This window comes from Adiantum capillus-veneris, chromosome 2, assembly GCF_014529385.1.
Source record: "Adiantum capillus-veneris isolate H3 chromosome 2, ASM1452938v2, whole genome shotgun sequence".
Classification (NCBI taxonomy): domain Eukaryota; kingdom Viridiplantae; phylum Streptophyta; class Polypodiopsida; order Polypodiales; family Pteridaceae; genus Adiantum; species Adiantum capillus-veneris.
This window is the reverse complement of record NC_140932.1, coordinates 1,054,994-1,199,172: the sequence shown is the minus strand read 5'-3', so window position 1 is coordinate 1,199,172 and position 144,179 is coordinate 1,054,994. Positions and strand designations below refer to the sequence as shown.

Sequence of the window (144,179 nt, the reverse complement as noted above, 5' to 3'; positions counted from 1 at the left end):
GACTTTAAATTCTCTAAATTGAAAACAACATTGCCTGATGGATTTAAAATTTCAGACAAGCTGTTATAGATGTATCTTTTGGCTAGAGAAGCCTTCAGAGCTGTATGGCGCATTAACAGGTTTTTGAATTCCACCCGCTTCATCTTGAGCATTGTTTTCGCCCGCTCTACAGCTCTCAGTGCTTCATTTCGTTGATTCTTGGTGATCATTATTTCAGATTCAGCCTTAACTAACTTTTTGTTTAACAACTCATTAGTCCTTTTTGAATACTTCCAGTACCCTGTGTTGTATGTTATGCTCTTCCCGGGCTTTTTGGAGCTTTTCAATCTGATCTTGTGCCTCTGTCAAGTCAGCTTTAAGCTTTTTGACTTCATCTTTTGATCCAGCAGCCTCCATCAATGTCCCATACAACTGACAATGGTATTCCAAGAAGACTGTATAAGGACTGAACATCTGTCTTTGACTGTGGTTGGATCAGAATTAGTAGGCTCATATATTGCCACTGGAGCTATGTAGGGTAAAGTTTCATAATCAGCTTTGCTTAGCAGAAGATGCCCTTTCAATTGTTTAGTCTGCATTTGCTGCAGCTTGTTGTCCTGTTTTACCAGTTGCAGAAGGTTTCCAATATTTGGAGTAGGAACTCCACCACGCAGAGTCGAGGAAGCTGGACCTTTCCCTTTGTCCAGTTGGCTCTTGCCTTTGTCCCCTGACTAGTCTGCTATCTTCTCAGAAGTGGTTGGCTTGGCATGATCTTTCGAATTTTGCAAACCAAATCAAAAATGCGGCTTCTACAGTTTTGCAAGCCAGCGATTGGTAGCAAAATTTTTGGATTTAGCTTCTTGCATACGATGCAAACCAATTTAGTGGTGAAGATCTCTTGATTCTTGTTCTCAAGCTTATTCTTGGTTGCACTCTCTGTCGGAAAATTTCAAATTCTTTTGGCGTAGTGCATACGATGCAAACTTATTGGTTGGCAACTCCAACGTGATCGATGCTTTCGAGCGCATCATTGGCTGAGGATTTGACCATTATTTTCAAGCTACTCTTCGTTTGGGGTTGACGATCGCTTTCGAATTCAGTGTTTTTTCCCATCAAAGGCGTAATTATACGGTTAATTATCGCAACCTGCTACGAGCTCGTTGGAATTCAGGTATTCTTCTTTCTTTTCTCGCACAGTACGTCCACAGCATGGATTCGGACATAGATATGCATCATGCATTTGATTTTGAGCAGCCCGCACTTGTTTCGTCTGTCGATGCCACGCGGACGGTTCCTCTCACGGAGAGTAATCGTGCCCCAACAGCGACAGATGATGCGTATGATTTGCTGGACATGCAAGATTTTCGTGCATTGCAAACACGCATGACTGTGCTTGAAACGAATTTTACACAATTAAATCAGAATGTCACAGCATTATCCGATTTGATTAAGTTGTTTATGCGACAGCCGGCCACGGGCCCCGTTAGTCAGCAAAATCAGGAGCATGGCTCCACACCAGGCCAAGGGCCGAGGGCCGGCTGTGGGGCAAGTCCCTACTCCGGGACCGCTGCACTCTCTGACCCAAAAAGAGGTGGACGACTTGTTGAAAAATACAAAGCCACCAATTTTTCGGGGCGAAGAGCATGAGCGAAACAAGGACACCGTGAATATTTTTCTCAGTAAGTGGGATGGTATTCATGCCCTTAGACGTACCCCGGATGCAGCCAAGGCGCTGCAGACAAGTCTGACTTTGGACGGCAAGGCCTACAAATGGTGGATGTCTCTCAAGGAGAAGGACATGATACCACAGACTTGGGCAGCTTTTGAGACTATGTTCAGGAAGGAATTTCTACCTACCAATGAGAAGGATAGAAATTGGACCGCCTGGGATGAATGTTCTATGCGTCAACATAAATCATTACTGGAATATATTTCCCATTACCAGGATGTGATCCTCAAGCTGGAAGGGATGGATACCTTTCAGCAAGTGCGTGGGTTCATCCGTGGGTTAACTCCCGAGCTTAAGAAGCATGTTAAAACCCAGGATCCACAAACACTTGAGGACGCGATAGTGCAAGCACACATCCATGATGACCCCGATGATCGGGCATTGCATAGTTCGCATGTGCATGGCACTACACCTATTTCAACACGTCCACAGCATGTGCATCATAAAAGAAAAAATATCACTACTGCATCAGAGACCTCCAAAAAGCCCAAGGGGTCTAGAGGTCCTCTTTCTACAGAAGAGTTTGAGAAAGCCAAAAAGGAAAAGTTGTGCTTTAAATGTTTGGGAACTGGACATAGCAAAAAGGATTGTCCCAAGGGGAAATCTGCTGCTCAAGACAAGGGGAAGGAAAAAGCAGTGCACATGGTGCAGCTTTTACCTCTTGAATCCTCTTCCCAGTTTGCTAATGTGGAAGTATCACACACCGAGGCGGTGCATGAGTGCTGTATCACGGCCTCCATGTGGCAGCAGACTTTCGGACCACATGAGTTGGTGCGTATGCATGGCTCTATCCAAGGGCACAGGGTGCGGATCTTGGTAGACGATGGTGCGTCGCACAATTTCATCAATTATAAATTGGTGAAACGACTCAAATTGACCCAAACCCCGAGCTCCCATCGCTACAAGGTAGCAATGATTAACGGCCATGATGCTGAGATATGGGAAACTCAGGTTAAAGATGTACCTCTGGAAATTCAAGGATACAGTACCTCTTTGGATTTCCAAGTCATGAATATGGAGAGGGCGGATGTGGTTCTTAGTCGTGAGTGGTTGCATAGTTTAGGATCATCACTTAGACGTAGCTATGAGCATAATAGTCTAATGTTCGAATCCAATGGGGTGCACATACTGCTGTTGGCGGAGAAGGATGTACCTTCCTCACCACTTATTTGTACAGCGGAGCTTATGAAGCTCGCTTTTGATGATGCAATAGAAGAACTCTTTTTGTGTTACTCACTGTGCCATTTTATTTCCAATGTGGATGATGTTTTTAATGTTGATAATGTTTTGACTAAAACTTCCTCAACGCCGCATTCTTCTCTCTCTCCTCTTCCAGCTATGTCTATTAATTCAAAACAAGCAAAGGTTGCTAATGAATTAAAGGAACTTTTAAGGGAATTCAAGGATGTTTTTCCAGCTGATTTACCACCACGGCTACCGCCGACACATTCTGTGCAACATGGCATAGACGTAGTTGCAGGCAGTAAGCCAGTGAGTAAACCGCCTTACAGAATGAGTCATTCTGAGGCTGCTGAGGTGGAACGTCAGCTTACTGACTATCTGAGTAAAGGGTTTATTCAACCCAGTTCTTCACCATGGGCCTCTCCCATTCTCTTGGTGAAGAAAAAGGACGGTAGTATGCGCATGTGCGTAGATTATCGTGGATTAAATGCGGTTACTGTTAAGAACAAGTACCCATTGCCACGAGTGGATGAGCTGTTTGATAAACTCACCCACGCTCGTATCTTTTCAAAGATTGATTTACGATCTGGGTATCATCAAGTACGCATCAGGCTTGCGGATATACCCAAAATAGCGTTCCGAACAAGGTTTGGACATTATGAGTTTTTGGTAATGCCCTTTGGGTTAACCAATGCTCCAGCTACGTTCATGACACTCATGGATAGTGTCTTGAGACCATACTTGGAAAAGTTTGTTATCGTTTTCCTCGATGACATTCTTGTATATAGTGCATCTGAGGAAGAGCACTTAGTACATTTGAAACAAGTGTTTCATCTATTACGCCAAAATCAGTTATATGCCAAGGAATCCAAATGTGAATTCCTCAAAGAGGAAATTCACTACTTGGGGCATGTTATTTCGGCTGCAGGGTTACACATGGATCAATCCAAGGTGGATGCCATTCGGAGGTGGCCCTCTCCCAAAAATTTGGAAGAGCTCCAGATTTTTTTAGGCTTTGCAGGTTTTTATTGTCGATTCGTTAAAAACTATGCCCATATTGCTGTTCCCATGACAGACCAACTGAAAGCCAAGGGCAAGACCTTTCAGTGGGGATTAGAACAACAACAAAGTTTTGACAAACTTAAGGACACATTAGCCACAGCTCCTGTTTTGGCTATTGTGAATCCCTTAAAGCCATTCGTTTTAGAAACGGATGCTAGTAATCGTGCGATTGGAGCAGTCCTTCTGCAGGAGGGAAGACCAATTGCATTTGAAAGTAAAAAGTTAGATTCAGCACAGCAGAATTACTCTGCTTACGAACGAGAGCTCTATGCAATAGTGTCTTCTTTAAAGACATGGCGACATTATTTGTATGGCGCACAGTTCGAGATTGTGTTTGACCATGAAAGCATCAAGTGGTTTACACAACAAAGTGATTTGAAGGGTCGCAAGGCCAGGTGGGCTGAGATTCTTTAGGAGTATGATGCCAAGCTACGATATCGTAAAGGGCGGTATAATGTAGTGGCTGATGCTCTCAGCCGAATGCCAGAGATCAACTCTCTCCTTTTCACGGAATTGCGGAGTGAGTTTTTGGAATCTCTCAAAGGTAAGTGCGAGCATGATACTGCATACTCCAAGGTGTGGAGCTATGTAAGAAAGAGGGATCCTTCTCACTCCAATGATGGTAGTGGTTATGTTTCCTCCACACCCAGGTCTCCTCTTTCGAGTGATGAACTGCAGCGATGGAAGAATTTTTCCATAGATGATGGGTACCTACTCCACAAGGGGAGAGTGTGTGTACCGACGGACACGGACGTTCGGCGCCAAATTCTTTATGAATGTCACAATAGTCCAAGTGCAGGGCACCCGGGAATTAAGAAAACTTATGCACTCATAAGACGACAGTTTTACTGGCCAGGATTGCATGGGTATGTTCAAGACTACGTCTTGCATTGCCAAAAATGTCAAGTTAATAAAGCAGAGCGCCTGAAAGCAGGAGGACTCTTACATCCTTTAGAGATTCCCAATGGTAAATGGGAAAGTATCTCCATGGATTTTATTGTAGGTTTACCAACCACTAGTCGAGGACATGACTCGGTATGGGTGGTCGTAGACCGGTTGACTAAACTTTGTCGGTTTATTCCAACCAAGTCAACCATTAAGACTCCAGAATTAGCTAAGTTATTTGTGGACAATCTTTACCGGTTGTATGGATTGCCAAGTAACATTGTGAGTGATCGTGATCCCAAGTTTAACAGTCATTTTTGGAGGGCTGTTTTTAAACGATTGGGTACACAACTTAATTTAAGTACGGCTGATCACCCTGAAACAGACGGTCAGACGAAACGAGTCAACCAAGTGCTAGAGGATATGCTACGAGCATATGTTAGCAAGAAGCAATCAGATTGGGAAGATTATCTTCCTATTCTTGAGTTTGCATATAATAGTGCTAAGCATGTTACAACTGGTTTTAGTCCATTCATGCTTATGTATGGTTTTCAACCTAGATCACCAGTGACGGTGGGGTTGGCAACTGAGAAGCTCCAACAGGTCAAGGAGTTTCTCCAGGATCATATGGAAATGCTGAGACTTGCGCGTCACAATGTTCGACAAGCACAGGATCGGTATAAGAAGTATGCTGATGAGAAACGTCGGCAAGTTACCTTCACGGAAGGTGAAGAGGTATTTTTGCGTGTGCCAGAGCATTCAGAAAGTCTGAAGACTGGACCTACACCCAAATTATCTCCACGTTATTGTGGGCCAGTCAAGATACTCCAGCGAGTTGGCGATAGGGCCTACAAACTTGAGTTACCTGCCCACTCACGTGTCCATCCGGTATTTCATGTAAGTCGTTTACGTAAACGCTTGCATGGGGACGACAATGTTATCGGCTAGCAGATATTGGTTGATTTCACTGAACCTCCCACTCAACCGCATGAACCTGAACGCATTTTAGATTTTCATGAACTCCGTACTCGTCATCATGTACGTAGTCAAGCGTTAGTCAAGTGGAAAGATCGCCCTTAAGAGGGTGCCACTTGGGAAAACATTAGTGTTCTTAAGAAGAAATTCCCCACTTTTGTTTTCGAGGACGAAAACGCTTCTCCAAGGGGGGAGTAATGTCAGGCCAAGGGCCAGACCGAGGGGTCACGGACTCGGCCAAGGGCCGGCTGCCAGTGGGAAGGGATCCAAAAGGGGCTAGGAGCCTATCAAAAGGAGGCTAGGCGGATGGACCAGTCTACGGCAGTCCCTCGGTGTTACATTTGGCTCCTTAGCAATAGGCTTTAGGGTCATTGGTTGATGCCCCAATGCTTGCGAGCTAATATATTTAGGCTCAACAGACACTCTTTCTCCTTGAATCATTAAATTGTCCTCCAATTGGATCGCATTGGTGGTGACCGCTTCCCAAGTGGTGATACCTCTAATGACTAGGCCATTGTAGATATCCTCATGTCGTAATCCCCTAATGAATCTATCAAGCAATTGATTATTATTGAAGAGATCATTGGGATAACAACGAGAATTCAAATGCTTTAAGAAACTAATAAAGTCTCTCACCGACTCTCCTTCCTCTCATTGGGATTTTTGGAGCTGAGAGGCTACATCCCAAAGCACTCCCTCTCGTATGTATTCTTTCAAGAACAGTCTTCTAAGAGTAGGGTAACTCGTTTTTTCTTCCGCCCTTAGGGTTTGATACCAATCCCCTCCCTTCCTACTTAAGGTTAGGCTTAGAGAATTACTCTTATGCATGTCATTGTGTTCTCCTAGAGAATCACATATTTGTTCAAACAATTTGATATGCTTTCTCACATCCCCGTCTCCACTAAATTTTTGTATGAGCTTGGCTATTTATACTGCCTTACTCCTAGGTTCTCTATCATGCGTGTTACACACATTCTCAACAATAGATCGACCGATAGCTTGAGCAAATGTTGCCAAGTCACCTCAGTGAGAAGACACCGTGGGTGAAGGCGCTCCAGAGACAACATGTGGAGTAGGCATTGACATTGGGCTTGGCGCATAGGAAGCCCTTGCGTTTCACATTTTGTACGGTGTTGTGTCATGTGGCAGTCCAAATTTCATATGTGTGGCCCTAGGCATAGCAGGCGTCGGATGGGACATGCTAATGCTAGCCGATATGGTCCCATGGTAATAAGAGCTTGGGTGTTGTGGTTGTGGAGTATAAGTTGTTGAAACAATGGGAGGGGTAGGAACTACATGAGTACGAGGACCTATAGGTGCATACAATTGATACACACTTGTAGGGGCTATTGTTGGCATTGAGCTACCATGTAGCGGTGCTTTACTAACAAATGAGGTCCATGGCGTGTTTCTTGGAATGCCCATCATTGGGGTAGGCATGGTAGCCATGGTGTCATCAAGGGAAAGATGAGCTAGACTTGGAAAAGTAGAGCTATCACTTGTGGGTTCAGATTGCACTGAGACCCCTGGTGAAACAACATATGGAGGATCCATCAGACTTACTGAGGGAGTCTCCATTTGCAATAAGGTTGGTTGTTTAGCCTTCCCTACATCCAAGAATCTCATGAGACCCGTTGAAGGCATGTGGATCCCCTTGTTCTGTCTCTCTAGCTCAATAACCCTATGGATGACCTCACAAACTCTTTGTTGTTGATCCTCCACACTAGTAACACCCATTGTGGATTGTAGGACATCTAACCAATCCACATGATAGGTGTGACCTGTGTATAGGTCGGTTAGAGTTTTTCCTTGTAGTTCGTACACCCAGTTCTCATTTAGGAACGCTCCATCTAGGATTGAGGTGCTAGGGGTGTCTTTTGAACTAGATGCAATGTGGCTCTCTATGGGTTGACCCTTAGTGGTCGCTAATTCTGGAGCACTTGATTGCTCTCCTAGCAAGGATATTGACATAGGGGCTTTCGCTTTTGACTCTCTTCGTTGCTTCGCCTTGCGTAAGCTCTCGATTTCCTTTTCCCTAGCTACAATAATATATTGCTCAACCTCTTGCACTTCGGCAAGGCTTCTACCATAAGGTAATATAACCTCAGAGGGAAATAGCTGTGAAGAGTCAGGGGGTGTAGTGAATGGAGTATTCATGTGCACACTCTCTAAGGGCATAGGGTCTACGTTATCATCATGAATGGAGAATTTACTTCCCCACCCCCCTCTTTTACATCATTAGCCTCATGTTCGGAGCGAGTGGCTCTACTAAAGGTTTTCTTCAAGCGGCTAAGCACGCTCAGCCCGGACCGTGGGCCTATGGCATGCATATCTTGGCTTGAGCTATCAGGATTAGGCATTGGGTAACCCTCCATGACGTCGTAATCAGAGGAAGAGTCACTAGACGCTATATGCGGGTCCTGAGTGGTACTACCTTGGGTTCCCATTGAGGGCCTAGAGCCTAAGGTAGAGGAATAATGAGTTTCCGCGTAAACGAAGACACTCTCAATGTGCTCGTCCTCTAGCACACGATCAGAGCGTAGGTGCATATGACCTCGACACACTAGAGGTGTTGGTGAGTGTCCGTGAAGGCCGCTCACCTGGTTTTTAGGGTGTTTACAAAAACCAATTTTTTTAAGTTTGTCCCTTTCTTTAACCGAGCCATAGAATATGGCGTGCGATAGCTCAAAATGAACGTATTGGGTAGAGAAACGCGCCATGCTTTACAGCCCTCGATTCGGTTACGTACAACCCTCAGAATCCTAAAACTAGTCCTTTTCTAGGTGGGGAGAGGACTAAAATGAGTAAGTCCAAAGGGTGAGTTCTATTGGGCTTGGGGTAGGCTTGGGGTAGTAAACCACACTCACACTTTAATTTTTTATTTTTTATTTTTGCCTTGGGGGAATGAGTGGACCACGTTGACCGCACTCGCGCTTTACTTTTTCGGTTTTTTTTTTTTGAATTTTTTTCTTCTTTTTTCTTTTGGCCACGCCGCGGGGTTTCAGTGGCCTTGGACCACACACCCACACACTCACTAACCTTTCACAGTTTTTTGGGCTACACACACCCACTAACTTAAACTTATCTTCTACTCTTCTACAACTAACTACTGTGCTAATTACTAATTGACAGTGAATGTGAAGTTACCTACTACAACTAACTACTCTTCTCTTCTCTAATTACTAACTAATAGTGAACTGTGAAGTTACCTACTCTACTAGCTCCTTACTCATTCATAACTAACACACTAACACACTAACTACTAACTATGCAAATAAAAAACTATGTAAAAACAGAAATTGATAGAAATCAAGCTATTCACTAACTGTGTCAAAACTGTGTGCAAGCAAGAATTGACAGAAAACACTCATTCACTACTAACACACTAACTACTAGCTGTGTAAAAGATTATGTGCAACTAGGCATTGACAAATTAAAACAAAGATTATGCAGGAAATAAAAACTTGCAAAAATTAACTTCTCCTTCCTCTTCCTTCCTAACACAAATACTCACAGAAGAAGCACGGAGTGCCTCTTGAGCTTAGTGCAGGGCGATTCCCCGGTAGCAGTGCAAAAAATGTGCACGTCTGTCACACGTGTCAATGCAAGGGACTTGCCATACACTGTGTGTGAGCCACAAATGGCTCCAAGCACGCAACTAACCTAAACTAGTAAGCTCAAAGATGGCGATGGTGTGTCACTCACCGCTCTACGCTTGTTGTCGTGGAGGATTCCTTGCCGTGAAGAAGAGGGAGCCGCCGGTGCGCCGCGCTCAACCGCCTTGCCGCCCTTGTGCCTTCATAATGCTCGATCGCCCTCTCTCTCTCTCTCTCTCTCTCTCTCTCTCTCTCTCTCTCTCTCTCTCTCTCTCTCTCTCTCTCTCTCTCTCTCTCTCTCTCTCTCTCTCTCACACACACACACACACACACACACACACACACACACATACACACACAAGGAGAGGAAGAAGAAAGAGAAGATGGAGATGGAGCAAGAGCACTCTTCAATTGCACAAATGAGAGAATGAGTCAATTTTACGTTTAGCTGACTTTTATATGAGCTTGCCCATTCACACTTGGGCGCCCAAGCTTAGTCAACTAACCCTTGAAGGTTACAGTTAGAGTGCGCCTCTCATCGGCGATCACTCTTACCCTTTTCCTATTGGACCGACAAGCCCGGTACCTGACTCTACCAAATAAATAATACGACGTCTGTCATAGGTGATAGGAATGTGTGTGAGGGTTAACAATGTATTGCTTGAAGCAAAGCAAAGCTTCCTTCACCTTTTCGTTCTCTTTTTGCTTAAAAGCATATATATTTGGGAAACTGTATTGTGCTTGATTCCTCTTTTAGAGAACTCCTCTGTATTTCTCCACCATAATAATGTATACAATGCTTTTTCTCACTCACTCAATCTATATGTAGTCATATCGGTTCCACATTGGAGCCTACAATAAAATCCGATTGACATATTTGTATGTTATGTATAGCTCCACAATGCTAGTTTCACCGTCATCGTATGATTGGCAATCCTTGCTACACAAGCTCCCACTATAACTACTAGGTCAAACCTTGACACTAGTAGGTCATACATGATATGCTTGAACGCTAAGAAAATATGTGCAAACTTAGTTGTACTAAGCTTCTCAGTGCTATCTACATGTACTACATCATCAAGACTTCTCATCACGTATAGATGTGTCATCACCGACACTAGGATGGCTATGTCCCTCTCATTCATAAGAGGAACTATGCATCTTGGCATCAACTCATTGATCTCTAGCATGACCATATCAAAGAACTCCAAGTCTATCATCTCTACCTGTGTCTCCAGGGAGTAGGCTTGTTGTACCACTATCTACACAAACTCTCACAACACCTACCAGGCCTCACTGGAGAAATCTTGCTCTAGATCTACCTCTATAAATTCCATTGACATGTCCTACACAACTATATTCTTTGTTGTGTGAGCATGGTGATGCTCACTAGCAAAGGAGACAGGTCTCATCTCTTGCTCATAACATGACAACAACAAAATTAAGAATGTGTCATCCAGTACCTAAGATACATGCATATGATATACCAAGCCATTCCGGCTCCTCTAGAAATCACTAGTGATTTTCAATGCATCTAGAAAGACCACTCTTTAAAAACTATCGGACACACACAATATGCTACCTATCTCACTAAGATCAAACTCTTTCTCAACTAAGGAATATATTGCACATATCATAGCATATAAGATGCACTACTAGGTAATGAGAAGCATACTTTTCCATCTCCTACAATGTCAAACGTTGAACCATCGGCCAAGTTTACATGACCAAGCTTCCACTAGAGAAAGTGCTAAACCACTCACAATGTGGTGCAACATGGAAGGCTGCATCCCCGTCTAGCAACCAGTGGGGAGAAGTGCCACCTCTTGAAGACATGTAAGCAAGAGGAACCCTAGAGGTAAACGTGACATCATCGTTACTGGCATATGCTGCTTCTACTCTAGCAGGTGTCAAAACTAAGTCTGCATCTCACATACACCATTGCCACTACCATATATGTCAAAAACAATGATGCCTAGTGTGACCTATGTGACAACAATTCCAACATCAAATATATCATTAACTACTACAAGACCTCTCTCTATCACAAGTCATCACTGTTGACTCTGAACTGTCACACATGATGGATGTCATATCAGTGAATAGGGTATATGCAAAAAAAGTGTATGGTTATGAAGCCAAAACTATCATGAGAAATCTTGAGAGAAAGATGACAGAGTCTCCCTTGTAAATTGAGCAAAATCTTGATAAGAATCACAACCATAAACCATGATCAACACATCAATCCAATGCTTGCATATGCAAAATGTAGGTCTACCAAAGCAATGTACAATGGCAATGTCCAAACCAAACCAATGTATAGTAGCAATGTCCAACCTTTACTTGAAACCAAGCAAAGTCAACACAAAATAATCACCAAGGGATAATGTAAACACAACAAGTAGCAAAGACTTAAAACTGGGATAAACAACTCACACTAGAGCATAAAATGCATAACCATATACATAAGTAGAGAGCAAACATGATGCTCAATACAGATCCCACAAATCTATGTGAAAAATCTAAAACTTGTGTATAAACTATATGTGTAACCTATAGAACCTGCAACATGTGACTACTTGTAACATTTAGCCACAATGAGCATCTAAAAACTCGATCATTGTCAGAGTGGGAGTCACACTCGACCATTAAACGATCAGAGAGTTAACTATGGATATGCAAAAATCATGGCAGAAATATGACAGAGTTTTCTCTAACCCTAAATCCTAAACCCTAACATTAAACCCTAATTTCTAAACCCTAAATTCTATATCCTTGTTGGAGATTCTAATATGGTGGAGAAGAGAAAGGATAGAACAAGCTCCTTAAGTGTTAACCCTCACGGCTCACGGACACCCCATCACCTACGACGGACGTGTATTATGTATTCGGTAGAGTGAGGTACCGGCCTTGTCAGACCAATAGGAAAAGGGTAAGAGTGATCGCCGATGAGAGCCGCACTCTAACTGGGACATTCAAGGGATTAGTTGGCTAAGCATGGGCGCCCAAGTGTGAATGGGGTGAGCTCATATAAAAGCCAACTAAACCTAAAATTCACTTATTCTCTCATTTGTGCAATAGAAGAGTGCTCTTGCTCCATCTCCATCTCCATCTTCTTCTTCTTCACCTCCTCGTGTGTGTGTGTATGTGTGTGTGTGTGAGAGAGAGAGAGAGAGAGAGTGCGATCGAGCATTGCGGCGGCACGACGGCGGTGAAGCGGTTGAGCGCGACGTAGCGGCGTCTCCTTCTTCTTCGCGGCGAGGAATCCTCCACGGCAGGAGCATAGAGCGGTGAGTGACACACCATTGCCCTCTTTTGAGCTTGCTAGATTAGTCTTGTTGTGTGCTTGGAGCCATTTGTGTCTCGCACACGGTGTATCGGCAAGTCCCTTGCTTCGACAGTGCGACAAGGAGCGCACATTTTTGGCGCCGCTGCCGGGGAATCGCCCTGCACTAAGCCCAAGAGGCACTTTGTGCTTCTCCTATGAGTTGTTTGTAGTAGGAAGGAAGAGGAAGAGGAAGAGGAAGAGGAATGAGTTGTTTTTCTGTATGTTGTTAATTTCTGTGTTGTCTGCAAGTTCTGTGATTTCTGCATAATGTTGTGTTTTCTGTTTGCACACAGTCTTTGCACAATTAGTAGTCGTTAGCTTGGTTGCAGTGAATGAATAAGTAGGAACGTAGTTAGCAATTTCTGTTTGCACACAGTTCAGCACACAGTTTTCTGTCAAGGTTTGGCTGCACACAGTGTTTGCACAGCAGGTAGTGAGAGAGGAAGTAGGTGGACAGTTAGCTCACTGTCAGCAAGCAGTTAACAGATTAGTTAGTAGATTAGTTAGTAGATTAGTTAGTGGTTAGCAACACTGTTAGTAAGTAGATAAGGTAGTGAGTTGTCTGTGAGCTGTTTGACTGGGAGGTTAGGTAGGTGAGAGTGTGTGTGGCCAAGAAAGGGTCACCAAATCCGCGCGCGATCGTCGCCCAAAAAATAAATAAATAAATAAATAAATATAAAATTTGAAAAAAAAAAACCGAAAATATTTAAGCGTGAGTGACTGGGGGGCTACACTAAAATTTTGATCGGGATCGGGATCATTTGCCCAAGCCCAAGCCCAGGCCCAGGCCCCAGTCCTCAGTCTTATGATATATACAAGACTCACTCTTATATATATACCCTACCCCCTCAAGAGGGAATGAGAGCATGTGGGGCAAGTCCTCCACTCTCCTCCCTTCTCTTCCCACTTGCACCCTTAGACTTTCTAATTCAGGCCTAGTTCCCTACTAGAAATTGACGGTTTTAGGGATTTCGAGGGCATAAAGTGACCAAACGGAGGGCTATAAAGCACGGCACGTCCCTCTGACCGAGACGCTCATTTTGAGCTATCGTACGTTCTATTCTATAGCTGGGTCAGAAAAAAAGGACCAAAAAATCAATAAATAAGAAAAGACTTGGGTTGCAAAACACCCAAAATTACTAGGTGAGCAGCCTTCACGGGCCCTCACTGACACTTCTAGGGAATCCAAGTCATATGAACCTACGCTCTGGACTAGTGTTAGAGCACGAGCATATTGGTAGTGCCTCCATTTACGCGGGCACCCATTATTCCTCCACCCTAGGTTCTGGACCTTCGGCCGGGACTCAAGGTAGCGCGACCCAAGATCCTCATATCGCGCCTAGTGATTCTTCCTCTGACTACGAAGTCATGGAGGGGTATCCTACACCAAACCCTGATAGTTCAAGTCAGGACATGCATGCCATGGGCCCACGGCCCGGGTCCAGCGTGTTTAGCCGCTTAAAAGAGACGATATTCCTAAACGAAAATTGGGAGTATGACCTACAAGCAGAAGATTTAACTGATCGGTACACAGGACACACCTATCATGTGGGTTGGTTAGATGTTCTACAATCCACATCGGGTGCTACTAGCATAGATGAGCAACAACAGAAAGTCTGTGATGTCCTCCATAGGATTGTCGAGTTAGAAAGACAGAACACAGGGATCAACATGCCTTCAACAGGCCTAATGAGATTCTTGGATACGGGAAAGGCCAACCAACCAACCCTATCACAAATGGAGACTCCCTCAGTGAGCCCCATTGATCCTCCATATGTTGTTTCGCCAGGAGCCTCAGTACAATATGAGCCCACAAGTGGCAGCTTTACCTTCCCAGATCTAGCTCATCTTTCTCTTAATGACACTACGGCTACCATGCATATCCCAGTGGTGAGGATGACAAGAAGTACACCATGGAGTTCATTTGCTAATACTGCGCCAATGCCTAGTAGCACAGTGCCCCCAACTATACCTACATGTATGTATCAATCATGTGCACCTGTCGTACCTCAGCCTCATGTAGCTCCTACACCTCCGATTATTCCAAGAGCTTACAATCCACAATGGAATTATCCAAGCTCTTATACAAGTGGAGCCATGCCATTTAATAATAACATGCCATATCAGGCACCCCCTATGCCTAGGGCCACGCCTGTAAACTTTGGACTGCCGTCTGGTACACCACCATACGAAATATGGGACCCAAGAGCCGCGCGTATGCCAAGGCCAAGGCCAACTCCCATCTCACATGTGGTTCCAGGAGCACATACACCCATTATACCTGCTCAAATAGGAGATTTGGCAGCATTTTCTCAAACTATCGGTCGCTCTATTGCGGAAAACATGCGTAGTGCACCTGATAGAGAGCCTAGGAGCAAGGCAGTTCAAGTAGCTAAGCTCACACAGAAATTCAATGGAGACGGAGATGCTAGAAAGCATATGGAAGTCTTTGAACATGTGTGCGATTCCTTGGAAGAGCACAATGAGCTACATAAGTGTAAGGCTTTGAGTTTGACCCTAAGTGGAAAGGTTGGAGATTGGTATAGAACCTTAAGAGTAGAAGAGAAAATGATCTACTCTACTCTTAGGAGACTGTTCTTAAAAGAATACATACGAGAGGGAGTACTTTGGGGTGTAGCCTCTCAGCTCCAGAAAGCCCAACGAGAAGAAGGTGAATCCGTGAGAGACTTCATTAGTCGCCTAAAGAATTTGAATTCTTGATGCAATCCAAACGAGCGATTCAACAACAACCAATTGCTCGATAGATTCATTAGGGGACTACGACATGAAAGTATGTATAATGGCCTAGTCATTAGAGGTACTACTTGGGAAGCAGTCACCATGAATGCAATCCAATTGGAGGATAATTTAATGATTGCAGGAGAAAGAGTGTCTGCCGAGCCGAAGTCAAGTAGCTTGCAAGCATCAGGGCATGAGCCAATGAAGATAAAGCCAATCGTGAAAGAGCAAACGATATCTGAGATGACTTTGGCAGATCTCACAAAGGCCATCCAAGAAAGCCTTAGGGGTAATCGTGCTCCACAGAACACTCATATGTATCCAAGAAGGGAGCAACAATGGTGCTCAATTTGCTTGGGCCCACATACTACGAGTGAATGCCCTACTTTCAGAGTAAAGTTTAACGGGACTTGTAACGCGTGTGGTAGGTATGGCCATCAAGCGAAGGATTGCCTAATGCTTAGACGCATCATGGAAAATAGACCGCCTATAGCTTGGGCAGACTCACCTCGAGTTCCTGCATTGATGCCTACCCCACCCATGGAGCAACAGTTGCCATTACAACACATGGTCCCTAGAACCCAAAATGTGGTCCAAACCACACCGTTGCCACCTCCAGTGCTATGACCGCAACCCCCTCATCCAAGAGTTACACCTATGAACCAAATAGGTTGCGAGTCATCTAGTACTTATGTAGATTTCGAAGAGGACATAGACTCTAGTATCACCTATGGAGTCGACATGCTTGAGGAGTGTCCCATGTACTATATGGAAGACCATTGGGGACAAATCAAACCGGTATATCAAGCTACTGCGCTAGTAGCAAGAGGCCAAAAAATTAATAGTTTTTCCAGGAGACCACCTCTTCAGTGCTACGAATGTGGTGGACCACATCGAGTAGCTGAGTGCCCCATTAGAATACAAAAGAATGCCGCACTAATGCAAACCAGTCAAGGGAGTGCATTGGCAATGCCAATACTCACTTGTAATCGTTGTGGCATAGATCATTTGATCGCACAGTGTCCTAACAATCCAAACGCACCGAAACCATTGAACATAATAGAGATTGTTGATGGGACACCACCAACTATAAACATAGCACCAGTGAATGCACTCACACGGTCGATGCTCCAAAATCAAAATTACATCCTCGAAGAGAGAGATGCTGCATCCATTGGCCGAGCGAGAAAGAAGAAAACACGAAGAAAGAAATCCCTTAATGCTTCTAGCTCAAAACCTAGTTCAAAGACTAACATAGGGATAGGAGAGGATCCCGTGTATATGAATGACCCTGAGGATGACACAAATTCGATAGAGACCACAGAGACCAAAACTATTACTACAAAGGAAAAAGCCAGTGAGGAGGATCACGAGAGGGAATTACGACGAGCACCAAAAGAGTATTCAAAGTTAAACCACCCAATTGCGAACCCCCAAGATAAGCCACGAGAGACAAAAAATGAGTATTGCAAGAGAGAGATTGGAACCTATCCAAACCCAACAGTGGAAATTGAACGAGTCCAACAACTGAGGGGTTTGGTGGAAGAAACTCAACAAACATTAGAACCTAAACCCAAACATATCCAGATGTCGGACACAGTGTTTCCCACACAAGTTCAACCTCACAAGAACGACAAGCCGTTAGCTATACCCAGTATCATTCGGGAAGAGAGTGAGGGTAGGACATCTGAAAGTGGACACACACCTTTCCTACTAGAGAGAATGTTTGGTGAGGGAATGCCCGACCCCCTTGAGGAAGTGGATATTCCATCTTCACCATTCTCTGTCACGGTCCTACGTCCCACAAGATGCCATTAAATGTTGCCAAATTGATGGATTTCATGTCTTCAGAAGTTAGAACCACCATCATGTCCAAACTATATAAAGACCCCGAGCTAGTCTCAGCTCTTCGAGCCTTCCTCAATGGAGAATTACAGGCCGGATTACCACAGTTTGCACATATGAACAAACCTGACTTGGTAATGAATGATGAGGAACATTTAGCACCACCATCTGACCTAGCGGGACATGAATCTGTAATTGAAGTACTCGTTAACAAGTTGGGGCAATACTTTGAAGGTGATGAATCTAATGCTACTCTACCAATCACTACTAAAGGATTAACTGTAAAGGGGGTCCTTGACGGTGGTGCGGGAGTCAGCATGGTGACAAAGAGTTGTTGGGAGTCTATGGGACGACCTCACCTCGAAGCCACAAGCGTAGTGGTAAAAATGGCTAATGGATCTATTGTTACGCCTATTGGAATGCTAAAGGATCTCAGAATCAAGGTCTTGGGACACAAGGTAAGGCAAACTTTCATTGTTATGGATTTTTCCAAGCATCCTATGTCATTTGAGATTATCTTAGGGCGTCCATTCATGAGGGAAGCAAAAATGGTGCATGACTGGTCCAAAAACCACGTCTACTTACAGTTCCAAGACTCTGTCATTCGAGTTGATCTTTTAAGTGGTCGAACACATCCTCTAGGAAATAAATTCATCATTGATAATCGATCAGACACAACAATTCACTCATCTCCATTACAGTATTGTTACACGTCTAACGAAGACACGGATATTGGGGAGAACTCTCCTTATATGGATATCCTACCCGGAATGGCTGAGTCAGACAATGTCGATTGGGTACACCTAGCGGCAACTATAGATACATGGGGAGCTAGAGGAACAACCTGGGTAACACCAGATGGGGAAGAGATACCACACATTGCACCAGTAAACATGTTAGGTGTAGCGCATGTAACATCCGATGATAAGAAAGAGGCACACCTACCTGAGAGTGAAACCGATGATGCCTCAAAGGCTTCAGGCCAATACACATCGGAAACGGAATCTTAGAAAGAAATGGATTCAGAACCTGAGGAAACATCGAGTGAACCAAGTATAGAAACTGAACACTCAAGGCCTAGTACGACCATCTATGGTAATTCATATGAGAGTGAAGAAGATACAAGCGAAGACATAACAGGCGAGTCGAGTTCAAACATTTACCAAAATCAAAACCTTAACAAGAAACAAAGGTCATATAAGAGACGACGATATCGAGCAAATGTGAGAGCTAGGATAAACAAGGAAAGATCTACTGCAGAATGGCTTAGCTATCTAGGGGCATGTGATGCTCATCGAAAGCTAGTAGACAATTGGGGTGAACATCTCCAGAGTGTCATGTGGTGCAGCCCGCGACCCATTGACCTCGCCCAATTGGAGGTTACAGAGCCGAAATTGAGTCGAACTATAAGAAGACGTCAAAACCGAGAGTTAGCACAACAACAAAAGGAGGCAGAACTAAAAGAAAGGTCTCCGTCAGGACAAGAGCCTGCTGACTTACATACGTCTCCTGAACATTTTTAATCTTATACCACGGGGGAGCAAAAGGTTGTGTATGCCAAATCCCAACGAATACCTACCAATGGAAGCAGTGGAGTCTATGATGGTCCAGCGGTAGTTAAAGAGATAGAATTAGCAGAACCAGGTGAGGAGTCTAAACCAGTCTTTATTGCTCAAGACCTTACCGAAACTGAAGAGGCTGTACTTAAGGAGCTCCTCAAGGAATACAAGGATATCTTTGCTTGGACATGAAGGGCGTTCCACCTTCTGTGGTGCAACATACAATTCCCATGATCAACACTGCTAAACCCGTCCAGCAACGACCCTATCCAATGAATCCTAAGTACGCCAAAATTGTACAAGAGGAGATTGAAAAACTTATCCAATGTGGATTCATATACCCTATTGAGCACTCAGAATGGGTTTCTCCAATAGTCATTGTGCCAAAAAAGAATGGGAAACTAAGAGTGTGCGTGGACCTCAAGAAAGTTAATGCAGCCACTAGGAGAGATCATTATCCCTTGCCATATTCAGAACATGTGCTTGAAAGAGTTGCGGGCAAGGAAGCTTATAGCTTTTTAGATGGGTACTCTGGTTACAATCAAATCACAATTGCATTAGAGGACCAAACTAAAACTGCTTTTATCACAGAGTTTGGAGTGTTTGCATTTCGTGTTATGGCTTTTGGCTTGACGAATGCCCTTGCTACATTCCAACGAGTAATAAACACTGCGTTTAAAGAATTTCTAAGGGAGTTTTGTGAAGCTTTCCTAGATGACCTTTGTGTTTATTCTTCTTGGGAGAAGCATTTGTTATATCTACGAAAAATATTTGAAAGGTGCAGATTTTATCGCATCTCATTGAACCCTTTCAAATGCCAATTTTGGGTTAAGCATGGAGTCATTCTAGGGCATATAGTGTCCAAGAACAGGATATCCACAGATGAGAGTAAGATTAAAGCCATTGCTGATTTGCCACCACCTACGAACTATAAAGGAGTTCAAAGATTTATGGGCCATGTTGGTTATTATCGAAGATTTATTTTAAACTTTGCCGAGATAGCGCGTCCATTGTACAAGCTTCTTATCGAGTTTCACTGGACGGAAGAATGTCATCAATCTTATGAGTTATTAAAGAAGGCCCTAACAAGTGCTCCAATCCTGCAAAAACACCCGATTGGAATGTACCTTTTCATGTGCATATTGATGCATCAAATTTTGCTATTGGGTGTGTTCTAACTCAACCAGGAGAACATAAATTGGACTACCCTATTAGCTTTGCAAGTCGCCAATTAAATGATGCCGAGATGAACTACACTACTACAGAGCGCGAGGGTCTAGCTATGATTTACGTGGTAAAGAAATTTCGCTATTACCTTCTTGCTACCAAGTTTGTGTTTTATGTTGATCATCAAGCATTGCTATATTTGGTAAACAAGCCGTGTTCCACAGGTCGAATTACACGATGGTTGTTAATTCTTCTTGAGTTTGACTTCACCGTTGTTGTGAGGCCTGGGAGGAAACATGTCATGGCGGATCATTTATCTCGTATCCCTAATGGCGAAGCTCCTACGGGGGTTGATGATGAATTGCCTGATACTCCTTTGTTCATTGTTGAGACAATGCCTGAATGGAGTGAAAAGATTGTTAACTTCTTAGTTAATGGTTTTCCACCCAAAGAACTACGAAATGATATAGCTCAAAACTTAATCAAGGAATGCGAACCCTATTGCTTACTGGCTGGAAAAGATGATGTTCTTAGACGCTGTGCCCGCGAGGATGAGTATTTATATATTCTACAAGAGGCACACATGGGCGTAGCTGGTGGTCACTTTTCAGGAAACTTAACTGCCCGAAAGATCTTACAGTCAGGCTATTGGTGGCCCACTCTGTTTAAGGATGCATCACTTTTTGCAAAGGGATGTGATGAATGCCAACGCTTCAAGAATCCACAAAGAAGTGATAGGATGCCTCTACATCCCATCAAGGTAACCCAACCATTTGAAAAGTGGGGCTTAGACTTTGTAGGACCGATTAGTCCGGCTGCACGTAACACGCAATCACGATATATCATTGTGGCTACCGACTATGTAACCAAATGGGCTGAAGCAAAAGCAACACGAAAGGCGGATGCAAAAACAACAGCTAAGTTCCTCTTTGAGAACATTATCACACATTTTGGATGCCCCTTTGAACTTGTGAGTGACAATGGAACTCATTTTATAAATGAAGTAATAAAAGAACTCACATCAAACTTCATGATATCTCACCACAAGTCTACACCCTATTATCCCCAAGCAAATGGCCAAGCTGAGAGTACCAACAAAACTCTCATCTCCATTTTGACAAAGACAGTTGAGGCTCATCGCACTGATTGGGACCTAAAGCTTACATCAGCTTTATGGGCTTATCGTACCGCGTATAAAGTTGCTATTAATTGCACACCAATTAAGATGGTGTATGGCCAAGAAGCAGTTATGCCATGGGAGTTTGTCATTCCTAGTCTTCGAGTAGCTTCTCAAGAAGGTTGGGATGGTAACCCCTTAGTGGAGCGATTATATATCCTGGAAAGGCTAGATGAAGAAAGGCAATTAGCTGTGCGAAATGCTCTAGTGGAGAAGGATAGGAGAAAGAAGTGGTTTGATAGCCATTTAAAGGATAAAGACATCAAGGTTGGTGATAAAGTTCTTATGTACGGGGTACGTAATGAAAAGAAGAAATTGAAATACGCTGGTAAGGGACCATATCGAGTGTGTGAAATTACTTCGCAAGGTACCATTCGTGTGGAGACTCTAGATGGAGTTGAAACCATTGGATTCCTTAATGGGAGTAAATTCAAAAGATATTATGATCCTCTAAGCCAGGAAGAGTTGCAAGCCATCCATCAAAAGAAGGCTGCCAAGGAACAAGCAGAGCTTAAAAAAATCCAAGCAAGAGTTGAGGCTCAAGAACGACAACAACGTCTTAGACGCCAACGAGAGGCTAATCTGGGAATCACGCAAGCATTTTTCGAGGACACAGATGACGACTCATTAGAATTTGAGCCACCCCTACGATACCCAATTGAGCTAAATAGCCCCTGTGGGAAAGTGCTATACAATGCCTTATTAGATACGGGAGCTAAACACAATTTGTTATCCTATGGAGTTTGGTGTCAATTAGGGAAACCGACCCTATCCTCGAGTACGATGCAAGTCAAGGGCATTAATAAAAAGAAAACTGCTATTCTTGGAGTCCTTCAGATCCCTGTTGTCTATGACAAGGGAAGCATAGTGCAGAGGTTTCTAGTCATGCCCGCGGGAGCTATGGAAGGCAATGTAAACCTGGGACGCACGTGGATGTTGGCAACCAAATGCACTATTGATTGGGATATTGTTAGTGTCACGACGCGACCATCGACTCTTACCCCTATCATTCAAGCAAAGTCACCTACGTTGCAAACTCTAGCAAAGTTGAAGGATAGCCAACATTCACAAGCCAAGGTGGTTAACTCGTCTTTGTCGGCTACCCATGAATCTAGCACTTCAACACTTGTAGTTGCAGCAAGCAGTAATATTGCAAGTACTCAACCTGCACGACCTAAGAGTACATATCAATGGGTCCCCAAGGCCTTACTTCCAACTACCTCAACCCTCCCATCCATTCCAAGAAAACATTTCCCGGGAAAACCAAGAGCGCGCCCTAGGAGAGTCAAGACCAAATCACGATGGATTCCAAAACAAGTATTAGAAGCCCAAGGCTACTATGATGGAAATGAGAAAATTTGGGTACCTAAACGTAAAATGTGTCCTTCCCTATCGACAACAAACCCATATGAGTCAAACAGTGTAACGCTAAAGCCAATGGCAGACCGTGGGATGGGAAAGATCATAGAATGCTACACACCTAGTCGAGAGCTAGTTTGGGCTCCAAGGCAAAACCAATTTATTCCACCTAGCTCAGGAAGGGGGGAGTTCTATGAAGCTTCTAGCTCCTCATGTAATACATCCATAGAGGTAAAAGCTTCTACATAGCCTCCATCTATAGTAATGGACCTCCATGAAGCTACAAAAGAATCCACACCTCCCAGTGTTCAAGAATCACCTGATGAACCACTTCAAGTTCGATCCTGGGAGAGTATCTTACCACCCTTGCAACTTGACGAGGCACCTAGGGTAATAGAAAACTACTGGCAAAAATCCTCACCTATTACCAACTGGAACAATTGGTTTCAAAGGGTGACGACATCATTTCAAACGTGATGATCTACCCAAGGAAGGGGGGAGTGTTTGTGGACATCCATCATTCACTTGCTTCCCTCTCAACCTTTCTCCCTAACGGCTTAATCTCCGATCTTAGGGAATGTATATATAAAGCCTTATACTTACAAAAACAAGATTAAAAAGTAAAAGAGCAAGAGCCATAACACAAATCATAAAAACAAATTATGCACAAGAACACGACCCTTGTAATATTTGCACTCTAACCATCATCTATTTGCGTGTACAGATATGGCTAGTACGCTAGAGTCATCCACTCCTGCCTTGGGTGAGAGGTACCCTCGTTACTTTTCACAAATATTTCACATGGTCTTTCCAGTGCTTGCATGTGAATGGGATTTGATAGGTACGCTAGCATGTGAGAGGAATTTTGAGGAGTTAGAATGGCTGATACGTCTCTTGACCACGTCTGATCCATACTTAGTAGAGAGCGTTTCTCCCATTGCACAAGCCTACCCTTTTGACCAAGATGACTATAGGCGTCTAGTGACCTTCTTAGTAAACATGGGCTCCTATGATGAAGAAGAAAATTTACACGACTACACGGATGGCACATATGGTCTCATGGATGACGACTTTGTTTATCTCGACGACGAAGATAGGGGTTTAGCCTTAAGGTTTCCCCCCAACCTCTACAATATCCTATTCCCTTGACTCTCTAGGGGGAGTGCAAATAATTAGGTTAGGGTTCCTTATGTTTTTTGTTGTGTTCAATAAGTGTTGGTACCTTTTTCCACTAATGTGCCTCCTGGAGGCATTCCTTGTGTTTCCTAGTGTGTACAGGAGTGTGTTGCTATTGGTAGGATTTGGACCTTCATGGAATCTTTATCTCAACTCACTCTTCAAATCAAGCGTGACCATCGACACAAACAGGTGTTTCTTGTCCATTAGCATTGCCCCTTATCTTTTTTGCATCTATGATTGTCAGCTTTAATTGTGATTGGTAGCCTAATATTCACCGCATTTGCTTAGTATCAAACATTTAATTCAATGTAATTTCTTGTCATAATCACTTGTCTAGGTTTAAAAATCAAGCAGTCTGACAAACTAGTTTGACCAAGTTAGGTGTTAGAAATCTTCTCTTAATACCATGGGGAATGCCTTCCTAATAATTAATGGTTACTTAGGTTCTTAATCCGATTTAGGCAGCATTGTGTGAAATGTACTAGGGCTTTCTAGTGGGCTTGACCCTATTGACCTTTAGCTTAAGTATTATAAAGGGAGTTTACTAATGTGATGAGCCTGGGGAGGTGTATCAGTGTTATATGACCCCCCAAAGTTACAAAATTAAAATGCTGAAAATGAACAAACAAAAAAAATCAAAGTGCCACACTGTAAAATCTTAAGCTGGAAGAGAAATCTCAGCTTGATTTGGTACTTCACTCACATGTATTGCCTATGGTACTAGAGCCCTAGAGGTTCCCAGTATGGGCGCTTTTACTTGAAAAGCAAAAAACCCAAGGCATACAAAATAAGCACACACATCAAAATTGAATCACTGTGAAAAGACTTTGGGGGGTCAAAGAAAAAGTAATCAGTCAGGCGATGATTTCATGAGAAATTCCTTTTATGGTAGCTTAACTACAAGGTCTTCTAGATATAGCCTTTAGTCAGCCCTCGAACATGAATACTTGGCTCTCGCGATTAAACAACTTAATTGACCACAGAAAATTAAGAAGCTTACCCATGGTATTAATATTCGATCTGTAGTGCCTTTCGACCGTCAAATTAGCGACCCCAGACTTGTTTAATTTTTTACCTTTACATATGTTTATGCATTTGATTACATTGCAATTTAATGTTCATTGCTGACAAATTGTTTGAAATTCTTTTACCAATCAATTTGTCTACCTAAAACTGCATATGCTTTTTAATCACTTATGAGAATGCAATTACTGTGCCAATGTTGTTTGATTTTGCAGTGACTGAAGAAGGCTACGGACATTCATCTCAAATGCTCTTCCACCTCGACGAACGAGCTTCAACTCAATAGCTTCCGAGGACGGAATCTACATCAGGAAGGGGGGCATGTTAACCCTCACGGCTCACGGACACCCCATCACCTACGACGGACGTGTATTATGTATTTGGTAGAGTGAGGTACCGGGCTTGTCGGACCAATAGGAAAAGGGTAAGAGTGATCGCCGATGAGAGGCGCACTCTAACTGGGACATTCAAGGGATTAGTTGGCTAAGCATGGGCGCCCAAGTGTGAATGGGGTGAGCTCATATAAAAGCCAACTAAACCTAAAATTCACTTATTCTCTCATTTGTGCAATAGAAGAGTGCTCTTGCTCCATCTCCATCTCCATCTTCTTCTTCTTCACCTCCTCGTGTGTGTGTGTATGTGTGTGTGTGTGTGTGTGTGTGTGTGTGTGTGTGTGTGTGTGTGTGTGTGTGTGTGTATGTGTGTGTGTGTGTGTGTGAGAGAGAGAGAGAGAGAGAGAGCGATCGAGCATTGCGGCGGCACGACGGCGGTGAAGCGGTTGAGCGCGACGTAGCGGCGTCTCCTTCTTCTTCGCGGCGAGGAATCCTCCACTTCAGGAGCATAGAGCGGTGAGTGACACACCATTGCCCTCTTTTGAGCTTGCTAGATTAGTCTTGTTGTGTGCTTGGAGCCATTTGTGGCTCGCACACGGTGTATCGGCAAGTCCCTTGCTTCGACAGTGCGGCAAGGAGCGCACATTAAGTTTGCTAGAAGTATCAGAAAAAAAAAATGCTTAAGCCTATGTGAGAAATGGGTGATGATTGACATGTGGGAGGTTGGCCCTTTGAATAGCACATCGGGTTTCATGGCAATCCTCGAGTATGCCAGCATGACATCTTGGCTTGACAAATTCTACTGTTCTCATCAAGCCGATTGGTCACCATCGTTACTTGACATGAAGGTGGTGTCTTCAAAGTGCCTATCAGATCCCTTGCCATTGTGCATAAAACTCAAAAAAGAAAAAGGAGAAGGTCAATGCCTCAAAGGGTCTAAGAAGCTACTTACTAGAATAGAGTGTTTCATTACAAAATGGATAGTTTTTGCTCAATGAATATTTCCTTCAAAGCTTGTTACCTCCTTCTATTAAATTACAAGCCATCGTGCAGACAGAGAGCTTCGTGTCTAAGGTCAATGTGTTGCCAAGATGGGATCATGAAGAAAAAAAGCATTACCTACTTGATCGCACTTTGTCCTTAACTTATCACATTCTACATTCGGATGAGTGTGTTTATGTTTCTGATAGTTTAAACAAAAGTGAAGATGTTGGTGATGATTCAATCTATGCTACACCATGTGTCAAAAGATCAACTCCATTATAGTTGAATGTTGATACTGATGAAGATGTAGGTGCAGTTGTTTTGGAGATTGTGGAAACAACCATGGCAACAGAACCCTGTCTAGATGCACAGGGGTCGATTGAGCCAATGAAGCACAAGTATTCAAAGGATACATCCATTATTGCATGGATGAAAGACAAAGGTACATCCTGCAGGTTGTACAAACTCCTAGAGATTTGTGGAGCTCCAAAAATGGTTGATGAGCTCCAAATTGTTTATGATGGCAATGTTTATTTCGAGCTTCCTCAAGTGCACGACAATAAAAGGATGTTGGGAATGGAGCAAAAGTACGATGGTCACCTTTGGCCTAGACCAACATGGACCAACATGGCCATAGATTGCACAGTTCGTTTAAGCTATTGTCTTAGTAGTCTTCAATGTTACAGAGTGACATGCCCTTTTTACCTTAGTGAAAGAAGACACAATGATGCCTTCTTTCATGGTCCTCTGGACAGACAAATCAGCATGGGCTATTCTACTAATGAAGGTAAAGCTAAAACAACCTACCACTATTGTGAGAAAACGGTCACTATGATATATTATGTGATGCCAAAGGAAGCCACAATAACACGTTTGGTGATCCATCTTGGGGTGCATGCATAATGTTGAGCCAGATACTAGGAGGGAAGCCCTTGAAAAGGTGCGCAATCCTGTTAAAATAGTTCTGAAGATTAAGAAGGGGGGTCCTAGAAAAGTACAAATTTTAGTTGCACATCAAATGTTATTCCAATCTTTGACTAAAGAAGATGATTTGGAATCCACTAATGTAGAGCTTAACCATTTTCTCAAGGAAATGATGCCACTTGTTTAGAATAAGGGATTCAAAAGTATTGTTTCAAATGACAAGACTTCAACAGTCATAACTAGACAGAGTTAGAATAAAATTGTCCTTGGAGAGTAGAACCTCATATCAATTGGAAGCATTAAAATACCTACAATAAATGCCTATCATAATCATACGGAGAAAGTGTACCTTAGTGATAGATTAAGGTGGATGGGATAGTGCACCATTCATGTCATAAACATGATTAGTAAAGAGTTAGATTAGGGCTTAATATTGGACACACAGTATAATAGAGTATAGCTACAAAATGATAGACTTTTTTATTGAGAATAAGGTGCCTCTATATAGGCATATACAAAGAAGCAGCCTTTTGAAACATAAACCATATATGTGGTTGCTTATGCACAAACACAAGTGTCTATGTTTTACACATGGATTGCAAGAGGTTCTTCGCATGTATTATTGACACATCACTTTTCTAATTGGAAGAGGTTGTTCACACAAGAGATGCATGCATCCCAACAATTCTCCCCTATGTGGGTTTTGGTTGCATATCACTCACACAAGATTATCCTCCCCTCAAAATACACTAGGGTATGGCACATGAAAGGACAAGGGAACTCGAACATGCTCATCACCACCCAGTCATGCCCTATATAGGCCCTTGGCCTTCTAAATATAGGGACCCCCTTGACTTCATGTCCGTCCTGGCCCTTGGCCGTGACTGGTCCTACCCTTGGCATGACATCACTCCCCCCTTGGAGAAGCATTTTTGTCCTCGAAAACAAAAGTGATGATACACTAATGTTTTCTATAGTGGAATCCTTCATGGATCCAACTGTTTGGTTGATCGGAACACGGTTCAGTAGGAGGTTCGATGAAACCAAGAGTAACATCTTGATTTTTCACATTGTTGTCCATTTGCAACCGTCTTTGTGTTGCCGATTCCTATCCAATCATAGTGTGTAGACTCCATTTAGAACGCACATGAGTATGCAGAACGAGTTATCACACAAAGATGTACCCTAAAGAGTACCTCTTTTCACTTTCCATGAAAGTAACTTGCTAACATAATTCATCAGCCAAGTTTAAGTCCTTGACTTGTTTTCCAATTCCAGCAATAAACAACCCCACATAACTAGTGTTCAAAGTTGACAACTTTGATCTATACATGAAGAGACTACACGTAGTCGCAAACATGCTTTAACTTATGGTAAGCAAACTCCAAGTAGAGCAATAAATGCTTATTGATTGGATCGCTTAGTGCTAACGTACGCACTTTGCATATCCTTCAGTACAAGATTACACTTGTAATCTGCCTATCCCCTTGGATAACTTGACAGTACTGAGGTGTGTTTTTCCTCACGATTTACAGACAGCCTTCCCAGATGACTGGTAAATGGGAATCACAATATCGTGTAACATTGTTGAGGAATCAACAATGTCGGGAATAACCATCGTGGTTAACTTGAAAAATCCACAAACACCCAAACCGAACCATGACCTCTGTTGGTGATTAGTAGACCCAAAAGTAATCTCATAGAGATACTGCACATAGAGTGCAAAATGCTTCATAAGCAGGAATATGCATGCTGTTTCAAATCAGCCTTTGCTAAACACTAGGGCCCATAACACCTAGTGTGCATGCATTTAGCAAAAAATAGATCCAAACCTGTATATCCATGGTGATCCTTGCCAATACTTATGACAAATGTGATGCGCCTAGCACACATTAAAAAGGAATTTAAATAGTTATGCAAAGAAACTAAATACTTTCAGTTGCAATCTTTTGCAACCCTTGCTGAAATGTCTGAACCATAATAGAAGGTAAAACAGTAATCACTTCTAGGTACAAACAATGAAATTTTTTTATTAGCAACTTAGAGCCTTGATATATGTATAAACAACCATATGTAATGTTGTTTAGCAGTACTTGTATCTGAACAAGTTATTCTAAATATCTGACAATTTTTGGCCATGAAATTTCTCTTGATACATCGTGCTAAAAATGGTCGAGAAAACAGCTGTGACCAGCACCTAGGGACTTTGTTGTGACACATATTTGAAATAGTGGGCGCTAGTGTCAGTCCCAGAGACTCATATTCGCCACATGTGGAATATGTCTCAACTAAGGATGTCTGAAAAAAGAGCATCCTACAAGTACAAGATGTACTTGTGTGTCCCGGGGGATTCACTTTGGAAACTTACCACACCACGTATGTGCAAGGGAAGGGTTTTTTTAACAAGTTACATAGGCGTATAAGTTAGGGGCAGGCCCCCAATAATTTATCTCCCAAGATTAAAAATAAGGGAGGGGGTATCATATTTATTGGTTGGAGAGGGGGGGGGGAGAAGTGAGGAAAGGAAAAAATAAGAGGAAGTTTTTGTGTTTCAAAATCATGGCTTTCCAAAAGAGTCTGCCCTTGAACTTTTGAGTCAATAGCTATAAAGATCCATGCAATAACTAACACTGCTTTGTATCAATTTCTTGTTGTGTGATTTTAATTCATTTATTGAGAGATGAAATCTATAAAGAGTTTGTACAGATGAAAATTTACACAAAGAACCTAGCACAACTTCATGACCATGTTTTTTGAGTAATTAAGATGGGGCACAATTGGACGAGTAGCTAGAGTGCAAGCTGAGCGGGTAAATAATTTGAAAGTCAAACTAAGACACATTGAGGGTACATCTAGTTATCAACATAAGTGGTTCCTTAGTACGTTGCTAGTCACTATGCTACACGCTCTTTGACTAGTTTTAATCAATTAGATCATGTTAGACCTAAATTTTATATGTAAGATAGGGGTATGATAATTTTCTGCATTGATTGTCATATAAGCGTAGAAAGGGGGCTCATATTCCCTAATATGAGTCGTATATAGGGGTTTTATCAAAGTTGTCCGCTCGTAGGTGGCGTCCCATTTTATATATAGAGTGAATCCCCCGGGTTGTGTGTGGAGGTAACTCTAAACACTTTGCGACAAGAGTGAGAAGACCCTCATTCATTGCTCCACACTGGCTAAACCGAACTCCTTGAGTTCCTAGACCATGTTGTATCCCATGTGACAACATGTGTCAAATCGAATCCTACAAGTGGATTCATAACAGCATAATGTACATTGGACACTACGGCCCAAAATAATTGTTTTGACATGCCCTTGGCATGGCCCTGGGATTGAATTGAAAGCTCAGTTACCCGTATTCAAATGCACAAGAGCACGTCTCCCACCTGTGAAAAAACTAAGCAACAGTGCACTGGAAATCCTGGGTGTTGCCTTCGCAATCCAATCCCGTTGGGTAGAATCTACGTAGTCAAACCACTTGGTAAGACCCTTTGTAGAAACTGCTCAACTAGCAGGTAACGATAACCAATATAGTTAACCGTGTACAGAATGATGAGAATCAACTTGAAAAGTTGATTTTGTCCACCACCCCCTGGTAGATTGTAGACTTCTTTCCTTGAAAGTACAACGGGAATAGATCAGACTATGATCCTCAATGCCTATGGGGTGATTTAGTAAGGACCCGTGGGGTCTTACCCCAAAACAATGCATCCATAGACATCCGTAGTGCTATAGAGAGAGCTGGAGATCCACACAAGTGGAAAAGCCTCGTTCTTATGGACAGCCATGCTATCGCACCGGTATGTTGCATCTAAAATCCGTGGTAGAAATCAACTGAGTTGAGTTTATGGTTATCAAAAACTCAACTTGAGTGTCGCACTGAAACCATGTCGTGCAAAAATGACACCATAAACATGCGTAATGACAAGACTCTTTGTGTCCATTAACGTCGTTGTGTAGTCCAGTGGGTAGATCTATTCGATCTTAAGAACCATCACGCAAGGAATGCCAATAGCTGGGTCATACCCGAGATCTACCAATGACTCTTAGCCAACGTGTGTGGCTCATAGCCTGTATGGCAATTAGTGTTCAATCGACAAAATGATGAAGATTAATGTAGAGGGCGTCTTGCCCAATTTCGAGCTGAGAGTTAGAGCACCTTGGCTCATGCTGACTCCCAAACAAAACATGTATCAAAAACTGCGTAGAAAGTTTTCCTTATTCATGGAGAGAAATAAGAAAGAGAGAGAGAAAATGCTGGGCTGAGGAACTTTCCTTAAGTGACGACTTTGTATATGTCGTGCCCAAGCTTGTGTGCATCTTATGCCTAGCATGCAGCTTATCATATAAGCGTGCCATAGTTTTCTGCTATGACTCTCTCATCAAATTAAAGAGGTAACTGACCCACCTACCATGTATGCGTCACAGTAGTGTGATCTAATGTATGCACTTTGACTTCGAATTAAGTCCTTGATTTAGGTGCTTTTTAGTGTCCTTGACAAAGTGTCTGATGTTGTAGCGGAAGCGTATTTCAAAAGGCGGTAGAATGAAATCCACCTAGCTAGCATGTCATGCATACATAAACTTAAGCCCTTGGCAAAAACAATGGCCTCAAACGTTAGAGAGCAAACCATAAGTGCCTTGCACAGTTTAAACTGATAGGGATTCTGTGAGCTGAAATTCCCTATTTTTCCACTCTCCCAAACTTGTGTGCCAATGCCCTTGATGCCAAGTCATTGGGTAGTACCTTAGCACAAGCAAGAAGTCTTGTTTCATGTAAAATTGTCAAAGCACATTGCTTTGCACAAAAGCAGTAGTTTCCAATCAAAGATGTAAACATGGAAAAAGAAGAAGAACATAAAATTGACTAACCTAGTCATTGCTGTAACCAGTTGACTCGAGATTCCGTGGAAGAAAGCTTGCTTAAAAATGGCTCATAGCCATATTTGCCGCACTATGTTCCGTGTATCATATACGCCAATCTGTCACGTAATGAAATAACCTGCGATCATATTGCCGAATTCTTTCCAAGTTTGTACGCTCATAGCATATGCCGAACATGGGTAGTCTCAATGCAAGATGCGTAAATTGAAGCCTTGTTGATAGCCAACTAAGGCGGTTGTTAACATACCGATATGAGGACAAAAAGAATCGACCTTGTCGAAGGATTTCAATTGAAATGAGCTAATATTGTGTAGCAAGCATCCTCTGGCAGCTGTTAGAAACAATAACAAGGAGTTGGCCATGCCGAGCAACTTGCCCCTTGCATCAAGTCAAGAAACAGGATGTGCTTATCTTCTTGAGAGACCAAAATTCTACAAATTCGCTATGCATTTGCATCAAATTGAACCGCCATCAAACTGTGCTTGATTTGGATACTTCTCAATCATATATGCAGCAAGTATGTAATGCAAATGATAATTGTCACAAGGCCTGCTCATTAGCACCCTTATACAAAGCCTTGCTCATTGCAATACCAGTTACAACCTGATTGACCAACCAGTACTGCAAGAAACTTTGGCACCCTGCAGAAACTATGAGGGTAATCAACTTGATAGAAACAAAATTGAAAGAGGGTACCTTGTTTCCATGCTTGTAGAAATTTTTTTAAGTTCAGTTGGAAATATGGTGTATTCGAAACCGGGATTCGCCAATCATGTGTTCATGGTGGCCTTACCTTGGCCAATCGTAATACATACCGAGGCTCCTGGTTGGCTTTCAATTTTTATACGCCCCACTTGGGCATGCCTTGACGAGAGCGAAAGACATGTCTGCTATTTGTGTGTAGATCACCTCTCAAAACCGAGGAGCTTCTTTGCCACATAACGGCATCATAATTTCTGATTTCATGTTATTGATAGCTTCTGAAGACGAGGTTGAGTCCGTGATCATGATGTCCTTATTAGAAACTCCATTCGATGAGTAGATAGTGGATGTGTTCGTGGCGGCTTGGCGTCTGGTCGATGGCTCATAGACCTTGTAGTACTCCTCATGATACGGTCGAACAATATTCCAAGTTGCTGCTCCTTAGTGTCTATCTGCTGCTTTCCATAAACTTTCAAAAGCTTATTGCAAGTGAACTTGAACGGGTTATCAAAACCATGGCAAAAATTTCAGAGCTTCTGTAGTAAAATACTGAGGATGCTCGCCCTCTTTACAAGGCAGACATGAACGATGAAGTTCACTATGTATACTTTCGCACGATGCATGCATGCAGCTGAGAGCTTGAATCATGTGGGAGTGGCCCCTTAGGGTGCTTTAGGGCACCTTTAGGGCGCCCAATGTGAACAAAAAAAAAAAAATACACACCCCAACGATGGCGGCAATATGCAGAGACTGCGCAGGGGCTAAAACGAACACAATACGCTCGGTGATGCTCAATTTTCGTCGAGCCTTTGACAACTTTTGCTCAGCAAGCTGCCACGATCCAGCCGAGCTCAGAAGTTTTTGGTTCCACAGAGGTCGACTCCGACCCTCCCTTGTGTATAAGGGTGCTTACTCGCGGCTACAACTCAGCCAATACCCACCAGGCAAGAGGCCGATTCCACTGCCTGCTTGTTGGGCCTTGCCTTCCTCTTATCGGGCCATGCCTTCCTCTTGTCAGGCCATGCCTTCCTCGCAACCAAAGCCTTTCCCATATCCTTTTTGTAGACCGCCTTGCTTGCCTACTTCGCCATGCGAATAATCCCGAACGAGAGAGAGAGAGAGAGAGAGAGAGAGAGAGAGAGAGAGAGAGAGAGAGAGAGAGAGAGAGAGAGAGAGAGAGAGAGAGAGAGAGAGAGAGAGAGAGAGAGAGAGAGAGAGAGAGAGAGAGAGAGAGAGAGAGCATGCAAACTCCATGTGAGACCTCCATCTCCCCTCTTCCATAGCTCCCTTCTTCCTCCTCCCACGTTGCTTTGATACCAGTGAAAGGACAAGGGAACTCGAACATGCTCATCACCATCCAGCCATGCCCTATATAGGCCCTTGGCCTTCTAAATATAGGGACCCCCTTGAGTGCATGTCCATCCTGGCCCTTGGCCGTGCCTAGTCCTACCCTTGGCATGACAGCACAGAGAACACAAGCCTCCCTTGAACAAAAGTAGGTGGAGGCACACACAAACTTCACATACTCACACAGAGGGTAAGGTACACAAGAGAGAATGCTCACATCACATTACATTCGTTGTTGATGATTTTCTCTCCCCGCTCAAAACCACAGTTATTTTTTCTTCCACAAATGTGCAACATTGTTGGTCATTGTCGCCATGTTGTTGGTGCCTTTTATTGTTTGTTGATGCTCGTCGTTGCTTGATGTTGGTTGACTACTCATAAATTGTAGTTGCTTGAATTTTAGTGCTGGTGCCAATTTTAACATAGCCATATGTGGAGTGTCATTAATGATTTCAGATGCCTTGGTGGGTATGACATATATTTTGGGGTGCACACAAGGGTGGCCCTTGAGGACGGTCTTACCATTTCCATGCGACAGTTTCTGGTCCCCTTACAAGTGGTAGGTGGAAATGCCAAAACATAATTTCCTTTGTACTCATAGTGTGCTATGTCATCATCGTAAAAGTGTGGATACAATGCTTAATTTGCATGCACAAAGTTTGTGCTAGTGCTCACAGATTGATGGATTTGTGCTTTGTACTTTACGAAGTTGGAGAAGGCACTGATGCTTTGGATTTATAGAGCTTCATCCCATTGACTTGTGAAAGGCCTCTAAGGTAAGAAAATGAATCTTGAGACTGGTGAGTAGTGGGGGAACATTACCTTCACAAAATGAATATGGTGATGCAGGTTTCGAGCACCGATGCTAAGGATGATGCTAGATAGCAAGTGGCTATAACAAAGTTCCTTAGCATGCACAGGATGATCACCACCAAGAAGTGGTGTTGGGCAAGCACATCAAATAGCACATGCAGTAGGAGCTATAGAAGTGTACATAATGTCAAGTTAACTGGCCCGTGAGCACGAGGTGATGATGAGGAGCCTCACTCAATTAACTGCGTGATGACCTGGCAAGACCGACGTCAATGTTCTATAGGTGATTGAGAGGGGCACCGTCAGGGTGATGTGGACTAGCTGATAACCGAGCGGGAGCAGGCGAGTGTGGTTTGACAGTGACGCCAAGGCCAAGACGGGGGGGGTCTGCCAATGAGTGTTTGATAGCAAGGACGAGTGCACATGTTTTGCCTTGAACTTTTTGATAATAATAGATGAAAATTGGGCCCTCTTCAATTAACTTCCTCCTCCCTTCTTTAAGAGGCGGATCTTGCCCCTCTTGTTTTTGTAGCCACACACACACACACACACGCGCACACACACACACACACACACACACACACACACACACACACACACACACACACACACACACACACACACACACACACAAATTGGAGCACAATGAATTACTTAATCTCCACTAATTAAGAAGCTTGAGGGCTCAAAATTAAGTGTTATGAATACACTCACTTGAGAAATTTCTCAAATTTGTGATAGAGCCAAGCCAAATATGCACACAAAAACATAATAATAATCTTGTGATACTAATGATATGCCATTCACGATGCAACTATGAACAACCGCTACATTCTCTTTCTAATCAATTAGCATGGGTAGTGGTACTGATAGTACATATCCCAATACTAAAAGACTTCAAAAATAGAAAGTTAACGATGCAATTGACCCGATTATTAATATGCAATGCATAGGGGTGTTGAATTAGCAATTGCAATGGCTAAGGGAGAGAGGGCCAATGCAATCTAGCATAGAGAGGATGCTTAGGATCTAAAAATAAATTAGGAAATGCTAATCTAAGCCATGCTCTGAAACCACTTGATAGGTTAAGGTGGATGGGTTAGTGTGTCATTCATGGCATAAGCATGATTAGAATAGAGTTAGCTTAGGGCTTGATATTAGGCACACAGTACAATAGAGTATAGTTGTAAAATGATGGACTTTTTTATTGGGCATAATGTGCCTCTATATAGGCATATACAAAGGAGCAACTTTTTGACACATAAAGCATATATGTGGCTGCTTATGCACAAACACAAGCAACTATGCAATAAAACTATGCTAACACTTATAGGTAGCATTGGCAAGAAAGAAAGTAGTCTGTACGTAAGGAAGAATGGTCTCTCTCTCTCTCTCTCTCTCTCTCTCTCTCTTCTTGTCAACATTGAAGCCCTCTAAACATGTATACATGGTATGATCTTCATCACCATAGGAGTACTTTTGAGACCCCAAGCAATATGATGCATATTACACAATGAGTGTAGGGATCCAACACATCAACACACCTCATCTAGAGAGAGAGAGAGAGAGAGAGAGAGAGAGAGAGAGAGAGAGAGAGAGAGAGAGAGAGAGAGAGAGGTTGGAGTAGGCAATTGATTTTTGGTGATAAGAACTTCATTTTCAACATATGCACTAAATGAAAGGCATTTGACGGCTCTCTCTGCATTTGACAACTCTCTCTGGATCATTTATTACATCATAAAGATTGTGCAAGCTTATAATGTATATTGTGGTCTATCTATATAGGCTTTTGGTCTACCTTCCCAATCTAATTTCCAAATACATAAAGGGTACGAGATTACGATAAGAGCCATACTCTTGGGCACTTGATGCTCTGCACCACCTTGCTCTTCTCTTAGGTGATTGGAACCAAGAGAGTTAGAAGTACTTGATACAAAAAGACCAAAGACTAGTGCTACATCTTTGAAACCTTCTTCTTCCTTGAGTTCTTAAATTATAAAGAAAATATTTAATTTTAGTATTTATTTCCGCTCTTCAACCAATTTTGACTAGCCTTGTTCTAGAACCTAAATACCAACAGTTGCAAACTTCGAGTACACTTGAAAATAGATCTAGGAACTTGAAAAGATTAAGTTGCTTACTTTCTATTGGCAACACTCAATAGATTCCGGAACGCAAAGTAGATTAAGGATTTATAATCCTCCGCTCTTAGTGACAAATTATGCTCAAAATCTGAAATGATGATTTTGTAATAAGTATAATAATTGTCGAAGTATCTTCACATCATGAAATGTGCATTCCCTGCTTAAAAACTCTTTGGCATCAACAAGTGATACTCCCTCCGCTTCCTGCAGAGTGGCCGCCTACGGCGGTAGGCAGAAGTCAAAGATAGGCCTCGACGTAACCCTCCAAAATGTTGGAGGTACGTCCTTGCAAGCCACTACCGTTAAAAGCACAAGAAGATTTAAAAATTTTCTCATGTAGGAAAACGGAGTCTTTTTCAGTGTTTTTGGTACGATTGCATAACATCATGAGCTTATGCTCGAGAGGCATTGCATACCTAGCTAGGTACGATTGGGGGCAAGGGACCTCCGGGCCCCCCACCGGGCTGGCGGTTCTCTGCCCCCAATCGTACCTAGTTAGGTATGCAGTGCCTCCCTCATAGAAGCTCATGATGTTGAGGTAAGTGACAATGTGGGAATTATTGTGAGAATTTGTCCAAAACTTCTTGTGTTAAGGCAACGCCTGTTGGTCGAGGGCGAGGATGCCGGGCCACATTGCCCACAGTTCAAGGGCAAGGGCGATGACGGGGCCGCAGGTCCCCTGCCCCCAATCGTACCTAGCTAGGTATGTAGTGCCTCCCTCATAGAAGCTCATGATGTTGAGGTAAGTGACAATGTGGGAATTATTGTGAGAATTTGTCCAAAACTTCTTATGAATTAAGGCAGCGCCCGTTGGTCGAGGGCGAGGATGCCGGGCCACATTGCCCACAGTTCAAGGGCAAGGGCGATGATGGGTTTCTGTAAGCTGTAGCCTGTTGGCCGCTACACTGGCAAAGAATATGCTTTTTAACCTCCAGTCAAGGCTTTGTAATTTTCCCTCTTCATCACCAACACTTCTACATTGCCACCATCGACATACATTCTTGCTATGTCTGTTCGCGTCTGGCAAAGCGAGCCACATCGTCATCCATGTCGTTATCTAGATCCCTACAGTATCCTGGATCATCCAAGTCAGAGCTGTCTTCCTTCGTTGTTGCTTGATGTCACGCATGTCCATAGATGCAGGTAGGGTTTTTGTGCACTTGCTCTAACATGCTGTTGTGACCTGGTAGTTTACAATCCCAATTGTTACAACACTTCATTAATTGTGCGGTGTCTACAATCCTGTTACCTTATATGGTGTATACTTGGGGGTTTCTTGCTCCTAAGTTAAGAAAGAACACTCCTCGTTGCACATGATCGGCACACCCATGTGGAATGTATCTTTTCATCCATGCTCAAACATTCTACATGATACCAGCCACTGCATGAGTCACATTGCACCATTACTTTGTGGTTGAAATCATTTAAACATCTGCGACAATCAGAATTCTCTCCCATTCTAAGCATCCCATATTTATCAAGATATATAATTCTCTTGTTGTCCTCTGCCTCATCCATCAATAAATCCAAGATATGTTGTTGCGGGACATATACATTAAATCTGATATCAAAGTCCATCTCTGGCTTTATGTCACTTGATAAGTAACTGCATGGAAAATCAACCCTCAAATGTGCAAAATATGTAAATGAGATCTGACAGGAAAGTCTTATCTTTGGCTTTATATCACCTGATAGGTAACTGTGAGAGAAGTCAACCTGAAATGTTGGCTCCCTTGCCATTGTGCATAGAGGTGGACTGAACTCGATTATGGTGGGCCTTGCATCACTGAAGATTTGTTGCACCCAGTAAAGTCGAAGGTCCAACCGTTTGTTATCTACTTTGCCACTAGTCTTGGCTTCAATTTTGATGCCAAGGGAAAAAAGAACACTTGAACTGTGTTAGAGACTGACTTCATTGACAAGTTTGTGGAAGTCTTCATTCTTGTGTGCGATCTCAATCACCAATCTTGGCTTGCGAGGTGACTTGGCTGACCTCGAGGTGTATCCACAATCAGGTTTTTTGCGAGTGCCACCTTCGAGGGTGTGCTCTGAGGTACCCAGCAAATATACCAAACTCCCAAAAAATGGCCCTGAAACTCTTGAAGCTCTATAGAATTGATAAGCTATTTGAGACTTCATCCATTCTACAACGTCGTCATGAACTTTGGTCGGGTCCCCATAAAGGAAAACCATCCCTTTGCTACTTGCCATAGGAAAAAATGCAATCTTCCAACATGTCTCTACACCTAGAATCCATTGCTCATATGTAGGCACATAAATTCTTTTCGCCACAAGAATTGGACCCTCAAAAAGTCCAGATTCAGCAGCTTGTCTATAATTCTTCAAGGCTGCCTTAAATCCATTCTCCAGTCTCTAAAACTCAGAATTGCTCCTCCAAAAACAAAGCTGCCTAGGAGTTTTCTGCTCTGTCTTTGCACCACAACAATCAAGAGTTTTGCAGACCAGTAGAAATAGCTTGCAGGTGCACCATTGAATCCATTTTGTTCAGCAAACCCCTGTCAAATAATGAGTTTATTGTGTGTGAGTCAAAAAAGGACAGTTCTTTACAGTATTGGCAAAGTGTCATACACCTAAGTGCATCCTAGTCTACTTGGAATTTTGGATGAACCTTGAGTGTGGACACACTTTGAAGGGCCACACAAAGCTTTTGTGAACAGCTAAAGCAAGCTGAGCAAGACCAGTGTTGGTGTAGGCAGCATCCTTCAGGCGAGTAGGAAGGCTACGTGCATCAGCAAAGCATGTGACTACAGAAGAGAAGTTGTGCGTAGGCGATAAACAATGCAAAAATTGAGTGCTGCAGGCAGAGACTGATGTGCTGGTTCAAAATCCAGGTGGCAGCTTAGGTGCGACGCACGCAGCTCTCACTGTTAGGGTTTGCGCATGTCTATTGCGCCTCTCTCTGCAACTTGCAGGTCATAGCCAACGGGCAACACACAAGCAGCGTGAGGGTGCAGAAACACTAAGGGCACATAGGCAAGGGAGGTTCTTGCAAGCCAGCACAAGTCCTGTAGGTCACGCATATCATGGATAATGGACCAATCAGACAACACTTTTGATCCAAATGCATTTCAAACCCCATCCAAAGCAAAGGTCAAATTTAGGCGGAAAAGTCGGCACTGCGCTTTGTCATCTGGTTCTCTCAGAGCAGGAAAACTATCCAAGGTAAAGGATGAGCTAATATTTGAAAAGGTACAATTGATAATTAAGACGGAGTTGAAGCTTACGAGAGGAGACTTGGAGAAAGAGATATATGCAACTTTGGAGAATTATAGAAATGCCATGTATGCAGATGAGGAAAGAGATGGAAAAAGAGATGCTTAGTAAGCGTGATGAGATGTACATGTTTAGGCATTTCTCTTGGTTCATCCAGTCGGTCCCAGTTTCTCCCACGGATAGGTGCTAGGGAGTGAAGGATGTTTTGTGGCTATGCCCGGCCAGTGTGAGATAGGTTTCTCATGTAGGGTTGTGTCTAGCCATGTTTAGCCTTGGGTTTTGGCTAAGTTCCATGGCCTACTATGCTCCTTTTGCCCTTACCAGGTTTCCCCCTTGCAGTTCAATGCTTTCCCAGAGCACTAGGGCCAGTTCCTCCTCTCTTGCCCTATTTTCCCATTTATTGGGTGTTTATGCCAGGTCGTGGAGCAGCATGTGGGGGTCGGGCAGCCAACCTTGAGGAGCAGGAGTGGGTCACTTCTATGTGTGTGTGCAATTCAGGTGGGCATCCCTGAAGGCAGCCCCTAGCATTGTGCAGCCAGCCAATAGCATGCTCATCTACTAGCGTTTTCAGCAGTTCAGCCGAGTGTTTTTGGCACGTAGCAGGTTAGCATTTATGGCATGTCATGAGGGCACCATGCGCGATGATGGGCGGAAGATGCAGTGCTTGGAGATCACCTCTACGATACGCGGCCTCCTGCAGGCTTTTTGATCATGCAATGGCAGGTTTCCTCAACCCAGATCTAGATCCACATCTAGATCTAGCCAAGAGGAGATGCACTAGAGCTATGGTCTCAGAGCATGTTGGAGATGATGCACATGACGAGACCGTGTCAGTGGTCTCGTGTGCAGGAGGAGTTGGCAGTGTCAGCAACAATCGCAGTTGTGTGTTTCACAAAGTGATGACATGGCATGACCACCCAGACAATTTCCCTGGCAGATAAAAATTCTTAATTTACAAGTTGTCCCAACATATGGGAGTTCTGTTCGATGGGGGCCCATGGGGACACAAAGAGAATAAAAGATTAAATGCGAGCAGCTGCTCATATGGCAAAATTTTTGAAAAACTCATTGGCTGGCTGACGTGGCAGGCTGGGCGGAAATCCACGATTTGCGCTTGCTGTTTTTGCAGTGCTAGATTTTGGACAAGATGCTTTTGAGAACTAAATCTTTTCATGTATTGCTTTAAGAAGGCCTAGAGCCTATAAAATTGTATCAAGGGCCTCTTTGTTTCGCAGGTTTGCCTAGAAGCACTGAGCAGAGAGGACCTGCAAAATTTGTACTTTGCCCAATTGTTAATATAAAAATAAATACTGAAAGGGGCACCAGACTTTGGGGCCAATACCTCTAGGCACGGACCTACGCCGGGCCGTATCGTCTATCATCAAATTGTGATTAAGTTTATTAAGTGATTTCGAGTTGTTCTCACGTGTGTTGTGTCAGATTTCCGACTTGGGGTGTCCAAGTTTGTTACAGTGGTATCAGAGCTCAATCGGTTTTCCTTCTTCGAAGAATCCGATCCCTGCTATCGCGACACACATGGATTCAGTCGACGAATCCCGCAAGGACCAGACCAATCTACCTGACAATTCAGGGTCGGGTGAAAGCACGGAAATTCAAATGGACGACGACCATCTTCTTTCGATTCAAAAGAAGAGTACGGGCCACCACGGGCCACGAAGTACGAACAAATGGAGAAGCAGTGTCAACAACAGGTTGATGATCGTGCTCGACAAATGCTCCAGTATTCGAAGGATCCCCAGTATGCAGAATTTTTGACCAAGCATCCGATCGACGATATGCATACTCAGTGGCGTATAGCCATCGACTCACCTCTAAAGTCAGCATTGAAGAAAACACCTGCTCCGCGGGTGTACAGTGAAGATGAACTTGATGATGTGATAGAACGACGAGTCAACCGAATCTTGAGGACAACGAAGCATTCAAAGAGACGGAACAGAGGAGCAGACTACCCTGGCTACTTGGGGCGTCAGTCTTCTTTTGCAAATGCACGAAAGAAAAAGAAGCGCGTACATTTGGAGGGTGTTTCCAATTCATTCTCATCCTCTTCTGGCAGTTTGGATAGCTCTTTCTCCTCTGAGTCCAGTGATGAGGATAGCAAGAGCAGAGAACGAAGAAAGATTTAGAGACAAGGTAAGAACAAGAACAATGCAAAGAAGAGAAGATCCCACCAAAGATCTCGAAAATCTTCCGACCGCTATGAGGAGGACTCATTCTCTTTTGAGAGCTCGGATTCTGATGATCAGATGTTCTACTCTAAACTTCCTTTTATAGAGTCAATCATTACGACTTTCTTGAGGATAAGAGAAAAAGACCAAAGAATTTAAGGAGGGTGGACAAACACAAAAGTTTGATAACCTTTTCATGGTTTCGAGATACCCACAAGGCGTTTGCATTTATTCAACAATTTGACATAGATTTTTCGGGAGAGCGTTACTCAGAGCACTCTAAGATCAGGAGGGCAACATCTTATTTGAAAGGAAATGCTCCTTTTGCCCTTACCAGGTTTTCCCCTTGCAGTTCAATGCTTTCCCAGAGCACTAGGGCCAGTTCCTCCTCTCTGCCCTATTTTCCCATTTATTGGGTGTTTATGCCAGGTCGTGGAACAGCATGTGTGGGTCGGGCAGCCAGCCTTGAGGAGCAGGAGTGGGTCACTTCTATGTGTGTGTGCAATTCAGGTGGGCATCCCTGAAGGCAGCCCCTAGCATTGTGCAGCTAGCCAGTAGCATGCTCATCTACTAGCGTTTTCAGCAGGTTCAGCCCAGCGTTTTTGGCAGGTAGCAGGTCAGCATTTTTGGCATGTCATGAGGGCACCATGCGCGATGATGGACAGAAGATGCAGTGCTTGGAGATCACCTCTACGGTGCAGTGCTTTCTCACGGCGGCCTTCTGCAGGCTTTTTGATCATGCAATGGCAGGTTTCCTCAACCCAAATCTAGATCCACATCTAGATCTAGCCAAGAGGAGATACACCAGATCTATGCTCGTAGAGCATGTTGGAGATGATGCACATGACGAGACCGTGTCAGTGGTCTCGTGTGCAGGAGGAGTTGACAGTGTCAGCAACAGTCGCAGTTGTGTGTCACAAAGTGATGACATGGCATGACCACCCAGACAATTTCCTTGGCAAACAAAAATGCTTAATTTATAAATTTTTTTTTTTTTGAGGAAAAGATCCTTCTATTAGTTAATGAAATTGCGCATAGGGCTACCATAGGGCTACAATCACCTCTTTGAGAGAGGGCTACAACAATCATGATGGGGAGACTCTCCCAATGAAAAAACAACATATGCACAATGAGGCTAAATCAACAAATGGGAGGAGGGAAAAGCCACACCGTCCACACAGGTGGACGGTAATGCCATCTGAGTACACCCTGGACCATGGTGAAAAAAGGCCCAGGATGCCAAAGTCGAAGGAAGGCCTCTCTGCACTCCCGCATGCAGTCGGAGCTACCCTGAAGTCTCTCGAGCTGTCCTCTGAGAGTGTGGATCAGCTCTAACCAAAGATCGCGAACAGTCTCTGCTGGTGGTATAGGGCGAGCCTCAAAGATGCGGAAGCAACGGGCCCGCCAGATGAACCAGAGTGTCAAGCCACTGATGAGCTTCCAACACTCCTCTCTCTCACTGCACCACTCCTGTGGAGTAAGCTCAATGGCAGGCTGGAGTGTAGGTCACCCCCCCTGCATCACTATCATCCTGCTGGTGGAAGATAGCTCAAATTGAAGTGCCGGGCCCGTGAGAGTGGACCAAGCAGTTGCCCCCCAAGTGTGCTGTCGAGCCGTGGAGAGAGCAGGTATCAGCCGAAGAACACTAAGCCACACCTGCTGTGCCAAGAGACAGTCCCAGAGACAGTGACGTTGACTCTCCACAAGATGGCCACAAGCTGCGCATGCGGCCGAGAGACCACTATGCACAAGCCAGCTCCCAACTGTTGTAGCTCTGTGTACGACCAGCCATTGAAACAAAGTGACTCGCCTCGGCTGTCTGGAGTCCCATGACCTCTCCCAAAAAGCTGCCAAGAACTCAGCTCTGAGACTCTCCTCCTGCCAATGCGGTGCTGTAGCAGGGCGAGCCTCTCTCTGTGCTGCCAGTATGTGACGTCCCAGTCGAACAGTGTACTGAAAGAAAGAGACACGTGGGTGGTCTGCAGAAGAGAAAGGGTCCCTCCAAAGCTACTCTCCAGGATCCCACTGTACTCGTGCCAGTGGACAGCACTCCCAAGCCCACAGTCTCCAATGTCCAGTCTCAAGAGCAGCTGGGTCAGGATCGATGACACAAGTCCTCCCACAAATGCCCACCACTCTGATCCTCTGAAAACAGCACTCTGCCACCTGCGGGGCCTCTACTGCAACTCGATGTAAGCGTCCTTCACCCTGTAACTCGAAAAACCGGGAGGGAACAGTCTCTGAGCAAGCCCAAACTGAGATGAGAACCTCCAGTCGCGTGAAGGCTCCCATCCATCTGGGTGCTGCTGACTCGAGAGGTGTGAGCCACTCAGCTGGTATTGCCTTTGAGATGTCGTGGCACATGCTCTGCACTCCTCTCATGCCCTGTAGCTGAAAGCCCTGCAGCTCCTTTGACAGGCCTAAAAACTGTAACCAGTCACCTAAAGAGCCAGCTGGACCCGCTGCCATGGGACCCCGGGAAACATGAGGCCGACTACCAGCCAAGTGGCCTCTCTGAGTGCTAACCATGGGGTTCCAAACAAGTGGTTGTCTCGCAGGTGCTCCTCCGTGCAAGTAGGCTGCCGCTGCTCTAGGCCTCGCAGCAAATGCTCCCAAGATTGAAGCAAACCCACAGCGAAGCGGTCCTCCAGTCTGCTGCTCAAACCAACTCTGCGCATCTCTATGAAGATCCATCCGGTCGAAGGTTGCCAGGGGCCTCTTGCCTGAGGCACCCTAGCTCGAAGCCGCTGTAGCAAGAACTTCTTCCAGGGCTCCTCACCTGGAAGAAGTCCTCGGACGATGAACTTCCCAAGAAGGGCTCTGCTGTGCTGTGCTGGGTCTATGATCCCAAGCCCTCCCTCTGAACAAGGAAGAGTGATGACTTGCCAAGCCACTTTGGCCCAGGCTATCTGAGTGTCACGCCCTGACCAAAGGAAGTTCCTGATCAGCCTCTCTACCTGGCTGATATAAGAACTCGAGAAGATCCAGCAAGAAGTGATGTACCACATAGTAGCCAACAACACCTGGTTGGCCACTACAACTCTGCCAGCCAAAGAAAGTCGTGCGGAGCTCCAATGTAACAACTTCCTACTGATAGACAGGACAAAGGGAGCAATCTTCTGCTCGGGAGACAAGTCCAAACCAACCTGACGGCCCAAGTACCGAATTGTAATCCTTGGGGGAATCCACCTGAAACCCTCACCTGGCATCCAATCGGGCACAGGAGCACTACCAACCGAGAAAGCCACTGTCTTTCTCCAGTTGATCAGTGCGCCAGATGCACAATAGAAGGTCTCAAGAGCCTGCTGCTCACACCTGTGAAGGTTGGCCTCCTGGCCATCCAAGTACAAGGCTGAGTCGTCAGCAAACTCAGCATCTAGTAGCTCATCTCCCCGAATAGGGAGTGCTAAGCCCCGTAAACCAACCTGTTGCGACACCAAAAACCTGCTCATCGCCTTAGCATAGAACAGAAAGAGGAAGGGGGAAAGAGGGCAGCCCTATCTGACCGAACGTGTGAGCATGAAACGATCACCTCTACCTCCTGACAAAAGTACCTGACTGTGTGCCCGCCTATACAAAGCTGACACCCCTCTGATCCAGGCATCTGAGAAGCCCATCCTGCATAGAGTGCCCTCCAGAAAGTCCCAGTCAACTCTGTCGTAGGCCTTCTCAAAAACGAGAAGAAGAATCACCAGATCCTCACCACGGAGCCGCGCTAGGCCAGAAGCCTCCCAAAAAGTAAAGATGTTGTCAAGGATACCGCGCTCCTTGACAAAACCTGTCTGTGTCCCATGTATAATGCTCTCTAGAAGTGGCTGGATCCTCAAACTCAGAGCCTTGGAAAGAATTTTGTAGGCTGAGTTGAGGATGGTGATGGGGCACCACTGTCGAATCTCATCCAAGGAGCCACCCTCCTTGGGAATGAGGTAGATCAGACCCTCACTCATGCTGTCTGGCATCTCTCCTGTGTGCAAGATGTACTGAAAAGCACTACAGAGATCTGGGGCAAGCAAGTCCCAGTACTCCAAGAAAAAAATGGGAGTCAAGCCATCCTCACCTAGACAGGTACCACGGGGGAGTGCACTAAGAGCCGTGTGCAACTCCTCAAGCTGAAGTGGCAGCTCAAGCCTCTGACGCATCTCCTCAGTCACAAGACACAGCATCTGTACCCACACCTGCTCCTTGCATGCATCCTGATGCTCTGACTGAGGCTCTGCAGACAATAACTCACGGTAAAAGTCAGTAGCAACTGCATGCATGTCCTCTAGCTCAAAAGCAATTGACCCGTCAGGCCTCCTCAACTGACTGACCTTGGCATGCGTATGCCGAGGTCCCACTACCTCGAAGAAAGCACCAGTCACTCTGTCACCGTAACTCGCTTGGTAGGCCTTCAGAGAAACAGTTAGCTTGTGCATGTCTTCAAAGTAGCTTTCGTGGCCCTATAATCAACCACGATGTTGCTCTTGTGGAACCAAGGGATTCCTAGGAGGATTTCACACCCTTCCAAGGGCATGACGTAAAAGTCCTCGTGCCTTAAATACCCTCGGCAATGCAAACGAAGTTTGCCAATGACAATTGTAATGGCAACATCCTGTCTGGGTGCTCCATTTCCCCTCCGCCTATGGCTCCATTTCCTCGGGCGTAATTCCAAGTCGAGCCGCCAATTCGGTGAAATAAAATTGGCCTTGGCTCCTCCGTCAAAGAAGATTAGGGCTTCCTAAACTTGTACTTTGCCCCATGCGCAGAAGTTGAGTCCTGCTTTCGTCTTTACTTTTCTTCCACGTTCTTCGCCTGCTCTGGAACTCTTTGACTTGTCTTCTGATTGTCCTCTGGGCGCCTTTTTGGGGCACTGTGTTTACACATGTCCCTGTTATCCACAGTCAAAGCATTTCCCTGATTTGAGATACTCAACTCGTTGTTTATCAGTCAATTGGGGACGTCTATCTTTCTTTTTCTGAAACTTCTCTCTTCTTTTGTTACCATTTGTTGTCCGGTCCACGGTGTCAAGAGTTGATCAGTTGGATAAGTCACATTACCCGAATGCATAGCAAATCCTTGCTTAGCATGTCTCGTCAGTTGTTGTATGGACTCAGACTTTTGTAGTAAGCAGTAATCTCGTATCTCTTTGGGAAGTCCACAGCAAAATCGCTCGATCTGTTTTTTGAAAGTGATCTTTTTAAAAGAAGAGGCGGGTAGAAAATCATCCCGAATCTATGGAAATAAATATCAAAAGTATCTTCCTTGATCATCCAAAGATGATTCCAAGTAGTGACCACATCTCGTTCGTACTCTTGAGTGAGCCAAGCGGAAGTAAAAAGCCGCTTGAACTTCAACCACTTTGTTGGTGTTTCTTTTCGTAACAGAAGAGTGGACCACCATGTTTGTGCATTTTCCTTTCAAATAAGATGTTTCCCTCTTGATCTTAGAGTGCTATGAGTAACGCCCTCCCGAAAAATCTATGTCAAATTGTTGAATAAATGCAAACGCCTTGTGGGTATCTCGAAACCCTGAAAACGTTATCAAACATTAGTGTTTGTCCACCCTCCTTAAATTTTTTGGTCTTTTTTCTCTTATCCTCAAGAAAGTCGTAATGATTGACTCTATAAAAGGAAGTTTAGAGTAGAACATCTAATCATCAGAATCCGAGCTCTCAGAAGAGGATGAGTCCTCATAGCTGTCAGAAGATTTTCGGAATCTTCGGTGGTATCTTCTCTTCTTTGCCTTCTTCTTGTTCTTATCTTGTCTCTAAATCTTTCTTCGTTCTCTGCTCTTTCTATCCTCATCACTGAAGTCAGAGGAGAAAGAGCTATCCGAACTCCCAGAAGAGGATGAGAATGAATTGGAAACACCCTCCAAATGTACGCGCTTCTTTTTCTTTCGTGCATTTGCAAAAGAAGACTGACGCCCCAAGTTGCCAGGGTAGTCTACTCCTCTGTTGCGTCTCTTTGAATGCTTCGTGGTCCTCAAGATTCGGTTGACTCGTTTTTCTACCACATCATCAAGTTCATCTTAAGTGTACACCTACGGAGCAGGTGTTTTCTTCAATGCTGACTTTAGAGGTGAGTCGATGGCTATACGCCACCGAGTATGCATATCATCGATCAGATGCTTGGTCAAAAATTTTGCATACTGGGGATCCTTCGAATACTGGAGTATTTGTCGAGCACAATCATCAACCTGTTGTTGACACTGCATCTCCATTTGTTCATACTTCGTGGCCCGTGGTGGCCCGTACTCTTCTTTTGAATCGAAAGAAGACGGTCGTCGTCCATTTGAATTTCTGTGCTTTCACTCGACCCTGAATTGTCAGGTGGATTGCTCGCATCCTTGCAAGATTCGTCGACTCAATCCATGTGTGTCGCCATAGAAGGGATCGGATTCTTTGTAGAAGGAAAATCGAATGAGCTCTGATACCACTGTAACAAACTTGGACACCCCAAGTCGGAAATCTGACACAACACACGTGAGAATAAGTGGAAATCACTTAATAAACTTAATCACAATTTGATGAGAGACGACACGGCCCGGCGTAGTTCCGTGCCTAGAGGTATTGGCCCAAAAGTCTGTCGCCCCTTTCAGTATTTATTTTTATATTAATGAATGAGCAAAGTATAAATTTTGCAGGTCCTCTCTGCTCAGTGCTCCTAGGAAAATCTGAGAAACAAAGAGGCTCTTGATACAATTTTATAGTCTCTAGGCCTTCTTAAAGCAGTACATGAAAAGATTTAGTTCTCAAAAGTATCTGGTGTAAAAGCTAGCTCTGCAAAAACAACAAGCGCAAATCGTGGATTTCTGCACAGTCTACCACGTCAGCCAGCCAGTGCATTTCTCGGAAATCTTGCCACATGAGCAGCTGCTTGCAATTAATCTTTTATTCTCTTTGTGTCCCCATGGGCCCCCATCGGACATAACTCCCATATGTTGGGACAACTTATAAATTAAGCATTTTTATCTGCCAATCTAGGTGGTCATGCCATGTCATCACTTTGTGACACACACAACTGCGACTGTTGCTGACACTGCCAACTCCTCCTGCACACGAGACCACTGACACGGTCCCGTCATGTGCATCACCTCCAACATGCTCTAAGAGCATAGATCTGGTGCATCTCCTCTTGGCTAGATCTAGATGTCAATCTAGATCTAGGTTGAGGAAACCTGCCATTGCATGATCAAAAAGCCTGCAGGAGGCCGCCGTGAGAAAGCACTGCATCGTAGAGGTGATCTCCAAGCACTGCATCTTCTGCCCATCATCGCACATGGTGCCCTCATGACATGCCAAAAATGCTGACCTGCTGCCTGCCAAAAACACTGGGCTGAACTTGTTGAAAACGCTAGTAGATGAGCATGCTACTAGCTGGCTGCACAATGCTAGGGGCTGCCTTCAGGGATGCCCACCTGAATTGCACACACACATAGAAGTGACCCGCTCGTGCTCCTCAAGGCTGGCTGCCAGACCCACACATGCTGCTTCACGACCTGGCATAAACACCCAATAAATGGGAAAATAGGGCAAGAGAGGAGGAGCTGGCCCTAGTGCTCTGGGAAAGCATTGAACTGCAAGGGGGAAACCTGGTAAGGGCAAAAGGAGCATAGTAGGCCATGGAACTGAGCCAAAACCCAAGGCTAAACATGGCTAGACACGACCCGACGTGAGAAACCTACCTCACACTGGCCGGGCATAGCCACAAAACATCCCCCACTCCCTAGCACCTATCCGTGGGAGAAACTGGGACCGACTGTATGAACCAAGAGAAATGCCTGAACATGTACATCTCATCACGCTTACTAAGCATCTCTTTTTCCATCTCTTTCCTCATGTGCATACATGGCATTTCTATAATTCTCCAAAGTTACATATATCTCTTTCTCCAAGTCTCCTCTCGTAAGCTTCAACTCCGTCTTAATCATCAGTTGTACCTTTTCAAATATTAGCTCATCCTTTACCCTGGATAGTTTTCCTGCTATGAGAGAACCAGATGACAAGGTGCTGTGCCGACTTTTCCGCCTAAATTTGAACTTTGCTTTGGATGGGGTTTGAAATGCATTTGGATCAAAAGTGTTGTCTGATTGGTCTGTTATCTATGATATGCGTGACCTACAGGACTTGTGCTGGCTTGCAAGAACCTCCCTTATCTATGTGCCCTTAGTGTTTCTGCACCCTCACGCTGCTTGTGTGCTGCCTGTTGGTTGCGACCTGCAAGTTGCAGAGAGAGGTGCAATAGACCTGCGCGAACCCTAACAGTGAGAGCTACGTGCGTCGCACCTGAGCTACCACCTGGATTTTGAGCCAGCACATTAGCCCTTGCCTGCAACACTCAATTTTTGCATTGTTTATCGCCTGCGCACAACTTCTCTTCTATAGTCACATGCTTTGCTGATGCACGTAGCCTTCCTACTCGCCTGAAGGACGCTGCCTATTCCCACGTATTGAGTGACTTTCCCGACGCATACGGGCACTTTGCAAGACCTGGCGAGAATCTGCAGCATGCTGAATTTTCTGTTTTCAGCCCTGAAAATGCGCCAGATCACCTGTACAGTGGTCCCCTTGCGTCCCCGAACCTCCTGGGGGTATTAGGGTCCGTTTAGGGCCAAAACCCTAAACCTGCAAAAATACACAGCAGGCTGTAATTTACTGTTTTGGGCTCCGTTTCGCATGCCGGTCGCATCCGTAGTAAGTCCTCGAGCTCCCGCACCTGTAGGGCTACTTGCCCTTTGAATCGGACGAGATTTCTGGCGTGAAACCTCTCCGAATTCACCTGTACCTGCGGGGGGATTAGCCGCTAGCTAATCCAATACGTGTGCAAGAGGCTCTTGCCTCGGCAATCGCGCATGAACCCACACAACTGTACACTGGTCAAATGAAGAGCCCACTAGTGGGGCATAACATACTGCCATAGGGGAGAGAGGGCAGTGCGTAGCGTGCAGGGCATCACTCCTGGCACCGCACTGTGCATAAGAGGGAAAGCAAGCACTCCATAGCTCTGAACCTGTGACAAATTCTGAAAATGAGCCTCTCCCAGCTTAAAATTCAGCGCCCCCTTCTCTTGCATGAGGAAAGTGCACAAGAAGGTGCCACTTGGCACAATTTATAAGCATTTTCCCGTTTCGGGGTTGCCGCCTAAAAATCTCCCAACCGGTTGCCTAGTTGACTTCACGGCAGAGTAAGAAAATGTTCCCCTTGTCATTCCGGAGGTAATGACGCAAACACATTTTCAGGTCCCAAAATAGCAGTTCCCTAAATTTTAGGAGATGCTGCCATTGTATCTTTCTAGATCATCCGACCCTCTTTGTACACTGTGGCCACACCCAGAATTGAAATGTAGCCTCTGTAGCAAAGGATTCCACTTTGGCTAGTCAATGACCCCACTTGGCTAACCATAGTCCTTGTCCAACTTTAGTGCTCTCTTGCCCTCAGGCCTGGACTCCCTCTGGACAGTTCCACACTAGCTATGCAATGCAGCAATGCAGGGCAGTTAGATTTCCCGAGGGGTGTTTCCAAAAAGTGAAAGTAAATAGATAATAAGAAAGAAATCAACAAAAAGGATAAATAGTAGTCACACGCTGGTGACAGCTCAAGCGTTCTTTTTTCCCTTGGCATCAAAATTGAAGCCAAGACTAGTGGCAAAGTAGGTAACAAGCGGTTGGACCTTCGACTCTTCTGGGTGCAACAGATCTTCAGTGATGCAAGGCCCACCATAATCGAGTTCAGTCCACCTCTATGCATAATGGCAAGGGAGCCAACATTTTAGGTTGACTTCTCTTGCAGTTACCTATCAAGTGATATAAAACCAAAGATAAGACTTTCCTGTCAGATCTGATTTACCTTTTTTGCACATTTCAAGGTTGATTTTCCATGCAGTTACTTATCAAGTGACATAAAGCCAGAGATGGGACCTTGATATCAGATTTGATTTATATGTTCTGCAACAACATATCTTGGATTTATTGATGGATGAGGCAGAGGACAACAAGAGAATTATATATCTTGATAAATATGGGGTGCTTAGAATGGGAGAGGATTCTGATTGTCGCAGATGTTTAAATGGTTTCAACCAAAGTAATGGTGCAATGTGACTCATGCAGTGACTGGTATCATGTTTTGGCAGAGGAGGCAGACATTCCCATCTCCGTCTGCTTTCCTGGTTTGCGGAGGGAGTACCTACCACCTTTTCCCAGGATAGGCTCAATGATTGGGATTGTCCTGGAGACACCTCGCACGGCAGCCTCAGTAGCTACCAAGGCGGCCGGCATTCCCTCAGTTCGCGTTCTGGTTAGGGACACTCACACTCTCCCGAAGATCATCCTCCTTTCTCGGGTGAGTGAAGGTTAGTTTAGACAGAGCGTGGAGTACTTGAGCCTCCCGAATCAGTGCTTCATTTGTCGACAGATGGGCCATCTTGCGAAGGCTTGTTCACGGAGGAGGCCCCGACCTACACCACAGACTCAGCCCCAGCCTGCAAGGGCTGGCCAGCAGCCACATGCAGACATAGAGCACACAGGCAGAGCCACCCTGCGAGCCTGGGGCTCCAACGGAGAAGGGATTGCACCAGGTTCGTGGTTGACGACGGCAGGGGCCACAGCGATAGCCTGGCACTCACAGTGGTCCTTAGGCGCTTGCCCAGCAACAGTGGGTTCCCACGGGGAATTGATTCGGTCCTCTTGAGCAGGATGAGGTCCCTGCTCCAGCCCCCACCTCAGCTTCACCCTCGACAGCCCCCCCTTCCCCCAAGTTCCCCCCCTCCTCTGCTTCTACAGGCCCCCCTCCCCCAACCTCCCCCTGCTCCTATACCCTCCCCTCCCGTTCCAGTTCCACAGTCGACCCAGGGGGCAGGGCCATCTCCGGTTGCTAGGAGATATCTTGGCAGTGCCTTTGCCACGAGTCAATTGGTGAGAGAGGGACAGCCTTTCTTGCGACCCCCTCTGCAGGTACAGACGTCTCCCTTTGCAGCAGTTGTTAGGTGCAGCGGAATGAATGTTGTATTTTCTCAAGATTAGTGATCTTTATTGCTCAAGGTTCTTTTTAGTTCTTAGGGAAGGAGAGAGCCTTCCGTCTTGTAGAGTGCTATGATCACGAACAAAGTGAGTGGATATTGTGCGTGCAAGTGAATGAGACTGAGAGAAGGAGAGAGAAGAGATACGACACCCGAGAGGTTATAAAACCCTCCTCCGAAGGCCCCACTCTCGTCGGCGAGAGTGGTCTACTTTGATTGCACAAAGGTGTACAATGCGGATGCAATGGACTGATGCAATGGGACTATGCCGATGACGACGACGACTTGGGCTGAAACTGTGGATCTTCTATATGCTGAAGTTCTTGGACTGTTTCGGGCTGAAAATGGACTGTTTACTGCTGTTTTGATGGCTGAAAATGATCGGCTATGTCGGGGCTGAAGTGTTGAGGAAAAACGCTGGGGAATCTACTCCTTTAGGCTGCGTTTTTATGTGGACAACCTTTGCTGAAAAACGCTGCCACAGCGGGTGGTTTCTGGCTGAAAATAGCAAGTATCTGCTGCTGGTTTGGGCAGAAACTCAAAACGCTGATGCTGCCCTTTTATGTGGCTGAAATTGACTGATCTGCTGGCCTTTCCCTTGCCAAAACGCTGGGATCTATGCAAGAAAAACGCTGATCTGCAGCAGTTGAAAAACGCCAGGCATAGCAGCTTTGATGGCGATGCTGTGGGAGAAGGAAAGCGGCAGAGGATGGGACTTGAGGCTGGGGACCTGCTGTGATAGGAAATGCCAAGGATGTTGGAAGGTTGGCGATGGTACTGCTAGACCTGCTGTGATAGGAAATGCCAAGGATGTTGGAAGGTTGGCAATGGTACTGCTAGAAAACGCTAGGTGCTGAGGGGAGGTACTTTTGAGAAGTTGCCTGTTGAGCGGGAAGCTCCTGCTGCGTCTTCTTCCAGAAAGTGCTAACTTGGGTTTGCTTATATATTAAAGTTAGCAAAATTGCCCTACCTACTTTTGTTGGAAAGTCACTTAAAAATAATAATAAGTGAAAATAACCAAAAATAGGAAAATAGGCTAAATGCACTGGAAAATTCCCCTAACTGATGCTACTGGATTCTGATGGGAATTCCGATGATCATGATGTGTGCAACCGGAGGATATGCATCTACACTTAGTGACTGGGCATGCACGGTCTACGAATAGACTCACAAAAGTGCCAGATCACTGCTAATCTAAACTGACTTGACTGACGAGAACCCTGCTATGGTGTAGCTTGTCCACGGACACATAGGGTTGGGATGTGTCACGTGACATCCCCTCCTTTTCAAAGTGAGGTACTGGTACCGAACTGTATGGCGTCTAGGGAGATCGCCAACAACATCCGGAATCCTGGAAGGGACTCTTCGCCGGCCCACTCTGATGTGTGGGTCGTGCGGTACTTGAACTTCATAAAGGTCTGCAACGCTTGTTTCTTTGGCCCGTGCCGAAAGCGACTCAAATTCTTCTGTGGCTCCTTCCTTGCTTCAACTTCGTCTAGAGTCCTGCTTCTTTCGTCTTCAAGAATCTCCATGGCTGAAAATTCCTGAAACCATCTCCAACACAAAACCATGAACATACCCATTCCATGTAAAGTGAAGGAAAAAAATCTTGTCTTCACTAAAGACTGTGTATGCAATGTGGATGAACATAGAGATGGAGTGACAACCCGTTCATCAAACACATTTGAGTCTCTGCCGTAAGCAGAGCAGTGGTGCATAGGGGGGGACTTCAACATGGAGGACCCTTTTGACAGGATTGGTGGTAGCCATGCTACTGTGCATGGAGTTGAGCTGGCAGCTTGGGAGAGGTTTTGTATGACTGAGGGTTTCGGATGAGTGGCAGCACTCTAGCTTTGTGAGGCCCCTAGAGAGCCTGGCCTTCTCTCGTTCGGACCGCAGAGTGGGAGAAGTGAATCTATCGCGGATAGATCGCTTCTACACTAGTGACCATTTCTGTGACTTTGGTGGGACAATTGACATTTTGGTAGATGGGCAGAGGAGAGGGAGCACGATGCTTCGCATCCCTAAGAGGGTCTTGCTAGACTCTGCACTCAGAGAACGAGTAGAGGGCTCTCTGGACAAAGAGCTTGGACATGCAAGATTCTCCTGCTGACAGAGTGGCCTCAGGACTAGCTCAGCTTAGTCGTTTCTTTCTCCAGGAGTCTTTGGCTCGCCTGGCTGCAGCGAGAGAAGAGGAGCAGCGTCTCAGACGGGGCGTTGCTTCCTTGCAGAGGATGCAGGAGCAGCATCCAGATAGTCCTTTGTTGGAGGAGCAGTTATAGCAGACTCGCCAGGAACTTGTTAGCACAAAGGATCGGCGCCATGAGTTTGCTTACCATCGACAGCCTTCTCGTCGTGAGGATCACACGATTGATTTGATTCCAGGTAGTACACCTTACCGAGTTAGTCGAGCCCAAAATGAAGAAATAATAAACCAGATAAAAGAACTTCTGGAAAAGGGTCTTATCCAACCTAGCACTTCATCTTTCTATTCACTAGTGCTACTAGTATTAAAGAAAGATTCATTTGTGGGCACGTTCTTCGAGAACATTACCGTCTTCTCCAAGAGTGAAATAGAGCACGGACACCATCAGTTACAGGTTATAAATGCAAAAAAGAGAGAGTTCTTCTTGCCAAAGATACACTTCTTGGGACATATCGTCTCAGCGGAAGGTGTAAAGATGGACCCTACCAAAATAGAGACCATTCGTGATTGGCCTGATTTGAAAAATGTTCATAAAGTTCGGAGTTTTTTGGGCTTGTGCTAATATTATAGGTGGTTCATTCGGAAATTTGCAGAGATAACTTCTCCCTTGTATATGCTGACTCAGAAAGGAGTTTCTTTTACTTGGGGACTCATACAGATTGCAGCCTTTCAGACTCTCAAAGAAAAGTTGACAACGGGACTAGTGTTGGCCTTGCCAGACTTGCAAAAGCCATTTGAAGTCTATTGTGATGCTTATGGTCGCAGTCTTGATGCAAGAAGGCCATGTCATTTCTTAGGAGAGCAGGATGTTTTCACGTCCTTAATTAGTTGCAGAGATGTATGAGAAAGAGCTGTTGGCAGTCATCCATGCTCTTACTTAGTGGCGACACTTTTTACTCGGAGCTGATTTTACCATCTTCACAAACCATCAGAGTTTACGCTACTTCTTGTCACAGAAGCAACTTTTGGAAAAGTAGATGAGATGGGCTAACATCCTGTCACAATTTCATTTTCACATTGTCCATGTTCAGGGACACAAGAATTTAGTGGCAAATGCGTTGTCTCGAAAGCCTTGGATTTTGGCCATTTCCGCGATACATCATCGAAGCTTCAAGGATATGGTAGATCAGTATGCCACAGATCATGACTTTGCAGATATCTTTCACCGGATACAGAGTGAGGAGACAATTGCAAGCTATTCCATATGGGCGGCTATTTGGTGCGGGAAACAATGTTGTGTTACACAGGTTTTGAGGGAAAAGGTTCTGACAGAGTGCCACTGTCCACCCTTTTTCGGGCCACCATAGCATAGATACCACCTTGAAGGGTGTTGAGCGTTACTTTTATTGGCCGAGGCTCAAAAAAAATGTGGATGAGTTTGTTCGCAATTGCTTAGTATGCCAAAAGGTCAAGTTTGACAAGCATAAGGCACCAGGACTTCTACAGTCTTTACCCATACATCCTGCCCCTAGGAAAGCATTGCTATGGATTTCATTTTTTACCTTCCCAACGCTCAAAGTGGGCATGATGGCATTTGGGCCGTCATCGACAATACCGATTTTTGAAGCGGATCAGTACACGAGAGATTTGGACACTGCTTTTCCCCAGGTTCGCGAGGCTCTCGAGAAGTCTCTAGCACGGCATAAGAAGGCAGCTGATAATCAATGATGCGACTTGCAACTGAAGGAAGATGATTGGGTGCTCTTACAATTTGAGAAGGCACGCTTGAGGAAACGAAAGAGAAAGGAGCGGCTGCAGGCTGAAGTTGCCAGATACTTAGAAGATTCACAATCCGTTTTATGTGAGTCTCTTGAAACCTTTCAAGGGTGAGGTGCTAGGAGCCTGAGGAGCAACCTAAAGTAGAAGAGAGCGAGGAGATACTCGTTTAAGAACGGATACTCGCTAGCCAGGCGAGCCAAAGACTCTTGAAGAAAGAGTCGACTAAGCTGAGCAAGTCTTGAGGCCACTCTGTCAGTAGGAGATCCTGCATGTCTAAGCTCACTGTCCAAAGAGCCACCACTCGCTCTCTGAGTGCAGAGTCCAGCAAGACCCTCTCAGGGATGCGTAGCATCGTGCTCCCCCTCCTCTGCCTATCTGTCACTGTGAGGATCACTGGTGCATGGTCCAAAAAGGAAGTCCCAGCCAGAATGCCAAGTGTCCCACCCAAGTCACAAAAGTGGTTACTAGTGTAGAAGCGACCACTTCTCCCACTCTGCGGTCCGAACGAGAGAAGGCCAGGCTGTGTGGGGGCCTCACAAAGCTAGAATGTTGTCACACATCTGAAACCCGCACAGTCATACAAAACGTCTCCCAAGCTACCAACTCAACTCCATGCACAATAGTATGGCTACCTCCAATCCTGTCAGAGGGGTCCTCCAACATGTTGAAGCTCGTCAGAGCACGAGGAACTGCTGCAAACGGGAGAACAGGATGAGTTGCACTCTTTCCTTCTTGCGCAAGTGACGCGAGCCAGTGCATCCAGGCCGCCCCTTCACCCGGCAACTCACACACTGCAGCCCACGTTGGCAGCGCTGGCTGTTTTTCCAAGAGGCAGCAGCGTTCGATTTAATAGGCAGCTGCGCAGCGTTTGGGATTAAAAGACAAAGGCCAGCGCTGGATTTAAAAATATAAGGCCCCTTTTAATTTAAAAGGATTTTGGCTGGCCGCCCAACCTCACTTTTAAGTGGGCACCCTTGGGCACCCCTTTGGGGAATAATTAAACAAAAACAAGAGGCCAACGGCAGCCAGCGCAATGACAAACCAGCGCCAGCGTGAAGGAAATCCATCGCCCTCTCTTCTGCTAATTCTCAGCGTTACCCATTCTCGCCATCGCCAGGTGCACACGCGGGCTTGTTCAGAGTCATGGAAGACGATTCCCTCGACGTGCCCGTCAATTTTCTCTTGTACATAGATGAGGTGCCTGAAGAAATATTGCCAGAAAATCCTCCTCCGGCTCCCGAAGTGATAATTATACCAGATACTCCCGAACCAGAACCCGTACCCGAACCGGAACCCGCATTCGAACCGGAAGTAATTCTCATTTCGGATTCCCCATCTCCAGTTCCAGTTCCAGAGGAAAGACAGGTTCCCGACTTCATTCCGGCACCCGAGCCTGCTCCTGTACCTGCATTACAGCCAGTAGTGTTGCCACAAAATTACCTGGTTTATGTCACTCATCGGCATGCCTCGCGCTCACAGGGCTGGGTGGTGTGGCATATCATAGTTACATGCGAGCCTCTTCATTTGCCGCACTACGAGCACATACTGAGCTGGTACCCCAACTTGGCCTATTCTCTGACGAAGTGTCGCGTGGATTCAGTAAACGACATCATTTCCCAGCACCCTTTAGTTCGGGTTCACAGCGAGTTACAGCTTTCGGACTACACACCTTTGACGCCAGACGACACACCTTCTATCGACGAGGTGGAAGATATCGAGGATTCGGATCTTGGACCAGATTTCTTAGAGGAGTGGGACGTAGCATCAGCAGCAGCTTAACCCTTTTACGGCAACCACACCTCTCCAGCTTCTCCGAGATATTCCCTCTGAGCCGTCAGAATGTCAAAGACAGGCAGTGCTGCACCAGACGATCCGATAGCCATCCTCAGAGAACAGATGTCCGTCCTCCAGGAGGCCCTCTCCACCGGTCTTGCATCGATGACCGCACGTTTGGATGTCCTGCAGGCCTTTTCTTCTTCGAGGACGCAGCCAGCTACCCATTTAGTTTCTTTGGTAGCAGAGTCAGTTCCTGAGCAAGTTGACGCTCCGGAACTAGAGGTAGACAATCCTGAATTGAAATATCTTTTTAAGATAATAAACATAGCACAAAAAAAGAAAATAGATGCAAAGTTGCCCGAGCCATACAACGGTTGCCGCGATAAGCGCGTGCTGGACCATCGGCTTTTCAAAATGGAGGTTTACTTTTCAAATACTGATCTCATTGAAAGCAAGAAAGTTGCTTTGTCTAGCTCTCTACTAAAGGATACTGCATTCCTTTGGTGGCGTCGCCGCATCAAAGATGGAAAAATCACCGCTACTTGGGACAAATTCCGGCGCGTTCTTTGCAAGGCTTTTGAGCCTGCAAATGCCGATTTCCACGCCCGGTCTTCTCTCCGCCGCCTGAGCCAAACTGGTTCCTTGGCCGCGTACATCTTAGAGTTTCAGAAATTAACTCTTGAGATAGAGACTCTCAGTCCTTCCGACAAACTCCACAGTTTTGTTGACGGACTTGAACCTTCCCTGCGAGATGATGTCCATAAATTTAACCCTGCCACACTGGATGCTGCAATCGCTTATGTTGAGCGTCTTGGTGACAATCGTCGCCCACTCAGAAGTTTCCTTTCTGGTGATCGAGTTTCCAATTCTGCAAGCTCTTCACAACGTAATTACCAAGGACAAGGTGGTCAGAATCAGTGTTCTTTCTCAGGAGCTCACTCTTCGAGACAATACTCTGCTGGACAAACTTCTTTTCGACCCCAATCTTCTGGACAAGTAGCCACTTCCAGAGCCTCCTCTTCGGCAAATAATCAGAATCGACGAAACAATCGTCCCAACCATAGAAGGAACGGTCGTCGTGATTTTCGACCAAATACGTCCTATAGACAGCAATCCTCTTCATCAGCTCCTTCAACCTCCAACTCCAACCGTACAAGATTATGTACAATTTGTCATGGAGATCATAGGTGGTATGAATACCCCAAGAAGCCAAATCCTTCAAATCCTCGCCAGAATTCTCACATGGAGACCACAATTTCAGAACCTATCCACAGCCAACCTCCTGTCCCAGACAAAGGCAAACAAGCAGCATGTTGTGTTCGAGTGTGTCTTGATGATGAATGCTCGGAATCACGTCACTGCTCCAGTGGATCTTTCGAATCAGGTTCTCAGCCTCCTTGGCTTTGTTGGCAAGCAGCCAATCAATGTTCTTGTGGATAGTGGGTGTTCTACTAATTTCGTCAGCACATCTTTGATTACTAAATTGCGCCTTCAAACTCAACCTAGTGAGGCAACACCAAGTAGAACTTGCTGATGGTTCCTTCCTCGAGTGCAACAAAAGGATTGAAAAGGTGGATTTTCAGATACAGGATTACCAGGATTAGCTTGGTTTTTCAGTTATGTTTTTGTCACATTACGACTTGATCCTTGGCCAGTCATGGTTATTTCAGTATGATCCAATAATCAGTTTCAGAGATCACTCAATTCGACTCTTTCACAAGCAACAGGAAATAGAGCTTCGTGGTCTTTTCAGTGCCAAACCCATTATATTGGTTTCTGCTTTACAAGTCAAACGGCTGGTTCGAAAACGTGATTGTGCTACTGCCTTAATCATGTTAAGAGATGTTAAACCCGGTGCAGAAGAAGCAGAAAATAAATCCTCCTTAAATATTGCCTATTTGCAGCAACCCTTCTTTCGACCACATTTGGACTTGTTTCCCGACGAGCTACCAACAACTTTGCCTTCTCGGCGTCCCGTGGATCATCCCATTCATTTGATCCCCGGCCAACCTCCACCAATTCGAGCCCCTTATCAAGTTTCATACTCAGAGTCTCAAGAGATACAGTGGCAGCTAGAAGATTTGTTGGATAAAGGTCATATTCGCCCAAGCAAAAGTCCCTTTGGAGCTCCTGTTCTATTGGTCAAAAAGAAAGATGGATCTATGCGTCTTTGCATCGACTATCGTGCTTTAAATAAGTTGACGATAAAAAACAAGTTTCCCCTGCCTCGCATTGATGAGTTATTTGATCAGTTATTGGGAGCAAAGATCTACTTCAAAATTGATCTAAAATTAGGGTATCACCAAATTCGCATTCTCATTGGTGATGAGTACAAGACAGCTTTTCGCACAAAGTATGGTCACTATGAATTTCTGGTATTACCATTCGGGTTAACCAATGCCCCGGCCTCTTTCATGACGCTGATGAACGAAATATTCGGACTATACTTGGACAAGTTCGTGATCGTGTATTTGGATGACATTTTAGTTTTCAGTCGAACGATGGCTGATCACAAGGAACATTTGAAGCTTGTCTTCCAAGTTTTGCGAACCAATGTGCTATACATCAATAAGAAGAAAAGTGATTTCTTCAAGAATCAGGTGGAATACCTTGGTCACATTATTTCTGCCAGTGGCATTGCAGTCGATCCCAAGAAAATATAGGTCATAGTGGAATGGCCTTTACCACTCACCATCTCAGATGTGCGCTCCTTTTTGGGACTTGCAAACTTCTATCATACCAAGGTCCACAAATTCTCCGACAATGCAGCTCCTTTGACTGAGCTTACCAAGCAGGATAAACTTCAATGGACTGAAGCAGCAGAACAGTCGTTCAAAGCCCTTAAACATGCCTTGACGACAACTCCAGTTTTGGCTATTGCAGATCCTACTCAACCTTTTCAGGTCATGACAGATGCGTCAGATCGTGCTTCTGGAGGTGTTCTTATGCAGAATGAGCGTGTCATTGCTTTTGACGCCGCAAATTTTCAGCCATACAAATGAGATACCCAGTTTATGACAAGGAATTTTTAGCCATTGTTCATGCTTACCGCACTTGGAAACACTATCTTCTTGGCACAGATTCCGTGGTGCAGACAGATCATCAGTCATTGACATACATTTTTACTCAACCTGTGATGAATCCTCGTCAAGGACGATGGGTTGAGTTCTTGGAAAATTTTCATATGATTATTCAATACGTGCCAGGCCTCGCAAATGCAGTTGCAAATGCCTTAAGCCACCTTCCTCGAGCCATCAACTTTGCCATTTCTGGTGTGCAGATAGAAATACCTGCTTGTTTCAAGCATGAGTATTTCACAGATCGAGATTTTGGGGATGCATTTCAAGCTCTTAAATCCTCTACTCCGACTCCTGCAGAGATGAATATGTTTGCAGCTTACACCATTGTCAATGACTTGCTGTATTACATTGATCGCATTTGTGTTCCACACAATACACCATTACGGAAAATTTTGATCCAAGAACATCATGAAGTCCCTTTTGCTGCTCATCCAAGCATCAACAAGACATACAGATTGTTATCTGCAACATATTTTTGGCCACAAATGCAGCAAGATGTTATCAAGTTTGTCAAAGCTTGTCATTCCTGTCAAACAATGAAGGCTTCTCGACAACTTCCTCAAGGGTTACTCATCCTTTGCCCGTACCTCAAGAAAGATGGGAAAGTGTCAGTATGGATTTTATCACTACATTGCCTCGTTCTCAAAAAGGCAATGCACAGATTCTCGTAGTGGTGGATCGGTTTTCAAAGATGGCACACTTTATTCCTTGCAAGAAAGCTACCTCGGCACCAGACGTTGCGCAATTGTTTGTGCAACACATTTTCAGATTACATGGATTACCAAAGTCTATTGTTTCAGACAGAGATCCAAAATTCACAGGGCATTTTTGGACATCCCTTTTCAAATCCCTTGGTACAAATTTGTTATTCAGCTCAGCATACCATCCTCAAACCGATGGGCAGACAGAAAGAGTGAATCAAATTTTGGAAGAAATGCTTCGACATTACATACAAATTCGATTGGGATCGTGGGAAGGGTATTTGCCACTTGTAGAGTTCTCATACAATAACTCTATCCATTCAGTAACTGGCATGACTCCATTCCAAGCAGCTTATGGGCATACTCCTCTTATACCAACAAACTTTGTTCTTCAACACAAAGTAGCTCTAGCAGATCAGTTGGTTCAAGAAATGCAAGATGTACTTATTCAAGTACGTGACAAGTTGGTTCATGTCCAACAAAAGTACCAGAAACAAGCCAATAAGCATCGACGACATGCAGATTTCCAAGAGGGAGATTTGGTTTTATTATATGTAGCACCTCATCGCTACAAAACTGTGAAATCGGTCTTTCCAAAGTTGCGCCCTCGCTTCTATGGACCTTTCAAAATAAGCAAGAAGTACTCAGTTGTCAGTTACAAGTTGGAACTTCTACTCTCATGGGGAAAACTTCATCCAACTTTCCACATTTCTTGGCTCAAACAATACATACAAGGAGATTCGCCAATTCCAGACTTATCTTCTTATATGCTAGAAATTGAAGATGAACACATAATTCTTGTTCCAGAAAAGATTCTTGATGTGAGACAAAAAGAAACAAGACGAAAGATCACAACAGAATTTCTTGTCAAGTGGATGGATCTCGATGAGTCAGACTCAACTTGGCAGACGGATGAAGATATACAGCAGTACCCAAACCTCCTTCAAGAATTCTTTGAAAAGCGGAAGACTTTCATTTGAACACGGGGTTTTAATGTAAATGGGAGGGAATGTCACGATTGTGACTTGTTACACTCTTCTTGATTCAATTACAGATGCAGATGCGAAGTGTGACTAACCCAGGAGGACTCCTGTTCTCGAAGGGTCACACCCCTTCGCCTAAAAGACATACCTCTTCGCCAAAAGAGACACTCCTTCGACGACTGGTCACACCACTTCACCGTACGGATGCGACTCTTCACCCAATGGTTGCAGCTCTTCGCCGAAAGGATGTGTCTTTTCGCCTAAAGTCATGTATCTTCACAAAGAGACATGCCTCTTCACTGATGACTATTCAATTCCTATAAAAGGAACCCTTGTATCACACTTTCAATCAATCAATCAAACACAGAGTCTTCTAAGTCTTGTTCTAAGTTCAGTTTCAGTTTCTTAAGTCTTAATCATGAGTTTAAGTACTTAATTAAGGATTAGCGACTAGAATCCTTACACTACTGACGTCGATCACGAACCCGCTGCAAAACCTCCTCCGCTTGAGACCGAGGCTCGGAGGTGGTGTAGGTCGGGGTCTCCTCCGTGGACAGGCCTTCGCAAGATGGCCCATCTGTCGACAAATGAAACACTGATTCGAGAGGCCCGAATACTCCACTCTCTTTTGGGACCAACCCCCGGTCGCCCGAGGAAGTAGGATGACCTTCGAGAGATTGTGGGTGTCCCTAACCAGAACACGTACTGAGGGGATGCCTACCGCCTTGGCAACTACAGAGGCTGTCGTGCGAAGTGTCTCGAGGACAGTCCCAATCTCTGAGCCTATCCTGGACAAAAGTGGCAGATTCTCCCTCCTCAAACCAGGGAAGCAGATGGAGATGGGAAGGTATGCCGCCTCTACCAGAACAGCTGTAGCAGGATCAAAACCATGCCTCCACTCTCGAAAGTGGGCTTGAACTGCTCGGATGGCCAAGGGGCTCATCCCGATGACCTTGGACGCCATCTCAGAAGTCTCAAACTCTATCTGATGGTAGCCGCGTCCGAGAAACTGAACTTCCAAGATCTTGCCCACCTCTGCGAGAAGGCGGGCTTGGAGAAGATCACGCAGCTATCCTCTGCTGGGTCCGGTGCCGAGAATCTTGTAGATGACGCAAGTCGCCTGAAGGTGTTCCACCTCTGCGGCTAGGCTTGCTTGCTCTGTCGATGAGAGAGGAAGTCGAATAGTGGGCTCAGCGGGGTCGGGCGAGGGGACTTCATTGGAGTCCCTCTGTGGCGAAGCTTGAGCCTCCATCTGTGTCTGCTGCTGTGAAGAAAGGGCGAAGAGGCGTCGACGAACGGAGACCTTGGGGGGAGGGCGATAGCGAGCAAGGTGGCAGGGGGCGCATTGGCGAGCAGGGGGTGAGGGGGGGGAGAACAACAACAACGAGCGCGAGGGGTGTGATATCTACATTTGTATCTCTCAATTAGGTTTCTCATTTATGAGACTAACAGAGATGTGGCCGAAGGTGATTACAGACCACAATGGGATCCACTAAAGTAGCTTCTATATGTGCGCTCTTCACAAAAGAATCACTAATCATCATGCATACTACCAAGATCAAACAAGATCACAATGCGTTGACTATTTACATGGCCATAACACTTCATGAGAGATTCATTTAGATGAGCATTAGAAACTTGGGGCACATTAGGTTTCTCATTTATGACACTAACACAAGATGTGGGTTTTGTGGGTTCTTTCTTAGAAAAATCTCTTTTCTGTGACCTTTAGTGTGACACTGAATACATCTTTTTTCTTTTCCATACTCGGTTCTTCCTTCAAGACTTAACCAACCTCCTACTATTCCTTGAACAGATTTTTCATCAGGTATCAACTTAGGGGGTTTCTTGAGTTTTAGCCTTTCCTTTAATATCACGATTAGGTGAAGATTTCTGTGCTTGAGGCGTAATGGAAGATTGAGAAGGAGAGGTAGTGTGGTTCTTACCATTCTGTTGATTGTGTTGGTTCTGAGGGGTACTTGACTTGTCCTCTTCGGCTTACCTTAGTTGTGCTTTATTTCTTGCGCGAGAGCGATTCTGAGGGTGTCATTGTAGTCCTTTAGGTCGAAGAATTGCACATCGTATTTGATGTACTCGTCCAAACCAAAGAGGAAAGCCTCTCATTTGATGTATGCAATTGAACACCAATCTGCAAAATACGGTTAGAAAAAGACATAACGGGAGTTCCATTTTGCTTGAGGCCTCTCCAATCCTCTTTCAACCGATCAAGGTACTGCGGTGGCATAAAACGAGCCTTGAGCTGGTCTTGGAAGTGGGCCCAAGGATAAGACAATAGTGTGCCATCCGAGGCATGCCCAAGATGACCCACCGAGTGTGCCTCTTGCCTAGCTTGATACCAGTTAATGGTATCACCCGACAGATACATGGCAACAATCAAAACTATAGTGTTACTTTTTTCTTGTTAGTCGCGCAAAGTAAGCATCAAATAGAACAGATCACAGAAGCATCCATCTCACCATCATACTTACTCAAAGTCAACTTTTCAGTGACTCGATTGTTGGAGTCTTCACCTCTACCTATTCTACGTGATAACTTGCCGGTCTCCTTGAGCGGGTTGCTCTTCGAGAATAGCACTTGCAGGACCCACTCTTGCATGTGTTGGTCTCATAGCGCCTCACGCTCTAGCTCGATAGCTGCCCTCTATTCTTCAGTCGCTATGCGTTGAGCTTCGCGTGCCTGCTCATAGCTCCATAGCTACCCTCCTTTCTTCAACAGCTACACATTGAGCTCTACGTCCCGTTTCCACGATGGCCTACTAAGCCTCCTATCGTAGCATCATCTCCATCATAGCCTTTAACAAAGCTTCTAGAGAAGTTGGTGCAATCCGTGGCGTAGATGGGGATGGAGGAGGATCTAAAAACGGTTCTCCTAGTGTAGGGACTTTTTCTTCTCCAATTCCACTCTCATCACCTTCATGCAAAGTATTCATCCCGCTTCTGGTAACGACCATGCAGCACTTGGGTGCTTGGGATTCTTGGGGTCTTGGGGTACCCCAAGAATCCCAAGTACTTGGGTGCTTGGGATGCTTGGGTACTTGGGATTCTTGGGTGCTTGGGGTACTTGGGGTACTTGGGGTACCCCAAGAAGGCTTCTCTCTTATCCAAGCTCAACTCCTTGCGGATGCAACCCTAGGCGGCCTTGTGCTCACACGAAGGTTGCTTTTTCCCACCTCACGTTTATTGGCCTACTGCAATGTGAAAGGTCCTCTCTCAATGAGTGGAAAGAGGAACGAGAGGATGCTGGAAAGCCCTTCTTTTCTGGGTTACCTGTCACTCTTCAAAAACACAGATTAGAGAGATCGACACGCCCAAGTGGTTTTGGGTTATGTGCAATCTCAAATAAGATTTTTTTTTGTCGGTGGTTCTTTATGGCTTAATTGCCCTTACAAAGCGTTGAAGACGGGAGCACTAAGGGTGGAAGTGGTATAAGCCTGGGGCTTGGATAGGGGGATTCTTCGAGAAAATAAGTCTGAGAGAAATGTTCTTTTCTTGAGTGATGATATTGAACACATCCAAAGAGATTTGATACCAACGTAATGTGCAGCGGAAGTGATTCATGGTGAATGCTCAAGATGAGTGCTCAATGCATACTCAAGGTTCCTTTTACTTCATGAGAGATGTACAAATATTGATACTGTGAATGAGAGAGAGAGAGAGAGAGAGAGAGAGAGAGAGAGAGAGAGAGAGAGAGAGAGAGAGAGAGAGAGAAATGAAATGTTATATTAACGTCTTCAAAAGGCTAGAATGACCTATGAGACCAAACTGATACAAAAGTGGTGAATCTGTTACAATGTCTGGGTACCTTAGTACTAAAGTACTAAGTGTGAAAGTGTGAAAATAAATGTGGATGTGAAAAACTAAATACAAAGTATTAAATAAACTTCTTAGGAGCATTCTGGGTGTCTGGCTAGAATGCTTCTAATCCTTTGTTGTAGTCTCCTCCGGTGAAGTGCTTCTGCATCTCGGTCGTGGTCGTCTCGATTTCCTAAGCTCACTCACCCTGTCAATGAGGGTGCCTTTGGTATGAATGTGGGTACTCCTTTGTGCTGGCTGCTGGCCTCTTGCTTCTCCTGCCACTCCTGCTTCTCTCGATCCGAAGAAATCTGTGATCTGCCTCTGAGGCTGTAGTGCTCTTTGTCTTCTCATTAGATTATCCCTATGCCGATGTCGTTCCAGAGAGAGAGAGAGAGAGAGAGAGAGAGAGAGAGAGAGAGAGAGAGAGAGAGAGAGAAGACTAACAATAGATGGGGTCCCAAACCCCCCTCCAAGGACCCCCCTCTCTATCTCTAGAGAGGTATTTGCGTTGGATTGCACAAATGCTGATACAATGGTCCTAGTGTCACAAACTGCTGATGTGTCAAGCCAAAGAAGAATGAAGCCACCCTATAGATTCCGGCCAAGAAGAAGAAGCAGAAGCAGTAGAAGAATTTCCACACAGTCTCCCGTTGCAAATTTAGATGATGATGTGGCAGTTGTACAGACGTCCACAATTTGCGCTGACAATGCCACGTGGCAGCCTGTACGGAATTCCGTGTTTTACACTGACTGTTGACGTGGTAGAGCTGTACAGATTCCTGCTTTTGCGCTGACGGTTTATGAGTATCTGCTTTTGGGCCAGTTGCTTTTGAGTTGGAAAGATTTTCATGTAACTGCTTTTCATGGCCAAGGGCCTTTAATATGAGCCGAGGGCTCATTCTTTGGCAGGCTTCCTTGAGAAGGTGTAGAGTCTGGAGTACCGGCGTTGTACTAAGTTCAAGCAATATAAAGAAATACCAAAAGGGGCGCCAAGGTTTGGGGCTTGTGCTCTCTTGGGGTGGAATACCACCACTCCCTGTCTCATGTCGTCTATCTCTTTCAATTAAGTTGTTATTTGAAGTGCTTAAAGTTGTTTAGTTTGATCTTTTCCGTTGACACGTGGTGCCCGTCCCGTGACAGTGGTATTAGAGCTTCAGGCGTGTGCTTTTCTGAAAGCATACCGGTCCTACCAAAAAGAAGACAGAGCAAACCGATGCTTCCAAAGTCTCCTAGAATTTTATTTGAAGTATCCTTGGGGTCCGACCTCGTACTTATTAGCCACTCCCACCCTTACTTCATCGTGGATCGGCGAGCGTGCTCCCGTCTTACAAGGAATAAGCCATAAAGATCACTTGCAAAGAAGGATCAAATTTTTTTTTTCGAGCTGCTGATTTTCTCAGAGCCAGTGCCCTGCCGTGGTGGATGTCTATAGCTACCAAGCCTCACACTCCAAGGACTTGGCAAGCTTTCAAGAAATTTTTTGCCTGAAGTTATATGGTTTTTGACACCTAGATGCTATGATGCTTATGGTGGATGCTTGGATCTTCGAGGCTAAGGGCTGGAAACAAAAAGTGCTAGGATTGATCCGGCATGGAGTTGCGAATTGGAGATCGGGCTAGGGCTGAAATCTGGAAATGCTGGCTAATCTGAGGCTGAATCTGGAAATGTTGGGACTATGACTAAAACATGTAACTTTTGAAAAACGCTAGGGCTGCAAACTAATGGCAATGCAATTTGCTATTGTAGACTAAAAGCGATGGTGGGTTGAGTATGCTGATGGAAAAACGCCATGGATGCTGATGGTGGTATTGCTAGCAAAAATGCTAGAGATGTTGAGGTACTACAGTACTTGGTACTGGTACTGAGGGTACCGGCTTATGCTTGAGAAGTGACCCCTAGGGTCACTTATATATGGGATTAAATCTGGGTTCGGCAATGCCAAATAAATTTCCACAATTTCTAAAAATGTCACTTATTAGTAAGTTAATGAACTCACCTATAAGAGGTGCTTCTCATGTAGTTAAATACCTAGGCTGGATACTAATGCAACAGTATGGGAATACTCCCCAGTGCCTACACCTAGCAGACACTGGGTGTGCTCATGTGCAATCAGAGAGTATGCAACTAATCCAAAGTGCCTAGACATGCACGTCCTACGTACAAGCTCACAAGGGCGCTAGAACACTTCCTAGGCTATCGTAAACCCTAGAACAAGGAGTTAGCTTGTCCACATGCACATAGGGTTAGATGTGCACGTGACAAGAGTCTTGCCCGATCGCCCCCTAGTGCACATATAAATGTGATTGGTGGGTGGCACTCTAGTCTTATATCCCATTGCTTTGGCTAGTGCAGAGATAGTCTTCAACATTGACTCTCTCTCTCTCTCTCTCTCTCTCTCTCTCTCTCTCTCTCTCTCTCTCTCTCTCTCTCCCCTTTCTCTTTCTCTCTCACTCGCGATGTGAAGCAAGGATGCCCACTCTCCCAACTCTCTTCGGGATCTACATTGATGAGACCGATTACATATTGTAAGTTGGTGGCGAGGGTGTAGACCTAGGATATACCCAATACGTATCATGCTTTATGCTGACCACAATGCTTTGATCTTTGAGGCACAAGAGGGCTTACGACACCTGGAGGCTCTTGCGGACTTTTGTACAGAGAGGGTTGACTTGTTAGAGCATCAGTAGATTCGTGTTCGGTGGTTGCTCTAGTATCTCCCAAGAGCAGATCAAGGAGTTGGGGCTATTTTGTGGTTGTGCCCAACTGTACTTGAGGTAGACGTACTTTCTCGGCGGTGCATCCCACGGTGTTGCCCACGCGGTAGGCTGTCATGAGGTGGGACCCTGTTCCTAGGGTTTTTGGGGTTCGAGTCTCTTTGCATTTTTCCCTTGCCAAAATGTGGACAGTATGTCACATTTAGTGACTTTACACATTTTGTAGTAGTTTGTCCATTTATTGTTGGTCGTGGCGTTTTCTAGCTGGGTAGGGTATTTTTTGTCCACCCTATATAGTGAGACCCCTTGTGTAGCATTTTGCTCATTTTAGTATATGCAGAGCGGTCAGTGTTTGGGCTATACTCTCTCTTTAGCTTTTTTTCTCTCTAGTGTGCAGTGTAGCGTTTTCTCTCTCCTCTATAGTGAGCAGTCAACGTTTGGGCTATACTCTTTCTTAAGCTTTTTTTTCTCTAGTGTGTAGTGCAGCGTTTTCTCTCTCCTCTCTCTAGCGTTTCCAGTCCCAACGTTTTCTCTCTCTTTCTATCCCAGTTTGCCAACGATCTTTTCTCTCTCCTAGTGTTCCCTTCTCTCTTTGTTCTGATACCCTACTTGTAGGCATATCACTTGCAGATCACACCCCTGTCCGCTCGGTGGACGGTACGCGGTAGGAGGTTGATTCCAGGGAGATTTGTTGCAATGGATACGACCATTGGCTGCCCGATCCCGGCAAGAGGTTTTATCACGGTTGTAGACGAGATCACCTCTCGATTCACCCTTTCCCGTTGCACCTTTGACATGGTATCATAGCCACATTGAGCTCTCGAGTTAGATTGGTGATTTACGCGAGTTTTTGGTGCTGAATTTTCGTGACGAAAAGAGACAATTTGTTGTTTTCTCTATTGTATTTCACTCATTTGGAAACTGATTTTGGCCTAGTGGGCAGATTTGAAGGTTTCTCTTTATCTACATCGACCTAGCCTTGTCACAAGTCTAGAACATTATGGAGAGGGGTGATGGATCTGATTACAACTTGGTCCATGACGACAAAGTAGGACACGAGGAAGTACATAATGGAGCTTTTGTCAATGAGGAATGGGGAGATTGGTCCCAATACTACTCTGTCATAGGTAATCAACCAATCAAGATACCTACCCTTCCTACCTTTCCCTCGGATCAAAAATTGAATGGCAACAACTATGCCGTCTCAAAAGCGACCATGATGGTAGTCTTCAACTCTTACAAGCTCGGAGGCTTTGCTACAAGCGAATTTCAAAAGCCACGAGATCCTATGGAGCGAAGTTATGGGAGGGTGTCAATGCTCAAATCCGATCACTCATCATCCTCAATAATACACCATCAGTCATCAGTCACACCCGATTGATGAAGGATGGGAAGAAAATGTGGAATCCACTTTCATCTTTATATGATCGAGTCTCTCCGATGAAGCGGATAGCTTTGGAGGTGCAGTTGAGGACCTTGGATGTGAAGCACTCATCCATGAGGGACCATATCGACAAGATGGAGGAGCTGTCACGTGCACATCTAACCCTATGTGCATGTGGACAAGCTCTATGTAAGGTGCAGTGGAAGTGAATGTTGAACTTTGCTCAAGATGAGTGCTCCGAACTGTGCTCAAGGTTCCTTTTACTTAGGGAAGGGACAGCCTTCCGTTCCTTAATGAGAGAGTGCAAGTGATCACAAACAAAGTGGATAAACACTGTGAGTGAAGGTACTGAGATTGAGAGAGAGAGAAGAATACGACACCAGAATGTTGTCAAACCCTCCTCCGAAGGCCCCACTCTCTATGGCGAGAGCAGTCTACTATTGATTGCACAAATCTCTACTATGGACTCGCCGACGATGTCGACGACTAGACGGGCTGAAATCTGAAAACGCTAATGGCTGAAATCCGCAAATCTTGTATCTGCTGAATTCTGAATCTGTGTCGGTGACGACAATGCGACGACGACGCGCTGAAAATGCAGATACTGAAATCTGCATCTTCCTTGCTGAATTTGCAAACTTCGCGGGATCTGACCATGCGGTGACGATCTGCTGCGGGAAGGTGAGATCTGCGAGGCTTGGGGGTTCTACTGCAGAAACTGACTGCTGAAAACTGAAAACGCTGAGTCTAGGGCTGATTCCGTCGCGAAGATCTAGAAAAACGCTGAGGTTGATCTGCAAACCAAAAATGCTAGGGCTGAAAATGGATCATGCTGCAAATACGCTGTGGATCTGCTGGTGCAAACCACTAACGCTAGTGTTGATCTGTCCTTTGCTGTCGCCAGGCTGATGCAGATACAAAAATGCTGGTTGATCTGGGTTTTTGATCCAAAAACGCTAGCTCATCTGCTGTGATGCAAAAACGCTAGAGAATCTTGGTGTCCAGTTGAGAAGTTGCCTGTAAGCCAGCGCTCCTGCTGCCTCTTCTGCGAGAAAGCGCTAGCACTAGGTTTTCTTATATACAAACTGAGTAAATTTGCCCTACCTAGTTTCCAATAAAAGTCACTTAAAAATAATAAGTGGAAAATGTCAAAAATAGGTCTATGCACTGTAAAAATGCTCCTGATGGGTTCTGATGGAAATCTGACGATCATGCTGTGTGCAACCAGAGGATATGCATTTACTCTTAAGTGTTTGGACATGCACGTTCTGCGAACAAACTCACAAAAGTGCCAGAACACTTCCTAAGCTAGGCTAACCGAACCGAACTGAACCCATGTCATGAAGTAGCTTGTCCACGTGCATATAGGGTTAGATGTGCACGTGACATCCCCTCCTTTTCAAAGTGAGGTACTGGTACCGAACTGTATGGCGTCGAGGGAGATCGCCAATAGCGTCTGGAATCTTGTGAAGGACTCTTCGTCGGCCCACTCTAATGTGTGGGTCATGCGATACTTGAACTTCATAAAGGTCTGCAACACTTGCTTCTTTGAGCCACGCCGAAGGCGACACAAAGTCTTCTGTGGCTCCTTCAATGCTTCAACTTCGTCTATAGTCATGCGTCTACCTTCATTAAGAATCTTCGAGGCTGCAAATTCCTGAAACCACTTCCAACACAAAACCATGAACATACCCATTCCATGTAAAGTGACTGGAAAAATTCTAGGCTTCATTAAAGACTGTGCATGCAATGTAGATGAACATATAGACGGAACGCCAAACCGTTTATCAAACACACGCAAACAATGGAATCGAATCTTGACTTTCTGATCTAAATCAATCAACTGTGGCAAAACACAATGGAAATGCCAATGCTTGATGCTCAATCCTTCTTGTGCTCTTTTTGATTCTGTGTCATGCCAAGGAAGAGACATGGACTGTGAATTCCTTGGGTGCAAACATTTCATATTTTCATGAGTAATCCGCATACATCCGTGCTCATTCATGAGTGAATCGTGCTCATCGTACAATATGTCATGCCTGTGAAAAGGGATCACATAAGGACGATGACTAAAATACAGGAAAACATCATGAATGAAACACTCGAACAATGCGTATTGACTAATCATTCGTAAACATAATACTTCCTGTGGAGGTTCTTTGGACCTAGGCTCGAGAGCCAAGATCGGTTCTTCTTGATTGGTCGAATCTTCCTGTGGGGGTTCTTTGGATCTTGACTTGAGAGCCAAGATCGGGTCTTCGTGATTGATCGAATCTGCAATGAGGTTAGCTTCACTAGACAAAGTATCAACTAAACCATCATCCTTGTGAACAATCACATCATTACTCTGCAAATCATCAAGCTCGTGAATAATCACATCTTGATCATGCAAATCATCATGCTTATCATTATCATGCAATTCCTGTGTGTTGGGCTTTGGAAAAGAAGATACTGAGAGAGTCTCCTTCTCTTGAATCTCTTTAATTTGCACCTGAATATTAGAAAATAGTAGGACCAATGCGGCTTTCCTTTTGTTGTGCTCACGCTCTATTTCGCCTCTTCTTTCTTTGTGCCTGCGATCCATTTCTGCTTTTCTTTTTGCATTTTTTGCTTCGCGTTCTAACTTCCTATCCATAAACATTTGTTCCAAATCCTCCATAGGAGTTGGTGCAATCCTTGGGAGAGGGTGAGAAAGCCTCCTGGTGGGGAAAATTGTTCTTCGCCAACTCCATGCTCATCACCTTCATGCAAAGTATCCATTCCGCTGCGGACGATGACCGTACACTTGAAGTCTTGGGTTCTTAAGTTCACGAGGAACTTGGGTTCTTGTGGGTCTTGTTTCTTGAGGGTCTGGAGTTCTTTCTTTAGCTTGCAATCTGTGTTAGAGAAGGATCTTCTCTTCACCCGAGTTCTGCTCTTTTCCGGGGGCGCACCCCTTGGCGGCCTTGCGCTCACACCAAGGTTGCTTTTTCCCACCTCACATCGATTGGCCGGCTGCTAAGTGCACGGCCCGCTCTCAATAAATGAAAAAGGGCACAAGGGGAGGTTGGACAAGCCCTTCTTTCTTGGAATTCCTGTCACTCTTCAAAACCACGATTAGGAATCGACACGCCCAAGAGGTCTTGGGTTATGTGCGACCGCAACAAACAAAAAATAAATTCTGTGGTTCTTTCCTTGAGTGATACAGAACACTGCCAAAGCTCTGATACCAATGTAAGGTGCAGCGGAAGTGAATGTTGAACTTTGCTCAAGATGAGAGCTCCGAACTGTGCTCAAGGTTCCTTTTACTTAGGGAAGGGAGAGCCTTCCGTTCCTTAATGAGAGAGTGCAATTGATCACAAACAAAGTGGATAAACACTGTGAGTGAAGGTACTGAGATTGAGAGATAGAGAGCGAAGAATACGACACTAGAATGTTGTCAAACTCTCCTCTGAAGGCCCCACTCTCTATGGCGAGAGCGGTCTACTATTGATGCACAAATCTCTACAATGCAATGGACTTGCCGACGATGTCGACGACGATGAGGACGACGACGAGACGGGCTGAAATTTGCAAATCTTGTATCTATTGAATTCTGACTCTCTGTTGGTGACGATGTCGATGATGAAGATGCAACTACGACGCGCTGAAAACGCAGATGCTGAAATCTGCGGTTTCCGGGCTGAATCTGCAAACTTCACGGGATCTAACCGTGCGGCGAGGATCTGCTGCGGGAAGGTGAGATCTGCGAGGTTTGGGGGTTCTACAGCGGAAACCGACTGCTGAAAACTGAAAACGCTGAGTCTAAGTTTGATTCCGTCGCGAAGATCTGCAAAAACGTTGAGGTTGATTTGCAAACCAAAAACATTAGGACTGAAAATGGGTCTTGCTGCAAACACGCTGTGGATCTGCTGGTGCAAACCACTAACGCTAGTGATGATCTTTCCTTTGCTGTCGCTAGGCTGATGCAGATACAAAAACGCTGGCTGATCTGGGTTCTTGATCCAAAATGCTAGCTCATGTGTTGTGATGCAAAAACGCTAGAGAATCTTGGTGTCCTGCTGAGAAGTTTCCTGTGAGCAAGTGTAGCCTGCTACAGTGTCACTTCACAGGACAGGCAGTTGGACAGTTAGCTACAGTTGGTCTGGTTCACACTGGACGGACCCTTTGGCTGGGAGTGACATGTGGCAGGGTACCTACGGTGGTCTAGTGGACGTCGTGGCCAGGTCACCACCACCACTCAGTTTGGAGATAGACTTAGCTGGCTGGACATTTATGGGCCGTTGGTGGCTCCTATGGTTGTACATATTAGTAGTCGTGTTGGGACAGTTCCATCTTATCTTGCACGTAGTCGTCTAGAGAGTCTTACACAGAGCACTGCTACACCATCCATGCACATCTGAGCCTCGACACCCTATTTTGTACCTGTGAGTCTTGGGCTGGAGCTGAGTGTGCTGCCACTCCAGAGTCTGTACATGGTCCTTTGAGTTAGTCGAGTCCACATGTTCTGGTCTATTGCTGTGTCTCTGTTATTATCCATTGTTTCGTGTATTTCATTCTGTTGAGAGAGTTTCTGTTTGTTGAGTGAGATTGTCACGCACATTGCACTGGGGGAAACCCACACTGTAGAGAGCACGACACATTATCCACGCTACAGGTGCTCTCATTTTGGCGATCACGGTGGGACCTCAACTGAAGTCTCACTCTGTTGAGTAGCTGGTTTCTTCGCTTCGCCTGTGCAGCCTGTTGGTCGCTTCGCCGTGCAGCCTGTTGGTCTGGTCCAGTTTCACCCTTGATAGCTTAATCTAGCTGGTCTAGTCTCTCGCCTTGCTGGCCTGGTCCCCTCTCGCCCTGGTCCAACTTGCCTCATCTTTGGTCTAGACCCCTCGACCGTGGTCTAGTCCTCCTCGTCCCTCGTCCCTGGTCCAGCTAGTCTAGTCACTCGTCTAGTCTAGTAGAGTCTAGACCAGTCTTCAGCCAGTTCAAGGTTCTCTTGCCCAAAGCTTGGTTGGATTGGAGGTCACTGCATGACACATACAAGGAGGCCAGTTGAGCGTCAAAGCCCACTACTGAGCCCTTTGAAGTACTATCACAGAAGACGGTCGACCTTTGACACCTTGTAGAAATCCTTCAACCTCATCACCTATACCTCCACATATCACATCACCCATTCCTTCATCAGGTTCCCCATCTTCGCGATCACCTTCTCCAGAAAAGCTCTCTCCTATTCTTCTACAACAAGCTATTGTGCAACAGACTCAGCAAGGAATCATGGAGCCACTAGCTAGTGTTTTGGCCAAGGTGAACATCAAGTTCCCTACATTCAAAGGGCTGTCTTCAGAAGATGCTGACGACCATGCAAGGAGATTTGTATCTCTCTGTAGGGGACGTGGGCTGAACAGAGAAGATGCTTACTTGGTACTATTTCCATCCACCCTGGATGGCCTAGCAGATAAATGGTACAGCCAATTTGCAGAGAACCATTTTGCAACTTGGGCAGCCTTAAGACAGCAGTTTTGTGCAGCTTTCAGGCCAGGTGACTACCAGGAGAAGGTGTTGGATGAGTTGGCCAACATGGTGCTCAAACCTGAGGAGACTTTTGCGGAGCTTATGACGAAAACTAAGTCGTTGGTGGCCAAGCTTCCCCAACAACCCGGTGAATTCATGGTTAAAAAGTGGGTGGAGAAGGCGCTTCCCAAAACTTCTCAGCAAAAACTCCGAGAGAGTCTCCGACCCGATGCCACTCTCGACGAGTTCATCGCAGCTGCTACTAGAATAGAGGGAGCTAGGAAGCTCTTCAACAACTCTCCTCAAATAGATACTCCCTCTGTGTTCTCGGAAGGTAGTCCTACTGATCCTTTAACTTCTTTACGTAGGGAACTGGAAGCCCTAAAGCTACAACGAGCTCTTCCAGAGGAGAGGTCCTTCTCTCTTAGACAAGAGAAGCCTACACATAATGAGGCATTGGAACAGATTAAGCGCGAGTTAGTAGAGCTCAAGTGTGAGCAAGAGACTAAGGCTATGGTTTGGTGTAGCTCATGCCGCTCTCCAGGGCACCCACCACAAGAATGCCCCCTTCGGTTTTACTGCCACTTTTGTGAAAAAGCTGGACATGAGGATAAGGATTGTTACTACCTCAAGGGATTGCGTCAAATACAACAAAATCTTGGTCCTTCTCTCCAACAAGGGCTAGCACCTGCATCCAACATGGTCTCACCCTACGGCCATCAAAACCAGTTGCCTCCTCTGCTGACAACACCCCCTATGCAGCAAGGTATGCAAAACAACTTTGCACCCCACAGTTTTTATCATGCCAGTACTCTCTCAGTTCCCCAAAGTTTCTACACCTCAGCCTCAAATTCCATGCAGCAACCACCTCGTCCCCCGTTTCGTCCTTCCAATCGGCCCATACTCTGCTACAGATGCGGAGAATATGGGCATTATCAGAGCAAGTGTCCTTTACCCGAGGGGTCCCCTCCTTGTCGTCATTGCCCTGATTCGAAGGATCACTACAGTAAAGATTGTCCCAAGCAAAGGGCATCCACGTCTTCAGGCTCGACTCAGAACCAACCCGAATTCACCTTTCCGAAGATAAATTTGATTACTGTGAACACCGTGCCTCAACCTTCACCTGCTACTCATGTGGTTAAGCCTCTGCAAGTGGAGGAGCCTGTTGGTGTCCTTACTCGGGCACAAAGAGCAGCTCTTGGTCTCAGTCTACCCACAGGTCCACCTCGCCAGTCTCCACTTCCTCACTCTGGTCTACCTGACCCAAAGGACAAGTCCTTCCCAATTGCTCAGAGCAAACCAACTTCCTTGTTATCTGACATTGATGGAGCCTTCTTAGAAGCAGTGGCTGACTTGGAACAGATTAAGGTCACAAAAGGAGCCCAGTTCGAAGGAGCCAAGCCCACAGCAGAAGCCATCTTGAAAAATACTTTTCAGCAGGTGTCACTATACGACATGCTAAGGCTTGATGCAACACTTAGAAGTGACACCCTGTTAGTCATTCAGTCTCTGTACCCGGGGGCTGGGCCTAGTGGCGGACACCTCCCTGTACAGCCCTCAGAGTCCTATTTGATTTCCTATCCATCTGCTCCCCTCACCGATTATAAAAGTCCTCGCCTCACTGTATCTATTCTTGGGCACCAGCTATCCGGCGTCATCGTTGATGGAGGATCTAGAATCAATTTGATGCCCGAATTCACTATGATGGCCTTAGGTCTAAAGCCTACCCGACCTGCTCCTTTCACTGTTACATTGGCTGATCAGAGAACAGTCTACCCAGTGGGCATAGTCGACAAGGTGCCTCTGAAGGTACAAGATTTCACTTTTAACTTGGATTTTGTGGTAGTTAATCTTCCCCTGGTAGAGGGAGGTTATCCCTTGTTGATTGGTAGGCCATGGCTGCGACATACGAAAGCACTTCATGACTGGGGAACCGACGCCATGTGGATACATACTCCTGGCTCTCCAATGCAACAAATTCGTCTCGAAGGAGGTATGGATCCGGTCGTTCAGCATAGCTCTTTGTCAGTAGAGTCCAACCCTGACTTGGACCAGCCGGTCCCTTCCGATGGGTCCGATGAAGACTTACTGCAGTGGTTAGAAGCCACCTCTTTGATGCAATGCTATGTAGTCTCTCTTCAACCTTTGCCAACAGATTCACCCTATCCCCCTGATCCTACATCTGAAACTACACCTGAGACCAAGAATCCCAGTCAGCCAAGTGAGTCAGAACCAAGTGGACCGGTCTCTGGTGCCCATCCTTCAGAGGGTCCCTTGATGGAAACCGTCGGCCTGGGTGAGCCTATAACCCACCATAGAAGGGGAAAAAAGTCTCCCTTGCAAGAGTTGGCCAACACCCCAGCTCCCTCCTTAGCCTCTACTCCATCTGACTCTCCACCCATGCCGGAGCACTTTGAGGTATCTGAAGATTTACCATTTGCAGAGCTTCCATCAGGTTGGTTGCAGGAAGAGTATGCTGATTTCAACATTGATCAGACGCCAGCTCATAATGTCCAAAGGCTAACAGAGGCGGCACAATCTTCTCCACCTGACGCAGCCTCGACCACTGCACCGCCTGACCCAGTCAGAGAGGTCAACCTAGGAGGCCCTGACAGCCATCAGCCCATCTTATTAGCCACTTGGTTATGGGATCACCCCGCTCTACTTTCCGACACCTTTTACTGAGAGAGTCCTCGAAGATGTCGCTGGCCATGTACTGTATAGTTTTATGGACAGGTTCAGCGGCTACAATCAGTTAGGAATACATCCTGACGACCAAATCAAAACAGCTTTTGTGACTCCCTGGGGTATTTTCATCTACACTAGAATGTCTTTTGGGCTTAAAAATGCACCTCCTTCTTTCAATCGCATAGTATATCTCATCTTTTGTCCTCTGCTTACTGATCACCTTCGCATATTTATGGATGACTTTTCCACCTTCTCGGGTGCTCAATGTTCGACCCCAGTAGAAAATCTAAAGGAGCATCTTGCTCAGCTCTCTGCAGTCTTTCTCAGGTGCAGAGAGGCACGTTTGAAGCTCAATCCGAACAAATGTCATTTTTTGGTCACAGAGGGCACACTGTTGGGCCATGTGGTGTCTGCTCAAGGTTTGGCACCGGACCTAGAGAAGATAGTGGCCATCTTGAAGTTACCTCCTCCCATAAATCCCAAAGGTGTTCAGAGCTTTGTGGGCCACACCGGCTATCATCGCAGGTTTATACGTATGTATGCACAGGTGGCTCAACCATTGACCCGGCTCACCAGTGCTGCTGTTCCCTTCCGGTGGTCAACACCTGAGGCCGAAGCATTTACATACCTCGAAAAACGTCTCACTGAAGCGCCTATTCTAGTTGCCCCGGATTGGGCTCTACCTTTTCATGTGCATACAGATGCCAGTCTGCTGGCTGTGGATGTTGTGCTGACTCAGCCTAGCAAAGAGTTCAACTTGGATCGCCCTGTACATTATGCAAGTCGCCTGCTCACCAAAGCAGAGCGAAACTATAGCACCACAGAGAGGGAAGGATTGGCTATAGTGTATGCTCTACACAAATTTCGTCACTATTTGCTAGGGGTCCACTTCACAGTTATCACTGATCACCATGCCTTGCGCTATCTGCTTAATAAGCCACAGGTTGCAGGTCGAGTATGGCGATGGCTCCTCCTATTCCAGGAGTTTGATTTTGAAGTGGTACTCCGTCCTGGTAAGCATCATGTAATGGCTGACCACCTCTCTCGCATTTACACAGGCGAAGAAGCTACCGGGATTGCTGATGACTTTCCAGATAGCAGTCCTTTTAAAATAGATACAACACCGGAATGGTACGGCGAGGTCCTACATTTTCTATCTAGTGGGCTGTACCCAGAGAGGGCATCCCCACTGCAAAAGAGGAGATTGCTGTTGAAGTCCAGGCCTTTCACTCTGATCGGGGGCCAGCTCTACAAAGCGGGACCAGATGGTGTTCTGAAGCGTTGTGTCTCGCCTCATGAGGTGGAGCATATTCTGGAGGATGCCCACAATGGTCCCACTGGTGGCCATTACCCTGGTCACATCACTGCTCAGAAGATACTACAGAGTGGTCTGTGGTGGCCCTACATTTTTAAGGATGCAATAGCATATTCTAAGGTTTGTGATGTGTGCCAGAGATGTGGGCCGAAGCCGAGTAAGCAATCCAACTGTCCTTTGCAGGTCTCGATGGCGTGGCTACCTTTTGAGAGATGGGGTTTGGACTTTGTGGGACCAATATATCCCCCGGCTCAACCAGGTAATCGCAAATATCTGCTAGTGGCTACAGACTATGCAACAAAGTGGGCAGAGGTACTAGCGACAGTAGATTGCACCGGCAATACAATGGCCAAATTTTTATATGAAAATATTTTATGCAGATTTGGATGTCCCTTAGAGATTACCAGTGATAGAGGCAGTCATTTTGTCAATGACATGATCTCAAATTTGCTGGCCAATTACAAGATTTTTCATCGCAAGTCGTGCTCTTATTACCCTAGAGCCAATGGACAGGCCGAGAGCACCAACAAGGTTCTGATCGCTCTACTGAGGAAAGCATGTCATCTCCATCCAGCATCGTGGGCTCAGGCTGTGCACGACACTCTTTGGGCATACCGCACATCTTTCAAAGCAACAACGAATCAAACACCTTTTCAACTCGCTTTCGGTTTGGAAGCCATAGCTCCATTTGAGTTCAACTCCGGTTCCCCTAGGGTGGGCAGTCTGCGTGCAAGTTGGGGCATGGAATCTGCCTCTATCTCCCGTCTCACCTTATTGGATGAAAGCCGCCTTTTAGCTTCTCGTGCTCTGCAAGCGGAACAACTTCGTCGCAAAGCGTGGCATGATCGCCACCTCAGAAAGCCAAAAATAACGCAAGGCACATTGGTGCTACTCTATCAGGCAAAATATTTGAAAAAAGCAAAGAAGCTGGTTCCAGCTTGGCAAGGGCCCTTTAGAGTACAGGAGGTTTTGCCACAGGGGGCTGTCCAGTTAGTCACTTTGGAAGGCGTCCCTTTGCCACTGGTAAATGGCTCCAGAATCAAGTGCTATTACTCCTCTGAGTAAAGGGTATGCAACTTTCCGCCATCTGTAGGTTCTATGGCCCATCTCTCTCCTCCCCTCGAGCTTTCCACCAGAATAGATGTTCTGTTACTGTCTCAGTTTTTGCTATGTTTGTAAGTTTCCACCTTTCCTCTAAGATATCTTTTCTCCACTAAGTCCTCCTGGTAATTGGGTATTATCGGAACTTCAACAGTTCAGTCACTCCTCTAATTGTTTCTATCCTAAGTGTTATTTGCAGTTAAGTATTAAGGTCCTTCCAAACTGCTATCAGTCAAGCTTCTAGTCAGAGTGTTTTTTGTTCAGTTTGAAAAAGTGGAATCTGCTTGGGGAGTCTGCTCAGACGACGATTGAGGCTGTCTATATAAAGAATATGGCAGAGTTTATGTCAAAGAACTTTTTGATTCCAATACCAGCAAAAAACCTTTGGTGCAAATAAACTTTCAGCTTTGCTGCAGAAAGAAAGAAAGGGGGAAAGTACTTTGGTGCTCCAAAGCTGGCTACTAATAATCATTGCAAGCCTTAATACCCTTCTTTATCTGATTCCTCTCTTCGTACCTGCTCAAAATTGCATATGCTATCTTTGTATTTGCTAGCACTTTGCTACTGTTGTGCTCACTCTCATTAGGCCTTAATAAACCCTAGTCTCCCAACCCCTCGCCCCTACATACCCTACTGCCTCCTACCCTTACTTAAACCCCTCTAGCCCCTACCCTCTCCCAGCTTCCCCTCTCGCCCCTACCCTATACCCTCGTCCCCTACCCTCCCCTCTCGCCCCTATCCTCTCCCACACCCCCTCTCGCCCCTACCCACCCCCTCTCGCCCCTATCCTAAAACTCGCCCCCTACCCTCTCCTACACCCCCTCTCGCCCCTATCCCCCCTCTCGTCTCTATCCTCACCTCTCGCCCCCTACCCTCTCCTATCCTCCCCTCTCGCCCCTATCCAAACCTCTCGCCCCTACCCTCTCCCACACCCCCTCTCGCCCCTATCCCCCCTCTCGTCCTTATCCTCACCTCTCGCCCCCTACTCTCTCCTCTCCTCCCCTCTCGCCCCCTACCCTCTCCTCTCCTCCCCTCTCGCCCCCTACCCTCTCCCACACCCCCTCTCGCCCCTATCCTCCCCTCTCGCCGCTATCCTCCCCCAGCACCCTCTCGCCCTAACCGCCCACTTTCGCCTGGTTCGAATTTACCCTACCGCCCACTTTCGCCTGGTTCGAATTTAGCAGAAGAAATCTAACTTGTTTCTTCTAACTTGTCTGCATCCTACTACTTTTCCATTGGCTACTCAACGGCTTTGTTTGTCATCCTCTGTTTGTCATCAGACCTCACCATGGCAGGGGTAGCAAGAAGGAAGTAGCTAGAAAAAGGTAGAGATGAAGAGGAGAAATGCTTGGGTTGAACAATCAGAGAGCGAAGCAGATGAAGTATCTGCAAGCGGCAGCAGCCATGACATAGATGACTTTACCTCCAGTGACCCAAGTGATGAAAGCTACAAAGCAGACTCAGCAGCATCTGAGGATTCAGATGTAAATTCAGAATCAGGTGCTTCCAGTGATCCAGAGGAACAATCAAAGGTGGCTCAGAAAAAAGAAAAGCCGCAAATTATCACTCATGAAATCAAGAGGCCTGCTTCTTCAAAAAATCGCACAACATTTTCATTACATTTTCATATGCAGCAACCTCGACCATCTCTCAGTGAGGTGCTTTCGACTGCTCAGCTACGGACTCTGGGTCTCACAGAATTGGCTGATGCAAATTTACCTGATACTATTCCAGCAGAACTGATACATCAACTGCTGAAAAACTTTCCAAAGGTCCGGGGCCACAAGCTAACAGCTACAAGGCTTGGCCATGCCATGGGTATGACCAACTTTCCAGCTGTGAAGTCTACTACTCGCACTTTCTCGTTGTTGTCCAAGGACGCAACAATTCAAGCATGTAAAGAGCTATTGAGCTCGGATCACCCAAATTATGAGCGAAACAGATGGCTTCTCACAATCTTCAGGTATTACTTTCTGGCTCGGGATGCCAAAGAAGACAAGGTACAAACAGATATTCTCACTACATTCTCCCACTGCGACGGGCTATACTGTTTAATCCACACTATCCCATGTGGATTCCACCAAATTCTCTTCAGCTCTCTGCAGTCTAGGGCTAAAAGATTTCGGGCCCAAGTGCAGTCTGTGCAATTAACTTTTAGATGTTTTGCGGCGCCTCTCTTGGCATGGATCATAAACATGCCTATCAACATAAATGAAGTGGATGAGGAACAAGGAACCTCGAAAGGGAAAAGGAAACCCGTGAGCATGCAAGTAGACCCCGCAGTCACCAAGAAAAAGAAGATCAAGGCGAAAGTGATGAAGGATACAGTGAAGTCTCTACTCTCCTTGCCAGTTTCTGAGAGACAGCAGACTAGGGTACATCTTCAGCGTCATACGTCTACTGCTACACCTGGTTCTGCTGTGCCGACACCAGTGTCTATTGCCGCTCCTCAGGACAGGATGGTCACTTCACCCATACAGGATCCTCGTCCTTCTTCTCCCATCTTCACTCATACACCGGTCAACATATCACTCGTTGCACCTACAACAACAATCTCTGAAGCACCTTCTACACCGAGTGTCCCTACTTCTAGCTCGCCGGTTGTCTGCACCTACTTTTAGCTAGCCGGCAATGCCACATGTGCGCCCTCCAGCATCACATCCATCTGAGGGTTTTTCAGGTAGGACCGACTCCACTTCTCTGTTTCAGCTTTCAGAGAAGTTGCTTCAGGACTCCAGAGCTGCTATTGCCACCATCGAGCTAGGTGTGGAGCAGCTAGCTGCAACCCACCAGCATCACTCCGCCACATACGCAGCTATGGAGGGATCCCTGCGAGTTGCTGAGAGTGCCATCGCAGATCGAGATGCAACGATTTTTGCACTACAGCAGGCATTGAAGATAAAGTCGAGAATTATTGATGACCTCAAAGCACAGGTGCAAGGATTTCAAGAAATGCTTATGTATGATAACAGGCCTACCCAGGCTACTGTGGGATATGGATGGACTAGGCCAGGGATACAGGTCCAGAGTCCAGCCACCTTTGCAGCGCCAGCAGGTCCCTCTCAACCCTCTCAGCAGTTCATGGGACACTACCCAGCAGATCCCTCTCACTCCTCTCAGCAGTTCATGGGACACTACCCACAGCCCCAGGTCCAGTACTTCACTCAACAAGAGTCTCAGATCCAGATGCCACACATGCAGAGCCAGAGTGTTCCTTGCTGTGACGGTGTTACTGGTGCACACCGCCATGGTTGCGTTACTAGGCGTCCGGAGTTCACTTCAGGGCAGGTACTCCCATCCGCTGTGCAACAGATGGCTGCTACAACCACAGGAAATCAAGGTATGCAAAGCACAGGACAGCAACCGCATGGTTACACTATTGATCTGATGGCTCCTCCCGATCCGGAAGCTTCTGGAGCAGCAGTGGGGACGACCCTTTCCCTTGGGTGACAGGACTGTGCTCTTACCTCATCTTTCATGGTACATATAGTTACTTTTGCAGTTTCATTCAGTTTTGGCTCACCGAGACGGTGACCAGTCTTGTGGCGGGCAACCTGTAGCCTGCTACAGTGTCACTTCACAGGACAGGCAGTTGGACAGTTAGCTATAGTTGGTCTGGTTCACACTGGACGGACCCTTTGGCTGGGAGTGACACGTGGCAAGGTACCTACGGTGGTCTAGTGGACGTCGTGGCCAGGTCACCACCACCACTCAGTTTGGAGATAGACTTAGCTGGCTGGACATTTATGGGCCGTTGGTGGCTCCTATGGTTGTACATATTAGTAGTCGTTTTGGGACAGTTCCATCTTATCTTGCACGTAGTCGTCTAGAGAGTCTTACACAGAGCACTGCTACACCATCCATGCACATCTGAGCCTCGACACCCTATTTTGTACCTGTGAGTCTTGGGCTGGAGCTGAGTGTGCTGCCACTCCAGAGTCTGTACATGGTCCTTTGAGTTAGTCGAGTCCACATGTTCTGGTCTATTGCTGTGTCTCTGTTATTATCCATTGTTTCGTGTATTTCATTCTGTTGAGAGAGTTTCTGTTTGTTGAGTGAGATTGTCACGCACATTGCACTGGGGGACACCCACACTGTAGAGAGCACGACACATTATCCGCGCTACAGCAAGTGCTGCTGCTGCCTCTTCTGCCAGAGCGCTAGGTTTTCTTATATACAAACTGAGTAAATTTGCCCTACCTAGTTGCCAACAAAAGTCACTTAAAAATAATAAGTGAAAAACGTCAAAAATAGGGAAAATAGGTCTATGCACTGTAAAAATGCTCCTTATGGGTTCGGATGGAAATCTGATGATCATGTTGTGTGCAAAGTGGATATGCATCTACTCTAAGTGTCTGGACATGCACGGTCTACGAACAGACTCACAAAAGTGCCAGAACACTTCCTAAGCTAGGCTAACTGAACTGAACCGAACCCATGTCATGAAGTAGCTTGTCCACGTGCACATAGGGTTAGATGTGCACGTGACACTGTAACTCCTATTTCTAGGGTTAAGGTAAGCCTAGGACGTGTTTTGGCACCTTTGTGAGCCTATATGCAGGACGTGCATGTCCATGCACTTACAGTAGCTGTATACCTTCTGATTGCACAACCCAGTAGCATGAGCATCAGTACCTAGCACCAAGCATAAGCATTTTTAACCGCATGTGACCATTTCCGGAACTACGCGTGAATGGTGCCTCTTATAAGCAGGTTAATTAATAAAGCGACCCTTCAAATTTCCAAATCGTGGGGTCTTCTTGGAGGCTGCCCCACCCAGCATGAAACACCTACAAATAGAGGCCTTTGTGCACCAGAGTTAGCCAGAGGATCAGAGAAGCAGAGCCTCTCAAGGACTAGCAATACCAGCGTTTTTGCAGCCTTGCATCAGCGTTTTCAGCCAGCATCATCAGCGTTTTTTCAGCCAGCATTCATCCCTAACCTCACCGTAGAACCTGCATCCCGACCCGTAGCAGATCTTTGCCGAATTCAGCCCATTGTCATTAGCATCCCCAACGTTTTTTCATTCAGCCATAGCCTCGCCGCACAAGCACATTTACCAAGCATTGTCGTCGCCTTCGCCGTCGCCGTTGCCGCCACAGCAAGTACAGATTTCAGCCTAAGACCAGCGATTAAGTTTTCAGCCCTCAAGCATCACTAGAGTTTTCAAATTCAGCCCATTACCCTCGACGTTGTCACCGTCACTGTCGTCGTCGTCGTCAAGCATCTCAACATTTAAAACGATTGTACGAGACTTTGTGCAATCTAAAGCAAATACCTCTCTAGCAATAGAGAGGATGGGGGCCCTTGGAGGGGGGTTTGGGACCCCATCTGGTGTCGGTATTCTCTCTCTCTCCCTCTCTATCACTCATAACACTTTTTCTCACAGTTTTCCATTCTCTCTCTTGTTTTGGTCCATTGCACAATTTCTCATTAAGTAAACGGGGCTCTGTCTCCCCTTCAGTAAAAGGACCCTTGAGTACACACTGCTCAGTATTCACCATCATTCACCTCCGCAGCACATTACACTGGTATCAAAGCTCTTTGGTAGTGTTCGGTATCATCACTCAAGGAAAGAATAAACATTCACCATCATTCACCTCCGCAGCACATTACACTGGTATCAGAGCTCTGTGGTAGTGTTGGGTATCATCACTCAAGGAAAGAATCACAAAGAACCACAAAGAACCACTGAAATTTTTGTTGCTTCTTGTGATCGCACGTAACCCAAGGCCACTTGGGCATGTCGATCCCTAATCTGTGTTTTGAAGAGTGGCAGGTAACTCGGAAAAGAAGGGTTTGCCCAACCTCCTCTCGTTCCTCTTCTCCATGCATTGAGAGCGGACCTTGCATTTAGCAGCAGGCCAATCGACGTGAGGTGGGAGAAAGCAACCTTGGTGTGAGCGCAAAGCCGCCAAGGGGTGTACCCACAAGAAGGAGTTGAGCTTGGGTAAGAGAAAAGCCTTCTTAGACGCAGTTTGCAAGCAATACCAAATACCAAGAACCCCAAGTATCCAAGTACCCAAGTACCCCAAGCACCCAAGTACCCCAAGAACCCAAGTACCCCAAGTACCCAAGTACTCAGTGCATGGACATCACGTGTAAGGTGCAGCGGAATGAATGTTGTATTTTCTCAAGATTAGTGATCTTTATTGCTCAAGGTTCCTTTTAGTTCTTAGGGAAGGAGAGAGCCTTCCGTCTTTATGGAGAGTGCTATGATCACGAACAAGTGAGTGGATATTGTGCGTGCAAGTGAATGAGATTGAGAGAAGGAGAGAAAAGAGATACGACACCGAGGGGTTGTAAAACCCTCCTCCAAAGGCCCCACTCTCGTCGGCGAGAGTGGTCTACTTTGATTGCACAAAGGTGTACAATGCGTATGCAATGGACTGATGCAACTTGGACTATGCGATGAAGACGACGACTTGATGGCTGAAATCTGTGATCTTCTAATCGCTGAATTTCGTGGACTGTTTGGGGGCTGAAATCAACTGTTTTACTGTTGTCTTAAGGGCTGAAAATGAACAGCTTTGTCGGGGTTCATGTGGAGATGAAAAACGATGAATTTACTGCACATCTGGCTGCGTTTTAGAGAGATGTCATATGCTGAAAAACGCTGGAACTGCAGGTCTTTTCCTTGCTGAAAATGGCAGCCTTCTAGCGTTAGTAAATCCCTGTGGTGGCTGTGTTTGCTTGCTGAATTTGCTGAAGAAAAACGCTGAACTTGCAGATGCTAGCGATCCCAAAAACGCTACAGGCTGAGGGTGGTTGTCGCGGGGAAAACGCTAGGAACTGTTGTGTGATGGCGATGGTTGATGTAGATGGAAAACGCTAGGGTCTGGAAGAGCTAGGCGATCCCAAAAACGCTATGGACATGAAGGGGGTGGCCTCACCAAATGGCTTGACGAGGTTCTTGTTGAGAAGTTGCCTGTTGAACGGGAAGCTCCTGCTGTCTCTTCTGCCAAAAAGTGCTAACTTGGGTTTTCTTATATATTAACTTAGCAAAATTGCCCTACCTACTTTTGTTGGAAAGTCACTTAAAAATAATAAGTGAAAATAACAAAAAATAAGGAAAATAGGCTAAATGCACTGGAAAATTCCCTTGACTGAATCTAATGGATTCTGAAGGGAATACTGAAGATCATGCTGTGTGCAACTGGAGGATATGCATCTATGCTGAGTGACTGGGCATGCACGGTCTACGAAGACTCACAAAAGTGCTAGATCACTGCTAATCGAAACCGACTGGACTGACTGAACCCTGCTGTGGTGTAGCTTGTCCACGGACACATAGGGTTGGGATGTGTCACGTGACATCCCCTCCTTTTCAAAGTGAGATACTGGTACCGAACTGTATGGAGTCGAGGGAGATCGCCAATAGCATCTGGAATCCTGGAAGGGACTCTTTGCCGGCCCACTCTGCTGTGTGGGTCGTGCGGTACTTGAACTTCGTAAAGGTCTGCAACGCTTGCTTCTTTGGGCCGCGCCGAAAGGGACACAAAGTCTTTTGTGGCTCCTTCGTTGCTTCAACTTCATCTAGAGTCATGCTTCTTTCTTCTTCAAGAATCTCCATGGCTGAAAATTCCTGAAACCATTTCCAACACAAAACCATGAACATATCTATTCCATGTAATGTGAAGGAAAAAAATATTGTCTTCCTCAAAGACTGTGTATGCAATGTAGATGAACATAGGGACGGAGTGACAATCCGTTCATCAAACACATGCAAACAATAAGATCGCATCTTTTCTGTTTGATCGGAATCAATCAACTGTGGCAAATCACAATGGAAATGCCCATGCTTGGTGCTCATACTATCATGTGCTCTTTCTACAACTGTGTCATGCCAAGGAAGAGACATGGAATGTGACTTCTTGACATACATACTTTTTAACTTTTCATGAAAAATCCGCATACATTCGTGCTCATCCATGAGAGAAACGTGTTCAACATGCAATATGTCATGCATAGGAAAAGGGATCACATAATGATGCTGACTAAAATACAGGAAACAATCACGAATGAAACATTCGAACAATGCGTGCGTATCAATCATGCGAACACATAATACTTCCTGTGATGGCTCTTTGGACCAAGGCTTGAGAGCCAAGATCGCTTCTTTGGGATCTATCGAATCTTCTTGTGGGGGATCTGTGGACCTTGACTCGAAAGCCAAGATCAGTTCTTGGTGATTGATCGAATCTACAACGAGGTTAGCTTCGCTAGAAAAAGCATTAACTAACACATCATCTTTGTGAACAATCACATCCTCTTCATGCAAATCATCATGCTTGTCATTGTCAACCAAATCATTATGCAAATCATTATCCATCAAGTCATCATGCTTCTCATAATCATGCAAGTTCTGCGTGTCATGCTGTGGAGAAAAAGAGACTGAGAGAGTCTCCTTATCTCGAATCCTTTCAATATTGTCCTACATATTAGCAGTGAGAGATGGAGAATGAGCAATGTCCGCTCCATGAAAGACAGTACGAGAATCACTTTTGGCATTGAGAGTTAAAGTGTTAGCCTCAAAATCAATGAGAGCGTTAGTCTCACGAAATCATCGAATGCCCAAAATCATATCACATCTTGAGAGAGGAGAAACAACAAATCTTCTAGTGAAGGCAGTCTGTTGAATTACAAACAACACATCAAGGCACTCCTCTGTGATGAGAGCGTCCATACCAGGACGAAAGCCAAAGACCTCGATAGGAGATCTCGGACTAACTTCGAGGCGGGCTCTCTCAACAAGAGAGGAATTGATCACATCATGCATACTACCTGGGTCAAACAATATGACAAAACGATGCCCTGACGTACGACCATAACATTTAATGAGAGATTCATCAATGGGAGGGTCCTGAGAAACTTGGGGCACACTCGTGTTATCATTCATTGCATTGACAGAGGAAGTGGGTGTTGTGGGTTCTATAGATTCATTCGATTCAAGCTTAGGACATGTTCTTTTTATGTGACCCTTAATGTGACAATGAAAACAATGACCTTCCTTAGAATAAGTGCTTTGTTCTTCCGACGTGATGTATCCTCCTACAATTCCTTGTGCTACCTTTTCGTCTGGAGGAAGCTTAGGTTTAGCAATTGTGTTAGCCTTACCCTTAGATTCATTGGAAGAATTCTTTGATGAGATACTGTTGGTAGATTGGTTAGAAGAGTTATCATTCTTACCGTTCTTACCGTTCTGCGGGTTCTGAGAAGTCTGCGAGGTACTTGTGGAAGTCTTGTTCTCCTTAGGCTTTCCCTTGTTGTGCTTCATGTCCTGTGCAAGAGCAATCGCTACCGCCTTGTTGGGATCGATTGGATGGAAGACTTCTACATCGAACTTGATATAGTCGTCTAATCCAAAAAGGAATGCCTCTTTTCGTTCATCATCCGACATGCGTAATTGGGTACCTAGCTGCAAAACACGATTAGAAAAAGAAATAACCGGCATACCATTTTTCTTGAGAGTGCACCAATCGTCCTTCAATCGTGCGAGGTACTGAGGTGGCATAAACCGCGCCTTGAGCTTGTCTTGGAAATGAGCCCAATTGAAGGAAAGGGGCGTGAATTCATTAGCTTCCTCTAGGTGCGCGGTTAGCTGTGCCTCTTGCCATGCGTGGTACCAATTGATGGAATCACCGGCAAGGTACATACATACCGTCAAAACTTTGCTATTTCCTGTCTTCTTAGTTGTCGCAAAATAAGCATTAAATTGATACAACCAAGAATGAATAACCGTAGCATCCATCTTACCATCATACTTACTGAAAGTCAACTTCTCTGTGACTGGATAGTTGGAATCCACATCGTGGCTTGCACCACTTGATGAACTCCCACGATCTTTGGGTGGTTCGGTCTTCGAGGCTAGGACCTGGGCAAGCAATTCTTGAGTGCGTAGCTCCCTTTGAGCTTCACGCTCGGCCTCTAGGGCCGTGGCTCGTGCTGCCGCTTCCTCCTTCCTTAGTTCTTTTCTTTCTTTTCTTGCGTCGCGCTCGCGTTCGAAAGCAAGGCGCTTGTCTTCTTGTTGTGCGGCAAGTCTGGCGTCTCTTTCGTCACGCTCGCGGTCCTTGGCTACTTGCTCACGGGCCTTAGCTTCTTGTTCGCGGTCCTTAGCTGCTTGTTCTTCGGCAAGTCTTGCAATTCTTTCGTCGCGTTCACGGTCCCTAACTTCTTGTTGTTCTGCTTTGCTTGCGAGTTGTGCCAATGCAATGTCTATGACATGGACGCAGACACCCTAGCCCTAGAACATCTTTGGATTTGCTCTTGGCATGTACTCACTCACGCATGAATGTCCTAATGTGGCAGTCTCAATTCAAAACGTAGGTTTCCGTCGAAAGTTTGTTGTTTCTCCTCTTTCTGGATGTGATATAATTTTTGGCATGAAGTAGTTTCGTGAGTTTGATCCACAAGTTAATTGGAAAGAAAACTCTCACTCTCTATCGAAGGTGCCTCTCCCGTGGTCATTTGTTGTGAGCTCAGTATACCTTCTTTGTCATTAATCTCTCAGTATACAATCACACATTCCAAACGAGAATCAATCATTGCATGATAAAGAACCTCTCTCTATCATTCATTCTCTAGAGCATGAAAAGCATTTTGTGTATGGTAGAGATTTCAATGTCAGTATTGGTCATCAAGCCCTCCATTGGCTCCAACCCACCATGCCTGGTATATTGTGGAGTGGCTGTCAAGCTAGATGGTTACAGTATGTGAGCAATTTGGTGGTTTGATTGATTAAGTTCCTAGTAAAGCTAACCCAATTACAGAACGATCAGCCGCACGGGACAGATCGTGGCTCTCGAGTGAGGTCCACAATACCCATTCAAGAAGTATCTATTGATAGCATGAATAGTCAATATGCATTTTCGAGTCTCTCATTCGTGACGGTCTCTTGTATTTTTGTCACCGTCTTTTTGTGTTACCTTTCCATTGGAAAGCCATATTGCACGATGCACATGATTCACTCACGGATGAGCACAAAAGCATGAAGATCACTTTAAAAAAGGTAGAAAGTTTGCATTCAAGGCATACACAATGTTTCACCATCGTAGGTCATGTCAACAAATTTTGCATGCTCATTCCTTGCAAGACACAGTCACATCAAAAGCATTAGCACCAATTGTCCATCAAGCATTGGTATTCCCTTTACGGTTTGCGAGAGTCGATAGTTTTAGGTAGAAAGGTCAAGTTTAGATCACAGTACTCGTTGAAAGGTTTGGCACTTTGTCACATTTTTCATTTGCATTCTATCCACAGTCTTTTAGGAAGCAAAGTCCTTTTCCAGTGATCCGAAAAGTAAAAGATGTGTCTATGAAATTGTGGTTGAAGTTGCTGCAAGGAGATCCCCTAGAGGAGATTCTTGAAGAGGATGAACCACCCAAGATCGTAGACAAAGTTGAAGACATAGAGACAAAGTAGATTATTATGCATCACTTTCGGTGCGACCCAAATTGTAGTCCTTTTTGAAGTTCAAGTATCACAACACCTACGCAGCAAAGTGGGCCAACAAAGATTTCTTTGCAGATATCTTGGAGTTGGCGGCAGACTACACAGAAGCCATGCAACTTGGTCCCAGTGTCCGAGACTATGACAACCACTATATATATTTGCTGGTTTCTTTCCCTTGATTTTTATTTAGCGCGATGATTTGCTCTCGCGCATCTCTCTCCCCCTTTGCACATATGGTAATGCCCCACTAGTTGGGCTTCTCATATGACCATGTACAGTTATGGGGTTTTATGCACGTTTGCCAAGGCAAGAGTCTTCTGTACATGAACAGGATTAGCTAATTGCTAATCCCCTGTAGGTACATACAGTTCCATCGTGAAGGAATGCAAAAACGAAGAGTTTTCTCGCGTGAAAACTTGTCCAATTTATAAGGATTTTGTCTCATTGTATGCGGGAGCTTCTAAGACACGCGTGACGTGTTTGCTCCGCTCAAAATGATGCGAAACAAAAAACTACAGCTTGCTCTGTTTTTTTGCAGGTTTAGGGTTTCGTACCTAACCCACAAGATATCGCCAAGGGAGCCTCGGGAAAGCCGTGGGGACTTGCTTGCACATGACAATTTAGAGAGATTTCTAGTGACGAATCTCGTCTAATTTAAAGGCAAGTGACTCTACAGGTGCGAGAGCTCGAGGGCTACCCACAAGAGTGATCGGCACGCAAATCGGAGCGCAAAACAGAGAATTACAGCTTGCTGTAATTTTTTGTAGGTTTAGTGCTTTGGCCAGATTTGATGCCTACAGGTCCCAAGAGTTTCAGGGAAGCTAGGGAATCACCGAACAAGTGTTTTGGTGAAAGTTGGAGCTCAAAAACAGAGAATTCAGCGTGCTGTAATTTCTTGCCAGGTTTTGTAAAGTGCGTGGAAAGTCACTGTTTACTTGGGATTTTGTCCGTGGAGGCTTCTATTGTGGTTATGTTGCCGAAATTAGTAGCCCGATAAAAGTGGAACAACTTGTAGAAGTTTACAAGTTTTCCTCAAGTATAATAAGAATAAAGAAATACTGAAAAGGGCGCCAGCCTATGGGACCAACAGGGTGTCATTGTCTGCTTGGGAGTGTTTGAAGTGTTGAATTCCCGTCACAAGTTTCTTCGTGAAGTTCCTCTGTGTCGTAAAGTTTAAAAGAGTAAAGTAAAGATTCGAGTGAAAGCTAAAGTCTACCGTTCTATGGGCCGGTTTCAACCAGTACCTCAACTTGAAAAGGACGATACCACGTGCACATCTAACCCTATGCACATGTGGGCAAGCTAACTGTCACAAAGTGATGATGTGGCATGCCCAATTGAAAGAGAAATGGAAAAGCGGACAAGAGAATTGAAGAACTTACGAGTCGTGGTGGACCCAAAACCCTAACAGACAAAAGCTTGCACTTTGAAAGAGATTTTCATAAATGGCGCTGACATGCTGACGTGGCAGATCATATAGATGTTGATGTGGCAAGGCTGTATGGATTTTCAGCATTTTGTGCTGGCTTTGCCACATGGCGAGCTATAGGATTTTTGCAATTTTCGCTAGCTTTTGGGGCTCTGCTCTTGGCCATCCCTTGTACTATTTATAAGAGCCCCTAGGGCCTCACTTTGTTATCTGGACCCAAAGTCTGAGTAGAGGACCCTTGGGAGTTTTACCTTGATGTCAATAATAAAGAAATACCGAAAGGGGCGCCAGTCTTTGGGCCCAGTTCTTTTGGGCGGCGGGACTCCGCCATGCCGAGTCGACTCTCTCTCTCTCTCTCTCTCTCTCTCTCTCTCTCTCTCTCTCTCAAAGTTCAATGATTTTGAAAGTTTCTATTCGTGAGTGGTTATTGATTTCTCGCTTGGAGCATCCAAGCTTGTTACAGTGGTATGAGAGCTCAGAAAGATGATTCTTCTACATAAGATATGATCCCTTTTGCAGCACACATGTTCTTGAGGAGAATCCGACAAAGCAGAGCAGACAAGATTTTGTTTGTGGAAGAACCTTTGTGCCCCGACCTTGGACTTATTAGCCACTCCCACCCTTCATCCATCGAGCATCCGGAACGCTCCCATCTTCATCGCTCTGTCTTAAAGGGCATAAGCCCTAAGAGTACACATTGGTTCTCGCAGAGAATTTGACAGAGAACACGGAAAGCAAAGAAAAGTGAAATCCGGCATGGGAACTGAAGAAAAGAATGAACAATTGGGTAAATTTTCAGTGGGGAAGTTTTCCAGAGCGGAATACAAACATCAAATGCAGGTTGACACGTGTGTGAAAAGATTGATGAAGTACTCCAGAGACCCGACATTTGAGAAACACATAAAGAATTACCCGATGGATGAGACTCGCTCGAGATGGCGTAAGACCATTGATTCTCCTCTCACGTCCGAAAGAACAAAGCGAGTGTAGAAAAGTAGATTGTACTCGCAAAAAGAGCTGGACAGAGCTCTTGAAAAGAAGATGAACCAGATAATGAAAGGCTTGAAGCACTCTCGGAAGAACATGAAGTCAGTGGATTTCCCGGTTATCTGGGCCGGAAATCGACTTTCAAGGTGGCAAGCAAATCCAAGAAGCTTGTTTGTTTCGAGGATGACCCAGTTTTTTCTTCGTCTTAGAGAGTTTTGACGGTTCGTCGTCCTCTAGTTCCAGAGAGGATGAGAAAAGGCGGAAGAAGTGGAGAAAAGCAGATTTCTCAAAAAGTCTAGAAGGCATGGGAGGCCATCTAGCAGTTCAAAAGAGGAGAGCTCGTCCTCTTCTAACAGTGAATAGATAAGCAAGAAGACCAAGGTGTTTGAGGAAGGGGGTCAAGCCGTCAGGTTTGAAACGTTTTCAGGCTACCAGGACAACCATCGAGCCCTTAAGTTTGTGCAACAGTTTGACGTTGCCTTCTCTCGAGGTTGGTTCACGGAACAATACAAGGTGCGAAGGGTGGCATCTTACTTGAGAGGAATTGCACAGACATGGTGCTCTACTCTGTTGTTACGCAGAGAAGCACCTACGACCTGGGTAAAATTCAAGAGAATTTTCACTTAACTTGGATATCAGACGAATATGAAAGAGATGTCATCACATATTGGCATCACTTGAGAATGATTAAGAAAGATACATTGGATGACTACTACCAAAGGTTTTGGGATACTTATTTGCCAGTGTCTTGAGATTACTTTGAGAAACCAGATTGAGCAGCTTTGGCTGAGGTTTGCCAAAAAGAGATTCGAGAGTATTGTCTAGAATAGAAGTCGGACTCTATTCAAAGACTTATGGGACATTCTAAGAAAGGATTTTGGATGCATGCCGGCTCATTGACTTATCCTGGACAGGATAATATTCACCTCATCAGGGCAAGAGTCCTCCAATAAATGGAATGAATCGGGGGAACCAAATGACAGATCATCACAGGATTCCAGAGCAGTACGAGAATCCGATGGTAGCACATCCGAGGGTTCCGACAAACTAAGGGAACCTGATGCAAGGTCATCATTCCGGAGAAGAAAGAGAAAAATTATGAACCAATGAAATAGCTTCTAGAGAAGGGTCTCATTCAACCCAGTACATCACCTTATTGTTCGTCAGTGCTGTTGGTTTTAAAAAAAGATAGATATTGGAGAATGTGCATTGACTACAAGGATCTCAATAAAATCACTATCAAGAACAGGTTTCCATTCCTTGGATCGATGATATACTAGACAAACTTTAGGGTTCTACTTATGTCAGCAGAATTACTTGAAGAGTGGTTATCATCAGATCTGAATTGCTCCTAGACATGTCTATAAGATAGCATTCAAACGTCTTCTTGATTGACCGAGTATTTGGTGATGCCTTTTGGTCTCACGAATGCTCTTGCAACGTACAACAGAATGATGGCAAGATTTTTTAAGAGCATAGGTCATTTGTGGATACCTTTTTCGACGATATCATCGCATTCTCCAAGAATGAGCCAGAATATCGACACTACCTGCTACAGGTTTTCCAGGCACTAAGGCAACATCGGTCGGTGGTGAATGGGAAGAAGAGCGAGTTTTTCTTTACGAGATCCACTCTTTGAGACACGTACTCTCTAAAAATGGATCCGGTCCAAGGATCCATCCAAGGATGACACCATCTAGGATTGGCCCGATTTAAGGATGAGATTGAAGAATGTTCATAAATTCGAAGCTTTTCAGGTTTGTGCTCTTACTACAGACGGTTCCTTCGAAGATTTGTGGAGATTGTTTGTCCTCTACATGCTTTGACACAAAAAGGGGTTGCTTTTGCATAGGGACCATCTGAGATTGCAGATTCAAGTCTCTCAAGGAGAAGTTGACAACTGACAATGTTGGTTTTCCAGACTTGAAAAAGCCATTTGAGGTACATTGTAATGCATGTGGTCGCAGTCTGGGAGCGGTCTTAATGCAGGAAGGCCATGTTGTATCTTATGAGATCCAAATGCGTTCCATACCAGAACAGGTTGCACAAATGTATGAGGAGGAGCTTTTGGCAGTTATCCATGCTCTTACTCAGTGGCGACACTTTCTACTTGGAGCCAATTTTGCAGTGTCCACCAATCATAAGAGTTTGCGCTATTTCTTGTCTCCAATATAGCTTTTGGACAAGCGGATGCGGTGAGCAAACATTTCGTCACAATTATACTTTTAGATTGTGCATGATCAGGGAAAAAAGAGTGTGGTGGCGGATGCACTCTCTCGTAAACCTTTGGTTTTGGGTAGGTCAGTAGTTCATCACCACAGCTTCAAGGATATGGTAGATGAATACACCACAGATCCAGATTTTGCAGACATCTTTGACTGACTACAGAGTGGGGAAGTGGTTGCGGGCTATTCTCTCATGGAAGGCTATTTGATGCAGAAAAACTTGTTGTGTTACACAAGCATTGAGAAATAAGGTTTTGACAGAGTGCCGTTGTCCACCTTTTTGGGGCCATCGTGGCATAGAAACCACCTTGAAAGGTGTGGAGCAATTCTTCTACTGGCCGACGCTCAAAAAGGATGTGGACGAGTTTGTTTGATATGCCAGAAGGTCAAGTTTGACAAGAATACAGCACCATGTCTTTTGCAACCTTTACCAATACCTAGCCAACCATGGGAGAGTATAGCAATGGATTTCATTTTTTTAATCTTTCCAAGACTCCAAGTGGGCATGATGACATTTGGATAGTCATCGACAGATTTAATAAACCGGCTCACTTTGTCCCAGTCAAGAAGACAGCTAAGCCCAATCATTTGGCTAAATTGTTTGTCCCACATATATTTCGACTACATGGCATGCCTCAGTCTATAGTTCAGATAGAGATCCCAGTTTTACTAGTTTGTTTGGAGGGCAATCTTGGAGAATATTGGTACACGGTTACAATTCTCGTCCTCTTTCCACCCACAAACAGATGAGCAATCGGAGATAGCGAATGGAGGGTTCTGGACTTGTTGAAGTCATACGTCATTTGAGATCATTGAGGGTGCTAAGAAGGTTCCCCCTATTCCAAGCACCAAGGATAAGATTTTTCAAGAAAACCCGTATGATCAAGATTTGGACTGCTTTTGCAAAGACGTGTGAGGCTATTGAGAAATCTCAAGCAAGGCATAAGAAAGCAGTGGGCAAGCATCGGCGTGACTTGTAGTTGAAGGAAGATGATTGGGTGCTTCTACGGCTTGAGAAGGCACACCCAAGGAGCGACTTTTTTTCCGAAGTTGAGTATGCGATACTATGGCCCTAAATGATGTATCCTTCGGACTTAAGTTACCAGATACTTGGAAGATTCATAGTGCATTTCATGCGAGTCTATTGCGCCTTTTTGAAGGTGAGGTGCAAGAGGCCAGGGAGCCCGAGGAGCAGACCAAAGTGGAAGAGATAAGAGGATATCATCATTTCAAAATAGTTCCTATCTCACAAGGAAAGGAAAACGAAAGGGATCATATGATAGTGCGTTTCAGGATCCCGACGATCGAGACTGACGTGTCCACGAACAGGGGCAGCTAGCGAGGCTACCCACAGGGCCTAGGGTGCAAGGAAAGAAAGGAAAGGGAATCAATTGATGGATCAGAGAATTCACCAGATCCAGATGGTGGTGCCAAGGAGAGGGAGGCTAGCAGGGCCACCAACCAGTCAAAGGGCACAAGAATAGAACAGAAAGGTAAGCTAGGTCCTCCGTATAATTTGGTCAAGGGTACTTTTTGGCCCTCAATGCAAAATGGATGGAGGAAGAGAGACTCACAAAATTCTCTTCAGAGAGAGCTATACCTTGAAGCTTTTGGGCTATTAGCAGTGTCTATGCCAAAAGCTACCGATGAATCCGCAAGGTTGAATATGGTGCGGTGCGGACTGCACAAGAGGGGAGCCATTCCACTCCTTTGTCACAGATTGCCTCGATTGAATAAAGTCACTGTTTTCTCTTTGAGATTTTAGGGTACTGACAGGCTGACAACATTTTGTGGAATAACTAATAAACTGTGTGCACTGAATTGGAAATTCCTTGATTGAACCGAATGCATGTGCTCTTTCCATAGTGACAAGGAACGGATGGAACGGCCCCTTGCCGCCGGTGCAGACTGCCGAAACAGTGACGAGAACATTTTGACGTTCCGAAACCAGAACGTAATAGCGGAACAGGCGGAACAGCCAACCGGAACGGGAGGGAAAATTTAGAAAAATAAGCCGTTTTCGGATATTTGAAGCTGGGGAGCCACTCTCACCCTCTCTCTCAAGCTTGAAGCCACAAGCTCTCAAGCTCCATCCCTCTCTCCCTTGCTCAAGATCCATCCCTGCATCGGAGTCCATCCCTCTCTCAAGGCTCTGTCCTCAAGCTCCATCCCTCTCTCCCTCTCTCAAGCTCCATCCCTCTCTCTCAAGCTTCCTAGGAAGGGAACGGCGTTTTGTTTCCATTTCTGTTTTCATTTCGAGGAGGCGTCAGGCTTGGGAATGCATTCCGAAAACGGGAGGGCCCCGTTCTGCCCGTTCTCCCTGTTACTCTGCTTGATGCACTAGAATTTTATTCACTTAGGCATCACATCCGGATCTCATTGATCTCTAGAAAATGTTTAGATTCACTAAGTTCAAATCATTCATCAGAAAAAATGGTGCAGACAATTCATCTTTTTGTACATGTCTCTAACAATACATACATGAAAGAGCCATAGTTGGAGCGGGAACGGAGAATGAAAACGGGGGGCTCCGAAACAGTACCGGAACAGGGAGGGGGAGACCAGAATGGGAACGCCGGAACGGTACACTAAAAAATGCTAAAATCAGCTTCAAAACAGCCTATAAGTTAGCAACAGCTCCTTCAAGGGCTCCTCCCCTAGAAGCAGTCCTCTGACCACAAGATTCCCAAGGAGGGCTCTACTGTGTTGTGCTGGGTCGATGATCCCCAGCCCCCCTGAGAACATGGTAGGGTGATGACTTACCAAGCCACTTTTGCCCGGGCTAACTCGGTGTCGCGCCCTGATTATAGAAAATTCCTAATCAGCCTCTCCAGCTGGTTAATGCAGGAGCTCGAGAAGATCCAACAAGACGTGATGTACCACATAGTAGCCAATAGCACTCTACCTGGCAAAGAGAGCCGTGCTAAACTCCAATGAAGCAATTTCCTCCTAATGGACAAGAAGAGGGGAGTAGTCTGCTGCTCTAGACAAGTCCAAGCCAAAACCTGACAACCCAAATAGCGTACAGAAGTCCTTGGGGGGATCCATCCACCTGAAGCCCTCTCCCGGCGACCAATCAGGCGTAGGAGCACTGCCAATCGAGAAAGCCATTGTCTTCCTCCAGCTGATCAGTGCTCCTGATGCACGACAAAACACCTCAAGAGCTTGCTCACATATGTGAAAATTGGCCTGATGGCCCTCCAAGTACAAAGGTAAGTCGTCAGTAAACTCAGGGTCAAGTAGCTCTTCTCCCCTAATAGGGAGCGCTAAACCACGCAAGCCAAGATCCTGTTCAAAAATGTGCTCATCGCCTCAACATAGCAGTGAAAGAGGAAGGGGGCAAGAGGGAAACCTTGTCTAACCAAACACGTGAGCATGAAACGTTCCCCTCTTCCCCCTGTCAAGAGCACCTGACTGTGCGCACATTTGTAGAGGGCTGACACACCTCTGATCCAAGCATCTGAGAACCACATCCTGCGTAGAGTGCCCTCCAAGAAATCCTAATCAACTCTATTGTATGCCTTCTCAAAATTGAGGAGTATCACAAGATCCTTTCCTCGAAGACGCGTGAGGGCCGAGGCGTCCCAAAAGGTGAAAATATTTTCAAGGTTACTACGCTCCTTGACAAAACCTGTTTGTGTCCCATGTATAATGCTCGCAAGTAGCGGCTGAATCCTCAAACTCAACCATGTCCCAGTACTCCAAGAAGAAACTGGGAATCAAACCATCCTTCCCTGGACAGCTACTGCGGGGGAGTGCTTTGAGGGTCTCATGGAGCTCCTCTAGCTGGAGAGGTAGCTCTAGTCTCTAACGCATCTCCTCAGTAACTAGACAAGGCACCTGTGTCTAAACCTGCTCTCTACATGCATCTTGCCGCTTTGATTGTGGCTCACCTGACGGCAAATCATGGTAAAAGTGAGTAGTAACTGTACGCATATCATGAGGCTTCGAAGTAGTCTCCTCAACTTGTTGACATAGGTGTGTGCATGGTGGGGCCCCACAGTCTCAAAGAACTCCCCAGTAACTCTGTCACCCACGTGGGTCCACTGAGATGCCTGTCGATGACAAGCAAACTCATGGCCCTGCATCTACTGTAAGGAAGCAATGCCTCGTCGGAGACACTTCTTCTCCTCTCTAGTTGTGGCCAAGCGAGCTGCAGACTCTTGAAGGAAGAAGCGACTAAGCTCAGCAAGTTCAAAGGCCACTCTACTAGTAGGGGTGCCTTGAGTGCCCAAACTCTCTGTCTAAAGTATCACCACCCACTCTTTGAGCTCTGCATCCAGCAAGATCCTCTCAGGGATGCGCAACATCGTGCTCCCACTCCTCTGTTTGTCCATCACTCTAGAATCATGGCACATGATTTGAAATGTAGTCCTTGCTAGAATGCAAACAGATCGTCCCATGTCGCACTAGCGTAAAAGCGATCTATCCGAGATAGATTTTCTCCTCCTCCTCTGCGGTCAAAGAGATAGAAAGACAAGCTGTTTGGGCACCACACAAATCTTGCATGCTGCCAAACATCTGCAATCCTCAAGGTCATACATAAATGCTCCCATGCTGCCAACTCAGCCTCGTGCAGAGTAGCATGGCTGCCTCCAATCCTATATGAGGATCCTCCAACATGTTGAAGTATCCGCCGACACAACACTGCTCTACACGCGGCAAGGACTCTACAATATGTGACAAAAACTCAGTTGGTGCACCTATGTTTGGGTCTGATTGTCACATTATGCTGCACTGCAGCAACCATTAACAAACATGTCACTATGTTCTTGTAATACCAACCCCTAGATGCCCACATCCACACTATTGGCCTTGCACATTTGATCAAAGTGCTTGTCTACGCATGCTATTTTGTGCTGTGTTTATTCTTTGTTTTCATCCTTACACCTGAAAGGATGCGCACAACCAAGTTCTGGGTTTCCAATCGAGGCATTCTATCTTTGCTGAATTTGCAGATATTAGGTTATTCCAGATCCGAGCTTTCCAGTGAGTCTTTGAAGAATATGATTTCAGAACACCTTACGTGTAGAGTTGATCATCCGTAAGTGCCATGTATTTGAGAATTATTTGTGCGTTCTTTTTGGTGCTTGAGCTATTTCAGTTGATAAAGAAGAGTGTCCTCGTTCTGAAGGATCACTTTAAAGAACCAAATTGAGCTGTGGATTGCCAAAAGAGATATGGCAAATTTACCCGGAAAAGAAGTCCGAATCTATTGAGAGACTTATGGGTCGTGCCAAGGGTATGCATGCCGGCTCATTGAGCTATCCTATGGACAAGCCAGTTCCACCTCAACAGGGCAAGAGTCTTCCAAGGAAAAGAAAGAACCAAGGGAACCAGCTCCACCTCAACAGGGCAAGAGTCTTCCAAGGAAAAGAAGAACCAAGGGAACCAGCTGGTAGTTCATCAGAGTTCCGAAGAAGCAAGGTAACTAGTTGATAGTTCGCCAGAGTTCCGTAGAAGCAAGGGAGCCAGCTGATAGTTCATCAGAAAGTTTCGAAGAAGCAAGAGAATCAGTTGATACTTTATTAGAGAATTCCAAAGATTCAGATTCTTTTGGCTCTCGATGCAAAGTCGATGCAAAGTGGATAAGGAGGATAACTTCACAAATTCTCTTCAATTTTGAGTTGTACCTTTAAGCTTTTGTATTATTAGGAGTGTCTATTTGGAAAGTACAGATGATACAGCATGTTGAATCTGGTGCGGTGCAGATTGCACAAGAGGGGAGCCACTCCACTCCTTTCACAGATTGAATAAAGTCACTAATTTCTTTTTGAGATCTTAGGGATATTGATAAACTGACAGTATTTTGTGGAACCACTTTATGAAAATATGTACATTTGATTGTAAATTTCTTGATTGAATTGAAGACATGTGCTCTTCCATGTGTGTATTGTTAGAGACAAGTAGAGAAAGATGAAATGTCTATAGCATTTTGTTTGATGAATGATTTGAACTTAGTGCATCTAAACATCTGTTAGAGAACACGGAGATCTGGATGTGATGGCTAAGTGAATGTGACTCTAGTAAATCAAGATTTCTATCTGGATGAGATGATTAGATATTGTTGTGAGTGCTACAAGAGGTGCTTCAAGAGTTCTTTCAAGAGTTTTGGGCTAGATTGAAAGGGTGTGAATCTGATAGTAACAAGATTTAGATGATCAAGACATTCATCAAAAAATCAATGCGGATATGATTTCTAAATAGTTGTGATTTGTATCTGAGACCCTCGACGAAAATGTAGTCTGATCAGTGATTGATGTCTTTGTAGCTTTGTAGAAGTGCTACTATCCATTGAAGAAAGTGATTATAATTATTTCAAAAAAGAAGGGGGGGGGGGGGGGGGGGGGGGGGGGGGTATGTCACAAGTTGGGGGGGTTATGCCGTGCCCAATCCGAGAGGATGAGGTTGAGAGGACAAGGGGTTAGATAAGTTGTAGCCCAAGGGCCTAAAAAGGGGTTAGGATTTTAAAAACCTAACCCACCAACTTAAAGAACTTATGGAGCACTGGCCAAGGGATCTAGAACCCTACGAGGCACAGATAACCTCAAAGATTGTGTGGGTTGACCTGGTTTAGTTTTCTGCAAAATCCGTTGACCTACCACGTGCTTATCCGCACTTTGTGTTGGCTGAATAGCTGGCAGTTGTTGCATGCTTTTGGGATTGAGTGCTTTCTGATGACAACTTTTGGGGCTCTGCTTTTGGTAACCCTTGTACTGTTTTTAAGTGCCCTAAGGGCCACTCTTCCGTAGAGCATCTATACGTAGAGTCTCGGAGAGAGTTGGACCCTCGAAGACTTGTACCTTGACAAAGCAATAATAAAGATATATAGCATGTTTGTAGAGAGGAAGCTCTGGGCTATTTCTAGCGGAACTTGGACAAGGAATCTATCGGCTGAGATAGAATCCTCTGGCTCACTGCTGCTACGCACCCTCCCCCCTTCCCCTCCCTCACCATCGCTTGTGTCTCCCCCCCCCGCCCCCTTTTGTGCAGTTCAGTGGTGGGAAAAATTTGCCCGCAGCCTGCCCGCATTCCCCTCTCAGCCGCCTCGTGTCTCTGTTGGAGTTGGTTCATAGCGACTCTGCCTCGCTTCGTTCGCCTCGACGCCTTCGACTTCGTTCGCCTTTGCAGCAGCAGACACAGAACGACGGCTTCTGCTCCATCTCAGAGGGACTCCAGTGAAGCCTCCTCGCCCGACACCGCGGAGCCGACCCTTCGACTTGCTCTTTCACCAGAAGAGCAAGCGAGCTTGATGGCCAAAGTGGAGCGCTTGCAAGCCACTTCGGTTATCTACAAGATCATTGGCACTCGGCCCAGTCGGGGCGAGGTTCGGGATTTACTACAGCCCGTCTTTTCTCCGATGTGGGCAAGATCACCGATGTCCATATCCTCGGGAGAGGGTACTACCAGGTAGAGTTTGAGTCTGTAGATATGACGGCCAAGGAGATTTTGATGAGCCCGCTCTGCATCCGAGCAATTCGAGCTTATTTCCGACGATGGCATCATGGTTTTGACCTACTACTGATGTGCTCGAGGAGGAGGTAGACTTGCCGATTTCAGTTTGTTTCCCAGGGTTGAGGAGAGAGTACCTCCCTCTTGTCCCCAGGATTGGTTCCATGTTCGGGACAGTTCTGGAATCTCCGCGCACTGCAGCTTCAGGTTTGGCCAAGGCCGCAGGTTTACCTATTGTGCGGGTTCTTGTTTCGGACACACACTCCCTCCCCAAGGTAGTATTGCTGCCTTGGGTGAGTGGGGGATGGATCAGACAGAGTGTGGAGTATTCGGGTCTCCCGAACCAGTGTTTCATTTGCATGCAGATAGGCCATTTGGCAAAGGTATATCTTCGTCGCAGGAGACCTCGACCCACAGCGCATGGACAGCCTCCCAAGCAGCCAGATACACAGGACGCACAGGCTGGTACCTCGATAGAGACCAGTGATCAGACAGCTGGCGGTTGGCAGTAAGTGCCTGGCCGTCGTCGACACGGGCAGTGGGCTCGCCCCACTGCTCCCCTTGGTGGCCGACCTTCTGCAGCTCAACAGCACTGGGTTCCGACTAAGAACCGTTTTGATCCCCTTTAGCAGGACCCGCCTGAGGAGGCCCCACCCACTTCAGCTCCTCCACCACCGCCTCCTCCTTCCTCAGATGCTGCCGCTCCACCTCCCCCACCTCGTCCCCCTCCCCTACCTCCACCCTCGCCTCCCACCTCTCCTCTCTCCCCGATGGGGCCCATAGCCTCATCTCCCGACCCCTCCTCCACTCCTCCTCAGACGCAGTGTTCTGGACACGCTTCTGCCACGAGGCGTTCTCTTGGTAGTGCTTTCTCTACGAGCCGTGTAGCTCGAGAGGGACAGCCCCACATGAGGCCGCCTTTCTTGGTGCAGACCTCTCCCTTTGCAACAGTCCCTCGAGGTTCGACTAGCTTCGACATACGTAGACGCTGGGACTTCTTCGACTACGGCTTCATTTGGTTTCTGGGTGACTCTTCTCCTGACCTAGAGGAGGCTAGCTTTCGAGTCCACGTCCTCTTTCTTATAGCTAGAGGCATTGAGGCTCTGGACAAATCAGTGGGTTTCTCCTTTCTGCTGTCTGATAGGGATCTCACTGAGTCGACCCAGCACACAGTATTTGACTGGCTCTAGACATAGGCTACTAAGTTCTCACACCACACAGGGGACTTAGGGGTGACAGATATGGTGCAGACACTTTGGCCTCTAGCCAAGTTCAGCGTGGCGCCTTTGGATGCAGCAGATTGCATGCACATTGTGGTGCACTTGTTTGCTGACACTCAGTTTCCTCCTTGTTATGTATTTGTGCATCAGGATTAATTCTTGGACAGAGGATGTAGCCCTCCCGGCTGCACGCTCGGCTTGGGCCTAGGCGGGACAATCACTTCTTTCACGCTTGTCTAGAGGTCGTTCAGATGCGGATTACTCCCTATCCAAACCGGCCTCAAAGATAGCGAGGTTGGCTGCTGCGGCAGCATCTGTTTTCTCTCACTGACTCCATGAGGATCATCTCATGGAATGTGTAGGGATTAGGAGAGCCCCAATTTCAGTGTCAGAGGGGTCGGCTGCATCAGGAGCTTCAGGGATGCCTTGTGGGTGGTGAGATTGATATTCTTATGCTACAGGAGCATCATCTTTGTGAGAGCCGCATTCGACGATGTCGTCAGATTTTGTGTGGACGTTATGAGACGTTTTGGTCAGCTGCTTTTGGACCTGGAGGCATCCAGGGTGGGATATGCATGACTATTGCGGACTCTTTGCAATAGGCCATTGTGGGTAGAGGGATTATTGTGCCAGGCAGGGCTCAGTGGATCATTATGCATGTTCAGGGTTGTCTCATGGGCTTCCTAAACATCTACGCGCCCAATGTGGCGAATGCTCATGCAGAGTTTTGGTCTCAGATTGGTGAGTCTCTACCGCAGGCAGAGCAATGGTTCATTGGGGGTGACTTCAACATGTTGGAGGATCCCTCTGACAGGATTGGAGGTAGCCACACTATTGTACATGGAGTTGAGTTGGCAGCTTGGGAGAGGTTATGTATGATGTAGACGGCTGGATAGTTCACTGTGTGGGAACGTCTTCTTAGAAGATTGGCAGCGAATTACTTAGTAGTTACTATGGTAATTACTACAGTAAACCCGAAGTGTATAAATAAGGCCCATTACATTGTAATCGGGTTGGCAATTATTATCATTTGGGTTAGCGCCTTGGCTATACTTGTACTTGAGAATCATTGGCAGTATTGTCGGCTGCACTTTCTCTCTGTAAATCATATTCGCTGTAATCTTGATCTGTAATCCCAATCATGGCATATATTCGGGTTATACTTACTACTCGTCCAGTCTTCTGAATCTGAGTCTGAATCTGAACTTTATTTCCAGTACATAAGTCTGATTCTTATTTCAGTATCCAAATTCCAGTCTAGTCTCTGATTCCTATCCAGTCTGCTTTCTGAAATCTTCCTACACTAGTAGCTGAAATCTTCCAACACTGGAATTAGCTGTCTCAAGAGATCAGCTCCAATTCTATTTTGGCGATCACGGTGGCTCGAGCTGAAGCTCGTTGACTGAAAGACTCTTCTCCCAGTTCGAAGTTTTCAGCAATGGCACCAAAATCCAGTCATGGCCGGAAATCCACCATTCGTGTTGACCCCATTCCTGAGGAGTCAGGAAGAGAGTTTGACCCCAAGCCAGAGAAGATGACTAACACTGAGGCTCAGGAGGAGCATAGTTAGGCTGATGAGGCGCAGGACTCATAGCACTCCAGTCATTCTCGACGCTGACGGGCAGAACGGGAAGCACGAAAGGCAAAGAGTTCCAAGAGTTCTCGGTCCCGGCAGAGAGATGAGGATACCAAGGGAGGTAAAGGAAGTCACCGTACTTCTAGCAGACAAACCAGAGAAGACACTGACACTGAGACAGAGACAGAGATTGATTGGGATGCTGACATTGACAATTGCAAGAAAACTCCCAAGCGTCATTCTGAATCCAAGAAGAGAAGTGGCAGGATCAATAGTAATCGGAATGATGACACAGCTTCCCTCAAGATTTCTTTTCCAATATTCAAGGAAGGGAAGAAGGATGATCCAGACGTTCACATACAAGCTTTCGAGCAGTATGCTGAACTGAAAAATATTGATGAAGATGATTGGGGGGAATATTTTCCACAAACCTTGAAGGAGGCAGCGAGGAAATGGTATTACCATTACCCTGCCTGCCAGCTCAGATCATATAACAAATTGCTCAAAGCCTTCAGGTTGGAATATTCCGACAATAGAGGGGACGAAGATATTCTCTGTGAATTAGATAAGATCAAACAGAGAAATTTGTCAGTCCGCAGTTATGTGAAAAAGATCAAGGAGCTAACCAGGAAGTTACAGGAACCGCCATCTGAGAAGAGGTTGAGGGCATGGTTCCTGAATGGGTTCAGAAGTAAAAAGCTTAGGGAACAAGAGGTACCAGCCCCTACCAAGAAATTCAATGATCTGGTCCAAAGGGCATTAAAGCTGGAACAGCAGGCTAAGAAGAAAAAGAGCCACAAAAAGAGAAGGACCAGTAGCAGTAGCTCTGCTACTGAAACTTCTGATTCCAGTGAGATGTTCAGTAGCTCCGAGAGAAGCTCTAATGAACGAACAAAGGAGAAATCAAAGAAGGGATCCTGGACCAAGAAAATTGAAGAGATGGCTAGACAGATTGCCGAAATTAGCCACACAAGACAGCCAGTTCGAAAGATGGAGACTTGGTGTTCAAGATGCAAATCCAAGGACCATATCTCTAGTGAATGTCCACAATCTACCTATTGAAAGGCTTTTGGTCACCTATGGAATAATTGTGGCATCAGAATTCACCACTTTAAGAAAGGAAAAGATCTGTCAGTGGTTGCTTACACTGAACCAGTGAAGGTAGAACCAGTCAAAGTAGCTCAAGAGGAGAGACCAGGTACCAGTGGTACTGGTCAGGGACGTGGCCGATACCAACCAGGAATGAGCAGAGGCAGAGGAAGAGGCAACTTCCAGAACAGGAGCATGAATTGCTATACTTGTGGGAAGTATGGCCATTTTGCAGCCCAATGCCCAGATGCACCTGTAACGACTTCTACTGAGGCTAAGGCACCAGAGCTAGTCCCAGTCAGGGTAGTTACTAAGATCAACGGGGTAGTCATTGAAGAAATCCCAGACACTTCAGAAGCACCAGTCAATCCTAATAGCAGCAAGTCGGCTCAACAAAGAGAAGTTTGGAAGGCCAAAGGTAAAGAAAAGGTGGTAGATGAGTGGCAACAGCAGAGAGAACTACGGCTAAAATCACGGAGGATTTAGCTAAGAAGCTGCCAGAGCAACCAGAAAGTTCCGAAGCTAGAGTCATTCAGAGGATACCAGCCCAATCGACAGATAAAGATCAGTCAGTACCGGCCATAACTGAGACCATGTTGGCTGTGGTACATGGACTAGCTGATGAAATGAGATTAAATGGAAAGAATGGAAGCACTACAAAAGAAGAATGGCAGCGTGAAGATACCAGTTCTTCAAGCTCTGACAATCAGTTCGACCAAGAGAGAAGAAATTCATGTGAAAATTTGTGATAGAATTCAGAAGCTGACTGTAGAGCTGGAGGATATAAGAAAAACCTTGCCTGAGATGGCCAACTTTATCAGACAGCACAGGAAAGCTGAGGCAGAGGCTAGAACAATGGACCTGACGGCCGTCCGAGATGATAAAGTTCCACTTATTCAGGTAGACTACAAGGTCAGGAAGCAGTGGGAACCTCTCTCAAGTGTTATCCTGAATGGAGGGGCAGGAGTCAACATAATGGGAGCCCATCTTCAACAAAGAATGGGTGTCACTAATATGAAACCAGCACCATTCAAAGTACGAATGACAGATCATAGAGTCGTACAAGCGACGGGTATGATTGAAAACATGCAGATAAGAGTTGGGAGGGAGAAATTCAAAACCAGTTTCCTAGTCCTGGATGTGCAAGGAGCATATGGGATGCTACTAGGGCACCCATGGTTGAGACATGACTATGCAAACCAAACATTGACCGTAGAAGCGGCCAGTGGCAGAATCCAAATCCAGACCAACAATACCAGGAGCTGGAAAAAGGAACTGAGGCCAAAGGAGTTATGTCAGAATTACAGAGCCAAGAAGATCGAGCGAATGCTAGCGGCTATGAACATATTCCCTTTGGCAGAAATTGACTTGAATGCAGTCTTGCTGAACAAAGAGCAGGCTGACAAGCAGAAGAGACAATTCCCTGATCGAAGTCAATACAGGGGAAAGAATAGTTCAGCTAACTAGAAGGATGGTGGAACCAGCTGATACTGGTATAGTAGAGGAACCAGTATGTTCTGAAGAGTACCCAGTGAATCAGAATACTGATTCAGAAATAAATGGACCATCCTGGGATTATGTTGAAGAATCGACCAAACGAAAAGGAGGCGGGCCAAACTGGTTGCTTCCAGACGACCAAAAAGTGGAAGAGTGGAACCTAGGATCAAAGGATAATCCTTGAATGATCAAGGTCAACAAGCACCTCAATCTGGCAATGAAGGAAAAGGCATGGAAAATGTTCGAGAGCTATAAAGATGTGTTTGCCTGGGAACATACAGATCTGAAGGGAGTAGATCCTGAAGTATGTCAACACCGAATACCACTGAAACCGGATGCTAGGCCAGTACGACTGCAAAGATATCGGATGAACCCCAACTATGCAAAGAAGGTCAAGGAGGAGATTGATAATCTTCTCAAGGCTAGGTTCATTACGGAAGTGGCAAGCAGTGATTGGCTATTTCCCATAGTCGTCATCCCTAAGAAGAATGGAAAATTGAGAGTTTGTGTCGACTATAGGAAACTAAATGCCCAAACTATTAAGGTTCCATTTCCCTTACCTTTTACTGATATGTTGCTTGATGAGATCGCAGGTTATGAAATGTATAGCTTCATGGATGGTTATAGCGGCTATAACCAGTTACAGATCGCTCCTGAAGATAGATCCAAGACCACTTTTATCACTGAGTGGGGAGCTTTTATGTATCTGGTGATGCCTTTTGGCCTGTGCAATGCACCAGCTACCTTTCACCGGTGTACGATGGAGATGTTTAATGAATTTCTTCATCGGTTCCTCGCCATTTTCATGGATGACTTCACTGTCTATTCAGATGAGGAACAACACCTCCTATTCCTAGAAATGGTTTTCAAACGCTGTCAGGAGAAGTGGATTTGTTTGAATCCATTCAAATCTGTTTTTCTAGTCTGGAAGGGACAGCTACTAGGACATGTGGTTTCCCGCAATGGAATAGAGATGGCCAATGATAAAATACAGTGTGTTCAGCAAGCTAAAGCACCCAGAACTGCTTTAGAGTTGAGTTCTTTCTTGAGTTATGTGAATTTCTATAGAAGATTTGTACATAAGTTTGCTTCTCAAGCAGTGCCACTATATGAGCTTACAAAAAAGACTAGTAAGTTCAACTGGACTGTTCAATGCGAAGAGAGCTTCCAGAATTTGAAAAAAGCCATTACCAGTAAACCAGTCCTTAGGCAGCCAAATTGGGATATTATTTTCCACGTACATGTAGATGCTTCGGGATTGGCAATGGGGACAATATTAGCTCAGCCAGATGGAAGAACAGACTATCCCGTTTATTTTGCTAGTCTCAGATTCAGTCAGGTTGAACAAGGCTATACGACTACTGAGAGAGAAGCCCTTGGAATGGTTTTCAGCGCTCCAAAGTTCAGGCATTACCTGTTGAGAAAGTTATTTCATTTTTATGTGGACCATCAAGCTCTTCTGTTTCTGATTAATAAAGTCATGATTCAAGGCAGGCTGATAAGATGGATGATGTTCTAAAGGAATTTGAATTCAGAATTTTACATAAGCCTGGCCGAAACCATTGTGGAGCTGATTTTCTTTCAAGAAGTACAGAAGGATATTCAGAATCACCTCTGAGAGATGAACCAGTGGATGCTGATTTATTTCAGTTAGATGCAGAAGACTCAGTGGATCCTGAATGGTATGATATTTATCAATTTCTTTCCCAAGGTGCCTTTCCAAAGGATTGGAAGCAGAATCAGAAGAAAGCTCTGATCATAAAAAGCTTGAAATTTACTCTCATAGGAGAATTACTTTATCGACTGGGTATTGATGGTATACTTCAATGATGTGTCCTATGGAAGGAAGGAATGCAAGGAATTTCAGAAGCGCATAATGGTGAATCTGGTGGACACTTTTCCAACGAAGTAACCTATAAGAAGATTCTGCAAGCTGGTCTGTGGTGGCAAACACTGATTGCTGATGTCATAAGTTTTTGTAAAACTTGTGATATGCCAAAGAATGGGTCGACCAACAGCTGCAGATATGACTGCCTTGATGCCAGTACAACCACTATTATACTGGGAGTATTCATGAAATGGGGACTAGATTTTATGGGACCTTTTAAGAAGGTTACTCCCAGGAAAAACAAGTACATAGTAATGGCTACTTGTTATGTTACCAAGTGGGTTGAAGCTAAGGCTCTTCCTGACAACACAGCCAAGTCAACTGCAAGGTTTCTATTTGAGAATATTGTCTGCCGATATGGATCTCCAGTAGAGATTGTGATCGATCAAGGAACACATTTTATCAATGACACTATGAAAATCCTATTGGATATGCTTTCAGTCAAGCATCGGAAATCTACTCCTTACTATCCCATATGCAATGGACAGGCTGAAAGTAGCAACAAGACAATAAAGACTATTCTCACTAAGGTGGTGCAAAAGAAACCAGACCAGTGGGATTTGAAACTTCAGAATGCTCTATGGGCTTATAGGACAGCTTATAAGGTAACTACTGGAATGACACCATTTAGAATGGTGTATGGCACTGAAGATGTGGTTTCTATGGAGTTTGTAATCCCAAGTCTGAGAATGGCTGTGAAGTATGGGTTACACTTCAACCATAATCTCAAAAAACGGCTAGATGAACTGATGCAATTAGATGAACTCAGGCAACGGGCTATGTTGGAACAAGAAATTGTTCAACAACGAAGGAAGCACTGGCATGATCGCCGAATTAAAGTTCGAGAATTCCATAAAGGAGACTTAGTGCTTCTATATCAGTCTAGATTGGGTCCAAAGAAGCCAAACCTGAAGATTGCCTGGGCAAGACCATTTGAGGTAGACTGGGTCTTCTTCAATGGCACAGTCAGATTGAAGGATTTATCTGGATTGTTGTTGCCAGGAGTATATAATGGGGCAAAGATCAAGCTTTATTATTCAGAGACCAGAGAAACTGGGCCAAAACAAGGTACTAAGGAACTGGAACTTGCTGATCAAGAGATACCAGAATCAGACATTTTTGGATTTTTTCATGTGCAACCAGTTTCAATTTCAGAACTAGTACCAGAAGAATCAGATCAGGCTGACCTTAGAATCAGTACCAGTATGGTGGAACCAGACTAGAAATCAGTCCAGTATCAATGGGGACACACTTTCCGATTTTTAAGCGCCCAACGATCAAATGGTACGCCAGTAGTAATTATTTCAAGGATGTGTCGCAGTCTTGTCCAATGCATGTCTTCCACGACAGCAGTGACGCACACAAGTCTAGGAATGACGAGTGGTGGAGCTTTTATGGTGCGAACACGTATAACAGTTAGGAGAGTTAGTATTTTTCCTCATAAATCCCCTACGCGACGCTTTCCTCCTGTTAACCATTCGCCGTCGCCAAGCTCTGAGGTTTCTTCGCTACAGCCGCAAACCTTGACCTCTGAAGAGACAGTTGACTGTCAGCTAGCCTTGCCAGCGACACCAGGAAATGGCTTTGACACGACAAGTAAGTCATCTTCTCCTTCGCCTGTTTCATTGTCATCGTCTTCACAGTGTATGGGTAGAAGGAAACGCTCAGAGAAGATGCAGGAGTCTCTTGAGGAAACCCAGGATATAGTTGCTGCTGCAAAGGCAAGCCTTCCCATTATACCGTACAGTAAAATCCAGCGTTATGTATTCACTGACCAAGCAATGACTCTGCTACAACTCTGGGATCTTCGAGTTGTGTTGCAAGCTACAAGAATTGCTTTTGATGCAGACATCATCAAGAAAGTTCTTGATTCTTTCGACGCTGAAGATGACAGTGCCATGGTAAATGGTAGGAAGGTGTCAGTGACATCAGAAGCCATAGTATTTGCATTCAGAATGCCCAACGAGCCCAAACCTTCTGTGGCAACTGCATAGCAGATAAGTATAGCTCTGAAGGAGGATGAAGTGGCTAAACGTAAGCGCAAAGCAACTGGTCAAGGAGTTCTAGTAGCAGGACTGGAAGCTTCCACTGCTTACAGGTTTGTAGCCGAAGTAGTAAGCCTTAAAAACAACCCAACGTATGTATCCAAAAAACTGTTTGCTATGCTGTTGGCCAAGATATTGGATCCATAGGTTCCTATTAACCTTTGTCAAATTCTCTCGCACAATGTACTCCAGCAAACTGCCAAGCTAAAATCTCAAAATGTTTTCAAAGCTTGGTATGTTTGGCAATTTCTGTATTGGCCTACTGCTGCAGATGTTAATGAGCAGGTAAAGAAGGCGTGGAGTGAGAAGCCAATTTCTGAGCCGAAGAACATTGAGATGTCCTCAGACGACGAAGAAACGGACAGTCAAACTATTTCAACAGACCTGAAAAGGAAAGCAACTGCAGAACAGGCTGGGAGTTCAAAGAAGCCAAAGACTACATTGACAAAGAGCAGTGAGTTTTTGAAGCAGATAGAAAGCCAGGTCAAGACAGTAAACACTGAGAAAGCTGTAGTGAGCCAAACAGAGCATCAATCTGCTCAGAAGACTGTGCCTAACCAGTCAGTAGCACAAAGTGCAGTTGCTACTGGTTTTGGGAAAGATCAGGCCAAGCCAGCCACTTCTTAGAAGATAGCAGACTAGTCAGGGAACAAAGGCAAGACGCAAATGGACAAGGGGAAAGGTCCAGCTTCCTCGACTCTGCCACGTGGAGTTCCTACTCCCAATACTGAAAACATTCTGCAATTGGTAAAACAGGACAAGTTGCAGCAAATGCAGACTAAACAATTGAAAGGGCATCTTTTGCTACGCAAAGCTGATTATGCAACTTTACCCTACATAGCTCCAATGACAATATATGAGTCTACTGATTCTGATCCAACCACAGTCAAAGACAGATGTTCAGTCCTCATACAGTCTTCTTGGAATACCATTGTCAGTTGTATGGGACAACTGATGGAGACTGCTGGATCAGAAGATGAAGTCAAAAAGCTTAAAACTGACTTGACGGAGGCACAAGATCAGATTGAAAATCTCCAGAAAGCTCGGGAAGAGCAGAACATACAACACAGGGTACTCGAAGCTCATTCAGAAAGGACTAATGAGTTGTTAAACAAAAAGTTAGCTAAGGCTGAATCTGAAATAATGATCATCAAAAATCAACGAAATGAAGCACTGAGAGCTGCAGAGCGGGTTGAAACAATGCTCAGGATGAAGCGGGCGGAATTCAAAAACCTGTTAATGGGCCATACAGCTCTGAAGGCCTCTCTAACTGAAAGATACATCTATAGCAGCTTGTCTGAAATTTTAAATCCATCAGGCAATGCTGTTTTCAATTTAGAGAATTTGAAGTCCTTGATGGAAAGTATGCAAAGTGATTTGCAGGACAAGGTGACTGAGTATAATAATGCTCTGATGAATCAAGATATATTAGATTATATTGAGCAGCAGACTTCTCCGGATGAGGAAGAAGAAGACCAGGAAGATGAAGCTGATTAGGAGGAGGATGATCAGGAAGCAAGGCATACAAAGGATGATGATGATGCCCCACCACCATCTCCACGTATAGGACCTGGTACTGGTGGGACAGGGCCAACTGAAGGAGGCCAATCACAGCCAGACCAGCCAGGCCAGAATGAGGGCCAGCAGGGACAGGAAGAAGGGCATCAGTCGGATAACCAGCAGACTGAAGAGCAGCAGTACAGCCACATTGGGAATCAACCAACTGATCAGTCTCAACTCAACAGAGATGCTAAAGGGAAAATGAAAGTGCAAGATGAGGGACCAGTTGTTGATCATCAACATTCACTGTAGCTCATTATCCTGAATAGGCAATTGAGACATCAACAGGCCTCCATAACCAGATAGTATCTGGAGGATGATGATCTCTTGTCTGACTTGGAAAGATTTCAAAGGCTATATGTTGGAGCCAGGGAAATGGTAGAATATTGGAAATCAGCAGCTTTCCATGATAAAGAAGCTTGCTGTCTACCGGCGCATCCCAGTACAGTCCAGCTGTTGGAACGAGTTCCTGAATGGATGCTCAATGCTGACGAGAGAGTGGCAAACCCGCACTTGCAAAGGCACTCTACTGCAGATTGTCGCACCCTTGCCCTGGAACTAGAACTTCTGATGGGTAACAAACCAACTTACCGATGTATGAAGGATGTTAGGGTACAACTCAAGGAAGTTTTGGTGCAAATGCAAACTGCCAGAGGTGTTTTGGATCAGAGAGTCAAAGCCATTCTTGAGGACCAGACAACCACTAGCAAAGGACCTCAGACTAGAATGTCAGTCGGAGCACAAGCAACTGCTCTCTGAACATTGTTTCAGCTAGTGAGAATCACCAGAAAGATGATGCAGCAAGAGAAACAGGCTGTTCTCAATTTCTTAGAATTTGTGCCTGATTCTCCAGTTCTCTTGTATGATGTTCCAGCAAGAGAAACAGAGCTGCTAAGATTCTTTCCAGCACTGTATCCTGAACATCCAGAACCAGCTGATCGCCTCACATACTTCAAAATCACTGATGAGCTTCAGGATTGGTATGAGCGATCAACTGTGGAATGGAAGACTTGGCAGACGCTGTTCAATTATGCTCTCCAAATCAATGACATTCAGGCACTGAAAGAGGAGATGCATAGGATCCAGCTGTGTATGGGCCAGTGGAAGATTCAAGTCAGAGGACTGACCAGGATTACTAATCAGTTGCTACAACTTACGGTCGAATCTTCTAAATTGCCTGAAAAAGACATTGCAACAAAATCGGGTCTGGCACCACAGTACATGGAGATGGCTGAGATTCTTTTCGAAGCTCGAGTCAAAACTAATCAGCCTCTTCCAGAAGGATGGATCCATACTGCTTCGCATTGTCATAAGCTGGCCAGAACCAGACTTAGCAAGGGCAAGCGTACACTCTATGATCCTGACACCAAAACCTATCATTCCCTCACGCCTTATAAAGTAAAGATGACCACCGACCGGCGGGATCATCTTGAGCATGAGGCCATTTACCGAATGATTCAGAAGGAGAATGCTGGTACTGGGACTTCTCAGGCACCGTCCAGGTCAAAGGGCAAACGGAAGACGGTCCAATGGAAGGATACTGGGTAGTTCCATTTGAGAATTCAGTGGTGACTTTTCTCCTCAGCAAGCAGGTGGAGATGACAGCTCTACCTTGGCCTGATGATAGCTCCACCTTGGCCTGGTGAGAGCTCCACCTTGGCCTTTTCAGCTGCCTCTCGCAATCCTTGGCATTTTCAGCTGCCTACTCGCAATCTTTGTATGGCCATTCTGTCAATGGTCAAGCCGGAATCCCAACATTAGAATCAGACAGGGGAATTTTTCAGAAATTTTGGAATCTTGCCAAAATTCAAGAAAGAAGGGAAGGATGTAGATGGCTGGATAGTTCACTGTGTGGGAACGTCTTCTTAGAGGATGGGCAGCAAATTACTTAGTAGTTACTATGGTAATTACTACAGTAAAACCGAAGTGTATAAATAGGGTCCATTACATTGTAATCGGGTTGGCAATTGTTATCATTTGGGTTAGCGCCTTGGCTATACTTGTACTTGAGAATCATTGGCAATATTGTCGGCTGTACTTTCTCTCTGTAAATCATATTCGCCGTAATCTTGATCTGTAATCCCAATCATGACATATATTCCAGTTATACTTACTTCTCGTCCAGTCTTTTGAATCTGAGTTTGAATCTGAACTTTATTTCTAGTACATAAGTCTGATTCTTATTTCAGTATCCAAATTCCAGTCTAGTCTCTGATTCTTGTCCAGTTTGCTGTCTGAAATCTTCCTACACCAGTAGCTGAAATCTTCCAACACTGGAATTAGTTGTCTCAAGAGATCAGCTCCAATTCCATATGACTCTGTGGGTTTAAGATGTGTGGCAACATTCTAGCTTTGTGAGGCCACCTGACAGCCTGGACTTCTCTCGTTCGGACCGTAGAGTGGGAGGACTCAATCTATCTCGAATAGATCGCTTTTACACTAGTGACCATTTCTTTGACTCGGGTGGGTCAATTTGCATCCTGCCTGGGACATCTTTTTCGGACCATGCACCAGTGATCCTCACAGTGACAGATAGACAGAGGAGGGGGAGTACGATGCTACACATCCCAGAGAGGGTCTTACTGGAGTCTGCGCTCAAAGAGTGAGTGGTGACTCTCTGGACAGAGGGCTTAGACTTGCAGGCTCTCCTGCTGACAAAGTGGCCTCTAGACTTACTCAGCTTAGTCGGCTATTTCTCAAGGAGTCTTCGGCTCGCATGGCTGCAGTGAGAGAGGAGCAGCAGCGTCTTCGAGAGGGCGTTGCTTCCTTGCAGAGGATGCAGGCGTAGAATCCAGACAGTCCTTGGTTGGAGGAGCAGTTGCAGCAGGCTCGCCAGCACAGAGGAGAGGTGCCATGAGTTTGCTTTCCATCGACAGGCATCTCAGTGAACCCAGGTGGGTCACAAAGTGACAGACGCTTTCTTTGAGGCAATGGGACCCGGACATTTGTATGCCAACGTCAGCCAGTTGAGGAGGCTCGACGGGTTAGTTGCTTCAGAGCCAGAGGACATGCGTGCAGTTGCTACTGATTTTTCCCATGATCTACTATCTGCAGAGCCTCAGTCAAACCGTCAGGATGCATGTAGAGAGCAGGTGTGGGCACAAATGCCTTGTCTTGTGACTGAGGAGATGCGCCAGAGGCTTGAGCTGCCTCTTCAGCTAGAGGAGCTACACGCGGCCCTTAGAGAACTTCCCCGTGGTAGCTGTCCAAGTGAGTATGGTTTGACTCCCAGCTTTTTCTTGAAGTACTGGAACTTGCTTGGCTCAGATCGCTGCAACGCTTTTCGGTATATCTTACACACAGGAGAGATGCCTGATAGCATGAGTGAGGGCCTGATTTACCTCATTCCCAAGGAGGGTGGCTCCTTAGGATGAGGTTTGACAGTGGCGGCCCATCACCATTCTCAATCATTCTACAAGATTCTTGCAAGCTCTGAGTTTGAGGAATCAGCCACTTCTAGAGAGTATTATACATGGGACATAGACACGTTTTGTCAAGGAGCGTAGTATCCTTGACAACATCTTTACTTTTTGGGAGGCTTCTGCCCTTGCGCGGCTCCATTGTGAGGATCTCGTGATACTTCTTCTCGATTTTGAGAAGGCCTACAATAGAGTTGACTGGGACGTTTTGGAGGGCACTCTACGTAGGATGGGCTTCTTTGATGCTTGGATCAGAGGTGTGTCAACTATGTACAGACGGGCACACAATCAGGTACTTTTGTCAGGAGGTAGAGGTGATTGTTTCATGCTCACACGTTCGGTTAGACAAGGCTGCTCTCTTGCCCCCTTCTTCTTTGTGTTCTATGCTGAGGCAATGAGTAGGTTTTTGGTTTCACAGTAGGTTGGTCTACGAGGCTTAGCGCTCCCTATTCAGGGAGATGAGCTATTGGATGCTGAGTTTGCAGACGACTCAGCCTTGTACTTCGTTGGCCAGGAGGCCAACCTTCACAGGTGTGAGAAGGCTCTCGAGACCTTTTGTTGTGCATCACGCGCATTGATCAACTGGAGAAAGACTGTGGCTTTCTTGGCTTGTAGTGCTCCTATGCCTGATTGGATGCCAGGTGAGGGTTTTAGATGGATTCCCTGAGGGACTGCAGGTCGATACTTGGGCAGTTGGGTTGGCTTGGACTTGTCTCCTGAGCAGCGGATTGCTCCCCTCCTCCTGTCCATCAAGAGGAAGGTGTTACATTGGAGCTCCGCACGACTTTCTTTGGCAAGCAGAATCGTAGTGGCCAACCAGGTGTTGTTGGCTACTATGTGGTACATCAGTTCTTGTTGGATCTTTTCGATTTCTTGCATCAGCCAAGTAGAGAGGCTGATCAGGAACTTCCTTTGGTCAGGGCGCGACACTCAGATAGCTTGGGCCAAAGTGGCCTGGCAGGTCATCACTTTCTCTTGTTCTCAGGGGGGGTTGGGGATCATAGACCCAGCACAGCAGAGCAGAGCTCTTGTTGGGAAGTTTGTTGTCAGAGTCGCTTCCAGGGGAGGAGCCCTGGAAGGAGTTTTTGCTTCAGCAGCTTAGAGCTAGAGTGTCTCAGGCTGGGGGCCCTTGGAGACCTTCCACCAGATGGATTTTCACATAGATGCGCAGAGTTGGCCTGAGTAGGAGGCTAGATTTTTTCTGTGAGCCTTCTTCGATCCTGGAGAAGCTGCAGAGAGGCTTGGATTAGCACCAGCCTACTTGCTCCTTGTTTGGAACCTCATGGTCAGCACTCAGAGAGGCCACTTGGTTGGTAGTAGGCCTCACCTAAAATGCATGGTAGAGGGTCCAACATGCATTTTAGGTGACTGGTTACAGTTCTCAGAATTGTCAGAGGAGCTTCAGAGCATCCAGCTTCAGGGCATGAGAGGGGTGCAGAGCATGGTCACGACATCACAGAGGCAGTACCAACCGAGTGGCTCACGCCTCTCGAGTCAGTAGCGCCCAGATGGGTGGGGGCCTTCACGTGACCGGAGGCTCTCATCGCAGTTTGGGCTTGCTCAGAGAGTGTTCCCTCCCTTGTTCTTTGAGCTACAGGTGAGGGACGCTTACATCGAGTTTCAGTTGAGGCCCCATAGGTGGCAGAGTGCTGTTTTTAGAGGATCCAAGTGGTGGGCATCTGTGGGAGGATTTGTGTCATAGATCCTGACCTAGAAACTCTTGCGACTGGCCACTGGAGGCTGTGGGATTGGGAGTGTTGTCCACTCGTAGGAGTGCAGTGGGATCCTGGGGAGTGGTTTTGGAGGGACCCTTTCTCCTCATCCGACCACCCAGGTGTCCCTTTCTTCAGTACACTGTTCGTCTCGGACGTCACATATTGATAGCACGGAGAGAGGCTCGTCCTGTTGCAACACCTCATTGGAAGGAAGAGGGTCTCACAGTTGAGTTCTTGTCAGATTTTTGAGCGAGGTTGTGGGACTCCAGACAGCCGTTGCGTGTCACTTTGTTCTAGTGGCTGGTTGCACATCGGGCTACAACAGTTGGGAGCTGGCTTGTACATAGTGGTCTCTCGTCAGCATGCGTAGCTTGCGACCATCCTGTGGAGAGTCAGCGCCACTCTCTTTGGGATTGTCCTTTGGCACAATAGGTTTGGCTTCGTGTCCTTCGGCTGATGCTGGCTCTTTCCACATCCTGGCAATACACTTGGGGGGAGCTGCTTGGTCCACTCTCACTGGCCCGGCGCTTCAGTTTGAGCTTTCCTCCACTAGCAGGATGATAGTGTTGCAGGGGGGTCAACCTACACTCCAGCCTACTACAAAGCTTACTCCACAAGAGTGGTGCAGTGAAAGAGAGGAGTGTTGGGAGCTCATCTGCGGCATTACACTCTGGTTCATCTGGCGGACCCGTTGCTTCCGCATCTTCGAGGCTCGCCCTATACCTCTAGCAGAGACTGTTCAAGATCGTTGGCTAGAGCTGTGGACCATACTCTCAGAGGACAGTTCGAGAGACTCTAGGGCAGCTCCGACCGTGCGAGAGCGTAGAGAGGCTTTCCTTCGACTTTGGCGCCCTGGGCCTGTTTTCACCATGGTCCAGGGTGTGCTCAGATGGCACTACCGTCCACCTGTGTGGCTTTTCCCTCCTCCCATCTCTTGATTTAGCCTCATTGTACATATGCTGTTTTTTCATTGGGATAGTCTGCCCTTCATGATTGTTGTAGCCCTGTCTTGTAGAGGTGGTTGTAGCCCTATGGGCAGTTTCATTAACGAATAGAAGGATCTTTTTATCGAAAAAAAAAAACTATAGGAATGGGTGCTAGTCTTTGGGGCCAATGCATTTGGGGACGGAACTCCTCCATTCCAACTCTCTTCTTTCCCCTCCCTCCCTCTCTCTCTCTCTCTCTCTCTATTCAAATTTAGTTCAATGGTTTGCAGTTTCTGTTCGTGTGTTGCTATTGATTTTTAAGTTTGTAGTTTCTGTTCGTGATTTTCTATTGATTTCTCCCTTATGGCGCAACCCCTATAGATGTTCCTCACTTGGCTATTTGCATTGGGATAGTGATCTTGTGCGTTGCCTATTTCAAGATGTTATTCCCTTCTCTTATTGAGTCTAGCCCACAAGTTTAGTCCTAAAGTCATGTACATACCATTGTCAAACCTTCCCCTGTGTATGAGGCGTTGGAACAATCATGTTGTGTCAAGCCTAGTCAAAAACTTGTAACAAGTTGTGCATCTTTTTCTCCTTGAGGGGAAGGGTGTGGTTTGTCTGTCCAGAAGGACTAGTGTGAAGGCGTCCTTGTAAGCAACTCATCATAATATATATGTTACAGGCTTGTACACTCCAAGAAACAAATCATTAGCAACACATGAACAGAAACTACAAAATCATTGAACTTTAGAGAGAGACACAGAGAGAGAGAGAGAGTTCCGAGCCAAGACGCACTAGCCCTAAAGACAAGTGCCCCTTCCGGTATGTCTTTATTATTATGTCACAAGCACATGGCTATGTGCGCCACGTGGACATGCTTCATCGACTTCCAGAGCCAATTTTGTACCTATACCTAGATAGGAGTGTCTAGAATCCTAAGAAGATTAGTACCAGCATTTTTTGTAAGCCTGCTCGCAGGACTTGCATGTTTCCGGTTTTGGAACCCTCTTGTGTAAATAGTTTGTACAAGCGTTTTGACAGATGTTATTACACTTCGGCATGACGAGCATGTAGGTCTTGGTTAGAGGAATGTGCTAGTCCAATCGGTTCGTCAAATGGGTCACTAAATCGTGAGTCATCGTCAAAAAACTCCAATGTGCACACATTATTCCGGACCTGGCTTAAATTTCCTATAAAAGGAGCAATTGAGTGAGCATTTTGCAGCAAATGAGCCCGTGCTAGCAGAGAGTTGTCCTAGTGTTTTGCATCAGGCAGCGTTTTTGCTCCAAATACGTAGATCAGCCTAGCATTTTCAGATTTCAGCAGATCAACCCATCATTTTCAAAGTCCAGTCTTTTCCTTGTGCTCCCATTGTGTCCATTATCAGCGGCTTCGACATCATTTGCATTTTCAGCCCTGCTTTGCGCAACAGATTTGCTACATTTTGTGTGCTAGATTTGCGTTTTTACAGCCAGCTTTCAGCCCTTCATTCCTCTCACATCAAGAGCGCAAATCAGCCCTAGATCTACCTCTTGCTGGCCATCAACAACCCCCTCATCAAGAAGGATACAAAGATGCAGCAAATCAATTATCAGCCCTGAGATGCTTCATCTTGAAGAGTTACCACGACGACATTCCCCATTGAGTCAGTAGAGTCTGCATTGAGGTATTGCATGTGTGTACATTCCATTCACACAATCAGAAGCAAATACCAAATTGACAATTGTGTAGGGGACCCTTGAGAGGGTTGGTAACTTGGTTGGGACCCATCAGGTCTCTCTCTCTCTCTCTCTCTCTCTCTCTCTCTCTCTCTACATTGGCTACCAGCACACCATGGCCACATGAATTACACTGTGAACCTGCGAATTTCCAGAAGCGGTCTCTCTGTCAGGTCCTCACCTACACGCACCATGGGACCCAAACCAATACAGCAAACAACCCCCCCAAAAACGGACATCATGGAAGGGAATACTCCACCATGCTCATTACGAGACATATGGGGACTCATCTCCTCGATGCATACCACCATCATGAAGCAGAGTGATGAAATAAAAAACCTAGCTCTAAAAAACCAAGAATTGGAACACAAGCTCCAAATGCAAGACCTACGAGTCCGTCACCAAGAGGAGAAGATGCAAGAGCTCCAAGGTGCTCTTGATAAGCAAACAGCTACAATGCAAGACACGCTAGCCACACATGATGAAAATATTGCGCAAATGAATGTTTGTGAAAATGTGGGCTCTTGGAAAGATTTGAAAAACACACCAATGCCTCAGACTTCCTCAAGGAACAGAGACATGTATGCTAATGAGGATGACAAAGAATACACCGAACAAGAGAAAAGAAAAATGAACATCGTGATACGGGGCATCCCCGAATCCGACAACGAGAAGGTCATTACCTTGAACACCGACATCACGGAAATGATCTCCGCTAACTTCGGAATGCATGGTGCACATCTATTAGGCAAGAAGAACCCCGAAGCAAATCGGGCAATCGTATGCACACTTCTGGATGCCCGCAAGAGGGCTATTATCCTCGAAAACGCCCGCATCTACTTAAAGGATAGCTCACTATACATCAGTGAAGATGAAACGCCGACAAAAGACCAGACGTGAAGCATACGAAGCTCGCATGAACAAAAAAACATCCCAAGCGGACACGAAAGGGGAAGAAAAAGAGGAAACAAAATGACAATGCGAGACCCATGGGTTCACGGAACTACACGTGACACGTTGGAATTGTAGAGGCTTCCCGTGGCATAAAGGAGAAGGATTAACGGAAGTCCTACCACAAGCCGACATTCTCTTTTTATTGGAAACATGGGAACACGATACATGTAGAATACCACACATTGAAGGATATGTCACACACTTCCTACAGATGCCATGTACAAAAATGAGGGGGCAAGGAGGAGTCGCGGTGATATACTGAGAGAAACTCAGAAAAATGATCACAATTTGCAAGACAGATGCTCATAACCGGTACATATGGATCAAGTTTGACACAAAACCTAAACCTATGTTCATTGCCAGGTGCTACATCCCCCATAGAGAGTCACCATTCTATGGTGCTTTCAATGTAGAGAAGAATTACCCTTTTTAGGATCTGTATGCCGATATCCATGCCTATGCACAAGAAGGGATGATTATGCTTATTGGGGACATGAATGCTCGCATAGCACATGCGCAAATGCAAATGGTGGATCTCATGACACCTCCAATGCTTGAACTTAATGAGATACTAGATCCCACATGGGAGAGATGTTCGAAAGATCTCATTACAAACTCGCAAGGTATTGCATTGCTCAGTATGATGACATCCTTACAACTAATCGCCGTCAATGGAACAAGTAAGTTTGAAAAATCGGGAGAATGCACATGCTACACGGCCAACAAAGGCATGAGCGTTATTGATTATGTATTGATTGCATATGAGGCATCCCATATTGTAAGTAATTTTACAATTGGGAAGAGGTCACCCAATTCGGACCACACCCCAATCCATGTATGGCTACAAGTTCCCACTCAAAAAGCACAAAAACAGTCCCATGCCCGATCATGGACATACAAAATGCAAGTGGACAAGAAAAGAATGTATGCAGAACATCTAGACAATGCACTTGCTCATGTACCCATGCCATCACACACTGAACAAACATGGCCAATTTTCAAACAAGCTCTATGTGACGCCGTGGAACAAACAATGGGAAAAACGCATCGGTGAGGAAATCATGTTAAAGGGCTACCGCATAACCCATGGTTTGATGAAGAGTGTAAGTATGTAAAAAAACAATTGCGGGCACTGTCGACGACGAACACAGAATGGGAAACTCTATCAAAAGACTACACACATCTCAAGAGGCGGAAAAGAAGAAACTACGAGCTGAGCACGGAGACACAAGCCATAGCCAACTTCAAGAAAAATCCCAAAAAAGAATGGCTAAAAATAAAAGGACGAAGACATGATATTATGGGGGACATAAGCCCAGATGACATGTACATGTATGTGGAACAACTATATGTGCATAATAATGCGGAAGAAATGCCACACATGCAAACCGATCTCCATGCCCAAGACCACTTTGTTTTCGAAACGGTTAAAAAAGGCATACAAAAACTTGCAAATGGGAAAGCTCCGGACATACTACACTTGAACTCAGAAATGCTTAAATGGTCAGGTATGAGAGCCAGAGAGTGGATACATAGAATGCTAAACCAAGCCATTGTTCAAGGGCTACCCGAGGATTGGCAAAAGAACTGGATCAAAGCACTTTACGAAAAAGGGGATGTAAATCAACCTACCACCTACCATACCATTATGGTAGGATCCTGCATGGAAAAGCTTTTGGGAAGCATCTTAAAGCAAAGCATAAGCACATGGGCGGAGACAAATGGAAAACAATCAAAAGAACAAGCAGGTTTCCGACCAAAACATAGCACCATTGATCACCTTGTTTCACTTAGGGTATTAATGGAAGAGAGTCGGCTAAAGGGAAAAACATTATATTGTTGCTTTGTAGATTTCACCAAAGCCTTTCACACGGTCCCAAGAATGGGTATATGGAAAAGGATGGAATGCATAAAAGTACCGATGCATCTCAGGAGTGCAGTAGCACGTCTCTATGACAGAGTCATATGTCAACTAAAAACGCACGAAGGGCTATCCAAAGCTTTCTCGAGCAGCATGGGGGTCAAACAAGGATGCCCTCTCTCCCCTATTCTTTTTGGATTGTACATTGATCAAAGAGAAAGCTTCCTTCCTCAACTAGAAGGGGATGAACCAGCCATCGGGATGCTTACACTTCTCATGCTCATCTTTGCAGACGATGTGGCTCTTTTCGCCCATGACATTACAGCTCTACAGAAATTGGTCGATGTGTTACATGCTTTTTGTGAAAATGTGGGTCTATCAATCAATGTAGACAAAACAAAGTTCATGATTGTAAAGACTCATAAGATGGATATCCACGCCCCCCTCATGTATCAAGGGAAACAAATTGAGAAAGTCGACAGTTTCAAGTACTTGGGGATTGACATCCCGTGCAACTACGCTTGGGGACAATGCGCACAAAATAGAATTGACATCGGCCATGCCAAGTACTATCAATTTGAAATCATGTACACAAGGGAGCATAAAAAGATGGGAGATAAAAGCGACCATTTTTGAGACATGCGTGGTGCAAGCCATCCTCTATGGAGTGGAAATCTGGGGAGCAAGCATTTCAGCCCACACATGGAATGAAATCGAAAAAATTCAGAAAAAGTTTCTATGTAGACACATGGGGGTCAAAAAGACGACACCATACTCCGTGCTACTCTTGGAGATAGGCAAGAGACCACTAGAAATGAAAGCATTGCAAAAAATGTACACGTATATCATGAAGGTCAAAGCGATGCCTACTACTCGAATCCCCCGCATTGCATGGGAAACGAGATGTACGCCACAAAAGACAAAAAAAAGCAAATTTCTATCATCGAGCCTCATACAGGACATTAAGAAATGGTTCGCTAAATGGAATGTAGAGGCATATGTGGACATGCTTATTGAGGAGGGCAAGGAGGGAGAACACATGCTGAATTTTGACATTGTATTACTAAATAGCCTCCACACCAAGTGGAAGACAACGCAACACCACTCGAAATTTGAATACTATTGCAAGCATGTCAACACAAAGTATTGGGTAGGCTATAGCACAAACCCAATGGAAGCCCATGCCCACATACGAACACCCATGCCCCACATGGCACGAAGAGCCATTTCTTTAATGTGCGCAAGGTCACATATGCTTAAAATAGAAACAGAGGGCTGGCTGAAAATTGATGCTTCTAAACGGATATGCACATCATGTACAATGCAAGCTCCCGAAGATGAAGCAGATGTGACATTGGAATGCCCAGAATACGCTCACATCCGGGCTAATTTTCAACCACTTCTAAGTAGTTGTTCTACCTTTGCGGACCTATTATCCAAGACAGACCCCTCCCCTACAGCTCTCGGAACATACCTCAACCGCATACTTGAGCATCAAAAGACACTCATAGGAACACAAAAAGAGAATAACATACACCACACCATACACCCCCGTGAGGGGAGACTATGTATCACTTTGAGGTCCCATGGGTCATTTCTGTCCCCCCATGGACGTTAATACCAAATCAAATCAAATCTCTCTCTCTCTCTCTCTCTCTCTCTCTTCTACACATCTCTGCCTCTCTCTTTCTCTCTACAAGGAAATAAAAGGAACAATCATTTGTGCTAATTAGCACACATCAAAGCAACGAAAGAAGTAAAGATTTTGTGGAAGAGTAAAGTCTAGATCTTGTTACCATCTCAATTCCATTGCACCTGACATATTATGCTCGCAAAGTTCAACTCCGAGACTCTACGTCCGAATGCTCTATGGAAGAGTGATCCCAGGGGAACTTATAAATTGTACAGGGGATGCCCAAAAGCACCTAATTTAAAAGCACTGCAGCCCAAAAGCGCTTGCTCACGAAAGCTCACATAAACTACCCAAAACATCCAGCAATGCAAAAGAAGAAAATCTGTACAATTTGCCATGTCATCACCTGCAACACAAAACACGGAATTCCATAGAGCTTGCCATGTGAGCATGTCAGTGCAATTTATAGAAATCTGATCTAGAGGCCAAGCTTTTGATCTTTAGGGTTTTAGGTCCCTCCATCGGTGCTCCACAAGTTCTTTAAGTTGGTGGGTTAGGTTTTAAAAATCCAAATCCCCCATACTTCTTCAAGGAAGTGTATCAAACCTCATTTCTTGACCCCATCCTTGATCTTCTTGTCCATTTATTCACCATAAAAAGAGGATGATTTCTCTTCCTTTGAATTGCTAGATGGCCTTCCATGCCTTCTAGACTTTTTGAAAAATTTGCTTTTCTTGCTTTTCTTGCTTTTCGGGATTTTTCTCCGCTTCTTCTCCTCTATGAAATTAGAGGATGACGAACTGTCAGAACTCTCTGAAGACGTAAGAAAATCTGGGTCAGTTCCGAAACGAACGTGCTTCTTGGATCTGCTTACCAACTCGAAAGTCGACTTTCAGTCCAAATAACCGGAGAAATCTATTAATTTCCTCTTCTTCTGAGAGTGATTTAAGCCTTTTCTTAACTGTTTCATCTTCTTGTCAAGAGCTTTGTCCAACTCTTTCTATGAGTACACTCGACTTTTTTGCACTCGACTTTTCTTTCCGCTTTGAGAGGAGAATCGATGGCCTCTTGCCATCTCGAATGAATCTCATCAATTGGGTAATTCTTCAGATGCTTCACATATTTTGGATTTTTGGAGTACTTGATCAATCTTTTTACACACGTGTCATCCTGCAATTGACGTTTGTACTCCTCTCTGACAGAATTCCTCACCAGAAATTTGCCTAAATCTCATGTGGTTTCTTCAGTTCCCAATCTGGAATTGAGCTTTTCTTCATCTCCCCCTAAAGAGGTGTCGTATGTCAGATTCTCCACGAGAACCCATGTGTGTTGCACTGGCCCCAAAGACTTGCACCCTTTCTCGTATTTCTTTATTATTATGCTTGGAAAGTACAACTTTCGAGGGTGCTACTCTCTCTGAGACTCTACGTCTAGATGCTATACAAAAGCGTGACCCAAGGTCCCAAAACAACCAGTAATGCAAAACACGAAAATCCGTACAGTCTGCCACGTCATCACTTGTAGTGCAAAACACAGAATTCCGTACGGCCTACCACGTTAGCATGTCAATGCAATTCACGAAAATCTCATCTAGAGGTCAAGCTTTTGACCTTTAGGGTTTTAGGCACCTCGGCCGGTGCTCCACAAGTTCTTTAAGTTGGTGGGTTATGTTTTAAAAATCCTAACCCCCTTTTAAGGCCCATCGGCCCCAACAGGCTCTTTTGGATTTAGTTTCTCTTGGTCCACTCGGCCATTTCTCTTCTAGTTGGGCACGCCACATCATCACTTTGTGACACCATATGTGAAACAAGCCTGTAGGGCGGTAGACTTTAGCTTTCACCCGATTCTTTACTTGATAACTTTACTTAACTTTACGACACAGAAACTTTGCAAAAGAACCTGTAACTGGAATTAACACTTCACACAAGCCACGACTTGGTAGCTAGAGCGCTCCCAAGTAGATAGCGACACCTTGTAGGCCCCAAAGACTGGCGCCTCTTTTAGTATTTCTTTATTATTATAAAACTCGAGAGAAAAACCTGCAAGTTCCTACAAGTTGTCTCTCTTTTACTGGGCTGAAAATGGCCTACTCTAGCCCGATTTTGGCAGCATAACCCAAAAAAAATCCCCATGCCAAAGGTGACTTTCCCGGTGCATACGGACAGTGGGCACTTTCCCAAAACCTGGCGAGAATCTGCATCACGCTAGATTCTTTGTTTTCTGCCTTGAAAATGCACCGGATCACATGTACAATGATCCCAACGCTTTCTCGAAGCTCCTGGGGGTATTAGGGATCAATAAGGGCCAAAACCTTGAACCTGCAAAAATACACAGCATGCTGTATTTTTCGATTTTGGGCTCTGTTTCGCATGCCGGTTGCTTGGGCCAGCGGCACTGTACTAAAGTGGAATGAAACTATAAAAGTGAGGAGAGCATGATCTATGCTACCCCGACAGGCTTTGGGCCAACATTAAAATCCTGAACAGATGGTATAAAACTAGGCCAAATCATAACATAGTCCACCGTGCTAGCCCCATGTTTGTGAGGAAAACAAGTGAACCCGTTTGCTGTTGCAAATTTGTGTAGGCCATTTAGGATGGTCAATCCATGTGCAATCCCCATGTATGTCAAATATTTCGCGTACTCATTATGCATCACATATTGTGAGCACCTGACCAATCCCATGTCACTGACATTGAGCTCTCTTAACATATCCTCTGAGGTATCATAGAAGGCTGTTTGAGAGTGGCTCATCTTGGTATTGAAGTCCCCCAGGAGGATGACATCCCCATCTCTATAGAACTACCATATGTCCTCATCTAAAATCATGTATGGTGACCGCCCCTTGGTGCATAGAGGGATGTGCTCGGGGGGAAATGGTCTATTGTGGTAGAAAGTGTCTTCGCCATTTTTGCTCTCACCTTGACCCACATATATCTAGCATGCTTATCTCTATGAACAATACGAATGAGAAGGTGCAACTCTTCCTTGAATAAAACTGCTACACCTCTTGGCCCACGTCCTCTATGCTCTGATTTGACCTCTTGTCTACAGGTGGTCTCCGAATGGTATCCCGTTACTCTAGGCAATGTGATATTGGGAGTTTGATGTGTCTCAGAGTAGAAAATAATGTCTCTTCCCCTGAAGCTGTTCTCAAACGCACCAACTTCTAGCTTCTTAAATCCATTACAGTTCCATACTGCTATTTTAAGGCTGGTCCCATATGTCTTACACCGTCATGCAGTGCGTCTGTCCAAGATCACCACTCCCCCCCCCTTCTATAGAGAGCATTTTTTCCTCTCTCCCTCCCAGCCTTGATTTCTGGCATCAACTCTTGCATGTGTGAAATTTGCACCAAAGTGAGGTCATTGCCTAGAAATATCCCAATTTGTTTAAGGGTTGGCTTCTTCATCAAGAACTCTCTCAAAGTTTCCACGTAGGAAACATAAAATGAGTGCTCTTTCGTTGAAACTTCCTTCCCGGACATTTCCTTTCTTCCCCACTCTCCATGCACCTGTGTGTGTGGCTTGAGAAATGCCCATGCGTTTCAAGAGTTCTTTTACTCCTTCCATATTTCCAATGTCCTTAAGTCCTTTGACACGCACGGGCTCTAATCTCCTCTTCTCCTCTTTCTCAATGGTCTTATTGATAATGGTGGTTGTTGGTGTAGCTTCAGACTCAATCCACTCTTCAGCTTCAAAAGCCTTCTTTTGTGTTTTGGTGAGGACATCTACGCATGAAGTGGTTGTTCTCAATTTACAAGTTGCGAGTTCCCCCTTAAGTTCTTCAATCAATGTATCTTTTGCACTTATGCGTTTTTCCATATACGATTCCAGGACTCACTAGTAGGAAAATCCTTATCTAGCCTTTTTTGCATCACAGCTTCCATTACCTGCACCTCTGTCCTCACAATGGTGTGTCCCCTTTCAGTGTTGTGTACTGTCAAAGGTCGCAGCGAAAGATGCAATGAAGACAAGAATTGGCTCGTGATCCGGTGGTCACCTAGACTCCGATCTAGAACACCTGCAATGCCAAAGACATAAAACTTATAGTCACAAGGGACGCGTCTCGAGGGGTGGGGATGAGGGACGGGAAGCCCAAAAATGGGCGTCCCCTATGACTATGAAGTGTTACAAGGCACACTTGTGGAGAAGAGAGATCACTGAGGTAGAAAGAGACAGGACATCTGAGAATATGAGAGAGAGAGAGAGAGAGAGAGAGAGAGAGAGAGAGAGAGAGAGAGAGAGAGAGAGAGAGAGAGAGAGAGAGAGAGAGAGAGAGAGAGAGAGAGAGAGAGAGAGAGAGAGAGAGAGAGAGAGAGATCTGGGAAAGGCTCTCCATGCTAATAACAATCTGCTCATACAAGTGATCAAGGGTGGTCCGGTGTAGAACTTACATGCCCTATGGATAGACCCAAGGTGAGAGAGAGAGAGATCTGGGAAAGGCTCTCCATGCCGATAACAATCTGCTCATATAAGTGATCAAGGGTGGTCTGGTGTAGAACTGACATGCCCTATGGATAGACCCGAGGTGCACACTGCAACACGTGAGAATAACAAGAAATCACTTATTAAACTTAATCATAGCTTGATGAGAGACGACACGGCCCGCGACGTAGTTCCGTGCCTAGAGATATTGGCACCAAAGTCTGACGCCTCTTTCGGTATTTATGTTTTTATTAACAATTGAGCAAGGTACAAGTTCTGCGGTCCTCTTTGCTCAGTGCTCCCAGGAAAATATGAGAAACAAAGAGGCCCTTGATAAAATTTTATAGGCTCTAGGCCTTCCAAAAGCAAGACATGAAAAGCTTTAGTTCTCAAAAGCATCTAGTCCAAAATCTAGCGCTGCAAAAACAGCCACACAAATTGCGGATTTCCGTACAGCTCGCCATAACAGACAGCCAGCGTGTTCTTCAAAAATCTTGCCACATCAGCAGTTGCTCGCAATTAATCTTTTATCCTCTTTGTGTCCCCATGGGCCCCATCGAAGAAAACGCCCATAAGTTGGGACAACTTATAAAATAAGCATTTTTATTTGGTAGGGCAATTGTCCGGGTGGTCATTGTAACATTTAATGGCCTAGTAACTTGTGTGTAGAGGAAAATAACATGAACATAGTGAGCATTTTATTAGGATAGATTCCTAATGAGCATAACGAGAGTGCTTCGTTGGAGAGAGAGAGCAACTAAAAGCATAACACCTAGTTAGTTAGCATGAACAATACTTCAAAAGAGAAAGAAATTAAGCAATTGACAACAGTTGAGGACCGGATTTACATGGAGCCGGTCCCCCCTCCAAAAGGCTTTGTATTATGGTTTCTCCCATGAAGAGAGACATTTTAGAATACAATTCTTTGTGTTCCTTCAATACTAGCTACTACAATGAAGATGGAAGCTTCAAGCACTAAGCAAAACACTTATAAAACACAACATTAACTCCCTCACCGTCTGAGACCCAAGACCTCACACACCTTCGAAGATGGTGAGAGCTAGCGGGGTATGAGAGTAGATTGAGAGGAAGAAGGAGTATTCTCACGAGAAAGATGTACATATCCTCACATAATCACTCATATTAGCATAGCTTAGCCTAGTAATTAGTATGGTAGAGGAGATGAGCATGCATTGAAGCTTGTCTCTTGGTTGGATTTGCATCCAAAGCCAAGAGTTTTTGGTGTAGGCCTTCCTTCTCACAAGCTTGGAGTAGGTGATAAGCTTTCCATTAAAGCTTGAGAAGGAAAGAGAGAGAGAGTCTCTTCTTGCTCCACACATTGATTGTGTGTGTGTCTCAATAATGCCTTGCAAAAATCAGCCCCCTCTCTCTCTCTCTTGGTCGACCCCCCTTGCTAATTACTCATGCTAGCATCCTATTGGACCTCCCTAGGCTTAGCCAATGATAATTAAGCAGCATAAGTGATAGCCTTCTGACAGTGTCCCCCTTTCCTTTTTTGTGAGATCTTTAGGTAATTTAATAATTCAACTAGACTCTCATTGGACCCCTTTGCCTCCTCGCCGATAGGAATCAGGCAAGCCATTGGGTTGTTGAATGCTCATTGGTCCCCTTGGGAGACTGTCCAATAGTCTTCTCGAGAGCTTAATTATTATTGGTTCTTTTATTAAGTGTTTTTAAACTAATTAAGCTAGATTTACTCTAGCCTAATTCTCATTGGTCCACCTCCAAGGCTATCCAATAGGATTTGAGTACACCTTGTGGGCATCTGCTAGGGAGCTGACATATTCCCTCTTTCCCCTTGTGTACAAAGGGAGCTTGTGTGTGTGTGTGTGTGAATTTCTCTCTCATCCCCTACTTATTGGGCTCGCCCCCTCCTATGTAGGGCTTCACAAAGACTTTTGGGACAGACACAAAGCATCCAATTTTCCCTAAAGTTGACCTTTGGACACAACCTTTGAATTTTGGAACCTTAGCATTTTGGAAGTCTTAATGGGTTGAACCTTAGGGTCTTTTAAGCCCATTGTTGCACATTGCTCTTTTGCAGATGCCCCCCCCTTTGGATCCTTGTTGTGGCCGGTCTGCTAGCTTAACCAATATTCTAGCTTTTCCTCCCGTGGCACTTCCCCATATTAAATGATCAGTTTAACATGAGAAATCATTTAGGAGAATTAGATATTGATTATTATGACATTACCTTTCTCTTGAAATCATAATCGTCCTCGACTATGGGGTAGAGAAGATAAAGCATATTCATTAGTCCTTTTCCTAGCGGATAGAGGATCCCTATGTTACCCTACGACATCGTTCCACAATGAATGACTAGTCCATTTGGCGCTTGAGAGTCGGAGGCTACCGCAAGCATGTTTGCACATTAGTCCTGTCATCTTCCATAGTAGAGTGACAATCTCTACTTGGTGTTCAGGAGATGGCGTCTCCTCAAACTTGATCTAAGCATGCATACTACTTCATTTTTGTGCACAAAAAAGAAAAAGAGAGTTTTATAAGACAAAAAATTTGTTCGTTTTTAAACATTTGTACATTTGCTTACTCTAGGGAAGCATTGTAAGCATTGACAAGGTTCAGGTTATCCTTTAATTGTATGCCTTGCATCCATCTAGCATCTTCAAAAGGATAATTTTTAAACTTAATAAGATATCATCGGATAGTCTTACCGCCTCTTAGTACCTTATCTTCATGTTGGAGAATGGACTCGGGCTGCAGCACCTCTTCTTGGTCCTCGATCTCTAGTGGGTCTTCAATGGTTGGTTCTTGAGGTGGCTCTCCTTTGTAAGGCTATTTGCGGGTCGCCACGACGGACGTCCATAGCATAGCCTTCAGGCATCAACATAAATATCAATACCAGGGAAGCAACTCGGATGAGGCATGGAAACTCACTATGGTGTCAATCCTAATGAAGTGAACTCGAAGAGATGCAACTACTAACTCTACAAGAAAATCAAACGCACTAAAGCCAAGTAATCTGCCTATGTCCTTCTACATAGCTCTACAGTCATCATGCCTGTTTACCATGCAAATCATATCGGATTCGCACGAAACTTGAAGGGAAGCTACAGGGGACTATCAGGAGCATATCCTATCACTATCACAACATTTTGGATGGGTACACGGATCGCGATCGTTCGTTTCAAAGTATGCAAAAATAGTAAACGGATGATCCTAAAGGGTCATTTTTGGGTCCCTAAAGCCTCTCCTAGGGTCAAAACAACATAAAATACGTATTTAAACACTCAAAACAGCGATTTAAGGCCACAACGGTTGTGTTTGATACCTACACCGAATCTTGAATACTTACACTTGAATGAAAGAGTAGAGTAAGAAGAACACAATGCAATTAAAAAAACTGAATTTGGATTATTGTAGCGACAACAGCGATGATTACAAGTTGGAGCCAAGAGGTCGCTCTCTGTGCGTATAGCAATAGTCACTTATCTTCAAAAATAACCCCCCTTTCACACTAACCTTAGTGTATTATATACCTAGGGCTTTCTAAAGTGAGCGGCGGCCAACTTCTCATGGACTTTTACATACATCATTGGAAAAATCATCTTTGACTTAGACTTGACATAGACGATTGACATTAGGCTTTTACAGGGTTTGATGTATTAAACATCGGAAAAATAATGTGACCACATCAAAACTTTGGCCGGCTGACCCAACGGGTGCCTTGGCTAGGTGGGCACTTGTATGTTGTTATCACCTCCAAACAAAGGCTTTAGTAGGCTCAAATGGAAAGCATTGTGTATGAGACAATGACTGGGCAACTTGAGTTGATAGGCCATCTCATTGATTGGCCTAAGAATCTGGAAGGGACCATAGTACCTTTTTGCTAACTTAGCATAGTACTTTTGGTGTCCCGTAGGGTTCTTGCCCATCGTGTGCCTTAATCAAGCCTTGGGAAATTTGAGTAAGACCCAATCATTTTCTTTAAAGACTTGGGATCTTCTGTGCTTGTCAGCACAACAACCTTTTTCCTTCTTTGTGAGATAGATATAGCATCCTTAATCTTTTGGAAAGATTCTTGTAGGTCTCGGCTATACTCATCTGTAGCATCAGCGAAGATCTTCCCGTGTACCTTAAGTAGCAAGGGACTTTTTTTATCTTCCCTCAATTACCTCAAAAGGTGCTCTTCCCGTGGAAGTATGTACAGTGTTATTGTAGGCATACTCCACTAAGGGTAAGTACTTCTCCCATTGGGATCTTTGATCTACTTCCGTTACATAGGCTTTTAGTAGATCCAGAATTGTTAAGTTAGCTATTTCACTTTGGCCATCCGTTTGTGGCTGATAGGCAGAAGAGAAATTTAGCCTTGTTCCTAAATTCTCAAAGAGACCCTTCCAAAAATCACTGGTCATTCTAGGGTCTCTATCTGACACTATGGACATTGGCAATCCATGGTACTTGAAGATTTGTGAAATGAAGAGGGTTGCCATTTGATGGGCTTTGATAGTCTTTTTGACAGGTATAAAATGAGCTTGTTTACTGAACCTGTCTACTATCGTCCATATTCCCGTATTCCCATGGATAGACTTAGGCAATCCAAAGATAAAATCCATGGATATGCTCTCCCATGGTGAATTAGGGATTGGCAAAGGTTGAAGCAATCCAAGTTGCTTCCCTCTATCAAACTTTGTCTTTTGGCATACCACACATTTAGAAACATACTCTTGTATGTTTGTTTTCATGATAGGCCAATAGAATTATGTTTCAATCCCCTTTAGGGTAGACTGAATCCCTCTATGCCCCGCATAAGGAGGAGCATGAGATTCATATATTACTTTCTCACGGAGTGAGTTAGTAATGCATAGTCTATTGCCATAGATAAGATAACCATCTTGTAAAGTAAATGGTTCCTCTTTCTTCCCTAGTGCAAGGGCTGAAATCACATCTCTAAAATCGGGATCAATAGCATACTCATCTATCATAGAAGATAGATCATTGTGAGTTGCTATGGAAACCGCATTCACTCTCGGCCATGTTGAGAGTGCATCGGCTACTTGATTATGCTTGCCAGCAATGTGAGCAATATGGAAATGAAATTGCGAAAGGAAATTTTCCCACCTCATTTGTTTGTCGGAGAGCTTGGTATGTGTCATGAAGTACTTAAGACTTTGGTGATCCGTTTGTAGAATGAAAGGAGTCCCCAATAAATAGTGCTTCCATGAGTCTAAGACATGTAGAACTGCAAGGAGTTCCTTTTTGTATATGCCTAGAGCTTGATCAACAGGGTCAAGCCTTCGACTTTCATAGCCTATGACATGCCCTTCTTGGAGCATAATTTCTCCAAGGCAATCACCACAAGCGTCACATTGGACCTCAAATGGCTTAGAGAGATCCGGTAGTGTAAGCACAGGTTGAGAGACTCAGCTTTTCTTTAAGCTTTTCGAAAGCATTTTTCTCCTTGGCAGACCATTTGTACCTAATGTTTTTCTTTGTTAGGTCATATAATGGTCCTGCTATTAGTGAGAACTTTTCTACAAAGCGTCTATAGTATGCACATACCTATAAAGCTTCTTAGTTCATGAATATTCCTTGGTTTAGGCCATCCTTTTATTACCTCTAACTTTGATGGATCCATTTGGATGCCATCTTGAGAGATAATGTGACCTAAATACTGAATCTCTTGCAAGAAAAATTCACTTTTCTTTTTATTAACATAAAATTTATTCTCTCTTAGAACTTGAAATATTACCTGGAGATGTTGTTTGTGTTCATCTAATGAATTAGAGTAGATGATGATATAATCAAAGAACACTCCAGTGAATGTTCGGTGAGGAGTGAATAGCTTCTCCATCAAGCGATTGAATGTGGCTGGTGCATTGGTCAAGCCAAAAGGCATGACAATGTATTCGTAAAGACCAAACGTAGTGCGAAATGTGGTCTTTACAATGTCTTGATCAACTATCCTTATTTGATGGTAGCCACTTTTTAGGTCAATCCTACTGTAGTAGGTCGATCCTTGTAGTGATAGCCGTTTTTCGGCTCTCCGTAATTTCCATAGTGAGTTAACCCACCCTACCAAAATCATCCAAACACTGTGGCTGTCCCTACCATTTCACTGTATATAGGTGTGTGTGAGTTAGGAGACTTTTCCCTTATCTTCTTAAAAACCCTTAATTAGCTAGTCACTGGGCTAGTTGAGCCAAAAAAATAAAAAATATATAAAAAATATAAGTATATTATGGCCCATTTGTGTATAAATATTTCATTGTATATAGAGCCTAAATAAAATGATTTTTTATAATTATTTTGGTATTTATTAAATATTTCTACCTATGGTGTGTTATTTATGCTATGTACATTGACTCACTATACCATATTTTTTCTTACCATTTTGCATACTCTTTATTCCATATAAAAATAATTTCATGTAAGCTTCTCTTATTTTTGGTGTAACTCCATCCCAATAAAAATCCAAAAAAACTAGTTTTATTTATGTTTATATTTTTTTCACTATTGTGATTTTTTCCTTCCTACATCTATTCTCTATTACTCTCATAAATTAGACCACAAAAAATATTCATCTTTTTATGGTAGACTTATAATGAGAGAGATTTATTTTGACCCCTTTCTATTTTTTTCACCTATATTATTTATATTTCACATGTACATATTTTTTTTAGACCCCTCAATATTTGATTTTCTTAGTTGTACTATTCATTTATATCATGATCTCAACAATATCTTCAATTATAGACCTACCAAATAAGGTCAAGGGTATGTGGAATGCATGCATGCACCATGGGGAGCTCACTCTTGGAGGTATTCAAAAGAATCATCCAAAGAAGGAACTCACAAGGACCTTGTGCAGTGGAAAAAACAGTCGGTTTTGCTGAATTTTTAAAGATCACATGCTCCCCGAATTTGAAAAGGTGATACAAACAAAAGTTATAGCTCGTGAGCTGAACTTTCACCTCAAATCTTTTCATATTTTTTTGAGCTACGAGCTGTGATCTATAATTTTATTTGTGGACCCCAATTTGCCCATGCTATGTAGCCACACTCTTTCTTTCACTTTATCATTTTCCTCTTTCACACACACTCCTCCCTCTCCTTCCCACTCCCAAACCTGCAACTCCCATGTCCTAATTCACCCTCTTCACCATTGCGACATCTCTCACACCTCCATAGCCTTCATCCTCCATTTCTACACCCTATGTGTCCCCCTTTCTCTCTACATATATGTCCATATTACCATACTCTCTTCAGCTTTGTAAAGAACTTAAAAAATCAGCAAAAATCCAAGGATAACCTCTGCAAATGAAGGCTTTTATCATGAATTTTCCAAGGTTTGAAGATAACATAGCTTCATCGACACGCGTTACTTCGCCATGCTGACCGCTTCTTCTACCGGTGCTGTAAAGAGGTGAATGTCAACTTCTCCAAGCTTCAACGTTGCTTTACAAGCTTATCCCTTCTCTAACTTTTCTCATCATATATCTCACCATTTGGTGAATGATTTTATCAATATTTTTTAGTGATAATTACTAACTACTAACCACTAACCTTATTGTAAAATGTACCCTCTACTAGAGTAGGCACTCCCAAATTATTCACTCAATCCTCTCTCCTATCATCTTCAATAATTCTCTTCCCTTGAGCCCACATCCATGTGACTCAAAGGACAAGAGAGACCCACCCTCATTAAAATAAAAAATAAAATATGCATAATCTTTTATTCCTTCAAATAAACTTGATTAGGTCTAATCCAAATCGGGGCTTTTAAAACCTATAAATAGAGCCCTTCTCTCCCTTGTAAATGATCACATGATCACACTACACCACACCATTCTCAACACATAACACACCACTCTTCAAGCCTAGTTGTGTAGAGTGTGTGCATTGTGAGTGCTCTATTCCATCACTACACATAGGTGCATGGAGAAGCTTGAAGTTAGTTATGCCATCTAGAGGAGTGGAGTGTATGCCATACTCTACACCACACTTGTAGCCTACTCTTGTGCATAAATAAGATTTATAGTTTTGGGTGCAATTGTATGCTGCAACTACAACTCTTCTCTGCAAATTGACTTGATAAGTTGGCTCATCAGGTGGTTGAAGGTATATTGTCCTTGAAGTTTGTTGTGCCATTTCATGCTTGGTGGTTTGAGGGCTTGTTGAATTGTTTGCCTAAAAGGTCAATTGTAAGAGGGTGGTCGGTGAGAGGGCTCCCGTGACCCTAAGACAATTTGTGTATTGGCAACAAGGTCAAGTTTTGTGGTGTCTCTCTATTTCTCATCAAGCTTTCTGTGCATCTAGTCTTTAAGGCTAAGACTGAGTTGCTCAAGTTGATTTGTTCTCTTTACCTCTCTCTAGCGTGGTGAATGTTTGTGTTTGGTGTGTGTGGCTATCTTGCATTCCCCTCTCTTTGTGCATTTGAGTACAAGGAGACATCACGTGCGTCCTAGTTCTCATCTACAACTAGGTGGTGTCCCTTTTCTTGTTTGGTTTCTGGCTGTGGGTTGTTTTTATCTCTGATTGTGCTTGCCTCAGCCCCAGTTGAGCAGCACGGGAGCCTCGAAGGGTGTTTAGAGGCCGCTCTTCTTGTTGCCCGCCCCGGACCGCCTCAGTAGCTTATCAAATAGGTCTTCTACCCATGGAATGTCTTTGACATGAAGGAGCAACGCCAAGAGGAGCTCCATGAAGAATCATCTCAAAGTGAGACGGAGGAAGGCTGGACCGATAGCACTTCAGAAGGAGAAAGTAGCGGCAGCATTACTGAAGAGGCGTCTTCCATCAAAGTCATGGGGGTAAGGTTTAATCCAAACAACCAAGAGACCTCTTGCCCAGGTTTGGAAGAGGTAGGTTTTCAAGAGAACCAAAATGTGCAAGATGAAGGAATGTTAGAAGGTATGTTGTCTACAACACTTACAAAGGACGAAAGAGAGGAGTTCAAATGTGTGCTAAGGAAATTTCCTAGGCTTTTTGCTAAAGACTACACCGATGTGCGTGGAGTAGATGCTGTTCAACACAAAATTGAGTTGAAGCCAGAGGCCACACCTAAGGCTTAGAAGCTACGAAGGCTAGGAGTCATCAAGGAGCATGCTTTACTCAAGGAGGTAAGAAAGCTTCTAGCAGCAGGTTTCATTTATCCAGTGGAGAATTCAGAGTGGGTCTCTCCCGTTGTTGTCACTCCTAAGAAAAATGGCAAGTGGAGGGTGTGTGTGGATTACCGTCCACTCAATGAGGCAACAAAAAGAGATCACTTTTCCCTCATATTTCAAGATGAGATACTAAATGAGGTAGCTGGTCATGAGAAGTACACTGTGTGTGATGGCTACTCGGGTTACTTTCAAATAGGTATCGCATTGGAAGATCAGTTAAAAACAACCTTCATCACTCCTTGGGGTTGTTATGCTTTTAGAGTCATGCCATTTGGTCTGACAAATGCTCCTGCAACATTCCAACGTTTCATGAACATGGTGTTTCAAGCATTCTTTGGAAAGTCAATTAGGGTGTTCATTGATGATTTCTGCATTTATAGCTCAAAATCATTGCATCTACAAAGGGTAGAAAAAGGTTTAAAGAAGCTCTATGACATGGGAGGTCAACTCAACCCCGACAAATGTCACATAAGTGAGGATGAAGTGATCTTGCTTGGTCACAAGTTTTCCTATAAAGGCATTGAGGTGGATCCTTCAAAGGCAAAGGCTCTTATTGAGCTCCCATCACCCAAGAATCTCAAAGAGGTAATCTCATTCATTCAAAAGGTGAAGTATATGTCACGCTTTATTCACTTAGCTTCGGAGTTGCTTCATCCTTTGCAAAAGTTGACACAACAAGTAGAATTTGCATGGTCTTATGAGCTTGAAGAGTACTTTTGTAACATTAAAGTCATCCTGTCAGAGCTACCAACACTCATGCCTCCTTGTTGGGAGTACACATTCTTTGTTAGATCTAGTGTTGGGAAAGAAACAATTGGAGCGGTTTTGCTACAACAAGATCCCCATAGTACCCGGATGCGACCCATCTACTTTGCTAGTAGGGTCATGAATGCTTTGGAGAGAGGCCACACTGAGGCAGAACTCATGATGCTTTCTCTCATGTTTGCGGTGAGAAAGTTTAGATCCTACTTGCTACCAAAACCTTTTATAATTCTCACTGCAGAAAAGTTTTTTCCTTGGGTGTCATCTCAAATGAATCTTAGCACTAGGATCTCAAAGTGGATTATGGAATTGCAAGAGTTCCAATACTCTTTCAAGGTAGAAGATAGTGTGCGTGCACAATTGGCAGGGATCCTTACTTATAGGGTACACGAGAAGGAGATTAAGGTGCCTGAAGTAAAGACCCTACCATTTCCACCACCTAAAAGTATTCCTAATGCTTTTACCTTGTTCTTTGATGGAGATTTTCGACGAGTCACAGGAAAAGCAGGGGGAGGGCTAGTATTGCTCAACCCAAGTGGAGAGGTGGTCATGAAAGAGAAGGTCAATCTACTACTATTCAACTAGCAACAATGAAGCAGAATACGACACACTACTTCATGGTTTAAAGATATGCATTGGCCAAGGTATACAACGTCTCATGGTAAAGGGAGATACACTGCTCATTGTGAAGCAAATTTTAGGCATTTGGGCATGCAAGAATGAAAGCTTAAGGACAAAAGTTCATGCCATTCATAGGATGTTTAATCAGTTTGAAGAAGTGCAACTATATTATATTCCTAGGAAACAAAATGAATATGCCGATTTACTTGCACAACAAGCAGTTACATGTGTTGAGAAAGAAGTGCAGGTCATCATGGTGGAAGCAACTGTCAAGC

The 144,179-nt window shown here is 45.0% G+C and overlaps 1 long non-coding RNA gene and 1 pseudogene across 1 annotated transcript; one reads left to right on the top strand and one right to left on the bottom strand.

Annotated features, from left to right (window-relative positions):
• The first annotated feature begins 37,706 nt into the window (after positions 1–37,706).
• LOC147462272 (uncharacterized) lies at positions 37,707–104,172 on the top strand. The gene is made up of 3 exons (XR_015189897.1): positions 37,707–38,063; positions 103,354–103,439; positions 103,530–104,172. It is a non-coding gene; the product is annotated as an uncharacterized LOC147462272 (long non-coding RNA).
• LOC147462273 (uncharacterized) lies at positions 38,208–39,420 on the bottom strand (annotated as a pseudogene).
• Positions 104,173–144,179: the final 40,007 nt, after the last annotated feature.